Source organism: Lytechinus variegatus, chromosome 5 (assembly GCF_018143015.1).
Source record: "Lytechinus variegatus isolate NC3 chromosome 5, Lvar_3.0, whole genome shotgun sequence".
Taxonomy (NCBI): Eukaryota; Metazoa; Echinodermata; class Echinoidea; order Temnopleuroida; family Toxopneustidae; genus Lytechinus; species Lytechinus variegatus.
Window position 1 is genome coordinate 11,642,522 of NC_054744.1, and position 144,179 is coordinate 11,786,700.

Sequence of the window (144,179 nt, forward strand, 5' to 3'; positions counted from 1 at the left end):
ATATAGGGTATTTATATTGCGCACATATCCACCTTGTTAGGTGCTCAAGGCGCTCCTATATTACCCGGCTAAGCTAGGCGTTCATAGCGCACACAGCTTTTTAAGGAATTACTTCCTACCGGTACCTATTTACCTCACCAGGGTTGAGTGCAGCACATTGTGGATCAGTTTCTTGCTGAAGGAAATTACGCCATGGCTGGGATTCGAACCCACGACCCTCTGTTTCAAAGTCCGAAGACTAATCAACTGGGCCACAACGCTCCACATTTTTTTGTTTGTCAAGCATACATGTACATGATTTCTATGGAATTTATATCTGTTTATTTAGGTAAAAGCTGCTCACATTGGATATCACAAAATCTTTTAAAGCCCCTGAATTAAATGTCAGCTGTTACCTCGTCTTCACTACGTTGTTATTATGCTGCTCCCTATTTCAACCGATTCCTATATCCCGCTCCGCCCATCTACCTGTTGTTTCTTTCACTTTCTACTTCAACAAAACCAATTTGATATCATGGTTAAAATCTATATTTTATATTTTATTTGGTGGTTTTAATATAATGTAATGATCAGCAATTCAGCATAAAAATATGGGCAATATGCAATTGGGTGAACTGATAAATGCATTTTAAAACATGAAAAATAATTTGTGTATTCTTACCATGAAATCTCAAATAATTCCAAGTTTCTTCTAATGTGAAAAACAAAAGTTCTTTCTCATTATAAACCACAAGTTGACATTATTAATCATGTTCAAAGAGGGGTCAAACTGTAATTAGTAAAATATGTAAATGTTTGAAACTCCATTTAAATGACTGAAATGAAAGAAGGGCCCAACATCAGCTCATTCATGCTCCATGATAAATCTTGAAGTATGTTTTTTCCTACCATACATGTACATGTAACCTTTTTCATCTTTAATTTTCTTATATTTGATTTAGAAAAATCATACAAGTTTCAATTCTTGTTTGATTTTACTCTATATATTAACTTGATATTAAGATAGATTTGGCTGTTACATGTGACATACAGTTGTGCTCTAAAGTTTGTGAACCCCACCACAAAATGCACTTTTCCATGTCGAGTGTTGAATGTAGACGATACGAAAATGATCGGCAAGCCCAGAGATATTGTATATTTCATCTACTGACTTCTCAATTAAATATCTAAAACATGGCAGAAATTCAACACTTTAAATGTGATTATTTTCTGATGGGGTTCACTAAGGTTTGAGCACCGCTGTATCCTCATTGATACAATACAGGGATAAGAGAGGCATTTGAATTTAATTCTTTTACTATTTTATTCAAAAGGTTATCAAACGGGGCATAATCAATTTCTTCCAAATTTCTACAATGGTTGTCACTTCACTTAATGTGTATTGATATGTAAATCCAACTACAAGCACAACAATCTCCACTCTTATGTGGTCAACATTTTTTCTTTTAAATAATTATTTTTGAGTAAAAAAGAATTCCCTTCATGTAAGACATCTAGCATTCAAAGCATGAGATCTCAATAGATTTATGTATAGGTGTATTTTGGTATGCATGAACTGCTCCACGCATCTTACTGACGAGTCTATGGTGCAATATTTTGCAACAATGTAATTGGCATTTTGATTTATAATTCTGTAGCAGAATACATGTACTTTTGTAAAATCACAATAAAAAAAAACTATGAACAGTGTATCAAAAGAATATAAATGGTAAAAAATAACCTTGTGGATGTGTATACAGCTCAGTAAAGTTAACCCTGTTTTCTTACATGTATATTTACTACAAAATATCCTTTTTACAATACAGTGATGCAATTTAAGATAGTGAACCCTAGAAGTAGGTCGAACTTGTAATGTTACAATGTATATTAGCAAAACCCATCATATGGGTACTTGCAAATTTATAAAGAATGGTGTCTATTACCGCGAGACCAAGAAAACCCACTGCTTCTCATATATAAATTGGTCTTTTCTCATACATGTAGCTCTTTGATAATGTAAAAGAGAAAAAGTGGTGAAAATGAATTACAGGTTTAAGACTAATTATGTGAAATCTCTACAGCCCACAGAAATTTGTTCAACTCGGAGGGGGAAATGGTTAAAAACACCTATTTTGTATATATGGTCTGGAGAAAAATTATTCAACTTGAATGATTATTAAACTTAGGGGTAAGGTTGATCTTGGCAGAATTAGCTGTTAATACATTGTCTAAACTCAGTTTACGGGAACATTTGCAAAGCTGCAAAATTTAGTCTCAGAAATACCGTATTTAACTGGGAATTACATGTAGGCATGCAAAAATCCCATTTTATGCAATAATCCGACAATGGTGGCATAATACATAGCTCAATACGAGTACATTCAAATAGTATAAAACTTAGGCAAACTGAAAGATGTACAAAATGCATTTTCATGTACAACATTGTGGTAATGTTGAACATATTACAACATAATGTCATGATGAAATGTAAAATGCATTTCCAATTCTCCACAATGATATTGCACATCTGCTTAATGTCTACATACAGTACATAATGCACAACAAACTGATAATTTAGAACAAATAATTTGCATTATCCCAAATTAATATTGTGACAATTACTAGCTTGCTGCAAAGAAGTATTTTAGGAATATATATTGGCAATAGAAATCCCAAATGAGGATGGTAAATATTATGGGGTACTTGAAATCCCAAATAAGGTTGTTTAATTTTTTAAAGTAACCTTCATGTATGCAATGAGGCAATTTCGTAACTTTATCAATATTATCATATGTCGGTCTTGTCAGACCTCTATGATCATTTTGAGAACACCACAAATATTCATAAGACCTATAATACAGATAATTCAGGTCCATGTACATGTAGGTCAGTCACATATTATCAGGGGTAAGACATACAAATTGAAATGGCTGATATAAGTATCACCGAGACATCTTGTAGGTATGCCAGTTGGAATTGATCAGAGGGCCTGAAAATCACCTAGAATATTATACTTAGTAAACAAAAATACTAAAACTATGGCCTGAAAATAAATTGCCAGGCCCTGAATTCAGGCATATGCCTGAACTTGCCTTTGTCTGCAATAATGTAAATCCATATTTTCCTCTACAACTGAGACACATAAAAATGTGATAGCTATAGTATAATGGACTCATGGGATAAGATTGTAGACAGGGATACATGTAGTTACTTATGAGGGAAATAAGGGATACTTTTAATATGGTCATCATGCTACAGCTCTGTGTCAAGATATTACAACGAGTACTGCAACAACAATCTTATGATGGCAGTAATGGGTTCTTCATGAAATGTTGCACATCATAGTCCTCTTGGGCTAATATTTCAAGTGTGAGGCAGTGCATGAAAACCAGAGGTAAATGTATTATCAACAGGCTCAATTTCTCTTGAGATTTAGGGATACATAACTTTAAAGGTTTTTGTATTATCATTTTTATCATAGAAAGACAAAGCTTCCTTTCTTAAAAAGTTCATTTAAGTGATCCAAGAAATCATACCATTAAAGTGAAGGTTCAAGAGAGTCCATGGTATAAAACATTTACACAAGTTATATATTTCAGTCCATTCCGTTTGATTCTCATTTAAAGATTTCAATTGAAACTAAGTTATATAATTGTGCATTCAAAACTTTAGCATGACAAATATATTCATCAAAAGCAGGCACCTATTGAACCATAGGGGAGACAAGGGTTAGTTGGAACACGGGGTAAGTTGAAACATAATAATTTTCTTTAACGCCTGTAAAATAAATTCATGCAATACTGCCCTCAATTTATTGCAATAATAATTCAACATTTGTATTATTAATAGCAATAAATTGAGGGCAGTATTGCATAAATTCATTTTACAACCTTTAAAGAAAATTACAATGTTTCAACTTACCCCGTGTTCCAACTGACCCCGGTCTCCCCTACTCACAGCCTCAGAATAATAAGAAATAATTTTATGACTTCGCTAAAATATTTGCTCTCCGCCAAACATAGAAGGATTTTGACAAATGACAGTGGAAATGACTGCCAAATTGCTATAAGACAAGTACACCCCAACAAAAAGTTGATTCAAATAAAAAGAGAAAAATCCAACAAGCATAACAGTGAAAATTTCATCAAAATCTGTTGTAAAATAATAGTTATGACACCTTAAAATTTTGCTCAATTTCAAATATCCTGGTCAGTATGCAAATAAGGAGTCTGATGATGTCATCCACTCAATATTTCTTGTATTTTATAACATGAAATTCATATGAAAAATTCTAATTTTTCCTCTTTGTCAAGTGAAACAATGATTAATTCCTCCCTGAACTTGTGGAATTAGCATAGTTTAATACTATATGGTTCAATCAACGTGGTCCTTATTGCTAGAATATGTAAAATATTAAAATATTGTATATTTTACATCCGATTTTGATAAAATTTCCAGCATTACATGTATGCTAGTTTTGATTTTTCTTTATTCAAATCAACATTTTTGGGGGTGGACTTGACCTTTAAGCAATTTACGTTTCAACTTGGCTCACACTGGCTGATCAAAATGAATATCATTAATCCATATCAAAGTCAAATGGATGTAGAGAAAAAAGTTCAAAAATTCTTCATTCCATCATATACTAGAAGGTGTTGATGCACACAATATAACTACAGTTGTCTTCCAATGCACCGTTAGTATAAGAGTAGGGGAAATCCGATGTAGTGGTCCACCTGCGCTTCCCCCAATCAGTTATATCGGGAGGAGAGACCTGCGGGTCACAGTGATTCAGTTCGCTTTTCACCTCCCTGGCACAGGTGACGCCAAACAAATAATAATAACAATAATAATAATACATCACAGACAAAGTCCATTCTATGAGTTGATCAAATGCAACTCCAAAAAACAAAAGCAGCTCTATTTTCAACAAGTCAGAAGCACTTCATTTTCTTCCAGCTGCATTTAAGTGCAATTCTTTCAGGAACAGTTCCCCTAAACTTTGGTCTTTGTCTAGTTATGGAGAGCAAGCGGAGAACAGAATTCTATGAGTTGATCAAATGCAACTCTAAAAAAACAAAAGCAGCTCTATTTTCAACAAGTCAGAAGCACTTTATTTTCTTCCAGCTGCATTTAAGTGCAACTCTTTCAGGAACAGGCCCCCTAAACTTTGGTCTCTGTCCAGTCACGGAGAGCAAGATATGATGAAAAGTTTTTCAGCTAGTCCAATGTTGAAACCTCACTATCTTGGTGTGAGTTACTTGATGCCATCAAAGGCTCTCATGATGGCGTCAACATCAAACCTGAAGTTAAGGAATGCTTTGGAGCAAAGGTTATGACTGGATTGGCGGGCATCCTGCGCTTGCTTGCGGTTGCTTTGCTTGTTGGGAATGGGCGACGATCCTGATGAAGAGATGGAAAATAAATGAAGAGTCTGATTTTAGTCTTTCATAGGAGAACCAGCAGGATTGCTAGTAAGAATGGAAAGCAGTAATAAATCATGACCTCCTCCCATCCAGTGCTTTCTAGATGGCCTAAAAATAAAGTGATACGGTCTGTATTCAGGTTTGGTTTAAAACTTTGCATGCCTGTCCAAGATTCTGAACTTTACTCTGAATCTGGAATTTCAGAAATAAAAAGTTCCTATTCAAATTTAACCAAAAAAAATCTTTTAAAAAAAAATCGTCGAATGGACCCCCTGTATATTCTGGTCTATATTAGCTCAGTTAAATTAGGGTTAAAGTTTGATTCTGAACTGTTCCCCTCTATTAAATTTATGGAATGCTGTCAAACTTATTAGCATTCCTGTTATCTTCTGAGTATCCAGTTGAAAAGACAACCTATTGATTTTAGAGGAAATCTCCTTGCAAAGGAAAATAAGCATGCTTGTGTATTCAACTTTATTACAGAGGAAAATAACACAGCTTCCATGATGCAATCTACAGAATTGCCTTGATTTCTTAAGTAGTCGTTCAATGCAATAACATAATAAGTTGGAGCTAGCAAATTCATAACATTTATCAATTTCATAATATTATTCACAATAAGTTTTCAAAATAGTCCTATAGAGATGCCAAATGATAAAATGATCCTCCATTTGTTCAATATCACACATCAAAGATTTGTACATACCTTGACGGGTCTCTGGATTTTCATGGTTTCGGCCCTGTTTAATGGGGGAAAAAAGAAGAAAAAATGTTATCAGTGGCAATAAAAATTATATCTGCCAAAAAAGTACATCTTGATACCATTCAAACAGTACCTTGCTGATCATAACAGAACTACGCATCACTAATATAAAAAATATGCAAATTTTCACTGATAGGGGTACATTACAAATCGTAAAAATCAATATCACCATTAGTCATCACCAACACCACCACCACAACAATAATTAACATCATCATCATTATATTCATCATCATCACCACCAACACCATTATCATCATCCTCATCACCATTACCACCATTATCATCATCATCATCACTACCACCATCACCATCATCATCCTCCTCATCACCACCACCATCATCATCATTGACATCATCATCATCCTCATTATCATCACCACCACCACCAACACCATTATCATCATCATCCTCATCACCACCACCACCACCACCATTACCATTATCATCAACATCATTTTCCTTATCACCACCACCATCATTATCACCACCACCACCACCATCATCATCACATCCACTACAATTCTCACACAAGGGACAAGCACACGCTTTCCGATTCCTTTACCTTGCCATGTCTGCCTTGTTTTGGCGTTTCCTGTGACGACTGAGGCGAGTACCCTCCCCCTTGGCCTTTCTGTCTCTTCAATCCTGGTCCACCCTGATTGTTCCACATAGCATCCAATGCTGGATCTTTAAACCTAGAATACTGGGTTATTGCAGTCATGTTCTGTGATTTGAAGTATTGCTGCTGTTGCTTTCTTCTGGTCTCTGCTTTGTTACTATCAACAGCTTGGCCGGTGGTCGGTCCTCCGCTAGAATTTAACACATGGTTGCTATTCCCTCCTCGTCCCCTGCCTCCATTTTGCCTGTAATTACCCTACAAAAAATAATAAGGAATAAAATACATTGATATGAAAGAACTTTTATATTGTCAGATTGCAAAAGAGAGCACTTGGGTTGGTCTGAATGTAACTGGTTCCCATGTTACACTATGTTCAGATTACAGTATCACACTTAGATGTCTGTACATGTTTCATTGATCAACATATTACTTTTTAATTAATTTTTCTTAATTTTTCCTGGTACATTTTTATGGTTGACACACAATTTGATTTGATATTTACATTCTGTTTATAATTATGATTATTGTACTCTGCTTTTGTATTTATGTAGACATGAATTTTCAGTCTTGACACTGTTTATCTGGTTTTTTTTCTTGATTAAAATAATACCATACAAGTACTACTACTTCACATTCCCATCTGAGAAACTGATGCCTTGCTAGAAGTACTGTTCTGCTTTATAAATAATAAAAAAAATAATAATATATGTGATTTGTAATGCGCCAAATCCACTCGGCAGAATGCCCAAGGCGCAGTGAAAGAAGAAAGAAAGAACGAAAGAGAAAAGGTACAAATATAATAGTAATAGATCCAGGAACAATTAAGAGTAAGAGGCATTGAATAGACGAGTCTTAAGGTAACATTTAAAAGTATCAATGGACGTGCATTCACGGATTGTCAGGGGAAGACCATTCCATAGAACAGGGCCAGCATGCGCAAAAGCCCGAGCCCCCCATGTCTTAACGGATTTAGGAATAACACGGGAACCAGAGTTTGATGAACGTAGGGACCTGACTGGAGTGTATTTGCTGAAGCAACAAGGGGGCCATGGGCTAAACTCCTCTCCAAGGGACTTGGTAAATGAGGAATAATATATTTCTGAACAACACCAATATATTAATCAAGTCATGTTATTTCTTTAATATCAATCACTATGTGAATGCATTCAGAATTTGAAAAGTTCATCATAATGACAAATACAATACAAAATACAATGTAAGCTGTTGGAGAGGGCATGAACCATACCTGTGTAGGGCTTTGTGTCCTCTGGGTATTGGTGGTCGACAAGGGAATCGTTGCTGGGCTGTAGCCTCTATTAGAAGCACCGGATTGCATCTTATTCAGTCGTTTCTTTAAAGGTCTAAAAATAATCATACACACATAAATCACACTAAAGCAGCTTCCTAATAAGTAGAGTCAGAAAAAAAATCCAGAATTAAAAAAAAAATCTAAACTCAATCACACAGGAGGACCACATCTTTGGAAAACAGAGTTTGTAAACTTTATAATAGTATCTCTCCATTTTACAATTTGGAAATCTGTCCATTTGACTCTTATCTTTTGTCATTCTGGTAAACCCGCAGTTTTTAACCGCTCAATGTCTTGACATTCTCTTCCCAGTCTTGGTACAGTTCCCTCTATTCATCAATCAAACATATCTCGGCCCCGTCTTACAAAGAGTTATGATTGATCCGATCAATCGCATCTATGGACGGCCAGCAACGTCAACATCTATTATGCATGTTTTTTCAAAATATTTTCAGGCAATGATGTATATTCATGCATTCATTGTTTTCTTGAAAATTCACTCCGCTTCTCTTTGCATACAAAGGACATTGCGCAAATTTTTTGAAAAAAAAAATTATGACACTGATGGATTTCCATAGACTTGCTATTGATCGAATCAATCGTAACTCTTTGTAAGACGGGGCCCAGTTATCACACTTTTGTGCTGTTTAACATTGCCAAAGTATCTGACTTTTCTTCCACATAGCTATCCTACCAGTGTAGTTTGTTTGCCTATGACCAGATGCAATAGCTTTTCATTCAGTGTCGAGGCTTTATGAATTATGATACACGTATGTGGAGCTGGGTTTGGTCATGAAATGTCACCCAAACTCTACATTTTCACAACTATGTTCTTCATATATGCTGTATACCAAATGGTTGTAATCCTTTCCAAGATATTCCAAGATATCCTCATTATTCATTCTCAAAAGATGCTATTTTGCATTCTATTAGCCATATGTCAATGATTAGGTGCAATGTAAAATGAACTTTCATTCCGATAAATCATGTGGAAAAAAAAGTGTCAGCTCATAATCAGTCTTTATAAAAATAATCAAGAACCTGTTAGAATGTACAATTAAGAGGTATTTCTAAACAATATTTACAAACAAATAAGACTTACTTGATAAATGGAATGACCATGAAAAAATGATTTGGATTGAGACCTAAATTAGCCTTGGGTGCTGGATCTTTCTTACTTGCAGGAAGATCATTTATCATGAACCAGCGCACTTCCTACATGTATGAAAGAGAATACGGAACCATAATCAACAGCGATTTAACAAATATCTAAAACACTTAAAAGGAGAGATAAAGATGTGCAAATCAAAATACGAAGTTAGTTTTGAAAGAGTGCACAAAGTGAGTGTTTTTTTACACAAACTCTTCTGTGTATTCCTCTGGATTATTATCTTTTATTTTCATACTCTGCCTCCATCAGCCTCTTGCAGAAGTGTCTGTAAGGTAACATAGTCCAGACCTGTGACCATGTGAAAGGTGTCTATTTATATGGTGCAAGAAAAACATAGTAGCCTTTCATTATTAATGGAAGTTTTCCACTGATGGAACAAGGACAAGCTCAAGGTGGGGGGGGGGGGATTTCACTGATATCGGTATCGCAGTCTGATTAACTGGTCTGATATCAGCTGTGATATGGAGGATTAGTGGCACATTATGACATAGTGATTGATGCAATAACTATAATGTTAAATCACTGAGCTCGTTTAAAAGGGCCAAGGTTAAAAATCGCTGTGGTTTACGGTACACCATGTGGAGTATTATAGAAACAGTGGATAGAAGAAAAAAAAATGAATTGGTGAGAAAATGGAAATTTGAGAGTAATCTTTCATGAATGTAGTTCTGAATGTAGCCAGCATCTCTTCATCCATCCTACTACTCAAGCTGTTTTCAACTCATAAATCTCTTCTGGCTTAGTCCTTTTCAGGACTACATTCAAGAAAGATTACTCTCCTCTCAAATTTCCACTTTCTCACCTATCCATTTTTTTTTCTTCTTCTATCCACTGTTTGTATAATACTCCACATGGTGTACCGTAAACCACATCAGCGATTGTACATGCCACCATGCAAACCTTCAAACATCAAGGTTAAAAATGTTTATCATATCTAATTCTATTCAGATGAGCTAAAACTCACTCTAATTTCTCCACGTGTGGTCGGCTTGAAGTCGACATCCATCGGAATATTCGGGACTACATACAGTCTGGAGAGTTGGTCATTCAAATAAGTCTCAATGTAGTTATTTTCATCAATGTACTTGGTGATGTCAAAACCTGTCTCCTCACGAACCTTCAGAAGATTAACATAATATAATGAGTAATGGTATAGACTGGTAAAAACAATTCAATTGTTATGAAGGAAATGTGTTTTTTTATGACGAACCTTTATATCAATCTGCAAGGGATTTTGAAATTATGATAAGAAAGTAGTAATCATCAAGATTTGAAGTATGAAATCATATTTTGATGAATCCCTAAACCTAGAAAAGGTAAGTTTTCTACTTTATTCGCCAAATCACCTATCTTTGTTTAGATAACACTGATATATTAAGTCATCACTTTGCCACATTCGTTTTTTTGGGGGGTGGGGGAGGATAAGAGGGTAGGGTTTTTGTTATTATTGTGGTTGTTATTTTGTCTTTTTGGTGTAACTAACTTGTGTTTATGTGATTTGCAATCACCTAATAATCATTTGTAAATTTTGTGATTTATTTTAATTTGTTATAATAAAAACAGAAAAAAAGTTTTCACCGCATATAGGGTATAGTGGGGTAAAAAGGGCTATGGGGTATATAAGGCCACCTATTTATAGTTTTTAGCTCGCTGCTCAAGAATGGTAGGGTTAAAAATGGATTACTGTTTGTGTAGTACAGTATTTGAGACAGTAATCCTTTGCACAGATTTTAAGCAGAGAGAACGTCTCACAGCCCAGTGCACTTGGCCAGAAGGAGCACAAACCCAGCAGCACCTCAGAATCAAATCTTCAAATACAGCAAAATAAAATACATGTAGGTTTTAATCAGGTGGCCTCATTTGCCCCATTTTGGTGGAGTAAATAAGGCCACCCAACAAAAATATTAATGGCTCATTAATATGCACAGTAGGTTGATAAGTTCTAACATTTGTAATGTCTACTCTAGATCTAGTAATAGACATCTCATCATGTTTCTACTGCAAGTATTGAAAAGATATACATTGTAATCGCAATTACAATAAGGTGGCCTTATTTACCCCACTCTCCCCTATATCTTAATTCACACAAATTTATGCGTAAGGAAACTCCTGAATATCGACAAAACAACACACAAATGGACATACAGGTGAGTTTACAAAGATTGTTTTTCTTAGTGTGACTTTTATTCCTAGTAGCATACAATAAATAGACCATCATGTACTCATGGGATTGGCTCAACCATGCATTAATAAATCGATGAGATTTGTGTTTAATATCATGTGTGTATTGGCCCTTAAGCATAACTTTCTAACTCTTTGTGGAAGACAACAAGGTCTATGAAAACTCTTTTCACAACATGATACAGTAGCTCTCTTTGAAGTAGGTTACACACTTTTATGACATCAGTTGCATAGTATTGTTTGGTTTCACATGTAAACACAGACATGAGGAAGTAAGTTATTGCTCATCGTATTACCTCTCTTATTGCACATTGCACTGGCTGCTCTTCTTTGTTAACTTTGCCTTTGGGGAATCCCCAGCTTGTCCTACTGAAAACCCCTGCACATTACAAGCTGGATTGGGAGAAAAAAAAATCATTTGTGCATAGTGAAAACATAATGTTAATTTGAGGGGAATTACAAGAACATAGTGGTTCATAATCATAAAACCATGGTGCCACTTGTCAACTCCTTGATCAGACCACAATCAAAACCCACCAACACCGTTCATATTAATTTCCCCACTCAGTATGTAAGTTGTGGGTTGGTATACATGCATGTGCACATCTTTATTTTGCCCTTTTTGTTTTGTTTTGATGATCCTGAGAATTTCCTTATCTATTGATTACACTCTTATTTTCAGATTGCAGTAACAAAGTTAAAGAGGACATTATGTGCTACAAACATCCATATTAAACACCCTACAAAAGTTATAATTATCAATATTACTATTCATATGAATATTAGCTAAACTAAGCTTAAATAGCTTAAAAAACGGAAACACTGAAGCTTTTCAACATGCACTCATCAGAGTAAAATCACATGAATGTTTTGCTCTAACATTTTAGTCATAATATGATTTTACTCCAAGAGTGCACTATGTTGAAAAGGTTCAGTATGTCGTTTTTTGAAGGCCATTTTACGATTTAAACTTTAAGTTTAAATACAGAAGATTCACTTAATTGGTTCAGTATTGAGTTGATGTTGTCATAGTACAACATAAAGTTAAGACTGATCGTGTGTTGTGGTACTTTGAAAGGCATTTGAGCCCAGAAACAACCACACCAGTACCACAGACAAATGCTACTTACATGTGTAAGGGAAGAATCTAGTAATATTCCACCATACGTTGGAACACTCATTTTGTATTCCCTCCATTCTGCATAGAGTTTATCTACCTTGTCGGCATGGTCAATCAAAAATGGACAATGGTTGAAAAGTGGACAAAAAATTAGGTCAAGGATAATTCACAAGAAAATAGTTATAACACAATGCTTCAGAAAACTTAAAATCAGAGAAATGCCATTATTGAAAGGAATATGAAGAGTGGGAAGAGGAAAATCAGTGAAATGCCATTATTGAAAGGAATATGAAGAGTGGGAAGAGGAAAATCAGTGAAATGCCATTATTGAAATGAATATGAAGAGATGGAAGAGGAAAAAGAAGAGAGAAGATGAGGGAGGGGAATGGGAGGATAAAAGATGAGCAAAATTAGGAGGAAGAAGGGGGGGGGGGGGAGGGGGATAAGAAGAAAAGGGGAGGGTATGAAGAGAAGAACAATAACCCCATCCCTAACAAATGCAATCTTGATATAACCTGAAAGATAGTTATTCAAAAACTTTGTAAGGTATTTATCCTGAATAAAATATTTATCTTCTAACTTAGATTTTCATATTTCATTACTGTTCTGAATTAAAAAAAAATCAAAGGAAAGGAAATAACGGATGAAAGGATATTAGCTTTGGAGAATTCCTTCATGCCACAAGTTGGTAGTCCTTGCTGTTCAACTCTGAAGAAGTCGATATAAAACCAATGGGCCAACTCAATCTGGAAGAAAGCTCTTATCAAGTCATTTCTCTCTTCGTCAGGAATGTTGATTAAAAAACGTCTGCAGTAGAGAAAAAGATAAACGTGCAAGCTTCTGGACAAGACTTGAAAGACTTCGGGTCAAAACCCGGGGGGGGGGGGGGGTGGCCACTCTCAAATCTGCTACTAGTATTTTTGAACTTGTGTTTGACTCAATTCTACTACTAATCTTGCAATGTACAGGCTGGATGCTGGTGGCCAAATTCATTTTTGGTTATAAGACAGTGCACCCAGTCATCGTTAATGGGGTGCTTCAGGCTAAAAATATATCTGAATAATAGAGTAAAATTCACAGAGCAAAATACTGAAAATTTAAAAATAGAGCAAAGTTTAGCAATAAATTGTGAAAATAATATGCACACTGAAAATTCATTAGGTGGGCTGATGACGTTACATCCCCACTTTCCTTTTTCTTAATTTATTACATGAAATCATAATTTTTTCAAGTCCCCCTTGTAATGAAATAAGTTGCAACAATGAATATCTGTACATGTATAATGCACTAAATCAGTTGTCATTCCAACTTTTTTTTGTTCTTGAAAGAAAAAAATTGAATACCAGTAAACCGAATTTCATATAATAACATACTAAAGAACATATGGAAATAGGACATGATATCAGTGCTCATTGAAAATTCATGAAGACATACCTAGAACCAGGGAACCGAAATCACCGGAATAATGCAAATCTTTAAAATGCCATAACTTTGTTATTCCTTGTCTGATTTTGATCAAATCGTCAGTGTTCTTTCGTCTGATTTTTATCTGTTCAAATCACATTATTTTTAGCCTGGAGTGCACCTTTAAGAGACCTACACATATAAGCCTAGGATTTCTTTCGAAAAATATATAGATCTAGACTCTAGATACAATGTAATACAAATAAGAGTGAAGCGGAATTATCGCTAATATCAATAGACCAATCTTTCAGTTGCAAATTGATACCCCATTTGAATTATAACTGACAAATGGGAATTTCAGCAAAAGCAAGAAAATTGACTAGGTTTATATTCACTTGGTCTGGTGGACTTAATGCTGGCGGCCAGTTGGGCAACGAGTTTGGCCATGGACTTAGCTGGGCTTTTTTTGTCTTCTTCCATTGAGTACAGTCTTCTTTATAGAGTACAGTCCTACTCGACTGAGGCTGTTACAAAATGCCGTTTTGAAGAACAATTTATAGATAAAAATTACAATTTAACAAATAATGAAATTTAAAACCTGATTAAAGATAATCATTATTGCAATAATTATTTATAATATTTATAATCAAGTTTCAAATCTTATTATCTGTTAAATAATAATTTTTTATCTATAAATTGTTCTTCAAAATGGCATTTTGTAACATTGCTTATCGAAGCTACGTCATAACGAAGCGGTTCAAGGGTCAAGCCTATTATAAGTGCGGTGTTTACAAATGGATCGAGGGATCTACACAAGATCGGTCTGGTAAGAAACCTCTCATTTTTTTACATTTTTACCAAGTGTTTTTTTGCACCTTCATTGGCTTCATAGTACTAAGCATATGAAGGGGTATCTATAAAATCAAACAAATTTAAGTGATTTGTATAAATCCATCTTTGTTGACAAGTCTTGCTTATAATATGCCTATGGCAAGGGTTTCAAGGCTTTGTGATGAATCAGTATGTCAAAATATTTAAATATATCATTACAAATTCCTGCTCAAGGCTAGAACTTAGAAGGAACCATGGTGTCCAGCACCTAATTGTGGAGCTCAAAAGATATCTGTTCCCACATATCGTCAAAATCAGTGTTCGTGACATGACTTTGGACAAACGACAAGATTTCTGACTTGATACAGTCAAAATCAGCTTTAATCCATAAATTTTTTTTTGGTAGGAACTTTTGGCCTTTTTTTCGTTGAAAACTGAAATAAAAATTGATGAATAAAGTTAGATCTATGTTTTCAAGATTATGGAGTAGGGAATTTATGCAGGTGCAAACTTTATCCTAATCCTCATAATTAGATCGTAGTAAAAATTAGCATTTTTCACATCACAAAGACAAGACACAATTGCAAACAAGGTAGGTTTTTATATTTGTGACATGATATACGGTAGGCATAGCCTGGGGCGTTTTGGGGAGTGAAAGTTATATACTGTACGTATGGTCACTCCCACTAACACCTGGGAGCCCTACCTATATTTCCACACATACGGGTACAAGACCGAGAATTCTACTTTCCCTCTAAAAGATCTAGCCCTAAAGCATGTACATGGGGTCCAACTTCATTTCCAACATTTCTGCGATATTGATTTCATTTTTAAAGAAGAATTCATTAAAAAACGAGATTTGTTTTGAAAAGATGGAAAGAGCTTACTTCCGTGTTTACGTCGCCATCTTGATTTCTTTGTCTTCCGCTTGGCGGAAGACAAAGAAATCGCGGGATTTGCGTGCTGTCGCCAAGCGGAAGACAAAGAAAAGACGCAGAAATGTTGGAAATGAAGTTGGACCCCATGTACATGTTTTAGGGCTAGATCTTTTAGAGGGAAAGTAGAATTCTCGGGGGCGAAAGTTTCTGGTCTTGTACCCGTATGTGTGGAAACGCATACATTCGTAATTCCGAAGGTTCGGTTATTCCGAAGGTTCGTATTTCCGAAGGTTCGTAATTCCGAAGGTTCGTCAATCCGAAAACGAAATAAGGTTTGTAATTCCGAAGGTTCGTTAATCCGAAAACGAAATAAGGTTCGTTGTTCCGAAGGTTCGTTAATCCGAAAACGAAATAAGGTTCGTTGTTCCGAAGGTTCGTTAATCCGAAAACGAAAGAAGGTTTGTAATTCCGAAGGTTCGTCAATCCGAAAACGAAATAAAGTTCGTTAATCCGAAAACGAAATAAGGTTCGATAATCCGAAAACGAAATAAGGTTCGTAATTCCGAAGGTTCGTTAATCCGAAAACGAAATAAGGTTCGTTAATCCGAAAATTAAATAAGGTTCATATTTCCGAAAATGAAAATTATTCATTTTGGTAACAAAAACGGTGTTGTCATTACAAGATTAAACGATATTATGCAATGATAGTAATAACGATCGATGATACATGTGTGTGTTGTGGCCAAAAGCATGTGTTTCATTAACAATAGGCACCCTGATCAAGCATGTATAGGCTAATTTCGATTTAATCTGAGCAATTGCTGCCTATTCAAATGGTTTAAAGATGCAGGGGATCAAGTGTGTTGGTCGCGTGCGAGTAACCTCTACATAATAGGATTTGTATTGGATGGGATGTCATTTTTAATAACAGCTTCTGCTGGTAATAAAAATAAAATTAATACTAATAATGATCCTTGTGAGATGTTGAAAGCGCGAATCGCAAGCTCAAACTAGTAGACATTTCATGTAACAAGACGTGAATTTAAACTTTTTGAGCATTTTTTGTAATCGTGAGAAAGATGTGTATCTTTTTAAAGAATTAAATCGAGGGCGAGCTGTAATATGTTTATATACTAACCTGGAGCCCGTTGCATAAAACTTTTTACCTGAAAAACTCAGGTTGTTTTTACCGGAGTTTTTGGCCTGTGCTAAAGTCAATGGCGGAAATCAGACTAACCTTATAGTTTTCAGTTTTTACCAGAGTTTTCTCAGATAAAAAGTTATATTCAACAGGCTTCTAAGTAATCTTTTAAGGACTGCATTTAGTGACTCATGAATAGAATATATAAATTTATCTCACGAACTAAATAATGAGAGCGCGAACCGCAAGCTTAAAATTTGTGATATTCCACCTGAAAACTGGACATTTTACACTTTTTTGTAACCAGGAATAGAATGAGTTCCTCAATAAACAATACTTGATGCGAGCGAGAAACGTGAGCCAAAATTTTCTGATTTTCCAACTTGAAAACTGGACATTCTAAGCATTCTTGTAAAAAAAATAATAATAGCTGGGAGAACAGTTTTCAGAACTGAAGTGGCTTCCCTTGGTAAATAATATCTATATCATTATTATCATTCTAGGTCTACATGACATTTCCAAAAGTTTGAGCACGTGATTCGCTCGCAACATCTCACAAGGATGCCCTTTTAACAGTAATTGACCAAAAAAGGCGAATTTTACATCTTTAGATTTGATATTCCCCCCAAACCGCTTGCTCGCTACGCTCGCAGAAATGAAACGTAAATATATAATTTATCAATCAGTGATCACTTAATTTTTTTTGCTCAATTCAATTACTACAAAACACACAACCTCTTTACTAATCTCATGGTGAAAATATACGTTTGCACCAAATTGCCCCTATTGGCCCCTTTTTTGGCTTTGCCTCCCCCCCCGTAACACGCATCGTCTTCATGGCTAACTGCAAAAAGTTCTTAAAATGTCCCCTTTAGATCAGGTCAGAGCTTATATACTTAAAATTTCTGTTTGCGCTCCTTGCTCGCAGTTATCTAAATTTAGTTACATAGGCATCTCGTTTTGAAGATCGCAAACATATTTCCCATCATATAAAAAAAATATAGCTCATGCATGCTCGCATTATTTAAAAAGGGTTTATCATGTTATTACATATCTACTTTATTTTATAAGTATAAAGCTAATTATTGACTGTTAGGACTACCCTTTCAAAGAAACAAACAAAAATCAACTTTAAGCTGCCGATCGAGGAAAATATGGCTGAAAAAAAATTGCCCCCCCCTATTTGACGAAAGTTGGATCCGCCGGGAGGGAGGCAGGAGGCACTTGCATCCCAAAAATGAAATAAAAAACAGGGAAATGAATATTTTCCAAAATGGGAAAGTTCCTTTTTTTAAAATAAATATGCTGTTTTTCGTGTTTTTTCGAAATAAAATACTCTTTTTAAAGTATACAAGTTAAGTTAAGTTTTCAGGCTGGAATATTGCAAATTTTCAGCTTACGCTTCGCACTCTCATTCGATTGGTGAAATATGCATCCTAAAGAGGTTACTAAATGCTTTCTTTAACAGGTTCCTTTTCTGGTCAGTATGTTTAAGCTCGCGTTTTGCGCTCGTGTTAATTCTTTAGTTAGATGCACATCTTTTTAATGACAGCAGAAATTTTGCTCGGATTTAAAAAAACTTATTTTCATTTTTTATTGAAATACCCTAAAGTTTTAGCTTGTGATTCACGCTCGCAACACCTCGCAATAATGCCATTTTAAGAATAATTGACCCCATAAAACGTTTTACAACTTCACCTTTGAATTTGTTTTACCAAGCCGCTCGCTCATATACTCTCCCGAAAAATAAAGCCTAAATATACGTTTTGCCATAATAAGAAATCACTTCAAAAGAAGGTTTTTCTCTACTTAATCACTAACAAACACACAATGACTTCAAGCAGATGATAATCTTAAGGCGAAAATATCACCAAAGTGTCCATTTTGACGTATGAGTTTCATTTTTTGGCTTTACCCCCCTAACGAAAATTCGTTCGGCCGCCCTTGCCTTCCCATCCTCATAACAATTGAACGGCAACATTGTCCCCCGCCCCCCTTGCCTCTGCTTTCCCGGTTTTCATTTTTCGGATTAACGAACCTTATTTTTTTTTCGGATTAACGAACCTTCGGAAAAACGAACCTTATTTCGTTTTCGGATTAACGAACCTTCGGAACAATGAACCTTATTTCGTTTTCGGATTAACGAACCTTCGGAACAACGAACCTTATTTCGTTTTCAGATTAACGAACCTTCGGAACAACGAACCTCATTTCGTTTTCGGATTAACGAACCTTCGGAACAACGAACCTTATTTCGTTTTCGGATTAACGAACCTTCGGAACAACGAACCTTATTTCGTTTTCGGATTAACGAACCTTCGGAATAACGAACCGTCGGAATAACGCCACAAATGTTCGGATTAACGAACCCTTTTTCGTTTTCGGATTAGCGAACATTGAGGTATAGGGAATTTACGTGTTTCGGAATTACGAACCTTCGGAATTACGAAGTGTAACCGTGTGGAAATATAGGAAGGGCTCCCAGGCGTTAGTGGGGAGTGACCATACGTACAGTATAAGTTTCACTCCCCAAAAACGCCCCAGGCTAGGTAGGCCTAGATCATGTAGATCTACAAAACTGAAGTTTCACATGACACATGTCCCAAAATCTTTGTTTGAATTGAAGTTTAATACTTCAAATTACATAAGGTACCATTGGTTAGGGAAATAGAATTCAGCATAATAACAATAAGTACAATTAGAACTTACAATAGACCTCGCCTGCAACATCATTCGCTGTCGCTAGTGCACTTCCGCACCCAGCCCGCACAGTGTATTGATTACAACACACTCCCCAAGCCACAGCCGCTGGGTGAGTTGCAACAGGTTGCGACTGCTTGGGTGCGAAAGTGCATGAGCGCTTTAAAGTGTTATAGAACTTACGTGCATAACGAACTTAAAACTTCCTCAGGAATATTCACGATTGGCTGATCCATGTTTTTCGTTTTTATTCGGTTGAGCTTGGTCTCAGCATTCAACGGTCAACTTCCAAACTAAATCTTCTTCGAATACTCCAGCTCAAAATATCGCGAGCTTGGGGCTCGGTACGGTACGGTCAACTTCACTGCATACAAACTGCAAGCAGCGCATGCAGCTAATATACTGTGCACGTACATCTTGTGCGCGCATGGGGAAACTCCATAGGGAATCTCCCTCGGTCGAGCAAGGGGGGGGGGGTCTCAATTATTCTCAGGCAAGTTAACTTTTCCAAGAGGCAAATATTCATATTACATTGGATTAATATATGCTCTCTGCGCCTTGGTAATGGTATGGTGCATGGCCAAATCTGCTGAAAGTGGGGGGGGGGGGGATTATGTCGGTTAACTAGTGCAGGGACTGCCCCTTTTTATTTCAACTTATAGAAAATCTGTTAAAGGGGAATGAAACCTTTGGAATAAATAGGCTTGTGTAGAAACAGAAAAATCAAAGAATAAGAATAAAGAAAGTTTGAGAAAAATCGGACAAATAATGAGAAAGTTATGAGCATTTGAATATTGCAATCACTAATGCTATGGAGATCCTCCTATTGGCAATGCGACAAGGATGTGTGATGTCACTGATGAACAACTTTCCCTTTGGTGGACTATAAATTACCCTCAAAATGTCTCTTTTTGCTTTTTCTTATGATGATACAAACTCTTTATCCATGATGTATTCTTAAAAAATATGTATTACATGCCCTCATGTAGAATTAAAGAACACATGATCTATGGATAGATGTGATAAAAGAGGCAATTCAAGTGAAATATATACTAAAGTAATGGGGAGAGTTGTTCACAAGTGACATCACACATCTCTGTCGCATTGCCAATTTGCTATCTCCATAGCGTTAGTGATTAAAATATTCAGATGCTCATAACTTTCTCATTATTTGTCCGATTTTTCTCAAACTTTCTTTGATCTGTTTCTTTGATTTTTCTGTTTTCACACAAGCTATCTTGTTCCAATGGTTTCATTCTCCTTTAAGGCCTATCGAGAGATAGCCCAAGCTAGTGGTAATCTGTCAATCAGCTACTAACCTGTCGAACCTTAAGCCCAATCCTGGTTCTTCTTTCTCTTGTCATCTTCTTTCACCCTTTTCTACCCATCAATCTACATCTATGTATCTGTCTATCAATCCATCCACCGGCCCACCCACCAATTCATCCATCTGTCAATCTAAACCTCCATCCATTAACCAATCCATATACATATCAATCCATCTATCCCTCCATCTACCCACTCACCATCCTATCTACCAATCCATTCATCTCCCCATCCACCTATCTATCCATCCAAATTTGATGATCCAATCCATCCAACCATAGGCGGCGGAAGCGGGGGGGACGTGTCCCCCCCTAAATTTTAGGTGGGGGGGGATGGTCCCCCCTAAATTTTATTTTGATAACTTTTTTTTTTTTTTTTGCTTGTCAGTCAATTTTTTTTCCTGCGGCCCCCCCCTCAAACGTGTGTTGTCCCCCCCTAAAATTTAGGTTGATGACTTTTTTTTTTTTTTTTTTTTTGCTTGTCAAAAATATTTGGGGCGCTTGTTCTATTTTTTACATGTGTCCATCCCAAAATTTCAGGTGGACACCCCCTAAATTTATTGACTTCCGCCGCCAGTGTCACCCATCCATCCATCCACCCATCCATCCAACCATCCATCCATCCATCCACCCATCCATCCATCAATCCATCCAACCACCCATCCACCTATCCATCCATGCGTTAATGTTTGTAATTATCACCACCTTCCCACTAAAAATTTTATTTAAAAAATCCATTGAGATTATTCATTAATACATAACAAATATAATTTTGCCATTTGAAGACAATAATCACACTGTACAAGAGTTGTCAATGTAGTTTAAAACTGAAATTGTAGCACGAAATATCTTACCTGCTCAAAAAAGCAAATATTTGAAAACAATATCTAACCTAAATATTTGATTCATGTTACTGGCAATTTAATTTTCTAAATGATTTTTGATAAATATCACTGTTGCATGAAAATAGTTATCTGCATGCAAGTTAAGAATCTAAACATTTTACTAAATATCTTAAATTATTATTTTTTACTAGTATTTTGTAATAAGAAAAAATCTAAGCCAAAGATTTAAAATGATTACTAAGAATAAATAAATTGTTAATGATTTGTAATAGCCAAATTTTTTCCTTGGTCAGAATATGCATGAAATCTATGACTAATGTGAAAGGGTTCATTAATTCCTTTGCTCAGTTTCTGAGGCTCATATAAATTCTGAAGTATATTTTAACTTTGACCATGATCTATTTACACTGTGCAAAGATTATGGAAAGACAAAGACATAAGAATTTTGTTTACATTGTATGGTTTTTTATGTTTACCAAGTCTTTTATCGTGAAGACAAATATCTTACTTATCTTTCCTGAACAGTCAAATATTAAATAGAAAACTGAGCTGATACATTGAAACTCTCCTGTTAGAGATCTATGCTACTATTGGCTACCCATAGTTAAACCAGTCTACAAAATAATATAGACCCACATCTGCAGTGTGTGTACCACAGCTGATTCAAGGAGTCTGCATAGCAGACTAGGTCTACTGTGGCTGCAGATCAGGTGTAACAGATCCCACCTTAGAGCCATTCAGAGTCTGCATAGCAGACTATAGTTAAACCACAACTTTAGATCAGAGCCAAAATTAAACCCAACTTCTGAATAAGGGCCTGAGAAGATATCAACTTTCTACATGCATTAAATTATACCTACAGTATGTTCTTTCTCATTCACAATTCATATGATCTTTCATAAACTTGCAAACATACAAATTTCATAAATCAAGTTAGCATCACTTTTTAATCCTCTCTTGCAATGTACTCACAACTTCATAAATCAGCCAAGGAGACTTTACAAGTCCTGTACTATGTATAAATAAATTTTATTTGTCAGGGTACAGAAAGGAGCATCACAACCTCTCCTCGATCACTGAATTGTATTATTAAACTATGGGAGAATTAATCACTTTACTAGTAGCTCTCATACTGAGCATGTGCTCAACTTCTTGATTAAAGTTTATTCATTTTCCCTCCCCAAGTCATTTATTCTGAGACTTGGCCGCAAGGGAACAATATAAAGACAGTGATGTGACTCCAGCTTCTTGAATATCTCACTAGAATGAACGACACCCACTTCTAACAGATATTCATATAATCCATAACCCTTTGAACCCTGAATTAATTGGGACGGTCGGGACTTGTGACCCTCACACTGAATTATTTGCAGATATCAAGATTATCGGCAAAATGAATACACGACATTTGAAATAAATGATCTCCTATTCTCATGATATGAGACCAGCCATGTCAGCGGTACCTTACTCCGCTGGTACCTGGCCTGGCGCAGCTGATGTTGATTTAATAGCTTCCGGCACTAACGATAATCTAAAATTTTGTCTCAAAATCACTGTTTTGACCAAAGTCAAATTCAACAATAGCTTACACATAGTCCATATGTCACTCGCTGTCTATTATCGCAAAAGCATCCTTTGTAGGGAAGTATATTTTGGTAATTTTTTATGCTAAAACCTTATAAATGGAAGCCAATCGTCAACAAAATAATAAACTGAAGTTATTGACCGAATATCTCTAAAATTATGTCAATTTTAAAGGTCACCTGATATCTAAAACCCTTGCTTTTCGAATCACAGGACTTGAAGCTGATATTCAGGCTTTTTGGATTCAAAGGGTAAAGGAAAATGTTTTTCTGTGGTAAAGTCAAATGATACACATAGATAAGTGAGCGTATTTGTAAGAATTACCCCAAAATGGTTCCTTTGGATCAGTTCTAATATGCCCAAAGAAATCGCCAAGGGTGTGTCAAGACTGCTTCCAAGGTATTTTAAATAAACGCTCGGAATATGTTTCATTATGGTAACTTTGTCAATCAATGGTAATTACCACAGTACATAACAATGCTGAATAGCCAATCAAAATCAGGATTCACCGGAAGTTACCAATGAATGGCAAAGTTACCATAATAATGATTGTTTTTTTGCAACAGGGCCCAGGCGGGTGTTTCACAAAGATTTAAGTATGACTTAGAGTCGCACTTAAATGCCTAGTTGCGTGTGGTATAAAAGACATGACCGCATTGGTCAGATCATGCCAAGAGGACGCGCACTACTGCGTATTGATCAATAAGATTGCAAGTTGCATATCATGTACGCGTCAGGATTTAAAAGTAATTTAAATCATACTTAAATCTTTGTGAAACACCCCCCAGGTCATGTATATGTTCTCAACTAATCATTTTATTGAAATACACTTCATCATAGCTGTCTTATAGATCAGTAAAAAAAAAACACACCCAAGCATGATACTGAAGACAGGACATCTAGAGACTGGGTTTAGAGCAGGGTCCACATTAAAGATTTCCACATACATTTTCCACAGCTGACGACTTTAATATTCACCTTGGGGGAAAATTCACTGAGACAGGAGGGAGATCTTTCTTGATTACACACAATCAAATGAAAGAAATAAAAGTACCGGGACTACTGGTATGAATCAGGGAGATGTTGAAAATCTGCAGTTTTTAGCTTGAAAATCAGTCAGTTTTCAGGGAGTCTCCTATTATGAAGACTTGGTAACCCTGATTTTCAAAAAGGCAAACTTGTCTAAAATATGTATGTCAGAGGATAAAGCTTTGAGGGGAATCGGGCATAGATTTGGGGGTAATTTCTCTCTCTGGTGTTAGTTGGTAAACATAATGTACATGTATGTCATCCTCTAGAACACCAGCCTGGATCATTTATGCTTGTATTTTGAGGCCTTTTATATCACCTTCCAGGTTTCACGTTTTTTCCAGATCTTTGCTTTCTTCATCCACATCAGCTCAAAGGTTACTTCCTATCAAACATGTTCTTCATTCACAAATGCTGACACAAATCATGATGCAAAGTGCAGTTTCCCTCTTCAAGGAGCCTCAACAAAGTAATGGATGCAGGGCTGGGATTTCATCCCATGATGAACTTTGCAAGTCAGGAGATAAAGCAGATCTCATAAGTTTTTTATCAGTCAATTGTTTTTTTTTTAGTCTATTGTTCTTTGGTTGGATGTCCATTCAGACTAATAAAACAGCATTGATACAGCCATCGTTTTCAGGATTATTTGTGACTTGTGCATATTTACCTGTATAGAAGATATCAAAGTAAAAAAAAATGTATGAAAATAAACTGAAATTAAATTAACCATTTCATAAGTGTTTTAGCAATAGATGATGCGCTCATGAACAAAAGTACAACAAAAAAGGCATCACAAAATCTGAATTACTGTAACAAAGACACCAGAAATACTGGCATCAGTTTCTGTAGGTACAATGAATGAAACTCACCCCAAACAACTTTTCCTCCTTGTGTTACCATACCAAGTTCACTGACATTGACCTGTAAGAATGAGATAAGAGGGGAAAAAGACTGAACTGAAAGACTTCCTTTTACATGGATTGATTAAAAAGGGGTGAAATTGCGAAAGCAAAGGAAACTGCTGAATGCACATTAGGACTTTCTATATTTATCAAAATTTTGGGGAGGGGGAAATAAAAATATGTGCACTGACTTTGGTGATGGCATAACACACAGAAAAATTGATGAATAACAACATGTTTGATGCACCTGCAATTAAATAAAGTAAATACATCCAAAACAAGTGAATGAAGAATGAGCAGGTGAACAAATAAATAAATAAATAGGGAGATTCCATGCTAAAACTCAGCCATTAAAAAAAAACACTTTTCAACCTGCTTCCAAACAAATGAGGAACTTCAATTTGTTTTATGGTAATATTAAAGTACTACTGGGTAGTCCTTTAAAAAAATGACAACCAACATAAGTATGTTTTCCATTGATGAATTAAGAGTGATAATGTTGAGTGTCATACGGGACATTTCTGTGTCCTGTACAACACACATTTTTGCCTTTAATTCACCCGTACTAAAACATTTTCTGTTGGTTATCAGTTTTTCACATCACTACCCACTTTAACTTTATCATTGACACAAAAGAAAGTTTTGTTACTCAAGAATTCATCTATAAATTGTTGTCAAATTGTTCTGTACGACACATATGGAATCACCTAATAGATAGAAAAATATCTGATTGAATAATTAAAATTTAGGAACAAAAATAGAAAATGAAATAAAGATACAAAAGAAAAAGGTACAGAATTCAATAGGCATTTGTTAAATGATAAGTTTAAAAATATTAAGATAAAATTTCTAGACTTACTTCAATAATAGTTCCTTTAGTGATAACTCCTAATGATGTGTACATAGGTGAGCTTGGGTTCTTCTTGACTCCAATCAGAGGTAGACAGAATGTAGCCTTGAGCTCTGGGTGTGTCACATGAGCCTTCTTGAACCGAAGAGCCTAAAATTGATTGAAAGTAAAACAAGTTGATATAATGGTAAACTTAAAAGAGTTTTAATTTAAATCAATACAAATAAAGATAAGAGTATGTTGATTATAAAATGATATTTCAATTTCATATAGCACTTAATACAGAAGACCCCATGCACTTTACAAATAATCACTCCAAACATTTGTTTTGTGTAAATTAATTACTTTACAATTTGTTTGTTTTTATAGAGATGAAAAATGATATCTGTGCTGCATAAGAATGAGAGTGAAAGAATTACATAAAATCCAAATCTGTTAAACGTAAAACATATTGCCTCCATTAGACAATGTCAGTTAGATTGCCCTAGGAAACTACAACATAATGCTGCCTGTATAGTCACCATGTCCCCTAGAATCACAGAACCCCTATACTCATATCTCTTCACTGATTTCATGTTGTACATCACATAACTTTTAAACTGCTCCTACTTTTTTCCATTCATTACACGGAACTGCACCACAATAATGAATATGAATTTAAAATATGAAAATATGAATTTACACTGGTCAAAATAAAACAAGAAATAAAAAGAGGAAAGTTGTGAATATCTCCTACTCCCATAAAATTTAAAACTTGCATGCACACTTGTTAATATACTACCTAATCCATTTTTAAGTGCAAATAAGAAAAAATACTGCATTTAGAGGGGCAATTCTTCCAGAACTTTATTTTTAGACACTCAAAATATTGAATGCTCAGGGGCCCGTCGCAGAAAGAGTTGCGTTTAAACGCAAGCCAAAAAATCAATCGCAAGTCCCAAATGCACGCTGTTGATTGGTTGAAAATCAAGTTGTGCATGATTTTTAGAGTTATGATTGATTGCAACTCTTTCTGCAACAGGCCCCAGAAGCCTTTTTTGGGTAACCCTTTTGCTTTTACTATAAATTTTGAATAGGATACTCACCATGGGTCTGATGAATCTCTCATATTTGGGTGGTTTTCTTGTGAAACCTTCTCCTACATACGTTACTTTAGTGACCATTCTCTTCCAGGCTTTGGCTGAAACAGAAACCGAGTAGTATGATAAAAACGTGAATTGCAAGAGGCAAAAGATGTGAAATTACGGACTTAAAAAGGGGAAGAGTGAAAACGATCATTGTGACTTTCATTTTTTTTCATGTTATTTAGCTATAATTATACAATTATAACATCCCTGCAAAAGATTGCACTTCAGATGCCAAAACACTCAAAATTTGACAAAAACAGCTGGATAATTCAAATCACACTTTTGAGCTTAGTCCCATATATACATTGCTTTCTTGATGGCATGTAACTCAGAGCAAAACAAAGTTCATTGCATATCATTGTGGAGAATCGTAAGTGTAAAAGCAATACCAAATTCTTAAGCATAGCAATAAAAAATCCATTATCCATGACAGTGCGCTGTTTATATACAATCATGCACAGGAGCTTGATAACATTCTAACTACTGCAAATGCAATAGAGACTATAAGAAAGTAAATTGAACCACTTACTTTTCCTCTTGCCTGTACGGATGACCTTGAAGACCTCATTTTCTCCTTGACCTCTGACCTTGGGCAAGGGCACATCCCACTTGCCTGCCTTCTCTTTCCTTTTCTGCTTGATCATGTTGGAGAGAACCTTGGCTCTCGTCTGACCCTCTCGGTCCAGGAGGTAGGCTGGAACAGCACCCTCTGGAACTTCATCCTTATTGCGTTTCTTAGTCTTCTTCTCTTCATGCATCTTGATGCTGGGTGAAAAAAAACAAGCAAGGGTTACCAGTGCAATGATCCTTTACTAATAATTCTATAAAATCATGAAAAGTGAATACACATCCAAACAAACAAACAAATATAACATATTCACTGGATCGAAATTTACCAAACTTCTCATATAAAAAGATATAGGGATTTGATTTACTTACGTCTTCTTCATTTGTATTTTCTCAGCATGTCGTTTCTTGTTGTACAGCTTAGCTCTTTTAAAGGTAAAAAAAAAGAATAATGAAACATTAAAGTATGTCACATAACAGGCTACCCTCTAACATCCAACTACTGCTTCTAAAAAAATAGTCTTTCTGTTTATCCAAGAATGCTATTCTTCAGCAAGATGGTGGGGCATAAAATGTGTCTTCCAATTCTAGGCAATCACTGTATCAATTGTGCATTGGTGTCTAGTTTTCAAGGAATGTATAAATTTCCATATGACATTTAAGTTACTTGTATTTAAAGAGTTTGGAATTAATTACAATAAATGGTGAATTATTTTATTTGTTTCCACATCCCAATAACATAAGCATATACAAGGGTAATCATTATTTTCTTAACATAACATAATAGGCAAATGATATAATTAATAATATATGCATATATACGATCTAATAATATAATTGAAATATATTTATACCTGTTAATTTTTTTTTATTGCTAAAAATAATAGCAGAAACAAAAAATTATATATATACATATATCAACAAAATACATTTTGAAATGTGGAAGACCTTCATCTTAAGCTTAGAGCTTGAAATTGATAAAGGCCTCAATAGGAAAGGGGAAGGAAAATCAGACAAACAGCGCAATAAAAGAGACTTTATTTCATTGCAAAATATAATACGAACATTACCAAAAAAGTAGATAGGGATTGAAAAATAAAGATGAGGAAGTTATAATATTATATAATAAAGGATGTAGAAGTTATATAATCATGTTGATAAAAGTTAAAGTGCAAGTGTGCGAGAGTGCAAGATTATATGGGGGTGACTCTCATAGTCTATAGTTGTTGCAAAGACTTTATTTAAATGACAAATTTTAAAAATGTGGGCAAGATGTTCTTTTTATGAAAAAAAATCCTTGAGTTATTATTATTTTTTTTTACCGTCAACAACAGAATTGACGTGGTGGAGTATGAAATTTTAAAATACAACTTAAAAACAATAACAAGACCCATTAGTATAATAGATTTCTTTTGTCTTTAAAAATTATTTTCTTCTAAATCCAAAACTTACTTTATTCCTGTCAGCATGCGAGCTTTGTGAGCTCTCTCATGAGGCTCACGAGCCTCCTTCTTCCTCCTGTACAGCACAAAGAAAAAAAAAACAGTGTAAAGAGGCATTACAACAGAGTATATTTTGAAGAGACATATAACATCCAAACAATACTATGTATCTGTTAAGATTGTAAAACATAACTCTCAGACTGTCAACATTATTTTCATTATAATCTGAGATTTCTCAGATTTTATACCGGAAGAAAAGAATATCAATATTTGTGACTTGGTCTTTTAGGGAATATTCCTTAAAAGACTAACTTACTGGCTTTAACTTATGTAGCTATCATTCTGGGAAAAACAGGACTTACGTGGATGCGTTCTGGCCAGCACAAAATACAATACATTATTAATATTAGTCATAAAAATGTAGCAAGGTATGATTGCTTGACTTCATTAAAATTACAGTGCCAGTAAATAATTCTTGAGCTTAATGTCTCCCCTCTCTTGATTTCAGTCAAGTATAATCATAAATTCACTGAATTTGTAATTTGCTTACTTTCTTTCCTCATGATCAAGACGTTGTCCATGCCGCTTCCTGTGCAACTCAATATGCTCGTTTTGAGGCTGTAATTGAAGAAAAGTGAGGTTAATAAAAATGATCAACTAAGCTACATTTGGCAGTACTTTGCTAGTTCTGATTTATTTGCTCAAGTTGGTCATAAATCATTCTTAATAAACGATTTTCCAACTTTTGCTGCTAAATATCATTTTAATAATGACTTTCCAACATAAAAATGAATATGGAGGTATTTGCCCAGGCACCCAGAGTTCTAGCATACTAATGGATTTTCTTGACACAAAGGTACCTCACAACACCCCCTAAATTATTTCTGTAATAAAAATCATGCATACACCTCAATTCTGTCGATGTTTGTCCTTACAGTCTGTATTATAAAATTGTAAATTGAAGAGCTTGACCCTGTAAACACCTTTAAATACATTGCCTTTTGTTCTCACGGGAAAAAAATCTTTATTACAGTTCATTTCTCTATTTCTTTTTCGAGTTTCAAGACTATAGAGTATCCCAAAGGGAGCCCGCTGTCTACACCGGAGAGATAGGACGATGTCTGGACGGTGTCTCTAGAAGGGACGGGATCATGCGGTAACCTGTAAGATACGATAGTCTTTATAATAATAATAAAATAATAGAAAAAAAAGGAGAGGAACGATTCTATAGGACACCTCGAAGAAAAGAAAGAATATAATAACGAGTTGGCGGTAAAAGTCAAATGTGACTGGTCGCAGCAATTAATATCCAACAAACAACAACATCTCTACAATTCACATGATTCAAAATAGTGAACTGGTACCGCACACACATGTGTGAAGTCTAACAGAAGTTAGCGATTAAAAGATCTACCCACTACAGCTCAACCGCTTGTGCACATGATTTTGGTTGCTAATGTCAGTCTATATTGAAATTATGGCAAAAACATTGAGGACAAACATTGACGAAATTGAGGTAGACTAAGTAAATGACTTTTATTTTTTAAATAATTTAGGGGGTTTTGAGGTACATTTGTGGTACATGTACATGTAGTTGTGCCAAGACAATCCATTAGCAGTATGATGGAACTATGAACACATGGGCTTTTTTTGCCTTATTTTCTTCTAGAAGCCTTTTTTGTCTTTGGATTACACTAAAAATATGAATTCAATAGTTGTAATCATCTATTTTGTTCTCTATAATATTTCCTAACATTTTGTACTAACATTGAAAATTGATGAAACTTTGCTTGTAAATTTTTCCAAATGACATTCTAAAATTGAGTGTCTGGACACGCAATAACTAGGTAAACATGTACAACGGATAGACCGTCTCCGCACAGCGATTCGGAGACCGCTGATTGTTCAATCTCCCAGGTCTCATCATCGCCAGTCGCCAAAATTCCTTGACGGGATGGTTACGTCGCCATCTGGTTTTCTTTGTTTTTCGCCAAGGCTTCAAGACGCATATGCATGCTGTTGTCTTGTCAAAAAACAAAGAAAACAAGATGGCGACGTAAACACGGTGGCAAGTTTTCCCTACCTTTTCACAATATCTTTCTTGTTTTTTAATGAATTCTTGATTAAAAATTGAAATCAATATTGACGAAATATTGGAAATGAAGTTGTATCTCATCCAAGTGATTTAGGATTAGAGGTCTAGATCTTTTTTAGAAGTAGAAATCTCGGGGGTGAAAGTTTTTTTTTTTTGCGGTACATGCACATGAATGGGATGCAAACCCTGGCTCCGTGGAGAGTAAGCATACGTTAGTAAATGTTTTTTACTCTCTAGGAGCCTCCTGGCTATGCACACAGTCCGAAGGAATTTTGGCGACCATGTACTGACGTAGTCATGACGTGACCTGCTGCGTGATAGCGACTGACCAATCAGCGGTCCCTGGATCGCTGTGCAGAGACGGTCTATCCGTTGTATTCCCAATTCCCAGTTGTTGTGTGTCTGGACGATCAATTTTAGAAAGTCATTTGGAAAAATTTACAAGTGAAGTTTCATCAATTAAAATGTTAGGAGATATTCATTATACATGTGTAAAGTTAGATCTACAGTACAGGGAGTACTGGGGCCGATTGCATGAAAGGATCTTTGCAAAGACCATCTTTCATGTCGCCCATCTTTTATGATGCGCCATGTGAAACGCATTTTAAATAAATCATCTGCAAACATATTTCATTCGTCTGTTAAAATAAACAAAATATTTGTTTATAAAATGTGATAACTGATATATCATTAAATTGTATAAAATTTGATTTAAAAGCAAGCTAACAAATCTTATTCTTTATCATAAATTTCAGAAACACCCGCTTATAGCGTATCATAAAAGATGGGTGACACGAAAGACGGTCCTTGGAAAGACCCTTTCGTGCAATCGGCCCCAGAACAATTATGACAAGAAAAAAAATATAACTAGGGCCTACCGCCGGTATCGAATTCATATTTTACTATTAGTCATGTTAGTGAAATCCAAACACAAAAAAGGCTTCAAAAATATAGTGTCAGGACACCCGACCCCCCCCCCATCCTACAGTCTATAGTATGGACAATTGTGCTTTCCTTTGCAAAAAAAATTGCGCAGTGCGGTGCAACATGTATGGTAGGGGGTCCTAAAGCTGCGCGGGTCCTAAAGCTACGCACCACTCGTCGCGCATGCAGTTTTTAATGGCAAATGCGCACTTTGTGTGGAATTGTGACTGCAGAGTGACGAATGATTCCTATTCTACAGAGGCTGCAGTAAATCTCTAAATGCAGAGAACACCCACAACTGTTTTGAATTTTTGAGCTATATTCTCTTTAATTTCATATTATCCTATAATAGTATGAACATATTTTAGAAATTGAGGCACAGGAAATTCTATTTTTCTGCATGATAAATCGAGTGCGTAGGCGTAGCTTTAGGACCCCTTCTAACATCGGGCGGCGAATTCAAGAGGTGTTCGGAAAACACGGCGGCGGGATTTTCGTATTAGCATGATTAGTGAGTTTTGTGATATTTTGTTCTTGCTTAATGATCTAATATTTGCCACAAGTTAGCGACAGATAATTTGTTCAAATATTAAAATTGGCATAGTTTCTATCGTTTGTAAACAAAGAGCGTAGCTTTTAGTTTAGCATGTTTAGGTCCCCCCATCATACATGCATGCCATGTAGATCTACATGACATAGTTTCCAATACGTGGGACAACACATAATTTCCACTTCGAAAGTTCACTTTTAAAAGTGGCTGATTTTCATATCGTTCGCATCACATCATCAAAATTTTATCATATTGAATGAATATTATCGTTCTTACCATTTTGTGCAACCTTACTGATAAATCAACTCAACAGTTAAAAATTAGAAAGGAATCGCGGAAGCTCGCAACAACGTGAAGAAGTGGTGGACACAGCATTCAGCAGAAACACGCGTGGCAGAAAGGTCATCGAACTATCGCTCGCTGGCGCCTCGCGATCTGACCAACGACCCCGTAGAGGGGGGGGGGGGGGTTTACTTCGGACGGTGTGTGCAGCTGAAACCCATATCTTTCAAGGGTATACATTTTGGCAGAAAAAAGGGTACTTATTATCAAGGAATTTCGGTTTCTCCTCAAGAGATTAATGTTTAAAGGGGAATCCTTCCCAAATACAAATTGTTTAAGAGGAAAAAGAAAATTAATCACACAACTTGATTTTCTCGATCCTGTCCCATATGTTTCACGACCAAGGATGGATTCCCCTTTAAGGATTTTCTCTCATTTGACAATACCAGTAATAATAATAACTAGAATTTAATTCGTCATGCGGACGAATTAGGTGGTCTGTCATGATTTGTCATTCAGTGTCGGCTGATGTATGAAATAAATCATTTAGATATCATTGATAATGTTGATCGTAGACATCCTAAGAATAAGTTTTGACCATTACTAAATGTGATTATTGATGTGGTGATGACAATCGTCAGACATACATCTTCAAACAGATACATACAAGATAGATGATTATACCTCACGGATCAACACGGCAATGCCGGCATGATCCGGGGAGGTCCGGGATAGTTTTGCCCCAGATGACTGTGAACACGGCATCAACACGGCAGCTTCACACGGATCTACACGGATCATGCCGGCAGAGCACGTCGTCAACACGGACCAATACGTCAGCAACACGGACCTACACGTCAGCTACACGGACCACCACGTCAGCAACACGGACCTACACGTCAGCAATACGGACGAACACGTCAAATGCGTTATCCATTGAGCTAGCATATTCCCCATAGAGATTACACGTAAGCAAATTTGAGAATTACAATTCCAATTTTGCAAGCGAAATACGGGCATGATCCCGGCATCTGATCAAAAAATGAAGGGCACATTTGCGAAAGCTCAGAATCTCAGCTACAACATACTAAAAGCTCAGGGAAAACCGACACGAAACAATGGAGATATGGCTCACGAAATAGAGGAATGTCGAATCTAGTTTTGAGAAAAAGTCATGTCCCATAGAGATTACACGCAAAACACATGTGATATGAAAAAAAAGCAATTATAATCTGTTTTATCTTGCTAAATTTAAACATTTATACCTTTTAATTATCATAAAGGATCATGTAAGAAGTGGTAAAAAGAAAAAAAAAACTGAAAAAAAATCATCTTGTTCACCCCAGGACTCGAACCCGCGCCCTTTAGAAAGCAGTCAAAGCCACGATATTCCCCATAGAGAATACACGTAAGCAATTTTGAGAATTACAAGTCCAATTATGCAAGTGAAATACGGGCATGATCCCGGCATCTGATCAAAAAATGAAGGGCACATTTATGAAAGCTTAGAATCTCAGCTACAACATACTAAAAGCTTAAAGAAAACTGACAAGAAACAATGGAGATATGGCTCACGAAATAGAGGAATGTCGAATCTAGTTTTGAGAAAAAGTCATGTCCCATAGAGATTACACGCAAAATGAGGAAAAATGACATGCCTCTTTTCATCGCTGTTTTACGCAATGATGCGTTTCTCAAAACGAAAATTAATGATAACTAAGGAGAAAGAGTACATTCTAAACTACAACATATCGAAATCTGGGCGAAAAATTATCTATATTCGAGAAGTTACAACCAAATTTGCATAAATTTGATGACGTCATTTTTGAAAAAATGAAATTTTTAGTTTAGGCGCCATTTTGATGACGTCACGATATAATTTAGGGACAATGGTGACATGAAATCGAATCTATAACTCATACTCTATCGATATATGAAACAAAATTGGGGTCAACGGACTATTTAAAGAGCTACAGTGAATTTTCAATAGGCATGTTTTTGCCCATATATGGCCTATAGTGAGAGCTCGCGCGCACACGTGCTGCAAAGTTTAACGGGTGTTAATTTCGTTATTAATGGTCGTAGAAGGTTGATCAAGGTATCAAATTGTTCAAAATTTTATTATCAATGAAATGATGTAAAAAAACGGTGTTTCTGCGTTGTGTTAAGGCGTTACGCGCGGAAACGCGCGCGCATGCGTGCGCGCGTGCAAAATTTTTGAAATGCTTAAAATGACCTAAAACGTACTCTCGTTCGGTCAAAAAGTGATTTTGAGCATTTTGAAATTTTGACGCGCGCGTCGTGACCTTCAGGTGACCTTTGATGACATGACCTGATGACCCTTGACCTTAAATTAATGTGATGTTAATTTGATTGATTTTTGATAATTAATAATGGAGATATGATTGATGTGATTTTACAAAATGGCGCCTAGATGACGTCATCATGACCTGATGACCTTGAAAAGCTTATTTTGACGTGTCCATGACAGATCCTATGTATGACGAAAAAATCAGCAAAATTGATTCAGCCGATTCGGAGAAAAGTTGGCGACAAGAAAATCCGTAAAAATAAAGAAAGAAAGAAATAAGAAAATTCTGACGAAATTAAGAGGTGATCTGTCAAAGACAGACCACCTAATAAAATCATATCACTCAATATCCCAAAGGGGGTGCTATATTACCCGGGGTATACGTTTAAGGAGTTTTCAGCCAACTTTAAGGACTTTTCACAAAAAAGTGGCCTCAAAGAGTGGCACCTCCTTGTACGTCAGTAGGTACCCCCCCCCCTGGTGGGGGTATTTCATAAAGATGTTTGTAATTAAAAGCAACTTTTAGAATGACTAGTGAACCTTTCTTATACTCAATCACCAATCAACATTTGAGTATATCATTTACAAGAAAAGATCACCAGTCGTTCTTGAATTCACTCTTCACTTACTAACAGCCTTATGAAATGCCCCCCCCCCCCAACTCAGCATCTTAATGTTTCTCAATTAAGACCCTGCCTTCCATGTTCTCAATCGAATAGAGAAGAGTCAATACATTGATTTGGATGGAAAATAGCCTAGCTCGTGAAAAATTGTCTCATATATTCCCTTCCATCTCACTGTCTCCACGGGGCCGTTTCATAAAGCTGTTCGTAAGATAAGAGCGACTTTAAGAACGACTGGTAAACCTTTCTTACGCGCTTAACCATCGCCAATGAATATACCATTTACCACAAGAAAGGATCACCAGTCGTTCTTAAAGTCGCTCTCAACTTATGAACAGCTTTATGAAACACCCACCTGGTTTGTCATATGCAGCACAGCAAAAGAATATTAGTAATCTAATTCAATGTTACAGACTAATTAGCTGAACATCAAGGATTTTCTGCATGGCTAGTATCATCAAATAACATATACTAAAGACAAACCCGTTAGCAATATTTTTTTTAGTACAAACGAAAAATTAAGGAAAATAGAATGTCCGAAATTTGGAGAAAAAAAAATAGAGACAAAATAAGTTAAAGATAATAGCAAAAACAAGATCCCCAAGACTAGATAGTCTCAAATTGACAATTTGGTCAGTCCATCAATGTAGAGACTACTTTTCCTTTCATTGCATCACTTTGTACTTTGTCATGAAAAAAATTGTTTTTTCTCTTCTAGCCATCCACTGGAGCGATAATCAAATATAACGTAGAGATCGTATTAAGCTAATACTCAAAAAGGAAAAAATTTAGTGAAAGCTTTGACAAAATTGACATTTGTGTCATTGTATATTGAAGCAATTCTGCAAATGAAGAATAATAATCATAATGCTCAATTTTTGTATAGCGCATCACACATAGCATAGCATGTCCCTATGCGCTTAAAGAAGAAATAGTGTAAGGTAAGAATAAAGTAATCAAGATATTTATATTGGACCATTAGTTCAAAGTTGGTATTTTATGCATTGAATAGATGTTTTAAGGGATCTCCTGAATGTACATAAATCACTTTGATATCTCATTGAATTAGGTAAAGCATTCCAGAAGACAGCAGAGGCATGAGTAAAAGCACGCTCACCATATGACTTTGGAAAGACAGAGGGAACAATGAATAATGCTTCTGAGCTTGATCTAAGATTTCGGGATGGCTGGTAATATGATACTAAATCAAGTAAATAGGACGCGGCAATTTTATAAAAACACAGTTGTGTGCAAAAACTAGAACTGGAGTAATTGCTTCATACTTGCGTGTTCGTCACATTAATGACACATCTTTGCAGCCACTATTAAACCCCAAAGGTAAAGTGATAACCATTTTCACAACTTCTAAAAACTCATAACTTTCTTATCGTTTGTCCAATTTTGGGAAAAACTTTCACCTATCTGCTTCTCTGATGTTTACCTAAAAAAATCTTTCTATATTTGGTTGGATTTTACCCTTTTTTCCACAGCTGTCCCCTTTCTTTCACACATAAAAACACAAGAATGTCCTGGCTTGATGACCAGATTTTCCTCCATTTTGGTTGGGATTTTTCGTCATTTTAATAATGCAGTTACACCACCAAAAAATGTGAACCTTTATAATTATCAATTTCATACATATATATTTTTATCAATTTCATATACTCAATTTACTTGATTATTCATTTACCAATTCAAATGATTACATTCATCATTTCAACAAAAACAGAAATGCCACACAGGACAGATGGTTCCATCATTCAGAACTCTCAGGTTTATATTTGCTTTTGCAAGATCAGAAATACAAAACCGTTCCTCTATTTACAAGTATGTACAAAAGACCAACAAAATATAACAATTAACAAACTTTTTGTTTACAACATTACCACTCGTTACAAATAAAATTGCACCAAAAAGCAGATATAATTAACAAAATTTACAGCATGAATGATAGGAGTTGTACGATATGTCATCAACAAAATAAATACCAAGATTATATTACCATATGTCTATATCTTGGGACAAGGGGGGCACTAAAATTAGATTTACCATAATAAATAAACAAATCGCAATCATGCAATGAAAATGTTAATATAGAGGGAAAAAAGCAGGCATAAGGATTGAGTGAATTCTGGAGGAAAGAATTCCTTCCATGTAATAACTGTGAATTCATAATGTGCAATTTATATATGGATAAACTACATCTGGTTAGCAAAAACGATGTTTATTTCGAGAATATAATTCTTCAAAAGATAATCTATATATATTTAATTGTATACATGGCAGGAATTACAAACTAAATTAACTGCACAACACCATGATCTTTGCATCATCATCATCAAATATCTATTCTTATCATATCACAATACTAGCTAAAAAACATATGAATCAAGTGCCTTCATGTTATTAGAAAAAGAATATGTAAGATGAATAATAAAAATACAACAAATTATGAAATAAGCATGCACACAAGGTCAAACACCTAAAGCATGGGAATAAATTAAGTTTCACTCCAAAATAGCTGTAATCACTCACTCTAATTCAATACTATTTTGGCAAGTTTGGGTAATTTCTTTAGAGCAAAAAACAAACAAACATACAAAACTCAGAAAATAGAAATAAATTTCTCACATATCTATACAAATCACACATATTTCAGCAATGTATATAGTAAAGTAAGCCCATCTTCTATTTTCCTTTAATACAAAACGAGTTCAAAAAATACTTTTCACAGCAGAGGCATTGTTTCTCAAAAAAACTTGCCATAGGTCTGTACACAACTCAGAGAAATATGTTTAAGTCTAGAGCACAGGTTCAATTAGGACATTTAGGAAATAAGACCTAGTACGCAGTGTGTATTGTGACACTTGTAGAGAAAACAGCTCTGTAAATGAACCAAATGACACAATTACATGAGGACCTACTGTAGAGTGTCGCCAAATAATTATCGGCTAAGAAGCAAAGGAAAGGGATGATGTCATTCATACAATTTCTAAATGTGTCAGTCTAAGAAATACAGATGTCAAAATAAAATATGGCATCATGATAAAGCATGATTCAGTTAAATTTCTTTCTTGACAAACCAGACTTTTTCCCTTTTTCTCATTTAAATATTGAATGCAATTTTGATAACAATTCAAGAACAAAACATAGGCTTTGTATTTAAGAACAGTGCCATATGACAGGGGGTATTTTGAACAATGACTAGAACAATGAGTTGTTAATATGGGATACTATTTAAAACACATATTTAAAAAAAAGCCCACAGAAAACAGAAATTGTAGATTTGAAAAAAAGGAGTAAAGAAAACAAATGCACATTACAGAAGGAATTGTGTTTTTTGTCACAATTAGAAGAATCAAGTACAGGTCTCAAATAAGCTCTTCTGAAAATCAAGTGGTATTTCTGAAGTTGCAAAATTAATATTTCTGTAGAGCAGTATTTTTCCTTTTCTGTTCATGGTAAATAAATGTGTATTAGTCTCAATAGCAATTTTCTGAGACTGTTTGCAATGTATAAAGAATACTTTTGTTGTGTTGTTGTTTATCAAGCAAGGGGGCCAATTGCCTTGTATCACATATTCTTCCTTGCCCCCAAAATTGCCATGCCCCTCACTGGATTTTCATTTTACTAGACTTCAATTTCATCATCTGCATTCTCCTCTTCCTCTTCACCACTTTCTTCTTCCTCCTCCTCTTCTTCTTCCTCATCTTCTTCATCGTTGCTTGGCTCATCATTATCCTTACTTTCTTTCAGGTGGAATAACTTCATGAGAGTGGCAAATCTCTCTTTAACCTTCAAAATAAAAATAAAAAAATATCAAACCATCCTTCATTAGTTATACATCATCATCATCATAATCATCGTCATCATCACCATATTCATCATCATCACCATATTTGTCATCATCATCATCATCATCATCATCATCACCATCATCATCATCATCACCATCAGCAGCATAAGACATCATCATAATCATGATCACCATCATCAACATCACAATCATCATTACCTCCACCACCAACACCGTAATCATCATCATCACATTTTCTATGAATATCATCCCATATGATATCATAATTGATATTTACAAGTAATACTTTTAAAAATACAACTGAAAATTATCATTATCAACAATGCAGATGAACTTTCACTAACGACACTCTACAATGGCTTACATATTAATGTCTACACAAATTGAAAAAAACTCAAGAGAAAAGATTTGGAAATGACATGCTACCCTTGCTTGTACATACCTGTTGTGGTGTTTTATCATTCAAATGAGAAGCTACTTTGATGAAAGTTTCTTCACTAGCTCCTTCCTCCTGACAGGCCTGTAGTAACACTCTGTCTGCATCTCTGTGAATAAAAAGGTTTGTTGAAGAATAACAATGTTTTCAACTCTAATCAAGGTCACAGAAGTTAATATTGGTATACGAATGCAGCTTTGAGTTCCAATCAAGAAAAAATGAATAATAAAATGAATATAGGGATGGATGAATAAAACCTTCTGCAGACCTTCAAACTTTTCTCATAAGGAAATAGATATCACTTTACTCAGAAAAGGAAAGGAATAACATTTCCCTTATTAGGAAAAGTAGTAAATTAATCATTAAGCAAAATTGGAAAATCAAGAGCTATATCAAATACGAAAAGTGTATCAGAAATTGACCCAAAATGGTAAAAATATCAGATTCTTTCTTTAAATTAAGAATGGAATGGAGGTCTACAAAAATCAATAGAAAATGGATATTTCCCTAAATACCAAACTTCAAATCAAATTACAAACAAATTAAATATATTAAAATATAAATATTTAATATAATGGACAAATGAATAAATACCTATTCCAGTTTAATCCTGATGAAGCTCCATCAGCCTCCACAGACGATGATTGCTGAGGATCACCTCCTCCTTCTTCTACCTGATCTCCATCACTAAGCTCCTTCAGTTCTCCTTTCCCCTCCTGGTCTCCAGCAGGAGCTGGCGTCTCCTCATCTCTACTCGCAGTCTCTTGTAGGCCGTTGCCGATGGATCCATCCCCATCGTTTTCCTGTTTCTCTTCATTCTTTCCCTTGGTTGATTCAGAGTCTGGATCAGTCTGTGTTTTGACCTCATGCTCTGCTGACACCATATCAGGAACAGGAACACCTTTTGTTCCTGACTCAACAGAAACATCATCAGGCTTTTCCTTTGCCAAAAAAAAAGAGATACATTTGATGAAAGGTTTCCATGTTATTTCAAGACTGCTTTATCTTGAATGAGGTGCCCCTATTAACCCTAACCGTTCATATTGAACAATATCAGCATTGGTACCTTTTGCATCCATGCATCTTTGCAACTGACCAAACTATTAAAGTGTTCATAATGAAAATTTCATTGCCCACAGGCATATTCAGCCTCTCATACCAGGCAGGTGTTTCATAAAGCTGTTTTTAAGTTAAGAGCGACTTTAAGAATGACAAGTGAACCTTTCTTACACGCTTGACCATCGTCAATGAATATACCATTTTCCACAAGGATCACCAGTCGTTCTTAAAGTCGCACTTAACAAACAGCTTTATGAAGCACCAACCAGGCATCAATCTTTGTGTATATATACACCAAACATTATCCAAAGTTTGATACTGTATTTGTAAAACTCAGATCATTCATTGCATCATTGCTTCAAAAGAAGCAAGATCTATAGGTGGTACAAACCCCACAATAAGTAATGTAATGTGACAATTTTTTTTTTTAAATAAAGCTTGACAAATTAATTCATATTAATACATTCACTCTTCAGAGTTTCCCGGGTAACAGAAGTGTGGACCGAAGAATAAAAGGAAGCTTAACACTAACTTTTGGATTAAAAGAAATTACATACCTGGACAGATTTCTGAAATTCTGTTGGTGAGCATGTGAGACTGCGACTATCGGTATCCATGGTAACGCCTGACCCAAGGAGGGTAGTATGGGATGAGGCAGGACTTGTACTCAGCTGGGACCCAGAGTTACTAGGAAAATAAATAAATATTCAATAATTTTTAAAAAGTATGAATACATTCTTTCGAACAAGCTGGCAATCTGTCACATTAACAAACCTAATTATTACCAGTGTTATTTCTTAGATATATGTCTCAGATTTCTTATTTTTCTTGCCAAATTTGTTTTGGCTGTGACAACTGGATTGTATAAGTCAGTTTGACTACATGTCTATGTATTATGAATTATGTATATACCATGTTTATTAACTGTATGTCTGAAAAATTGTAAATGTTTATACAATGTAACTATGCTTTTTGAAAATAAAGAACCATGTGGAAGGGGGACAAAATGAAAAAGAAAAAAATACGTTCTTTCCATTAACCCTAATACTCCCAGGGGGGGGGGCCATAATGGCCCCCCCTCAACAATTTTCGCGATATATATTTTGCGCGAAATTTTTTTACCTCGCGGCTCACTGACTTTTTACATTCAAGTCTCGCGCAAATTTTGAGACCAAATTTGTGACGCCCGGGTATGCGGTTACGACATTACGCAACATTATGCAAGTGCATGTCAGACCCAAAATTGCTCATAAACGTGATTTCATGTACAAATCCAATGCAAATTGCGTATTTAGCCAAAATTCATAAATGTTTCATTATTTCTACTTTTACTGATTAAACTTAATTAATTTTGCCTTGTTTATGATCAGAATTATGTCTGGAACAATTTCCATTGAAAAAACAATAAAAAACAAAAAGTAAAAAAACAAAGAAATACATAAGAAATTCATAAAACAATAAAATACATAAGAAATTTATTTCCAAACCAAAGTTTTTTTGAATTACGATTGTTAAGAATGCTACAAAGAAAATTTTTACCAAAAATTAGCATTCTAGGAGCTTTATTTAGTGAATTAGAGCAAAAAGTATGATTTATGCATAAATTAGCATAATTAATTCATATAAAATAAAATCTCATTATTTTGGAAAATTTTACCATACAGCCTTGTAGATTACATCGCACACTACCAGCGTGCAAATTTTTGCATCGCTCGCGCGATCGGCGGCCGAGATCTTAAGGGGGGGCCATAATGGCCCCCCCCCCGGGAATGACAAGAATCAAAATACCCCGGGAGATTTAGGGTTAAACTATTTGATGATTGTACTTAACTTTTAGTGGGTTTTATAGTTGTTTTTTTCTTTTAAGCCTTCAAATTTTATGCTTATATATTTATGCTTATTATATTTCATGCTTATACTCAATCATAGTTCAATAGTACTAATACGACAAATGGATCAAATATGTTTGAAAAATATTCTTGATTTAAAATGTGATTGTTATTTCAAGTTTATTTTTCAAAATGTATGCCAAACAATGGTGAATGAACAAAACATTCTCTTGGTATTTTGGAGACTTACACTTCCATAATTACATTCATCAATTTCCAACTATTTTTTTTCTAATGGCTTTGGAACTGACATCTAATTTGTAAGGAAAAAGGAACTTCTGAGACTTAGCCTTGATTACCTGTTTCCTGAGCCCATTGTTTCTCTGCTGCCACGACTGGTACAAGGCGAGTGGTCTGCTGTGAGATCGTCTGTGCTTTCTCCAGATGTCATATGATTCATGTCTCCTCCATCCTCTTCCTCATCATCTGCATCGTCTTCTGACATCACACCACCTTCATCATCGTCGTCTTCGTCTCTATCATCTGCAGCATCTTCCTCTTCTTCATCCTCCTCCTCATCATCCTCATGGCCATCGATATCATCTTGGCCATCTATATCGTCCTCGTGATCGACATCATCATCCTCATCGCCAGTAGCAACACCGAGTTCGTCTTCATCCTCTTCTTCATCGCCGACATCGTCATCATCGTCATGTTCATCTTCATCATCATCCTCCTCTTCATCGTCATGATCCTCATCATCTTCTACATCATCTTCATCTTCCGTTGCCGAGGCGTTGTCCTGGAGGTAGTCTGCCAGATTATCACACATCTGTGATAGGTGATTGACGGCCTCATTGGTCGGATACGAGCCTCCGGCGCCGTCCTCTCCTTTCGCTCCATTAGTCAATTTGGAACCTCTGCCCTGTCTTTTGCCCACACCGGTACCTCTCCTTCGGCCTACCGATCCATCTCGCATGGCCCGTCTACGTCCAGGGCCTACACCACGCAAGGAGCTGATCAGCTCTGCTCTGGTCACCTATACGAGCGATGGAATGATGGAAAGGATTCACAGTATTTTTTAAATTATAGAAATACTGTATTGAGAAGGTGAAAAGTGTAGTACATGAATAACTTAACTGACTCAAGCAAAGTTAAGTTGAATTAAATGAAGTAATTCCCAATAGATGGTGGATTGGTAGCAAGAGGAGATGATGGAGGTGAAGGGGAAGAGATGGGGGGGTGGGGGCTGAAAAACTAGTGTTGGAGGAAAACTTACCATAGCTGAACAATAAGCACAATGCCTTGTTTTACGTTGAACACGGGAGTCTTGAGATGTCTCATGGCAGTTACATTTACAGCTCCTGGTTCCATACTGAAGCTCATCATTCAATCCTTTCCAGGGGTCCAGGATATTCTACAAAAAGAAACATTTTTTTTAATGAAAGAAACATAACTTAATCACATAAAAATAAAATGTATGCAATCATTTTTTTTCACTTACATATCATTGCATCTTTAATCTAACTTTTGTTGATTCTTTGCTACTTCTAGTAAAATATCTATTACTGTGATCACTTTTCACTGGGAGTAATATATTACAAACTGTTACCATCAAAAAGGGGTTATAATGGATGTAATGTAACGTGTCTTGCTGATACAATTGTCAAAATGACACATTAAAAAAAATTACCAGGTGGGGGGGGGGGGACTAGAAATAATCTTTGGTCGATTATACGCAAATTCTTTTGGGTTGGTATACACACCTATGAGTAATCTTTTGTCATTGCAAGGTTCTCTTGATTTGTTTTCATATCATCAGTGTTTATTATGAAAGGACTCAAGTATTTACCCTATCAGTGACGCCTCTCCCATGTTGCTTGGCAACAGTCCCTTCTTCTTCCTCTTCACTCTCTGATAGCTCAATCTCCTCAAAGTCATCACACTGTTCAATCAAACAGAAAGATGACACAAATTCATTCCCAATGAAACAAGCACAAGACAAGACACATCAGAGTAATGAACACTTCTTAGTATTTGTATCCATCAGTTTGTAACACTCACTGCACTTTTATCTCTGATGTATTGATGTGGAGCATTGTAACCCAGTGGATTAGTCTCTGGACTAATCCAGAGGGCTGCAATCAGAGGACCGTGGGTCCGAATCCCAGCTATGGGGCATTCTCCTTCAGCAAGAAATTTAACCATATTTTGCTGCACTCGACCCAGGCGAGGTAAATTGGTACCACGTAAGGCGTAAGTGCCTATATAGCAGCTCAGCTACAGGTGGGGTAACAATATAACACCAAGCATCAAGCACAGTAGAGTACATGCATATAGTAACTGCTACATTAACATATATAATAATAATATAATTATCATTATTATTGATATTATCAATATCATTATCATCATCATTTTTATTATCATTATTATCATTAACATCATCATCCTCATCATTTCTATTATTATTATCATTAACATCATCATCCTCATCATTTCTATTATCATTATTAGCATTATTATCATTACCATCATCATCTTCATCATCATCATCATCATCTTCATCATCATCATCATCATCATTATCATCATCATCACCACCACCACCACCACCACCACCATCATCATCATTATCATCATCATTATAGATGAAAAGAAATTTCTTACAGCCATTTTCTTGTCATCAGTGAGATTAATTTCTTCAAAGTCCATCATGTAGTTCTCTGGTGGCCTACTATCAGGAAACAGCATTGACAGCTCCTGTTCAAGGTGAGGTTGACCTTTCAGTAGAGGGATCAAGGCTTCTTTCAACTGAAAAGATCATATATACATGAAAGTAAAATTTAATCAAAATATTTGACTTTATTTGCAATTCTGCAATGCCATAAAATAATCTTATTGCATGACTGACCCCCATATATGCTCTATCTTGACTTCTCTTTGTGAATTGTTTCAGGCATCACAAATCAAGAGCATCATAACCTTTCATTAACCTTGAAAACGGAACGAAACATTTCAGGCTGGTCATATTTAGATGTATATACTATATGATACTTCATGGAATACATATGAAAAAATTAATTCAAAGAATTCAAATAAAAAAATTGAACTTAACTAACTTATGAAATGATAAAGAACCCCTCTTGCAAGGGTTATTCCTTAATAGCAATTAACATATATAATATCGAGAGCAAACAAACAAAAAGAACTTTGCATTTATTCACGTTATAATATACTATAACTTACATCTTGATAGTTCCGCTGTGTCTCTCCCCATTGTACCATTGTCTTGATGACCCTCTGTATGTGGGCAGGCTGCTTGTGGAAGTGAACCTCGACTTGACGTAAAAACAGTCTCGCTTTGGAGAATTCCAGGCACTCTAAGAACTGTGATTCAAGAAAAAAAAGAAATGTGGTGATGAATAACACACATAAATTTGCATATTTCAAAATGTTTGCACGCAAGTTGTGCCCCTATTGTGATATTACTCTGTCATGTTAATCACGGGAGATTGGTTGATGACAGTGTACTCAACACCTTGCATTAGACACCAAATATTCTCTTCTATTCTTGTGTTTATGAACCATTTACCATTCCATCAATTTCACTAGTTCTACTGATCAATCCTTATTCTTAGCTGCGGTTGGGCTTTATCATTCAGTAACATATTTCTTTGATTTTTCAATTCTCAGTTGCAGCTTTAAGTTGTCTACCCCAAGGAAAAGTTGGCCACTAATGAGAATAAACACTGAAGAATCACCTGGGTCCCGTAACACAAAGGTTAGCGATTGATCATGCACTTCATTTTCACAATTGTACATTGTAGTCAATGGAATCAATCGTAGAAAAATGTTCTACGATCATTGCTAAGTTTTGTGTTACGGGCCCCTGAATTGTGAGAAAACTCTACTTCTACCCACTCTTGATTAGTAAGCTGGTTTGTATAACATTTAATTGCATTCAGTAACAATGAAGATATGGCTAAAATCTAGAATGAAACAAGCTACATGTAGAAGACTTAAGACTTGTTCAAATATTGCTCCTCGATTCTTGTAAGGCCTAGGATATCTCTGGTTGGTAGAGTGAAACCACTTACCACACCACACTGAAGTGCAACATCAGGAGGCATGAAGGCAGTGAATTCTTCTATCAGATCGGGCCTATCTGTTAACACATCCTTTACTGAGTAGTACAACTGCAAAAAGAGTTATAGGTAATATCACTTAAATGGAAATAATGAAACTATGTATTCATGTACACAATGATAAAACAATGATAGAACAAATGACCACAGAAAGAGAATAGACTGGGAATACAGTTCACAATGGAGAGCTTTCTACAAACCTTTCTCCTTTATCTTATACATGGAGAGATTAAAAATTGACATTAAGTTAACTTTCTTAAACATGCATGCTTATCTGAAATGGCTTCTTTCAATTAGAGAGATTTATGATAACATCATATCTAAACAGGCATAATGCCACCAAAATGACTTACATCTGCAATGGACGAGTTTGGATCTTCAGAATGCTCATTGAAGACTCTCAGGAATTGCTGATACTGATCAAAGTTATCATGTAAAGCTTCCTGTTAATGAGAGAATCAGGAATTATTATATATATTTATTCATTTTACTCATACAATTAGGAATCATTGGAGTTAGACATTTCAGCACAACATTCGTGTTGAACTACTACATATATTGAGTTAGAAACTGGAATAATGATTACTACCTCTCATTCACATGGCCATCACTAATGAAATCATGAAATGTGGTCTATAGCTTGCACACAAGAGATCTATGAATGATAATATGACCTTTCACCCTAAATAAGATGGAAAGATTGGGGCAGCACCGATTAGAGATTATATCAAGATAAACATCCACACCAAATTTTGAGGAAAAATCTGTTGAGCAATAATGCTGGTGGTGGCACAAAGCTATTCAATCCACGGTATGAATTCAATAAAAGATATTGCATCCTTGAAGTTGAATCATAAACACTGAAGTCAAAGTTACTGTCAGGTTTTATGTAAAGGGCCCAAAGTAAATCAAACAAGACAAAAATTTGAATCAAAGTCATAGAGGGAAAAAATGTGTTCTTATTACCTTAACCCTGTCCAGAAAATCCTTGGCAAATGCAAGCTCACGCTCTTCTTTCTGTGCGTAAAAAGTGAATATGTTATCGCATTAACATTTTGTAAATTACAATCATTTTAACATTAAAAATACAAGTACAGTCATCTGCATAATGAAATATAACATTAAGTTCAAGGAAATCAAGGTATAAAAACTCTAATTGTACCTCTTATGTCTCTGGGATGTGATGGGAAACAGTCGAGTCATAAATTTGGTGATAAGAATGTAAGAAAACTTATTTTTGTTCATATAATTATAGTAAGGAAGAACAATAAACACACACAAGACACACAAAAACAACACACAGAATTGTGTCCCTTCCTGATCAATATTGAGAGGTATTTGTATTCATCTAATACTTTGTTAAAAATCACTGTCCCTCTTGATATTCAACATAATCTAAGAAATGAACTTACATGCGGGTCTTGGTTGACTATATCCGGATCCAAGAGAACAACTGTTGACTCCAGATCCTTCCTCAGTTTGCTCTTGATCCTCTTGGCAGCAACCTTGACATTGCTCCCCCTACACATCTCCATCTCCTCCTCTCCATCCTCACCAGGACCACCCTGCTCTCCACCTGACAAGAACTCTCTGGCTCCAGGTTGTTCATCTAAGGTCGGAGACTTGCCTCCCGTTGCAGTGGATGCCATCATCTCTAACTGGTCGGTAGGGAGGTCGAAGGGCAATTTGGGGTTACTGTTTGCACTGGCAGCACCCTCGGACATCTGGCTTGTGGTGTCCTCCTGCTGGACCATTGGCAAACTTGGTATGGCTGGTGGTGTGCCTCCCTCTGACAGTTCTCCTGTTGGACTTTGAGTTCGGTTCACTGCCATCATCTGACTAGCGATACCTACAGAGCTGCCAATTGTAATTCCTTGCATGGGCTCGGAACTGGCACTGAGACCAGCGGATGCAGGAACGGGTGCATTTGTGGTCACGTTACCATCAATCCTCACCGTAACCTGCAATGGAGAATGTTTGGTATCTGGGCGTGTCTCTGATGCTACACTACCGGTGACAGGAGTGGATACAAGAGTAGGTTCATCCACTGCCATAGGAACACAAGTATCAGATGGGCTTTCGTCGCAACTACGGGCAAGTAAATTCTCTACCACTACTCCTCTTGGACTGGCAGTTTTCTCAGTCTCTTCTTCCTCATCTAACTGCCTCAAGGCAGTCTCTAGAGGAATACAATCCTCATCTGATTCACTGGTCCTCCTTTCCCTAGAAGAATTATCAGTCCTTGTGCTTTTAAATGCTTCTTCCAATCGCTGACTTGCCTTCGCAGAATCAGGAGAACTATTTTCATCATCACCCAGTGTCACTCTGATCTTACCAGGCGATAGTTTTGACTTGGGAATTCGGAAATGACGCCTCTCAGGACTTTTGCCATGCAAAAACCTGTTAAACGAAGATATTCCCTTTGAAGCGAGAGATGACATAGCTACAAAGCGACCATGTCTTGGGGATAGTTTCTTTTTCAATTTTTTTTTCTTGATCAGTTCCCAAACAGGATCCTTCACACCAACTCCTTGGGGGACTGAAGATGTGCTTGTCCTACCTCTCTTCTGGTTATGAGGATCGTAATGTCTATGCAAGATAGGATAGTATGGACGTTCACCTACTTGATCCTTTTCCTGAGGCACACTATCCACATGGACTTCACCTTGACTTTGGGGTAATGTCACAGCAACTCCTTCACAGGTGTTGGTCCGATTAGACTCCTGGGCAGTGTTCACTGATGGTGTCTGCGATATAGATGCAGGATCATCAGAAAACTGAAGAGTTCTAACCACAGAATGTGATGTAGTCTTTGCAGTAGCCACAGTGTTGTGCAACTCCATTTGGGAGGCAGTGATAGATGTTACATTTGTAGTAGTCCCTGCCACATAGGCTGCATCTGCACCGGTAGACTGATGAGGCACAACTTGCGATGCTTGTGTGGTTGATGCAGTCACATCTGCATCTATCAGCCCTTTGACATGACGTGAAGCAAGTGACACAGTGTTGCTTGATGGAAGATTTACAACAGGATTTGCACTGGGATATACATCAGCTTGAGTTGTAGGTGGTACAGACACAGATTCTACACCACTTGGCGGTTGTGGGATACCAGGTGTACTTCCTGCAGCCATGGGTGACATCTGGGGGCTGTCTATCATATATTTGACCTCACAAACAGTTCTAGGTAGGAGACCCTGAGGAAGGATCTGCTGCCCAGGCTGCAGTAGCAACCCTCCTGCAGTTAGCCCAACATTGGGTGCAAGGATATAGCGTGATGCTTCTGGGGGTAGCTGAGTGAGGACTGGAACTGAGTTGCCTGTTGCACGACCTACGGCTGGGACTGGTACCTGGACTTGAGTTTGGCCCATCAACTGGTCTCTGGTAGTTATTTGAATGGGAGCTTGGATCTTTGGCTTGAGTGGAGAAAGCTTCGGCATATGTTGCTTAGCCTTTTCTTTCTTAACTTCCAAGAGGCATTCTTTTATATGGACATGAACACCCTATGGAGATACAAGAGAAGAAAACAAATTACAACGGTGTGATAATTTGTCATTACTAAATGGTTGAAAATTTCAACAGATAATATACAATAAAAAATATAGAAAATATACATGTAGAATGAAATAAAGAATTTTATGATTATTTTTCATTCAAAAGCAATCCATTTTGGCAAAATTATGTGAAAACTGGGAAGATGGACCCAATTTGTATGTATGACACATGAAAAAAAATAAGATTACCAAGCTACCACAATGCAGCTGATGTGCACACTAGAAATTTATACGTTAAAGTATAATATTCTTAGCACACACATTTGCTCAAGTCACAAGACATGATAGGGTTGATAGCAGTTGAAATTTGGACATCTCAGAGTGGCAGAACAACCCCTGACATGTTGAAATATCGTGGTTACTGCTAGGCAAAAAAAAAATAATAATTCGTAATGATTTTCTGCTAACAGAAATGGTTTTTTTAATAAACTTGGTCATGCAAATAATACAGAAGCTTGGCATATTTTCCCATGTCAACCAATTTGACTATGTGTTGAATTATTTGGGTTCAGACATTACATCAATCCTGATAAAAAGACTACATGTAATGTTAAATATAATGTTATCTGAACACAAACCTTACAGAAGCAATAAAACTTGGGTAATAAGACAATATAGATTTGCCTAAAGTGCATTATACTATTTTTGAACACTCACAGAAATTTCACAGCTATCAACAAAATTCTAATTATAATACAATATTTCACTTTTATATCATACATGTACATCAGAGCAATGCTTTTAATTGCTTTACTAGATGTGCGGAAGAAGAGGAAAGTCTTATAACAGATAAAAAATCTAGTACTGGTAACAACAGAAAATAAATTGCTTACACTACAGACATGAAAAAAACTTGTACATAATGACGAAAATTTAAATGAATGATATATGCCATTCAATTTTTCAAAATGTATAAGTAGGGGAAGGCGGGGTAAGTTGTGACACTTTTTGCATTTTGCATGTTAGAATTGATATGACTAGTACTATTGTGAAAATAAGTACCTTGCCTTTAAATTTGATTCTTGGGAAATGTTTTTCACCTACATATAACATTTACCCCCACACTGAAAGTCATCGTGACCTTTGAAAAAACCGATGTCAAATGGCTCAACTTGCCCCATATATGGGGTAAGTTGTGCCACCATCTGGGGTAAGTTGAGCCACAAAAACTACGTAGGCCTATATAGTAACGAGCAAATGAAGTTCAGAAAATTTACTTAACAAGTGGAACACCTCTGGCTGTCGTGCCTGCATTGAGTGATTTGATATATTAGCAGTGCTGACTTTGAAAACAGCTATTGAATAATTATTCACATAAGAAAACACTCATATAATAATAAAATACTATGTCCATCAACCCAACATTACCGAACTAAAGACATGTGCAAGACATATTTGATTACCCTTATGTCTATGTTTCATGAACTACCTGATTGTGTAGATCTATAAACTTCTTAAATTATGATACTAATTCAACAAATACCCCCAACATGGCTAAAGCTCATTGACCTAAGATGTTGGTCATGTGACCTGAAACATGCACAGGATATTCAGGGGTACATGGTGACTCTTATGTCCACGTAATTGCTCTTATGTATAAGTTTCATGAACTAGATCCATAAAATTTCAGTTATGATGACAATTCCACAAATACCCCCCACATAATCACAGTTTGTTGACTCTAAATGCCCTTTGACCTTGGTCATGTGACCTGAAACTCGCACGGGATGTTCAGGGATACGTAATTGCCCTTGTGCGAACCTGCCCAGCATTTACACCATCCTGATGCAGTCTCAGCTCCGGTGAGCAGGACATGTAGCTCACATGCCTGACGAACGTCTTCCAAAGAAACTTCTGTTTGGCGAGCTCCAGGAAGGAAGCCGCTCTCATGGAGGCCCAAAGAAGCGATTTTAAAGACACACTAAAAGAATCACTTAAGTCTTTTAACATCAACCATGATACATGGGAACAGAAAGCCCAAGACAGAGGAGCATGGCGAACAGCTGTACATAAGGGTACTGAAGCATGTGAGGCCAATAGGACCGTAGTGGCCGTAGCCCGCAGGCAGGCCAGGAAGACAAGGATTGCCAACCCTGTAGCAGCAGCCAATATTCCCTGTCCACACTGCCAGAGACTATTTAGGGCACAGATTGGCCTGACTAGCCATCTGCAGACCCATCAAGCTAATGATTAAACCCCAGGATGATTAGATGGTCCTCGTCGCATCGACAGACAAACAAGAATTGCTCTTATGTATAAGTTTCATGAACTAGATCCATAAAATTTCAGTTATGATGACAATTTCACAAATATCCCCAACATGGTCAAAGTTTGTTGAGCTTAAGTGACCTTTGACCTCAATCATGTGACCTGAATCTCAGGCAGGAGCTTCAGTGATAAACTATTACCCTTATATCTATAAAGTTTCACGAACTAGGTCCATATACTTACTAAGTTATGACGACATTTCAGAAACTTAACCTCGGTTGAGATTTTGATATTGATTCCCCCTACATGGTCTAAGTTCATTGACCCTAAAATGACCTTGGTCATGTAACATGAAACTCAGGCAGGATGTTCAGTAATACTTAATTACTTGATCAATTATGATGACATTTAAAAAACTTAACCTTGGTTGAGATTTCAATGTTGATAACAATGCCTTCACCATCGAAAAAGCGGTGCCTATAGTTTCGCTCTGCTATGCAGGCGAGACAAAAATGCTTAGCCATTTACTGTGTGGTCCCACATGTTATTTCCAGTGTTAGCTACAAAAGGAAAAGCATGTGGTAAGAAAATAAATGAATTCAAGCAAACCTGGATTATTTTGATTCAACTTTGTTGTTCTAAATAAGAATTCTGGCTTATGACATTGAAGGATTACTTCCAACTATTTCTTTATCAAAATCAATATTTTTTTCACCAGAACTTGGACTAAGCTTTAAACTCACCTGTATTGGAAGAACCCATTTTGGTAGTTTATTGCTCTTAACGTTGATTGGAGCAGTGGCTTCACTGGGTTTCACAACAGAACACATAGATGGGGAATGGACTATGTGATTAGTGGTCTTGTAGATCTATGTATGTACAAGATAGAGATTTAATAACAGAAATTAGATTAACTTGATGAGTTGAACAAATGGATTGCCAAAATACAGTTGTCTTCCAGGGGGGCGTTTCATAAAGCTGCTTGTAAGTTAAGAGACTTTAAGAACGACTGGTAATCCTTTCTTACGCGCTAAACCATCGCCTATTGTGTATACCATTTACCAAAAGAAAGGATCACCAGTCGTTCTTATCTTACGAACAGCTTTATGAAACACCCACCAGGATCCATAACATGATAAAGAGCTTGATCCCATCAGGAGCTAAATTCATATTCTATAAATCAAGGTTGTCTTAAATAAATAATTTTTTTTACAAAGCTTATTTATTTTGAATTTTGAAAGATAAATAAACAGCATTTTACAGTTTCATTAAAAATATGTATAGTTCAATTAAGAAGTTCACTGAAAATTCAAAAAGACAAGGTAGATTTTTTTTTAATGATGTATAATTGGCCCAGACTCTTTACCATATACAACAACAATGCAAGTAGATTTAGCTGCTTTTCGAATGACACTCTTTAACTACCCTATGAAAATTATAATTTGAGTTAACAGATGTACTCCATGGCAGCATGCAAATTGATTCAGGTTATCATTGGGGCATATTCTTAAAAGAGGCCTGCTGGAACTACAATTAAAACTTAGCCCCCCCCTCCTGAAAAGCACTTACCACGATGGGATTCTTGACATTGACCTTGCATTTGCGATAGCAGAAGAGATTTTTGATGCGGTTCCTAATCTGAGCTGCCGTTTTACAGGGCATCATGAGATTCTGGATGAGCTGATATGAATCTTCAAATATACTAAACTGATCAAGACCCCTCACAATCAATCTGAATAGATCAGGTAAAAATCATAATAAAAAAAAACATTAGATCAAACCTTCATTAGTTGCTCTAGAACATTTATTTTGAGAGAAATAAAAAAAAATCTTCAAGGTGAATTGTAGGCATATGATATTCATAGTAATTTTGACATAGCAAACTAAACATGGAATGATGAAACTAGCATAAAACCTTTATACCACAAAACCTACACACATCATTATAAGTGGACACAATCACTAAGTAACCCTTTTGATAGATTCTGTAACTGCTTTTACAATTTTCTCTCTGAAAGGGAATTAGGCAAATTTGACAATATTGTATTATAAAATAAACAGACAGCCAGAAACAATGCAAATGGTAACCAACCCAGACAAATAATGTAATGTCTCCTGAGTTGCAGTAGCATAAAAACAGAAACAGTATTATTTTTCTTTTAATTACATCACAGTCAAAGTTGCTCAAGCATTACCTCAATATTTGAAGAAAAAAAGTGTCATTTTTTTAAAATCCATCATGTGAACTACAATAACTGCATATTCATGAAATTTTCATGAAGAGTGATCTGGGCCTACTGACATAAAAGATGAAATCAATTGTAAATTAAGTGCAACTGTATGTCTATGGAAAAAAATGTATGGAGGTTTACTCACTTGTCTTCGCCTTCCACAAAAACAATTTTAGCACTTCTGGAGATGTCATGGTACATGGACTTAGGCAAGAGTTCAATGTGGATGAAGACGTCACTCTTCGCGATCAGGTTACGGAGAGTCGTCAGAAGGGGTGGGGCCTTGGGTCGTGGCCCAGTCTTTTTGTCTGCAAGATTATAATCCAGAAATCCTTGTAAGGAAGTCATCCCAGATTTATTTGTTGGGTTTTTAGACAGGTTGAAAATTCTAATCAAGAGGGCAATATCACAAATGGACTTTACATATAAATTGAATATTAAGTACACAAATTTCAACAAAGTATTATAGAAATATATGATTTGCATTCAAAAGGGCGAGAAACAATAGGATAATACACCTCATGACATGAACATAATGTTTATATTTTAAAGCAAATGAAAAAGAGAAAAATAAATTTTCACATAAACACAAGATCATACAATGTAGACCATAATGAACACAATTTCAGTGCACATCATTTGGATTAACTCTTAGAAGTTAAGGTAGGTGAAATATTTGTGAAATTATGGCGGACATCAAATGGGTCTGCAATATAATAAAGGCTCACTGCAAGAACTATTTTTTGAAGATGATTTTCTTCCTCATTATCAGAATCTTAAGGCCACCACACACCTCATGACTGGTCTATGACCTGATTTTAAAACATATCACATTTTTATTTTTTTCTGAAAATATGAATGAAAATAATATTTTAATTTGATGTTAAAATTGAGCATCAGTACACTGATATAATTTTTTTCTTGATAATTGAAAACTTTTATTTTGGAGTAAACGCTTAATTTGTTTCATATCGTAGTTGGTTGTATGATTGGTGTGACATTGTTGAGCCCTTTTATTTTAATAAGTAGGGTACTATTGTCACTAATAGGAACATTAAATATTCATAAGATTTAGAACTTTGCAAAGTAAAACCATCCAAGTCTCAATATTTGGATATTACAAAATTTTATTCTAAAATCAGAATGCAAACCAATCATAAGATGTGCAGACCTTAGGACAGGCTATCAGTAACACTACAGGATCTTTATAATACTTCTAAAGTGGGCTACATATACCAAATCACAAAAGAAAACTTCATACCTGAAGACTCCTCGTCAATTTGTTTGAATGGGGATCTGGGAGTTTTCAACAGTTCCAAAGCCCCATCCAGGTTACAAGCGCGGAAGAAGGAATGAAATTGGGCCTTTCCGAAGTTCCCCTGGCTCTTCATCCCATCCTCATTTACACCAGCAAGTAAATCCAGCTCAGTCTAGCAAGGAAATGAAATCAAATGAAAAAAAATTGAGGGGGGGGGGAGAAATTTAGGTGAATCGTTCATGCTTGTTTGACCAACTTAAAGGGAAAGTTAAGCTGAAAATTAAAAAGAATTTCGAGTTCCACTGGGAATGATTTCTATTTGGATGCCCTGGAATTGAATTATAAAAACTCTCCAAAATGTAGTTCAATACATTTAGTCACATAACGTGAATCTCAACACAACTGAGCTGATTTTAAAAAATCACTTTTGGTAATCCAGAAATCTTATAAAATACACCAATTTCATGTTAATCCAATGAAAGCATCAGTAAATTTAATTTAAACAAGGGTAAACATACCCCCCTGTAGTATAAGAGAATATTGCACTATTCTCAAAAGTAAAATGGCAGTATTCTTTAGAAGAAAGAGTACACAAATATGGCAACTTGTAACTGATTAATTTGAAAAAAAATGTTGAATTTTTTTTTTAAAGAGAGCTGTATTAACCCTAAAAATTTTGCGCTGTATAATTTGCCACGCAAAATTTTTTGACCGTGTCGCTCGCTGACTTTTTACTTTTGAGACCAAAATTGCTACCCCCTGGTATGCGGCTCCAAAATTATGCAACGTTTCGTAAGTGCATGCAGTCCTAGAATGGCTAAAAAACTTAAATTTGTGTACAAATCCAATGCAAATAGTGTATTGAGCCAAATATAAAAAATGTATCATTATTTTTCCTTTCACTGATTGAAATGAATTAATTTCCTCTTGTTATGGTCAAAATAATGTCCCCAACAACTTCCAATGAAAAAACAATAAAATAACAAAAAGTAAAAAAATGGGGGGGGGGGAGGTTGAATCAGCCCCCTCAGTCTTTATTTATAAGCATCTATTTTAATGCAAGTATTGAACCGTGATTCAATTGCGTGTATCTTTTTGGCAAAGAGATTTCATAATTTGACCTAAAGAGGGCGGCATTTATGCAAGCAAACTTGATCTCCAAATTTATATGCATCGCGAGAATTTGTTTCAAAGCAATGCGATAATTTTTTAACAGTCGCAGATTGGTTTTTTAAATTGTGATTTTGGTCGAAATATAAATTGTTTTTGCTGTTTGATTGGTGAGTGTTTAGATCTGTTTAGTTTTTAGAAGACGTTGGGTCGATCGCCCATGTTTGTTGATTGATCCAATGCACTTTGAATAGCCGTAATCCCCTCGGTCCTTACCCGGTGCTCGGCTGTCACTACCAGGCCAGCAGCTAGCAGCGCCTCCGTTTTGCCTTCCCCAATGTCCGCCCCGCAAAGAAAAGTTGCGCTAAATGTCACAAAAGCTCATGATTAGATCAAAACAATGCTGAATTATGCCACCCTAGAGCTAGCATTATGATCAGAAAATACAATTTCATTGCTGAAATTTTAATTAAAACCATTAACAGATGGGCAAGAAGGAAGTGACTTTGTGATTATGGAGTGTGCAGCACGAATTTAAGAACCCGCGAATATGTTTTGAAGCCGCCAAGCGTGAAAAATTAATCCCGCGAAAATAACAGCGTTTACAGTAATGTCCATTAATGTTGATTAATGACTACAGGTTATGGGTAAATAAATTACACACATCTGTTAAATTTCCTGCAAAAACAACCAGATCTGTATGTCTTTGAACAGCATAGAAAGTTAAAGGGCCCAGCAACTGACAAATCATGGGAAAATTGAAACAATACGAAATTTGCAAAAGGCCAATTGACTTGCATAATATAATCCGTCCGTCATGAGCGCCCGTCGGACTAATGCGATAAAAGTTCGGACAGCACGAATTTGACCGAACTCGTGATGGTTATTTACTTCGGATCATCGCAGTTCCAGTTTCCAACAATCCCAATTCCTAGACTCATAGCAGGTCTCTTGATTGCTAACCCAAAATAAATAACCACTGTGAAGGTACATGTTTCAAAGTGAAAACATGCAGTTTACTTCTGGTTGGTTAGTCTACCAACTATTGCTCTCCTACAGACCTCCCAGACATGCCGGCGTCTATTACATAACACCCCCAGGCATGCAGCCGAGTGAAAGACTTGAATCCCTTCTCTGTTCCGAGATAAGCCTTGATTTCCCCATGATTTGTCAATAAAAGGTCACTTAATATACTTACCAAGAACTGTTTAGCCTGGTTTGCACAATCTTTAAGTGTGTCATTCTCCCTTGCCATTAGGTACATTTGACAAAGCAACTGGATATGCTGTCAAGGAAAACAGATGGAACAAAGAAAATAGTTTGAAGTTTGATAAAACCGAACAGTGATTCTATGTTGTTTCTCAAAAAATACCCCAAACAAACAATACAAAAATCAACAACAAAAAACAAGTAGTAGTACACATCTACATGTAGTAACAAAGAATGCATAAAGCATTTCCATTTGTTTGAATGTCTGATAAAAGAGCACGGTCGACTAAATGCCTGGCTCACAGGCATAGGTGCCATGGACAGGGAATGAGTCTCAGACTTTAAAATGTCTAGTCAAGCCTCAGACCACTTGATGGCCACTGCATATCCAATTTAAATACTTTTAAGCTGATTAATTTTAAGGTCGATTGTCAATATAATAGATGTGTGATTCCAAATCCTAACTGCATTGTCATATCCAGATCGCCTCATGTGTCAGTTGAAAAAAAATCAGAATATACAAAGTCAAGTTGATCTGCACCAAAGAAAACTTGATACATCTTTTAGTAAATGAAATAGTGAAAATTGAATTTTGCACTTGAATTATACAGCACAAAGTATTCAACAACGTATCTGTGATACTTTCAAATCTTACTATATTTGCAACTTTAAAACCTGATTTCCTCAAAAAAATTTATTGTCACAAGTATTTTTTGTGTTGGTCAAGAAGGTCACATGTCTGGAACAATGAAGTTAGATAAACCCTTGCCAAGTACAGTTAGAGCATACCGCAACCAATATTTGTCTCTCATCTAACATACTATATCTCATACACAATTTAATTATAAATTAATTATGTCAGGAAATAAGGGTAACAAGTAGAGCGCCTCTTGCAGTCTCACCTGCATTACGCGATTCAATATAGCAGCAGTGCTGACTTTGAAAACTATTATAAAATATTAATTCACAAAAACACCATTCATATAATGATACAATAAGCTGTTCATTGACCCTAAATGACATTTGACCTTGATCATGTGACCTAAGACTTGTCAGTGATACTTGATCACCCCTCTGTCCACAATTCATAAACTATATCCATAAACTTTGAAAGTTATGATGGCAATTTCATAATTACTTCCAACATGACCAAAGTCATTAACCTCAATGACCTTTGACCTTGGTCATGTGACCTGAAAATCAAACAGGATTTTCAGTGATACTTGATTACTCTTTATGTCCAAGCTTTATAAATAAGATCCATAAACTTTCAGTTATGAGGGTAATTAAACAAATACCAACAACTTGGCCAAAGTTCATTGACCCTAAATGACCTATGACCTTGGTCATGTGATGTTCAGTAATACTTAATTAAACTTATGTCCAAGTTTCATGAACTAGGTTTATATACTTTTTAAGTTATGCTGTCATTTCAAAAACTTAACCTTTGGTTAAGATTCGATGTTGACGCCGCCACTGCCGTCGGAAAAGTGGCACCTACATATAGCCTCACTAAGCTATGCTGGTGAGATAAAAATTGTGAGAAATACAAACCTGTTGCATCTGTTGTTGAAACTGTTCAAGCTCTTCTGCGTTCAGGGTCAAAGAAGGCAGTGTCTTGGCCTCAATGGTCCATGCAACAGGGGGAGCCTGCGGGACGATGACCCCACCATCCTGCTGTTGAACCACTGCAGGAACTGTTGGCACAGATTCACCAGATGGTTGCACCTGCTGGTGTATCTGTTGTGGTGGAGGATAGGTTTCTTGTGATAGAGGTTGACCAGTTGCCTGACTTGTGATTGCTTCTGATGCTGCCTGGATACTTGATTCTCTTTCCTCAGGTATTGATGCAGACATCACCGTTGCCTGTATGGTGGATGCTGTTGTCTCTGCTGCGGTAGCTGCAGTAGCTTCAACGACTGTTGTAGCTGGAGTTTCCATGGGTGCTGCATCTGCTGAAGATGTTGCGGCCATCATGGATGATAGAACTTCTCCGAGCCGAAACTTGGATGATGTGGAAGCCTTAGAAGTAGGTGACGGGGCGGACAGCATCCCAGAGTAGGAAGAAGGCATGGTGTAGAATTTGGATGGGGAGAACTTCTGCTTCTGATTCATCAAATTGTTTAGGGCTGACTGAGGTTCTTGGTCAAATTGGTTCATGTCAAAATCATCTAGCCAGTCCACTTCATCTCCATACTGTGAGTGAAAAAAATATATATATATTTAGGATACAACATTCCTCTCTAGAACATCACACATTCAATGACACATGCATTTTAATTGATTATGTCAAACTATCAGTATGTCTGAGGAACTATAAAATACTTCCAACATAAAGTTAGATCTTTTGATTAATTTTTTTTGGATACACACATAAATAATAAAAGATAAAGTGCACAAAAGCAAGATTTATCTCAAATGTTGTGTCATGAATGACTGGATATTTCTTTGACAAAAAACAAACAAAATACTTACAGCTTCGACAACCTCATCCAGTAGCTCATTCAGCTCTTTCTCTGTAGATTAAAAACAAATGCAAATCGTGAAAAACATGGAAAATATGCCCCCCAAATATTGCAGATTGTTTAATTCCCCCCCCCAAAAAAAAAAAAAAATATGCCAAAACATCATAATGTTATATTTAAGACAGAAGCCCGTATTCTGAAGTCAGGTTTGATTTAGTTTTAACTATGGATAGCCAGTGGTGGCATAAATAAGAGTAATTTCAATATATCAGTTCTATTTTCTCTAAAATCATTCTTAACTGTTTCTTCACCATTCACAAGTTAGGAAAGAGCACAGTTTACACAAGACACAAACAATGTAAAGACAATTTCGACGTATTTGGCTTTCCATAATTTAAGCACAGAGTTAGATGATGGTCTATGTTAAACCTGACTTCAGAATACGGGCCAGAGGGGCTAAGGTATTTGGTCCTACTATCATCGCGACTGTGCAATGGATTTGGCCTGGTGGGAGAATCACCTCCCAGCAACAAGTAGATGAAAGGTTCAAATCCTACTGGTTCCAAGATTTTTTTTCCGACTTATTTTTCAAATCGAATGTGCGACATTATTCATTGGGTGATAGCTATAAATGTCTTGACATTATTTGACATAAAACTGATTCAGATCTACTTCGGTCTGGATTGATAAAAAGAAAGACTTACTGCTGACACGCACAGCCCTATCTGTCCTGAAATCCTCTCTGTCAAGAGTTTCTTCTTCTGCAAGAAAGTTGTATTCTGGGTCATTCTGTTCATCATCAGTTGGCTCTGTGTTAGCAGTATCTGTAAATAAGACAGAAAAAATATGATTATTATTGTACAACGCCTACTTAGCTTGTTGTACACAAGCAAATGGGAGGCTGAATGTCAAACATTCGTACCGTTGCACACAAGACGTACCATCCAAAATGTTCCGTTGCACGACTTTAGGTGACGTCACAATATGATTTAATTACAGAAAGAGGAAGGGGAGAAGGAAGGAGAACAAAAAGTAGAAGGGGAGGAGGAGGGGGAGGAGGATGAAGGAAAAGATAAAGTAGAGGAAAAAGTGGGAGAAGAAAAACTAGAGGAAGAGGAGGAAAGGGGAGGAAGGGGGAGGAGGAGAAGAGAAAGAAAGAGGATAAAAGGCAGAGGAAAAGGAAGAATGGGAAGGAGTACATAAAGTATCCGAATACCTTCAGTCTTGTAGAGTGATGCAAGCCACTTCTTCCATTCACTGTCTTCATGATCCGACTCATACACATCACTCACATCATTGGTGTCATGTTCAGCATCAGGAGCTACAAAAGAAGCTTCTATGACCTCAAGGGGTTTGTCGATAGTTAGCTTTGATCGGGTGCGATGGGCAATTATGTTGGCCTCCTGGCAAATGGATAATGAATGAAAAATGGGATTGTCATTCAATATGTACGTGAACCATACTATAAAAATCACTACAGCTTTCACAACATAAAATATATAAACAAGTCACTGATATGAGCCTTGAAGGAAAGAGATCTTGATAGGTTCCTATTAAATTTAACATATGCAGTTTTTATTTTATTACATTATTTTCAAGATAGGAGGTAGACCTATCTCTTCAGAAATTATCAGTGAATCTTTAACTTAAAGGGGAATGAAACCTTTGGAACAAGATAGCTTGTGTGAAAACAGAAAAATCAAAGAAACAGATCAATGAAAGTTTGAGAAAAATCAGACAGATGAGATAGTTATGAGCATTTGAATATTGCCATCACTAATGCCATGGAGATCCTCAAATTGGCAATGCAACAAAGATGTGTGATTTCACTTGTGAACAACTCTCCCCATCACTTTAATTGCCTCTTTTATCACATCTATCAGTAGATCATGTGTTATTTCTATAGGAGGACATGTAATACAGATTTTTAAATACATCATGGATAAAGAGTTTGTATCACCATCAGAAAAAGCAAAAAGAGACATGTTGAGGGTATTTCATAGTCCATCAAAGGAAAAGTTATTCACATGTGACATCACAAATCCTTGTCGCGTTGCCAATGGGAGGATCTCCATGGCATTAGTGATTACAATATTCAAATGCTCATAACTTTCTCATTATTTGTCCGATATTTCCTCAAACTTTTTTTTGTACTTATTATATGATTTTTCTGTATCGACACAAGCCTACTTGTTCCAAAAGTTTCATTCCCCTTCAATCATAAACTATGTTTTTCTACAACATAGATCCACTAATAACCTCATTTTAGACATTGTTAAATTTTTGAAAACATCAATTTGCATCCTCACCTGCTTTGTGACAGCTGCCAACTCCCTTAGAAACGCATCATCATCCCCCAGCCTGTCAGGGTTGATGGGAGGGGGAGGCGGTCCCATGGGTACAGGGGCAACCTGCATGTGCTTGGCTATGGGTCTGGGTATGGTCTTGGGTGTGTTTATGGTGGGGGTGGGGGCATGGTCAGGGGCTGGGGTAGGGGTGGGGCTGTCCTCCATCTCACTCTCATTGATGCTCTGTTGTACGGATCGGGGAGGGGTACTTGCACACGGAGAACCAAAATCGCTCATCTGAGATGTGACACTCTCATAATCACTCTCCTCTCTCTTAGTGAAAATCAAATACGGCAACTTTCAGGTAATGTGAGAAATACAACTAGAAATATAATAGTCAGCGTTGAAAAAAAAAACAGGTAAAAAAATGTAGTTTTTTTTTCTCCACTCACAGATTGCATGATAAAAGAAATTAACGTGCATTGAATTACAATTGAAGGTGATCGAAGTGTCTCGCATCCATTCTTCTTAAAGTATAAAGAACTATTATGTTATACATGTAGTTGGTTGATATCCTTCACAAAAATGTAACTTGAATTTGATAACAAATACCCCAGAAATCTTATACAGTGACATCAAAGATTACTCAATAAATATATATTTACTACAATAAAAAAAAAATTTACAGTGAAAAGACAATCTTGTTGAGTAATGTGTCTCAGGTAATGGCCAATGTTTGATAATTTCATTTTTTTAAAGTCCTAATTGCTGCCTTGTTTCTTAGGGTTTTAGACCCAGATATTTGAGAGTGAAGACCATACCATCATGAGTTCATCCAGGTTGGGATCATAATCCTCATCATCTGAAGAAGTATCATCGGAGAAGTTGATCTCGATGAATCCAGGAGTTGCTTTCTTGTTTTTCACAGGTGACAGCGGCCACACATAGGGCATCTAAGAGAAGAGATAATTGATTATCATAGAGTAGTTAGCATCACTGAAGCATTGTAAGACGATAGGGAAGAGCAGGGTGCTACATAAGCACTTGCCCGATTGCCCGGGGCAAGTATAAGTTAGAGTCGGGCAAGTGTTTTGAAGTAAAGACCAAAACTACTTGCCCATATTGGGCAAGCAAAATTCTCACAGTAGAATGACCAAAATAGGGTCGATATGACATATTGACCCTAATTTTGGTCATGGCAGGCAAGATAAAATCACTTTTGAAAAATAAATGCAATAACAAGGTAGATCAGTTCATGTCAAAAGAGAGAAAAAATGTCAATTGTTTATAAAACCGCAAAATGTTTCTTTTCAAGAGGTAAAACTTTTTTTCAAGGATTTTTTCGGGCAAGTGAAATAGATTTTTGGCAAGTATATTCCAATTTTTTAAAAATTTACTTGCCCGAATGGGCAAGTGCTTCTAAAAGCACCCTGGGGAAGAGGTGGATGACTTCAAGGTTATCTCCAACTCTACAATCATCACTAAATTTAAGATCCAGTGATGCATTAATATGGTTACAGAAATCCAATATTTTTTTTAAGCAGGTGTTTCTGCATTTATTAATAATAATAAATCATAGTTACAAATTCGTAACAATAATAATAATATTGTACTTAAATAGCGCATAATATTTGTGATCTCTATGCACTCAACACATGAATTATTTATTACATAAAAAAAATTAAGTGATTTATTGATATAGTTTTCATTGAATTAAAATATTATTCTACATTAAACTAAGTATTGTGCTACATTGTAATATACATTAAATTCACATTACACTGCATTCTATTTGCTAACACATGATAATATATTACATGACATATCATTACATGGTATTAATTTGGTAATGAACATATTGAATAAAATTATATTAAACTATATTACGCTACAACAATGAAAAAAGATAGGTCTTGATTGATGTCTTGAAATTAGCTGTTGAAGTGGTTTCACGTAGATATAACATCAAACATACATAATGATCAAATTGCAAAGGTGATAATTGTATAGATATAGAAATAATTCATGTAAATAAAAAAAAAAAAAATAAAGATACAGAATGTGGGGTTCAATTTATATACCCGGGCAGATGGCTTCAAAATATATATTTTTTTAGGGATGGGGTGGTTCCTAATGACCGCAATGGAAGGGGTATATTTTCTGCACACATATTTTGAAGCTATCTGCCCGGGTACATAAATTGAACCCCGCATTCTTTATTTTTATTTTTTTACAAGTAGATCATTTCAATTTTTTTTTTCTCTCTTCTCTCTCTCTCTTAGTTTAATGATTTCTAATTTGTATATTTTGTATGTTCTACATTGTAAAGCGCTTTGATATGATGTCATATAGAGTGCTATATAAGTTTAAGTTATTATTATTATTGACCATATACCTAGAATACTCATTTAAGATTATTATAAATGGTAGCCTGGCAACTGCATATTTAGTATTACAAACGAGTTCTAGAAACATAACATGTCAACTACCATCTATAAACTACACACAGAAAACAATCAGATGTCATCCCAAATACTTACATTGCCAACCTTTTCTGTTGCTTCTTTTAGCTTTGCTCTTGTCAACTTTGGTGTCTAAAATAAAAGTGAACAAAAGTGATTAAAGATTTTTTTCAAATATCAAAGTTGGAAGTAGATATGGTACAAACTGAATCATTTTCCCCAAATATGATAATAATCTAAGAACAATGACCATAAAAAAATTGTGTAGACTATAGTCATACTTCTTGTGTATGAGAGAGGTCCTACATTTTTGTGAGTTGGTGAATATGTGAATCCTAGGACACACTCGACACTCTCCTCAGTGAAAGTAAATTACACTACATTAGGAAAGTAAAATGAAAAGTCACAGTAAGTTGAAAAGCATATACTCTTTTAGAGACTCATCTTGTATTATAAAACCCAAAATTGCCTCTCCCAACAAAATTAGAACTCATAAACCGTATATACCAAGATGTAACTTTAGATCATCCTCACAAAATCTTCTCTCTCTTCCCTCCATCAATACAAATACCAAAGGCCATACAGCCCTTTCGTTATCAGCCCGTGTAGTAGTAGAATATATTTATTAGAATTTATTTTGTGGTCATTTATCTTACAAATTAAGACATTAATGTAAATTCTTCATTACAGTCAACAGAGAGGGGTATTTCTGAGCACCATAACAAAAATTGTGCTTCTTTTATAATTTAAGATCTCATCTTGATAATGACCTTACATGGGCTGCACTTGATTTCAATTTTCAGTTAAAATGGGACCCCAGTTTGCATGAATGAGATAAAGAATGACCAAACAGCTTTGAATTCTAAATGAATGATGCTGTAATTGTGCATTTGGAAATACATGTACATCAGAATTTGACTACAGAGCTCTTTTTATTCAGGGTTCCCACAGAAATTTGACAGAATTCCATGACTTTTCCATGACTAAATTGTTGCTTTCCATGACTTCCTGTGATGTCCCAGGAGTTATGTAGAATTTAGGATGTCACAAAACTGGGAAAAATGGAAATCATGAACACTGTTTATAATAGCAGAACATGAGAGTTGCGAGACACGACAAACTGGAAAGCTGACATAGTCAAGAGGTAAATGCAATTCTATGACTTTTCACCTATTTTCCAAATTCCCTGACTTTTATCTGACTTTCCATGAATACAAATTTTTCCAGGATTTTCCATGACTGTGGGAACACTGTTATTGTGTAATCAGGATAACTACCACTTGTTGTAAAGTACATGTAAGCTCTAATCCAGTGTTTTGAAAATTTGATATACTTAAGCATGCACCCACACACACATAAAACCACATAGATGCATAGCAAAACAAATTTAAAAGGAAGCACTCACATAAGGGGCAGGCTCTTGTTCAATCTCTACCAGCCCAGCATCTTTCATTGTATTTCTCACCATTGACAACACATGTTCGTTGGTTATCACATGCTAATGAAGAAATAATATACGTAAGAGAAATAGAACAAGGTGAATGAGTGAGAGAGACATTTTAAAATTTTGTTGTTTAAAATATATACAATTTTAAATCAATAGACATACATGGCATGACAAATCATTGAAACTTGAATTCTGTAGCTTCATTTTTTTTCAATGAATACTAATATAGGAAATCCATGAAATATGAATAAACTGAAAATACTGGTTAGATTTGTTTAATAATCTGAATGTCAGATATTATTACAAATTATGTATTTAAAAACACTTTCTTTTGGTCCCTAACATGCACACAGACTGAAACCCGATGCAGTACTGAAGTTCAACTCCCCCCCCAAAAAAAAAGAAATACTAGATACTTCTACAAATAACCTTTGTCTGAGCCAGTCAATTCAGACTCTTCTATTAATGGTAATAAAATACTTTACTTACGTGTAAAATGCTTTTGACATTGATCGCAGTTAGGTTGTTCTTTGCTGCATTTTCCTCCAGTTTCCTTTCTAAATCATTGTCAAGATCAAGTGCTTGGTTGACGACTGGCATCATGGTACGTTGCTTCTTCCGAGCAAAGGTAAGCTTTTTCTTCTTCCGCTTTTTAGATCTGATTGTCTTGGGACCAGTACTAGGAGTCTGGTTCAGGGACAAGTCTGTCTCTGTGGTCTCATTGTAACTGGTAGAAGGGGTGCAGTGACTGGCCGATGGGGTGCACTGGCTGGCTGAAGGGGTGGAGTGACTACCCGGAAGAGGGCATTCACTAGTAGAGGGAGTAGAGTCTACTGGCAAGAAGTCCCCCACGATATCTACCTCACTACCCAAGTCTGCAGGATGCCTGGTCCTGTCCACATCATCAAAGGCCTTTATAGGAATGGCTTCAACACCTGGAGATCCCCCAGACCTTGGAGTACCAATGACAAGCTTACCATCTTCGCTATAAGCAGGAGATTCAGTCAACATGGGCTCATCCAACATCTCAGAATCCTTTCTTGGTGTTGATGGCTGGCTATCGAGTCCTTGATCAATGAGAATTTTCACACCCTCCTTCCCCATGCTAGGACAACTCTCTTTAGCAGAAGACATGGATATCATTGGTTCTTCATGCTGGCTTGTTTGAACATTAATACAAGGGTTATCACTAGATGGATGAATACTGTGTATTTTGCTTTGCTCTCCTCCAAGGCCTGCAAGTTGCACATCTTTGTGAACTTCCTGAGGACAAGCTGCTACAGGTGATGTTGCTACATCTCCCACAGTATCAGTATTCTTCTTTGTTTCAGGCTGGTGAGCTGAACCATCAGAGAATTCCAAAGCTTTGAAAATTCCTACTCTTTCTACATCATCACCACTGCCAATGGTACTTCTCTCTTCTGCATCCTGTGATGATTTCCCTGTATGGGATTCTGCCTTCGCCTCTTCAGAAACACCTTGGGATTCATCTGGACATTCCTTGCCTTTACCAACAAGACCCAGGGAGTTGCTGTCTTCAGATTGTTCAGTCTGGTCCTTTCCGTTGTCATCATCCATGGTAATCCATTAACTGGTTTCAAGTGGTCAGAACTAGCATGATCATTGAAGGTAAATATGTCATCTTGGCACTTCAGAATGTTCTCTTCACCAGTGACCTGAAACTTGACATAGAAAACAATACAAAAATGTTTCTTCTGCTTTATTGTCCTGGGATAGTATTCTGAGGTCCATTTTATCTTGGATAAAATAATTCCTTAAAATAATTCCTTCTTTTTTTTATCTCTGTTTCAATCAGTGAGATGAAATACCTTTGAATGTCTCTCCAAATTGGTATTCAGAAATCATTTCCTTAATTTTATTTCTGTAAGATACACCAACTTACATAAAGCAATGTCCACTGAGAAACACTATTTATTGGCACTCTAATTCTAATAACAAATTGAGAAGAGCAAAGGAGAGTGCGTTTTTTCCCAGACTCCAAATGCACTGCGACTGTACAGGTTTTTTTTTTTAAATTGACAAATTTGCTGATATGAAATCAAGTAGAATACAAATTACAAATATAAATACAAGTCTCAATAATTAAATAGTAAATACAAAGTAAATAACGTATGATAAATTATTCAAATTCGCAATTGTACCAGGTCCATTGCTTAATGGGCAAATAGCAGGATATGCACAGTACATACATGAGTAATTAATAGACAGATACAATAGGTCGCATTTCAGAAGTTGGTTATGCAAAATGGTGGCAGATGAACAAATTTCCATGCAGTGCCATGGATAAATATATAAATCACCCATTTTGAGATGTTTACAAGAAAAGGCAAAGAGTGAGTCTGTGTCCGATGGTAAGTTTAATCCCTGTAGAGTACGCTTAATGTCTTTTTTTACATGACGTGGTGCCTTTTTACCAAAAGTGACACAGTTTGTCACTGGTTTTTGAGAGCGACTGATGGGTCAGGTAGGTGTAGAGGGTAGCAGTAGTAAAGTATAGTGGAGCCTACATGAACCAACTCACTCATAGTGCGAAGTTAGCTATACTACTAATTTTACACTACAAATGTGATTTCACAATGGATTTTGGAAGGTTGTTAAACACCGCTTTAAAACAAAAATATTTGCTGAAACTCTTTTTTGCTACTTATCGGGGCATCTTATAGGGACAGTGATTTTCTGTTTAAAAAAAAATGCCTTTTCCATTTCAGAAAATCTCAAATTCCGTTTCAGCATGTCGGAAAACGGTAATTCCGTTTCCCCCATTGACTTTGTACACATGGAAAAGTGACAATTCCGTTTACACATTGAATAGCAAAATCACAGCACGTACACTAGCACTGGTCAAAATTTGTATCTGCTACTGTACCAACAACATAATAGAATCCGTTCTAATCAGATCTATGCGGGTGCATGAGATTTTTTTCAAACATATTCAGCATGCATACATCCTCACCTTTCATATTATTAGCATTATTTTATGGTGCAATTAAATTTCATCAATAATTTTTGGGGGTTTGGACGTCCTTATCACCAGTCAACGACTTTTGCCAATCCGCCATCTTGGATTTTAAGACCACGATATCGTGCTGTTACATCTTCAAACGTAGAGGGCAGCAACACACGACCGTGTAATTGGAGCGATATGTGTGCATAGCGCATGTGAAGCCCAACCCGGCCGGCCGGTACAGGTACGGGCGTGGGCTGTGGGGTACAATCGAGTGTGCTGGTGTCGAGTGCAGTCACGATGTGTGAATTGTCATGATTGCAGCGAAGTGAGATCGTGTTTTCACGGGTTTTGTTGCCATTTAATATTCTAATTTTGTCGTGATTTTGGAGTAATTTCTATTGCTATTCTGTGTATTTTGAGGGAAAATACGTTGTCAGTGATTTTCCGTTTGAAATGCCACTTTCCGTTTCAAAAGGCCCTTTCCGTGAATTCCGTCCGTTTTCAACGATCGCAGAAAATCACTGTCCTTAGATTTAGCATTGTTAACCCCCTAATGGCAGATGCACGATTGCTAACCCAGGGAGCCCAGGGGACTATTGAATGAAATGGTCTTTCGTAGAACCGTTCTACACAAGAACAAGATATCGCTAAACTGTTTCACAAAGCCGATTTGGGCAATACAAAGAATGGTCCTTGGAAAGACACCTCCAGACATGTCCTACTAGGCATAATCTTCTTTGCACACCGCCGCCACCGTCGGCATTTAATGAGAGAAAATGACGCCAAGCCACACTGACATCATGGACATAGGCCTATCAACTTTAAACATTTTTTTGGGTTGCACTCTGATGCATTTTATCTGGGATGGCGTCAAGTTATTTTTACATGGGGGCTAGTTGTCATCAATTTCAGGTCGTCTTTTTGCATGGCAAACAACGTCAACGGATGTCATTTTTAATTAACTTCTGCGTGGGTAATTGTAGGACCATACATTATTACATAGGCCTAATTGTAGGCCCAAATATTTTTTTAATGTCATGTTTATGTTTCCTTTTATTCTCCCTCCGTCTTATCCCCACCCCTTTTCCATTAAAAAAGTAAGATTGAGACCCCAACCCTAGTCCCGTGTCTCCCTCGTTTTTGCACGGTCGACTCCTGGGCTCCGGCCCCCCCTTCGGCTTCGCTTCGCGGGCCGGAGCTCCCTGGGTTTTTTTTAGTTCAGCTCAGATCGAAATGATAAAGGGTAGGCCTACGTCTAATTACAAATTAAAGGTCATATAGTACTTAAACTTTGGGTAATTTTATACTTACGAATAGCGGAACATTATGGAGTCAGCTGGGCAGGTTTTTTTTAGCCAAGACAGCTACAGTTTTCCAATTAAATGTCGTGAAATTTCGACCCTTTTTACCGTTTACCTTTCATTTAGCGCGCCGGTAACGAGACATTTACCTTTCTTTAATTTTGGAGCAAATATAATTCGACCCCGTCACTCGCATCAGCTCGGCCAACACGCAGGAGGTTCTAGACTGTAAGTTTTTTTTTTTTTTGAGACAGAGGGGGGGGGCTTCTTCTTCTTCTTCCATTAGTTACATCCCTCTTGTAGAGTATTGTCGTACTTGCGCAGAACAGGCTTCTGGGGCTTTTGACAACTCTGACAAAACCGTCAGGTTTAGAGTTGAACCTTAAATTTTGTGGCATTATTGTTATTCGCCCGGTATTCGTGCTGGGTGAAGTATACTGTGAGGTAAATAAAAATAAATCAACTGAGCAGTCTGCTATATAGTTGCAGGAGATCAATGACTAATTCCTATACTCACTCAGTTAGGACAAGACCACCCCATCAAAATATTGATTTGAAAAAGAAAAAAAATCCCAAAAGCACTATACATTAGTTTACATTGAAAATTTCATCTAATCGCCTGTAAAATGAGAAAGTTATGACATTTCAAAGTTTTGCTCAATTTCACAAAACAGTTATCCTGGTGGGTATGCAAATGAGGAGACTGATGACATCATCCACTCACTATTTCCTTTGTATTTTATTATATGAAATAGGGAATATTTATTTTTCTCCTCATTTTCAAGTGAAACAACGATTAATTCCTCCCTATAACGAGTGTGGAATGAGCATTGTTTACCAGATTGTTTAATAGTTTACTTCAGTCAAGTTGATACTTATTGAATCTATACAAAATTGAATATTGTATAATTCAAACAATAAAAACATAAAATGTGAGTGATCGAGGGACATCATTGACTTTCTCATTTGAGTTGTGCATATCACTGTTTTGTGAAAAATAAGCAAAACTTTAAAGTGTTATAACTTATTTTACTTCCAATTTTGATGAAATTTTCAGCATTTTGCTAGTTTGATTGTTCTCTACTTTATTCGAATCAACATTTTTCTGGGGTGGACTTAACCTTTAAGAGAGTTTTGATATCAGGGATTTAGATATTATTTTGCGATCGAGGGAGAGTTTAGCGACCGATCGAGCGAGGAAATTCTCGAATTTGAATAGTAAAAATTTTGAGTTAGAGCAGATGACGATACACGACGACGATATGGAATATTTCCCATAATTGGCCCATATCTATTTTTTTCTTTGTGGTCATTTTTTTTTTTGGGGGGGGCTTGAGAGATTTTGCGATTTTTTTTTGAGTGGGGGGGGGAGCTTCAGTCCCCAAAGCCCCCTCCCCCTAAAACCGCTCCTGGCAGGTGCGGGGTTTTTTTTTTTGGGGGGGGGGCTCCTGGGGGCTTGTAATTTTTCGAGGTTGGTTTACTCAATATAATGAAAATTGCCTATTGTAGGAAGCATTATACTGATCAAGCCGTTAGTATAAAAAACATTCCTAGTATCATGCGTTGGAGCGTACAGCGACCGAGCGAAAAAAATATAAATTTTCAAAATCCTTGAGAATTTTCATCAATACCATGCATCGGGGCCTGATGGGTGTTATAAATGTTGATGATGACATTAACGATATGGGGGGGGGGGGGTAGGACCATCGAGGTGCATGGATTAACGTATTGGGTAGGATCATGAAATGGGTTTGTGTTATTATTCTCTCTATACAGGCGTTTTTTTTAAGAGCGAGGTGAAGTATACTTGAAGGGGGGGGGTTGCAATATATTGCAAAAGAGTTTAGAAAATCATATACTCACTCTTTGAGAGAGCATTAATGCTTTCAGCATTTGTAGATATTATTTTGTGAGCGAACCTTTAGCGACCGAGCGAAAAAAAAATCGAATTTGATTTTAGAGCACTTGACGACATGAATGAAATACTGCTTTAAGCAATATACAGTGCGTATCAAAAAAAGTTTACACTTTGAAAAAGCCCTGGGAATTAAAAAAAAATACAACATGTGGGTAATTTTTTCACATATAATCTTGGGTTTGGGTCGCATCTATCAAATGAAAGTAAAAGTTTTGTCAGAATGTTACACTTGAGTGAGCACTGTCCATTTGTGTAAAGCTCGCACAAATCTGATTGCGCAGAAATGCTTGTTTTCATGCTGTGTCAAAGGGCGAAATCAAACTTACCCTGCGAAACATTTCTCATACATTTCCCTTGCACTTTTAGCCAATTGAAATAAAACGGACATTAATACATTTTGTAACAATTTTGCCACCCAAATTGAAATTTCAACAATTAGTAAGCACAACCTTTACCCTTTTTGTGCCAGCTGTATCTGAGGACATATTAACTGAATCTGAACAAAAGTTTATATCAGACATCTCCAGCATTTTTTCACTAGGTTTTTATCATTGAAAGTGGGTTTACATTTCATATTTCATTTAATACTTATTTCTCCACACTTTCCCAAGCTTGGCAATGATCAACAAAATGAAAATCAAGCTTAAGCCATTCCATGTAAATCACAGCTCAGTGTAAAGCAAATATCGTCACGATGGCCTCGGTGTGTGGGGGAGTGGGGTGGGGCAAAATACACTCTTCGAAGTGTTTTGGGCAAGGAAACAAGTAAACAAAGGTAGACGATTTCTTCAAATCAATTTTATTAATAGCTCAGTCCCACGTGTTCTTCTTGATTAAGGTTTACTTTTATTCGCATAAATATTTAAAACTTCTACGCAAATCATTTTCACTAACTTTTCAAAAGTAAGTGGTGCTCACTCAAGCGGAGATATTTTTCGACAGTTATATCGTCATTTGCTTATATGGATCTGTACCAATGTTAAAATGTGGAAAAATCTTCAGGATATTACAAATGTATATGATTTTACAGGATTTTTTCAAAGTGTAAACTTGTTTTGATACGCACTGTATCCTTAGGGCCTATATACATAATCTTTTTTTTTCTTTGTGGTCGAAAAATTTTGGGGCTTGAGCGATTTTAAGGGGGCTTCAATTCCCAAGCCCCCCCCCCCTTACTCAGGCTAGTCCACTGGGAAAAACCCTTCATTCGAGTTAAGGGTCTGAATGTGTAGCCTACTCATGCCTTGTGCATGTATGAAGGCCCTCTCGCTCAGCAACAGCAAATTTTGTATGTGTTATAGTTTTTGCGTGGAGGCACATGCACTTGCTGATCAAAGTTTCATTCAGGATGTGCCTGCAGACTACCCCACTCCCTGAGACCACACCTTCAAGGAAGAGGAGGAAAAAAAAGAGAGAGAGGCCGGGGGCGGGGGAGGAAGAGAATAAAAAGAGAGAGGAAACTGAGGGTGAAAGGAATAGAAGAGAGAGAGAAAGAGGGGAAAGGAGACAAAAAGAGAGAGAGGAACAGGAGAAAGGAAGAGAAGGAAAAAAGAGAGCAAGAGGGGAAAGGAAGAGAAGGAAAGAGAGGGCAAGATTGGGTAAAAATAAAAGAAAAAAAGTACAGTTAGACCCTAAAATCTGGACACTCTATTCATGTTCTTATTAAATCATGAAAAGGATTGGGAATTGGGTATCCTGCTACAATAATAATGCAAGCGCGAAGCGCGAGCAGAATTTTTTTATTCAGATCTGAAACTGGAAAATTTAAGCAAAATTATGTTTTAAATAAATAACAAGCTGCGAATCTCAGTAAAAATGCGTGCGCATGTTTTAATGAGCGCGAAGTGCGAGCCATAATCTGAACTTGAAGGGTCTACAAGCACTGTGTGAGAAAATTCTGAAGTGGATCCTGGATATGGATCGCACTTGATATGATGTGAGTGCAAAGCGCGAGCTGATCTATTATTTTTACCTATATAGATCCGGGACTGTCATCATATGAAAAATGATGATGACTATCTTCCCATTCCTCTTCCTATAAGCGCGACATACTTCCGGGCCGATTTATTTGATACTAGAGTGTGTGCAGGTCGACATATTATTATGGTCCTAGACAATTTCGAGAAGAGGTCGACTGCCCTCTTTTGTCGAAAATAAAATATGAGCTGGATCACAAAAATTTGCTGTAAACGTGTCCCTTCCCACCGTACCTGTGTATAAACCGGTAATAATTTCCAGACTTGTTCTTAATTTAACATCAACTGGATCTTGCTTTAAAATTAGGGAAGGGATATTTCCTCTTGGATAGAACTAATTGAACTGTCAACCTAGTTGTCACTAGCTATCATAAATCAACGACTTTTGGAGCGTTCTTTGGTTGACATCTCCGCCGCAGTCCGCATCTCCGACCGAGTCCGAGTCGACCGACTCCGCCTCCGGTGCACTGCAGTCACACAGTCACTACGGTAGTCGGTATACGTTAGCGTAGTGTTACTGTGTTAGTGTTAGAAATAGAAACTGTAAGTTCACATTACTTTGCTGCTAGCTAGGCCTACTAGCTGCTTCGCCTCTGCACTGCTGCTGGCCTACATGTAGCCAGGCGGCTTCTTGAGAGTAAAAATAATTTACGGAGCAACGACAAGCGAAGCGTAGGCTTACTCTCAATGAAGCCAGGTTTATGTCTCTCATTCACCTACGGCTACACGTCACACGAAGGACACAAAAACCTGAAACTTTCACCCCCAAGATTTCTACTTTCCTTCTAAAAGATCTAGCCCTAAAAATCATGTAATACATGGGATAAAACTTCATTACCGACATTTCTACACTCTCATAAAAAAAATGTGAAAAAAAAGGGAGAGACTTGCCCGATGTTTATGCCACCATCTTGTTTCCTATTGTTCTTCGCCAATGTAACGCTTGGTGACAGCACGCAATTTGCGCGCAGAAATGTTGGAAATGAAGTTGAACCCCATGTACATGTTTGAGGGCTAGATCTTTAGAGGGAAAGAAATCTGGCTGGGGGGCGAAAGTTTCAGCCTTTATTCAGGTTTTGTGGCCCTACGTGGGTGAATATGGCTTGGCGTCCCAGGCGTCAGTGGGGAGTAAGCCTACGTAGAGTAGATGACTTTAACTCCCCAGATGCCTCCAGGCTACCTTCAGGCGCCTAATGCATATTATAAAGGGATAAAAATTATTTCACTATAAATGTTAAAAATGAAGACGTTTCTTACCAGACTGATCTCCCATGCATACATGTAGATCCCTCGATCTGTTTGCCAACAAAGCGAAGACTCTTTAACCGCTTTGTTGACGTACATCTGGTTAATGATGCTGTTTTGAAGAACAATTTATAGATATTATTTCACAAATACTTTAATATGTGATTATAAATAATTAGTATAATACTCCTAATTTATTTATAATCAAGTATCAAATTTTAGTATTTGTGAAATAATTTAATCTATAAATTATTCTTCAAAATGGCATCGCTGATTGGATGTACGTCATAACGAAGCGGTTCTTTGCTTTGTTGACAAACGGATCAAGGGATCTACACGAGATCGGTCTGGTAAGAAACCTTAAATTTGTCACCTTTTAACCAATTTTTGGAACCTTCATACGCATTAGGCGTTTGAAGGTTCAAATATCAAAGTGCAATCATCACACACCGTCATATAAAATCTATGAGCTGGCTGAATTTTTTTTCAAGAAATAAGTTGGTGAAAGGAATAGATCTTTAGAACAAATATAACTCGATTTGAAATAAATGGTCTCTGTGAATTGTATTTAGGTTTTCTTTTTTTCTATTTCATTACAGATTTCCTCAATATTCTGTTGGTCTAATGATAAGTAGATCTAGTTACTGCTGACTTTATCTCCTAATCCAAGGCTAACATCTTCACTGAATCAAGAATCGGCGGTAGAAGTTTCTGCCGTTGCTGGTCGGTTGACATCCAGCAGATGTGATGAGTTCTGTTCATGGGTTTCGGAGTAAACCCAAACATGATCGAAGCAAGTACATGCCCGTGTCTGGTCAGGTCCAGAATGTGCAGAATTCGACGGTGTACGTCTTCGGAGAGTCGGCAATCACAGAAGACGAGATCAATGCAGACAATGATGTCGAGATGTCTGAGCTTCGGACACGAGGCGGTGGTGGTGGTAAGAGGAAGAAAAAGACTAAACACACAGAGGATGAGATGGTGTATGTGGAAAAGGATATCAATGAAGGAGATACTTTACAGACATTTTCTCTTCGTTATGCATGCAGGGTAAGAATATTTACAAGATAGAAAGAAGAAAAATTCTACTCCCCTTGCAACTGAAATGAATAAAGATTAACTATGGCCACGCATCTTGAACTTGCCCAATTAGTGATACGTCACCCAAATCTAATTATAGCGCACCTATCGGTATAGAAATGGTCATAACTTTGAAATGTTCACCCTATCCATACAAAAACATACTTTTTCTGAAAGGAAATTTTATAAGGATTCAAAAAGTGGCATTAAAAATTAGTTTTATGAATAAAAATATTAAATTTTTGAGGACCCCCATATACTTTATATTGTTTTCTCTTTGCCCATACCATTAAATTGGTGATCATATTTGTATTGCTCAGAAAATTCCCTTTTGAAATTTGTAATGAATTATAATTAATTGATAATTTTATGATGTGTGTAGAGGTGCATTATTATACCTGATATATTTACATGTAGCTGTACAATGAGACCAAAATCAAAGGCCAGCCCCTTGGAAACCAAAGTTATGCATGTTTAGTGAACTGGCAATGCAACAATCCCATACTAGAGTTTCATGTTCCACCACTCCTCGACAACCCTTGTTTTATTCATTTTATTGAACAAAATGACTCAAATTGAAATGCATATTATAAATATTAAGCTTATACTCTCACTCCTTAAAGGGGAATGAAACCTTTGGAACAAGTTAGCTTGTGTCGAAACAGAAAAATCAAAGAATAAGAACAAAGAAAGTTTGAGAAAAATCGGACAAATAATGAGAAAGTTATGAGCATTTGAATATTGCAATCTCTAATGCTATGGAGATCCTCCCATTGGCAACGCGACAAGGATGTGTGATGTCACTGATGAACAACTTTCCCTTTGATGGACTTTGAAATACCCTGAAAATGTGTCTTTTTGTTTTTTTGTATGGTGATACAAACTCTTTATCCATGATGTATTCTTTAAAAATCTGTATTACATGCCCTCCTATAGAAAGAATACATGTTCTATTGATAGATGTAATAAAAGAGGCAATTTAAGTGAAATATATACTAAAGTAATGGGGAGAGTTGTTCAAGAGTGACATCACACATGTTTGTCGCATTGCCAATGTGAGGATCTCCATAGCATTAGTGATTGCAATATTCAAAAGCTCATAACTTTCTCATTACTTGTCCGATTTTTCTCAAACTTTCGTTGATCTGTTTCTTTGATTTTTCTGTTTTCACACAAGCTATCTTGGTCCAAAGGTTTCATTCTCCTTTAAAATGACACCAATTTCATAATATGCATCTCCATTCAGCCAAAACATCATGTCATGAATACAAGAATTATTTTTTTTATGTAGAATTTGAAGTTTTTTTAAAGAATTATCGCCTTTGATCAAATACTTTTTGTGTCTTAGAAGAGAAATAAACTCAACAGATAATTCTGTTGAAATAATGAAAAAGAAAAAGTAATCAAATAAATGGACAAGTGGTGATGAAGGACTATTTTTTAAAGCTGTACATACCAGACGAGTGTTTGGGTTGTAAGTTGTAGGCAATGCACTAATGGAAAAGAGAGGATTTGGGTTTTTTTATTATTATTTTATTCAGCATAATCAAACATATAAACAACATATACAAACAATAGGATAAGGAGAGTCACATGGATGCCGGGAAAGGAAAAAGATTAACTTAATAACTATAACCCGAAGGTCTTCCTTTCCAATCCTTGTGACTTTACAAAGATAACATGCATGTAACACAAAATAGTAAAATACAACTATACAGTTGTTGAAGATGACAACAAATTGAATAAGAATCAAATAAAGAATCAAGAAGAAGAAGTGTCAACCTGGGTAGAAATAGAGCTCATAAGAACAAAAAAAAATTAAATGTGAGCTCGTGCCCAGATTGACACAGTATGAATGAAGAGGGCACTGTGCAATAAAATGATTTAGTATGTATACAAAATGATTGACATAGTTTTATTAGACCCTATACATGTAGGCTGAGAAGCCAACACTATGATTGAGACAAGAGATTACTCCCCCCCCATCCCCAATATTTTCAATTAGTTTTCAAGGAACAATCTTTGAAATGGAAATTTAGGTAGTGTTACATACTTCCATGTACATGTAAAAGCTGAAAACAGCAGCTGATAAAAATTTCACTGACATTGGTTAGATTTAATTTTGTTTACCCCCATATGACATACATGAATGTTCTTCTGGATTTAAGAATAGAAAATAATTTTTGCACTGAACATAAAATGAAATTGAAAATTTAAAATTGTTTTACAAGTTTTACAACATAAAAGATGAAAGAGAGAAAGATAGAGAAAAAAGGTGATTGCTGACCGGTCAAAGGAATTCATGCATTATGATTTCTCTTGTTAGTGACATCTTAAAATATTTAATGTTGAGGTGTTTTACTAGGTACACATGTTGTATTGCAGTTTGTATCAAGTTTTGATTTGTGGAAGTGTATGAAACTTTCCCCCCCTTTAATTCTCCCTTTGAACTTGCTGTTCATTCAGGTTTCAGAGTTGAAGCGTATCAATAACTTGATAGCTGATCAGGATTTCCATGCCAGAAGAACTCTCAAAGTGCCAATGCGTCGGGATGGAATTCTCTTGGAGATTGAAGATGATCTAAAATCCCAAGCAGCCAAGTCATTGCGTCAAGTTAATCATTCTAAACCGCATCTATTAAACGGTCACAGACATTCAGATGAAAGCGATCATTTAGGTAGCGACTCCGATGACAGCCAGACAGAGTTCATCCGGACTATCAGTATACCGGGCTCCTTGGATGGTGAGAACAGGGCAGCGCAACAGTTCTTTGACAAAATGGATAAAGATTTACACAATATCTTGGAGAAAACAAGAACTAACAAAGATACTCTTCAAGAAGTCACATCGGTTCTGAAAGAAACTCGGTTTCGTCCACTCCGCTTCCCCAAGGCAAAGTCTGACTGCCCTGATGATGGAGCTACATTAGGTTGCACCACAAGAAACATAGTCATTGCCCTTGTTGTCGTTATGGTTATTGGACCATTATTAGGATTAGCAATTGCAAAAGGTTGGAATTGATTTTATCCAATACCGTGGTCATATTTGTTCTACGGTGGCTGTATGGCTAGTCGAAAACAGCTGTTTTATTAATTTTGATTCAAACCACCTATATGCAGTTGGACAAAAACTGTTAAAACAGCTGTTTTCGCCTTGCCTTACGGCAGACGTAGAACTCTGTTGTGTGATCATGTTTAGCCTGTTTTACAAATGCATGTATACCCTACATCTCTCTTAACTTTGATTCTTACTGCATCCTTCTTTTTTTTACCTGTGACATAATGCTTGCAATCAATTTTAGGGACAGTTTTTTATGATCGATCATACACAATAATCAGTCGTAGAAATCAGCCTGACAATCGCTAAGAGCTGTATTTATTTACAGGGCCTAGTTCACAATTTACATAGTGTGCAAAGGAAGAAATGATATGATTACACTCTGTATGTACTGCAAATTGATTCTAAATTACTGCAGTGCATTTCAGTATAATGTAATTATTGCAATTTTTCCTTCCCAACTTTAACTGCCTTTGGGTTCATGCTAAACATGTAGGCTACATGAAAATTTACATGTAGTGTAGGGCCAGTACAGTTCAGGTATGAAAGATAATGTACAATGTATGGGGGGGGCAACTTTTCTGTGTGAGATGATCATGATATTAGTATCATAAGATCCTTGGCCAAACTTCATGTTGGGATCTGTATAAAATCTTTAAATTGTGCAATATTTAATTAAACAGAATGAATTTAAAAATAGAAAAAATCTGTAGATCACATTTAGAATGAAAATGCACTTTAAATTATTTTAAAATGATTTCATCTTGTTTTCATCAATATTCATTTTTCTTTTTTACTAGTTGATTGAATAATTGCATGTAATTGTTCAGTTATTTATTCTTTTTTGGGGGGTGGACTGTGGGATGGTTGGAGTTGATAAACTGAAAAAAAAGGTGTTTTGATAAAAAATGTCTTTTGTGAAGTGATGTTTCACTCACTGTTTTAACTAATAATTTATGTTTGTTTGGAAATACAAAGAAGTCATTTGAAATTTTAGCACAATCTAAAAAGAAAAATCTGTTCATGACCAAGTAGACCAACCAAAGGACCCTGTAGCAGGATAGAACTTACATGTACTGTAGTCTGTAAGCACAGACTCAAATTTGACATTTAAACTGATTAAAACTATGGGTGATTTCAAGTCCAGTGTTGGCCTTGGTGTTGGTGCTAGTGTTGGAATTTGAATTACTTCCTCTAGCTCCTAAACCTATTCTGAGTATGTGAAACTGAACCAGATCACATTATTGACATCTCAACAACCAGTGAGTGACTTTTCAGGACCATCTTCATTCTATGTTTGGTGTATGAATCATGTAAAAATTGACCGAACACCAACACCAAAAGGTCAACACTGAACTTGAAATCACCCTAGTGTCTAGAGTGAAGACTGGACACCAAACTATCTGTCCGTGTCAGACTTGTCTGTGTTAGTTGCAGCCACAGTACATAGTAAATCTAGTCTCACTACTTCAGACTCTGCATTATGCACTATTCGAATTGCGAAAACAAAAGGTCTGTGCCTGCAGACTACATGTACCTGGGGTCACATGTTGGAAGGGGCATGATTTTTTTTTGGTTTCCCCCAGGATTGTTTTGTCATAGAAGAATTTTTTTACTGTAGTACTGCACTAATGTCATTGTATCTAAGGCATGTTTGTTGCAAGTTTTATGTGTGCTTTAAAAAAACCCCACTTCTTTCTAGTAATTAGTACAATGCAGATCAAGGATTTTACATTGTACTTTGCTTGATGAGGAAACACCATCATTGATGTTGATTGTTCAAGAAATATTTTGTAAAACTTATGGGCCCGAATTCACATAGGTGGTTTTGAAAACCCACGGTTGAGTCCAGGGTTTATGCAGATTTCCTGTATAAATTACGCTTAATTTAGCGCGTATCAGGCGCGTTAATAAAACATTCCAATGCTGATGCGCGATTTTTTCACTTTCCGCCAAATTGACGCCTGTTACCATGGTTAGATACGCTATTTTATCAATGAGTCCACTGTTTTTATTCATGAGTCCACTCTTCAAACAGTGGACTCATGAATAAAATAGTATATCTAACCATGGTAACAGGCGTCAATCTGGCGCACTGTGACAAATGTGCGCATCAGCATTGGACATGTTTTATACACGCGCCCTATACGCGCTAAATTAAGCGTAATTTAAATCTGCATTAACCATGGACTCAACCATGGGTTTTCAAAACCACCTTTATGAATTCGGGCCATGATGTACATTAAGTGTGCAGTCATGAGAAGTGAAAGTATTTTAATTCACAGCCTTATTCACTGTCTTCCTGTTTCTTTAATTGAGATCTTCATATCTTAACAACATTCAGATTTCAGTCCAAATTCCTTTTCTAACTTGTTCTATATTGTGAAGTCTTTGGACAAGGTTTGTCCATCCATGAATGTTGCATTATATGACCTTCTGCAATTTTTGCTCTTCAAAATGAACAAGCGAATATTTCATGAAGCATTTTGTCCGTGATTTTAATTGTCAATTTGTTCTCAGCCATATAATTGGATACCAAATTCCAGTAGCTTATAACAATTGGTCCTGATGATTACTAATAAATTGTGATGTTTCCTGTGCCCTGTAAGGCAAATATTTGCAAAATAAGCAATGAAGATCATTGTTGGAAACTTCAACATACCCATTACAATAACCAATAAAAAGTATTGTTTGAAATTTGAATGTAAATAATCACACATATTTGTATTGGTTGGCCTGGTACATTGGTATTGGCCATGAAAGCAGTATATGATGATTTAACTTTCTGTGAAAATAACCCTGAGGCCCCAGCTTTTCTAAATATGTTATGATGAAAGAAGGAAGAAGTAGACATTGTTCAATAACGTCAATTATCTTCTGAATTTCTAGGTTAAAAATAGTTGTTGTATTCAGAATTAATTCTCTGCTTCTGAGCACGAGATGGAGAAATATCCACTATTCAGTGTTATGTGCAAAGTACCATGTACAGGTATGTGTTCACATGTATAGATCCATCAGCACAACATATTGTAAGGCTTCTCCAGTCATTGTGAATCCTGTCTGACTGTCATGTAAATTCTCTCTAAAAATACCAGCAAATGATTAAGCTTCGCTGTTTTTTTTTCTTACTGAACACATGTTTTATGAAACTTAAACCTTTTGAAAATAATCATTAACCCATATTAGCCCTATTTGCTGCATGCTTATATATTAATATGATTCTTCAGGTATTTGCTTGATAATGTTTTGAACTTTGACCCTGATAGTGAGCCAGCGGAATGCAGAAACAATTGTTTTGTAAAGTGGGCGATTCAACAAAAGATGCCCCTTTGAAGAGTACGAGTTAGTGCACTTATTGTTCTTGTACTTTGACACTCTCTCACCCCTTCAAAAGTCATTTGTAGTCCCACTCTTCACTTTTTGTGTTGTGCACAAGACGTTTCTTCACAATAATCAGAATACCTGTATCTGACTGACTGCCTCACTTGTAGACAAACCAATTACACACACCCGCACTTGAAATATCTTTATTGAGGTAATAATAATAGGCATTTATATAGCACCATCTATCTAGAAATATTCTATTCTGAGGCCCGTTGTTATTATTATTATTACCCCGGCTTTAGGTAAGAAGTAAATAACAATTTTCCTTTTCATTCTTCGATTAATGAATTAATGAAAACCCCCATCACCTCTCAAAGTATAACATACCATGTAATAAAAAATTTAAAAACAAGAATTGAGGTTAGGGATAAAAGAAGGGTACAATGAGCTTAATGATCCAGAATCCAAAGACAAACTGTCTAAAATGTTTTTTTTATGGAGATACTCTGTCTGTATTGCAGTGCACGGTGGTTGTGTGATAATTGCTTGAAATCCGATATCTTTATGTACTACCGAACAGGTTAACAAAGAGCTGGTGCCAGCAATATCCGTAGGAGGTATGTGAACTTATCTTTTGGCAGAAATCATCCATTCCTTGACAGGTCACATAACATTTCTGGTGTTGTCTCAACCAACTTTGTCCATTTAAAGCAAATCAGTGAAAATACAAAAACAGATAATCACTTAAAATGGTAGGTTAGTTGGCTGCATTACTGACAAGCAAAGCAGATCATTTTTTTAAAGGGGAATTTTACCCTCCAAAATTGTGTTTTTTAAATATAATCAGAATTTTTTTGAGAAAACTATTGGTGAATGTTGTATGAAAAGCCATCATAGAACAGTGCAGGGTTATGAATTTTTTATGTTTTGATTTCGTCATGTCACAGACAAGCAGCCCCTCCATATACGATGTATTTATTTAATGTTATTTTCTATTAAAAATTATTATTTTTTTGTTAGACAGATGTATCATCAGACATGCCATTTCCTTTCATTAGAAAAAAAAATGTTTATCATGTTCCACTAAGCAAATGTAATTAATGAAATTCATATTACATGATGTATGAGATCACAAATTAAGGACTAAAAACAAAATCATAACTCAAGCATTGGCAGCATTTGGTATGGACACAGGTAAAAATTTGGAAAAAATAAAAGGTTATCATCCTAAAATTTAAATTTTAGGTGGGGATCACCAAAAATTTTTGACAAGCAAAAAAAAAAATTTTTAGGGGGGTCCACGTGAATTTAGGGGGGGGGGGTGGAAGCAGGAAACAAAATTGATAACCACACCAAAAAAAATCTGCTGCCTATGAACTCTAGTATTCTTTAATGGATTTTCTTCAAACATTCACTAATGTGACTTTGTATTTTTTTCAATTCGTTTTATTTTATTTTCTCATCAGGGTGAACATTTGATTGCAGTGAAACTTCCAAAGTAAAATTTGCACATGCTGCATAATGTCTGATGAATTTGTTATTAAATTTAACACAAAGAAAATTAAATAAAAAGAAAATCATGATCATGCAAATAGTTTTGACTTGGTCAAAGTTAGTTTTGAATCAACGCTACATGCAGGCCTTTAAGACTTACATTTACATTTCACAGTCCTCTCCAAATGATTTGTAACTCTGTAGTCTTTACCAAAGGACACTGATTCATTGATTTAATTTTACCTTGCTTTAACTGAGAAAGTGTGTCTCCTATTAATATCAACCTTTTCATGTTTAAATACTTCAAGTAAAACTGAGCAAAAGTCAAAGCAAAAATATTATTTTTGTACCTGGAGATGTGTAGGTTGATCTGTTGGCCTTTGTTGATAGGGGGCAAGTAATACAGGTAGCGAGATGCTCTTGTTGATATGTAAATGGATAAATTGAATATATGTGGTTAGATATATAATGAGAAACAGAAACACCAGGCTGTATTGAATGTAACAGATGGTGTTTTCATGCAAATGCATACAGTGTATATTCTGTCACGATCAGTGGCTAAAATATCATGACAGGAAAGTCATTTTTTAATATGCATGCAGGGAATTTTGTCTTTTTACAGACATAATAATTGAAATAATGATCAGATTTATAAAGTGCTTACAAGTTTCACCTTTACAGCATGCAATTCATCGGAACATGATGTAGCTTTCCAGTTTTAAATGTTTTCTTTTTGTTCTTTTTTTAGAATTTCAGTTAAATGAATGTGTCATGCTGAATGCTTTTAGTTGCGGTAAAATAGGAAGTAAATCATATTATATTAAATGTAAAATAGCAAAAAGAAGCTGCTGAAAACTGCTTATCTAAAAAAAGAGCCAATGGAGTAAATAAGAGAGTCAAAAGGGGCCTAAGCTTCTGCTAGAAGATTCTGCTAGGATCGAAAGCTTAGGCCCCTTTTGACTCTGTTAAATGTAAAATAGACATAGTGCATTATTTTTATATCTTTTATTTACTTTGAAGCTTGCATAGTATCTTAAGACCCTTGATTTGATTGCAGTACTTACTAATGAAAATAATCATGTGAAAAACTATGATCCAAATGTCACCTGCACCCAATTTATGTCTTTTAAATGATAAGAATTGGTTAAAAAGGAATTAAGACTGATTTTTGTCCAGATTATGAGGATTTTACATAAATACCTACATTGTAAATGCCATGAAATTTGAATAGGTAAACCATTTGACGCACATTTGTCTAAATATGTCATCATTATTACTGTTCTTAATTTTTAAGTGAAGTAATAATAGTGTTGAACATGAACTATAATATTATGTATGGATGATGGAATGCAGGGTACGTCACATCTTATTTCTCACTTCATGCTGAAGAAACAAACGAATACACATACTTCGTAACATGTACACAAAGTACATGTATGATGTTTTGGGGTATTTACAATATTTTTGAATCTCAGATTCCACATAATTATATGCGAGAAACGTTGTACAATGTATAACAATGTATCCATTTAGTTTAAGCCATGTCGATCATTAATGTTGCCTTGTTTTAGTAGGAATTATGTTACTGTACACAAAGGTTAGGGATTGATCATAAATATGCTTGATTGTCATGAATGTATTACATTGTGGTCAATGCAATCAATTATGATACTCTATGATGTTTGCTAAGCTTTGTTACAGGCTCCTGCATTGATGAAAGTAATGAATTTAAATTACATTATGCAATACATATATGTAGGAATAGGGATTTTCCATTTTACCAGGAAAATACAACGGAAATTCTGTTTGGTTCTTAAAATACTTGTAAGAATTCATGGAATTCACCTTTGCAAAACGGAATTCAGGTTTTTGCTGTGTAAATTATCAGTGACAAAATGGAATTTCATTTTTAGAACAAGTTGAAACTGATTTTCTGACGCGAAAAAGACCATATTTTGAAACAGAAAATCACTGTCTCTATATATGTCAATCTACTTTTTACAAACATATTGCCCTGTTCATTGGACTGTGGTGTGTTCACCATTGCTGCTCCTTGGGGAGCACTCCTATATCTACCATTCACATGTATGTCAGGGACTTCCTAATTTTTTTATGGCAATCCCTACAGGTTGCTCCTGGGTAAAGAGTGGCAAAATTTAAATATCCTGCCAAAGAACAGTAGTACAGAGGTAGCATTTGACTCTTGGATAATGGGCTTAAAGCAGACGTGTCCAATTCCTCTGCATATACATCCAGCTTTTGTATATTTTAGTTTCAAATTTCAGGTTTCTTATTGTATTTTTTATTTCTTTGGATTCCTTCCCTTGCCTGCTGTTTGGCTGGCAAAAATAGAGAATAAATAAAATTAAATTGGGGAACACACTAACAAAGACAGCCCAAAATAGAGAAAACAGACTCAAGTTTTTACCCCTTTTTCAATCGTGTGTTAAGATCATCCTCTGTTTTTTACATTGGGATGGGTATAATATACCCATATATATTGATACATATTATAAAAACAACTTGGATATAAACTCATGACCTCGACTGCTTTGTGCTGTAGACATGTGCCCATATTAGCTAGCCCGCATTTATTTGGCTCACAAAAAACACTTTTCCTGCCTTTTGCCACTATACTCCCTTGGGTGCAACACATTTAAGTTCAAAGATTCAAATTCATTTTGCAGGTCTACATAAGGTGATATTAAACAGTTATAAGATGAGAATTACATATTTTTACAAATTAGATATCATCACTTTGATATGATAAAAAAACGGCCTATTTTCAGGATGTTCATGATTTTCATTATTTTTGCTGTTGTACAGTTAATGAAGCTTGTTTCCATGAATGTGGGCCTAAACTGTTAAAGACAAGGTCTTTTAACTTAGCAATCGAATATATGAAATAATGGTTTTGCCTTTGATATGTATGTACGTATTGTGTCATCCCTATTATGTGGACATTGTTGTACAGCAAATTCTGTGCCTGTCTCATTGTAATTGATTTCACAATAAGCAAATTTTGTCTTTTCATTTTCATTCTCTATTTTTGGAATCCCTTCACTTCCTCCCCCTCTAATACCCCTCTCACTCTGATTCACTCCCAGAGGGGCCACTTCCATTGACGAGTGGATACCATCTGCGACCATGGGGTCTCGAAAAGCACCCTAAGCACGTATTTTCCGTATTCTGTAAATAGACCCTTAACAAGTATTGGCATGTGAAACCCTACCCTTAACAAGTATTGGAAACAAAACGATACTATTGGCAAGTATTCCATGAATTGAACCCCTTAAACAAGTACAGCGATATTTAAAATGTTATGTCATGGACGTCGGTTGTACCGTTACCTACATCATTGGGCTCAGTACAGCCCCTGGCCATCTCGCACAAATCATACTCTTTAACATGAAGTGTTGACTCTTGGGGCAAAAAGTAGTGTTGATTTTTTGTACCCTTGTAAATTAGACCCTAAACCCATAGCCTTCCAAGCGAAAATAGATACCCTTTTTTCATTATTTTAGTGTTTTTGACGCCCTTATTACGTTATGTATGTAACGCGCCTTGAAAAAGACATCCTTTTTACATGTTTTTTTGGTCGCGCATGGTATCCACTCGTCAATGTAAGTGGACCCCCCCCCAGATTCACTGTCTCTCATTTCTCTTCTCTTTTCACTGTTATTTAAAATCACAGGAATGAAGAGGACAGTGTGAAAGAAATGCAAGTTTGCCATATGTATATTTTATTCTCTATAGCCTGTAATATTTCTTATCTCTTTTCAATCTTAGTTAACATATGCCAATCAGTAGATCAAGTTGTAATATAGCATGTCATTCTTTGTCAACTATCCTCTTGTAATATAAAAGTGAATCCTTGTATTCCAAAGAGATTATATATTATTAAAATCAATTACGTGACAAGTATATTGTGATTCATTGTGGCTTTCTTGTGCATTTTTTTTTAACAAAGCATTGAATTTTTGAAAAGACAAAGAAAATGATCAACTACAGTACTAATCTTCGAAAATGACATTGTAATGTAATTGAAAATAGAGACAAACTTATCATTGAAATAAGAAAAAAAAGTCAACAAATCATCATAGTACCTAACCATAATGTCTTGCAATACATTATTTCTCGTTTGTATTCTCAAAAGCATTTAGCTTTGTGTTACGACTGAAATCCTGCATCTACAGTGCGTATCAAAAAAAGTTTACACTTAGAAAAAATCCTGTAAAATTATATATTTGTTATATCGTGAAGATTTTTCCACATTTTAATATTGGTACCCATCCATTTAAGCAAATGACAATATAACTGTCGAAAAATATTTCCGCTTGAGTGAGCACCACTTGTAAAAATTTAGTGAAAAAATGATTTGTGCAGAACTTTAAAATAATTATGTGAATAAAAGTAGACCTTAATCACAAGAAACACTTGGAATTGATTTCAAGATATCTTCTACCTTTTTAACCTGTTTCTTTGCCCAAAACACTTCGAAGAGTGTATTGCGCCCCACCCCACTCCCGACACACCGAGGCCATCGTGACAATATTTGCTTTTCACTGAGCTGTGATTTTTATTTTGTTATTCATTGTCAAGCTTGGGAAAAGTGTGGAGAAACAAGTATTAGATGAAAAATGAAATATAAACCCACTTTAAATGATAACAAGTGGAATGCCTCTGGCCGTCTCGCCTGCATCACGCGGTTAAAAATAGCAGCAGTGCTGACTTTGATAACTACTCTAACTCGCACAAGATGTTCAGTGATACATGGTTACTTTTATGTCCACTTTTTATGAACTAGACCAATAAACTTACAGAGATATGATGGTTATTCAACAAAAAAACCCAACATGGCCAAAGTTCATTGACCTTACATGACCTTTGACCTTGATCATGTGACCTGAAACTCGCACAGGATGTTCAATGATACTGATGTCCAAGTTTCATGAATCAGGTCCATAAACTTTCAAAGTTATGATAATTCAACAGATACACCCAATTCGGCCAAAGTTCATTGACCTTTGACCTTGGTCATGTGACCTGAAATGTGCACAGGATGTTCAGTGATACTTGATTACTCTAATGTCCAAGTTTAACGAACTAGACCAATAAACTTTTAAAGTTATGATGGTAATTCAACAGATACCCCATTCGGCCAAAGTTCATTGACCCTAAATGACCTTTGACCTCAATCATGAGACCTGAAACTTGCACAAAATGTTCAGTGATGCTTGATTACTATTATGTCCAAGTTTCATGAATCAGATCCATAAACTTTCAAAGTTATGGGAATTCAACAGATACCCCCATTCGGCCAAAGTTCATTGACCCTAAATGACCTTTGACCTTAGTCATGCAGGATGTTCAGTGATACTTGATTAACCTTATGTCCAAGTTTCATAAACTAGGTCCATATATTTTCTAAGTTATGATGACATTTCAAAAACTTAACCTCAGGTTAAGATTTTGATGTTGATTCCTCCAACATGGTCTAAGTTCATTGACCCTAAATGACCTTTGACCTTGGTCATGAATGGCCAAGTTTCATGAACTAGGTCCACATACTTTCTAAGTTATGATGTCATTTCAAAAACTTAACCTCAGGTTAAGATTTGATGTTGACGCCGCCGCCGCCGTCGGAAAAGCGGCGCCTATAGTCTAACTCTGCTATGCAGGTGAGACAAAAACTTACAAATGTAGTGAAAAAATGCTGGAGATGTCTGATATAAATTTTTGTTCAGATTCAATTATGTCCTCAGATCCAGCTGGCACAAAAGGGTAAATGTTGTGCTTACTTAGTGTTGAAATTTCAATTTGGGTGGCAAAATTGTTACAAAATACTTGAATGTATCCATTTTATTTCAATTGACTTAAAGTGCAAGGGAAATGTATGAGAAATGTTTCGCAGGGTAAGTTAGATTTCGCCCTTTCACCTTGACACAGCGTGAAAACAAGCATTTCTGCAAGCTTTACAAAAATGGACAGTGCTCTCTCAAGTGTGACATTCTGTCAAAAAATTTTACTTTTATTGGATAGATGAGACCCAAACCCAAGATTATATGTGAAAAAATTACCCACATGTTGTATATTTTTTAATTCCCAGGGTTTTTTCAAAGTGTAAACATTTTTTTGATATGCACTGTAGAAACTGTGCTGTACAGTATAAAGATAACTCTTACTATGGAAATATTGGGACCAAAGAAATCTATTAGAATTGGCAATATCATTGACAGTAGGCATTAGGAAGTATAGGTGGAATTTTGATTTTTAAAAATATATAAACTGTTCTTTGTTAGCAAAAAAAAAGAAGAAAATTTGAACCAAAGTTGTATGAGATATCCAAAATCACAAAATGATTACTAAGATAAAAACCCACTTTGGTAAAGCAAACGAACAAGAATAGAAATCAAGGTAAAATAAGATCAAAGAAAGTTTGAGAAAAATCTGACAAATAATGAGAAAGTTATGAGCTAAAGTTATTTGAATATTGCAAACACTAATGCTATGAAGATCCTACCATTTGCAATGTGACAAAAATGTGTGATGTCACATGTGAAACTGTTTCTTTCCCTTTGAAAGACTAAAATACCCCCAAAATGTCTCTTTTTGCTCTCTCTTTAGGTGATACAAACTATCGATAATGTATTTGTTGATAGTCTGTATTACATGCCCTCCTATAAAAAGAATAAATGTTCTACTGATAGATGTGATACAAGAGGCAGTTTTAGTGACATATACATGTATACAAAAGTAATGGGAAAGATGTTCACAGGTGACATCACACAGCTTTGCCACATTACCAAATGGGAGGATCTACATTGCAATAATCTGAACGCTCATAACTTTCTTATTATTTATTCAATTTCTCTAAAACTTTCATTGATCTGTTTCTTTGATTTGTCTGTTTTTGCACAAGCTATCTTGTTCTCAAGGCTTAATTTTCCTTTAAATCTGAAGATTTGCTCCTAATATACACAATGAATTTCATGAATTAGTGATTTTCTTCTAATAGTTTATGAGTCAGAGTTAGTCATAGTATCAACAAATCCCCCTCTTCAGTCTTTTTTTTCTTCACTAATAAAAGATAGTGACCATCAAAGCAAATACATAAATCTCATTTATCACTGAGATGTGCTGATAACTTTGTGAATTTTAGTTGGCCCAGGACCTTGGCATCTTTGGTATAGCAAGCCACACCTGATAGTCTGCTCATCATGCGAGAATCACCACCTGCGATTTGTGTTTTCCTCAGCTAAGAAGAGCATCAAATGCAAATACATGTACTTGGATGAATACTTTCTACCTATTATCTCTCATCAGTTCTGACACTGGAATATTTCTGCATCATTTTCAACCCAAGTCACCAATCATAGAATTGGGGTGACTCCATCCTTCAAAAGCGAAATCTTTGAATTCTATTATCACTCCATGACTAAAAATTTAGTACATTTCACACAATCCAACAGAAGAGTTTGCACAGAATCCCTCCTGTTGTCATTAGGCGGCAATCGTTTGATGGTAAGATATGCAGAGTGAACTCTGGACCACATAGTTGTGGTCAATTCCTCTGTTCCTACCACAATGGTAATTATTGCACTCTACCCTACCACCAAGATGATTCTTGTCATCCATCTTCTCCGAGGAGCAACAGGCATCTATTGATTCCAATCGATGTGACATCACCATGGTAACACATCAGTATGTCGGTCCATCATCCAGTCCATCATCTTCATCAATGTAATCCTCTCCAGGATCAAAGTAATTGGAAATGTAGTCTGTACCCTACACACCAACAGGCAGGAAGGGAAATAAGAAATAATTTACAAATGAGTAAACACCAAGATGAATTAATAAATAATTACATGTTATAAACATTTGAGAATACTAATCTATACAACTAAACAGATGAAAAAAAGGGTAAAACACAACATGAATAAATCAGAGATGAATTTCAATGACCTACTATGCAGATATTTCGGGTTATTCATGCTATTGATCAAATATGTATACTTAATATTGGAATTGTGGAAACTGATGTTACAACTGTATCAACATTTCTTTACCAAATTCTGATCCTTAATATGATCTAACACTACAATTTACTTCAAGTGACAATTATTCAGTAAGTATACACAGATACCCAAGTATAACCACAGTCCCTTTTATCTAAACATGACAGACAACACCCTTTCAAAAGCAATGTCACATTTTTTTTAATCATGCAATATACAGTCATGTGCTTCTTAAGAAATGCCATAGAGCAATCTTTGAAATCTTCACCCAAATGTAATGAAATATCTAGTATTTTTTTAATGGTAATATTTAAAGGAGAAGGAAACCTTTGGAACAAGATAGCTTGTGTGAAAACATAAAAATGAAAGAAACAGATGACCGAAAGTTTGAGAAACATTGGACAAATAATGAGAAAGTTATGATAATTTGAATATTGCAATCACTAATGCTATGGAGATCCTCCTATTGGCAATGCGACAAAGATGTGTGATGTCACTTGTGAACAACTCTCCCCATTACTCTAGTATATATTTCACTTAAAATGCCTCTTTTATCACATCTTTCTGTAAATCATGTGTTCTTTCTATTGGAGGGCATGCTATACAAATTTTTCAAGAATACATGGATAAAGAGTTTGTATTGCCATAAGAAAAAGCAAAAAGAGACATTTTGGGGGTATTTTATAGTCGATCAAAGGGAAAGTTGTTCACATGTGACATCACACATCCTTGTTGCATTGCCAATGGGAGGATCAAAATGGCATTAGTGATTGCAATATTCAAATGCTCAAAACTTTCTCATTACTTTTCTGATTTTTCTAAAACTTTCTTTGTCTTATTCTTTGATTTTTCTGTTTCCACACAATCCTACTTTTTCAAAAGGTTTCATTCCCTTTTAATGATATCTTGATATAAAAACAACCAAGATTTTAGTGTGATATTAAAGACATGACAAAGCCTACCTCTTCTTGTTCTTCTTCATCATAATATTCCTCTTCATCCTCTTCTCCTTGTCCTTCCTCTTCTTCTTCATCCTCCTCTCCTGATTTTGTACCATCTTCTTTCTTTTCCAACTCCTTAGACACATAAAATTTGGGGAGGAATAGAAAGTTTCATATTTTCACCAAAATTTTTCAAACTAGTAGGTACATGCACAGCATACCAGTATTGTAATGGAAGAAATAGATAAAGGGAACTATAGCTAGAGATCATATGACAATGATCATAAATGCTTAACGAAATGCTTTTCAAACCCAATAGATATGAATCTAAGAATAAATTAACAAGTCTTATCTGAAGAATTAAATATGCAGGAATTATGATGCTAATGTCAATTCATGAAATTGGCTTCAAAACATTTAGATTAAATATAATTTTTATATTGATAGTTAAATATGTGAGTAATCTAAATAATTAATATCTACATAGATTGTATGTATTTTTTACACAGATTAAAAAATATTTTTAATTCTCATGCATTAATCTGGTATTGGAATATAGCATTGGTGCTTGTTTACAAGTAATAAAACAATCAAGCAAAACCTGACAAAACTTACATCTAATTTCTTAATGACTTCTTCATTAGCAATCTTTGAAACTCTGGCGGTAGACAAGGATGGTTTCACCGAGCCTGGAAAGACAATGAACCAAATACACAAGAACACACATATGGGACTGATACTTTGCAATAATATCTTAGGTGCCTATCTTATTTTCCTTAAAAAATTCAATTTCATATTATTGATGATTGAATCATTAATTTCCTATCTGTTGATGTATGACTATGCTTCATCGTTCAACGCTATTGACCATTCATTGATATATAGTGAACCAGTTTATAAACATGTTACTTTGATAAGGGTCTGATGCATTCATACTACAAAATAAAACACTTGTTTCCTGATATTTATTGGATTTCTCTGTAAAAAGGATATGAATTCAATAGTCGTTTGCTTCATGTACATTGAGGTACATTTTAAGGACAAGAGCAATGTACTTTTTTGAAGAGCAATCGTTAATGAAGAAGTCTCTTTAGTAATCAAAGAAATTTGGACTGTTTCCTGATTAATGATTTTTTATACAAAGTGAAGAACTAAAAACTAGTCTTCAGACTCCTCCATTAAACTGCATGTCATACACACACAAAAATTAAAGTTAACAGGGTTTACGGCAAACATACTTTTTGATTTTGGTGGTCTTGCTTTCCGAGATACCATCTTTAACTCCTTTGGAAATCTCTTCCAGTCTGGCTGCCACTCTATCCCATTATCTCCAGACCCTACCTGGTACTTGTCAGAATAACGTTCAATATCTATACAGGAAAAATAAAAGAGCATAGGTTTCTTGAGTTGAGATTTGGAACTACTACTCGATCCATGTGAAATCATTTCAGAATGACATAATCTTACATGTATGGGGGGGGGGGTCAGATGAGTCAGATAGATATTCTAATTATGCTGTATGAACTTGTATCCCAATATCAAATTACTGCATATTATAGATCACAAGTGAGTTGTAATTTAACGTAATGTGTACCAGCATGCACTTGCACAAACATATCAGAATATCTATTGGTATATGAAAAAGTACATGCCAGAGAAAAAAACACAACACATTATTTTTATTTTTTATACAAAATATTGTAAATGGGGAGAGAAGCAAATGGAACATTATCCAATCTTTTTGAGTTTGCCTTCTATCGTTTCTTCTCTCGCTCAGTGCTACATAGGCCTACGGTATGGATTAATTTGATATTTGATCCTGCTAAAAGAACGGTGTTAGATGACCTGGATTCATAGATTACCTTTTTTCTTGTTGAGAGGTTTGATGTAATATGGCGACTCCCTCATATAGCCTCTAAACTCTTGTTTAAGGAGGTACATGTAATTATCCCCTTCGTTTGTGGGCAGAGGTGCTGGGGAGAATTCAAGAGGCTGAATTGAAAAACACAGAAAAAAAATTAATGAAATCAAAATGATAATATAACCGGTAACAATAAACATTAATGGTGTTACTATGAAAAACAAAGTATTAACAATTGCTACAAAGTGTGGGCAAACAATAGTGATAACAATCTTTGACATAAACAGACATAAAGATTAAGGTATATGATAATGACTGGGTGATAGTGATGATAACTAAGACCGAGTAAGACATTTTTTATGACTGAATTAAATAGAATTAAAAAAAACTGTTGCAATTTGTAAAAAGTTTGGTTTGGTGAAAAAGTCAAGAATAAATCTTTAAAATGTTCATGATCACCAAATTCATATCGTAGAGCTTTGAAATGGAATTTGATCATACCATGAAGTGAACACTTCCATGTTCACATAGACATATATAGTGTGGCTGTGGCAGGGCAGGGGGGCGCTTTGTAGCCCGTTAATAGCCCAATTTGAATGCATATATCAATTAGACTCACAGGGGAATCCAACAATGGTCATAAAATGTTGTTTGAGAATACAGAACACTAAAAAAAGAATGGTGAAAGTTTGAAAGAAATTGAACAAGCCCTGAGAAAAAATAGGGCTGTTTTTAAAACTGAGATTTCTAAGACAATGTAACTTTCAAATTGGCAACTGGGTAAGGAAATTACGACAAATGGTAACAGGTAATAAAGGACAAATTTCCCATTTAGTCAGGGATTTGTGGTTTTTCTCATTAGAAGTAGGCCTACCTATTTCCCTGGGGCAGTAATCAAACTATAGCACAATTGTCAAAAGTAGCGTATGGTTTTTTTATGTCCTCATGTAAGAAAACTACATTTTTAAGTAAAACTTTTTGATTTTTTATAGTAATTTAATGTTATTCGAGTACATGGTCAAGTAGTCCCTGCCTTACATCTTCATGAAATCACCAATGCAGTCATTTGATATCTCCGTATCGTTTAGTGATTTCTACTTCCTACAACATTTTTAAAACACTAATAAGTTTCTTATTGCTTGTCTTACAGGTTTCAAACTTTCACCTATCTAATTATCTGATTTTCCTTTTCTGCTAAAAAACAACTTTTTACTTCTGCTGGATTCCCCTTTGAATGGAAAATAAATATCATAAATATGAACAATCAAGTAAAATTCTTTCATCTACCACCATGACTACAACCAACATAAACACTACAATTGCATGGATGCAGGCCCGGCAGCCGTAGTCATACTTTTGACTGCGATTTTGATGTTTTTGAATAGGCAGTGAATTTGTAATGTGTGAAAAATGGGCTTTGACTTTTGAATCATCGATTTTGAGATAGATCCCCCTGAACTCACGGAATATGAGTGAACTACCATTATATCGGCTTCCTTAATAAATCATTGTAGTCAGTTATATTCCTGTCTGCATGGTATCATTACTTGGCAAGTTCATTTTCCCTCATGAATAATACTATTTTGAGTTTTACAACAAACCAAACAAGTTGTAAATCAATGGTCCAATTTTTATGGACTCTACCACCATACATGAACCATCACGCCCCCCTTCATATACGGTACTGGTACACCTAGCCAGGCGGCTCCTAGAGAGTAAAAATCATTCACTGTGCTTACTCACCAGGAATTGCGTCCCATTCATGTGCATTTACCGGGGGGAAAAAAAAATTCGCCTCCAGAATTCTACTTTCCTTCTAAAAGATCTAGCCAAATCATGTAAATGGGGTACAACTTAATTTCAGACATTTATTTCATTAAAAATTCACTAAAAAAAAAAAAAGACATTTTGAGAAGGAAACCTTGCCGATGTTTATGTCACCATCTTGTTCTCTTTGTTCTTCGCCAAGCTAAGAGACTCATATCAGTGGATATGTAGCTTGGCGAAGGACAAAGAGAACAAGATGGCTTTGTTCTTCACCAAGCTACAAGACGCATATCAGAGGATGTGCGTCTCGTAGCTTGGCGAAGGACAAAGAGAACAAGATGGCGACGTAAAAATCAGCAAGTTATTTTCCCCGTCTTCTCAAAATAGTTTTTTCTTGTTTTTTTTAATGAATTTTTGTTTAAAAATGAAATCAATATCATATCAATGTCGTAAATTAAGTTATACTCCATTTATGGTTGGAACTACCCCTCATAAACCACCTAATTTTATGAGAATCGTATCTGCAAAAGTATTTTATCAGTTTTTGTTTTTACGATACGGACGCTTGCGTCGGGTAACAGTTTGGGAAGAACAATAGGAAACAAGATGGCGGCGTAAACATCGGGCAAGTCTCTTCCATCTTTTCATGATATTTTTCTCATTTTTTTGATGAATTCTTGTTTAAAAATAAAATCCAGGCATAACGTAAAAATGTCGGAAATGAAGACGTTGTATCCCATCATGCCCATGTACGTACACGATCATGATGATTTAGGGCTAGATCTTTTAGAAAGAAAATAGAAATCTCGGGAGTCGGGGGCGAAAGTTTCAAATCCAGGATTTTTGGTGGTACACACAAATATATAGAAAGGAAGACCTGGCTTCGTATGAGAGTAACCTTACGTTAGTAAATGATTTTTACTCTCTGGATTCTGGAAGCCGCCTGGCATGCATGCCTGGCCTGGCTAACTAACCACCGTGCGCATTTTACCAACATGATTTGCAATAATGTGGGACTCACAGGAAAAAGCGGTGGCGGCTGAGCAGTGGGAGGTGGCAATGATTCTCCTCCTCTTCCTAATCCAAGGGCATCAGCAGCAAACGACGACCCTCGACCACGCCCGCGACCTCGACCTCTTCCAGCCATAATGAAGTACCACTGGTTTGTTGTTTCAAAAGGAACTCAAACAGAACTTGAAACAATATCAAATAAGTTACTTCTACCAACACACGGTATTAAAAGTAGGCAGCCTTTAAAGTATGGTGTCTTTAAGATTGGTATTTACTTGAATCATTAAAATTGAAATTTGACGGTAATAGCTAGCTCCGGGAGCTTGCTATAGGCAGAGGTAAGAATATATAGTTTGGCAATTTTATGAAAATAATAAATAAAATCAGAATGATACGTTGAGATATGGCTTGATATATTACACGTATGTGTGAAAATGAGCTATATGGACATGTTTTGTATGGATCTAGAAGGGATCTAGAACTACTCCTCCTCCCTGGCCTCCTCCGCCCCATCCGTGATCCTAAATGACGATGAAAAAAGTGATGATGATGATAATGATGATGAATAATTAAATGAATAAATAAATAATGATGATGATATTAATTTAGTGATGATGAGAATATTAAGCAAACAATTGGAATCGATGAATAAATTAATATTTAAATAGATAAAAATCCAATTGCTATATACCCTTATAAAAAAAATTGAATGGTATACCATTGACTACCATTTATCATACACCACTGATATACCATTGGAATACCATTCGCACAGCACCCACCATACACCAATGGTATACCATTCAAGCCTCAATGGTATACCATTCAAACTAATTTAAATAATTGGGACATTACTATTACCATATTCATGAGCACCATTTACCATTCATATACCATTGATCAAACACCATTCACCATTGATCTACCATATGGCCACTATAGACAGGTTTACCATTGACCACCATTCACCATTCAGCCACCATTCACTGGCCTACCATTTACCATTCAGCCACCATTCACTGGACACCATTGGCCTACCAATTGCCTTTCACCATACACCATTCGCCTACCATTGACCATACACCATACACCATTCATGTACCATTTACCATCCGCGTACCATTCATCGTACACCATTCGCGTACACCATTCACTGTACACCATTCACCGTACACCATTCGCATACCGTTCAACGTACACCATTCGTGTACCATTCAACTACCATTCGCCGTACACCATACACCGTTCACCATTGATTGACCATTCACTTTACACCATTTTACCATACACCATTGACCTACCATTTACAGTACACCATTGGCCTACCATACACCATTGAACTACTATTCACCGTACACCGTAGGCTTACCATACACCATACACCATTGGCTTACCATACACTGTACACCATTGACCTACCATTTACCATACAATACTGTCATACCATACACTCTATACTATTAGTCAACCATTCAAATAACACCATTGGTCATACACTATAGACCACAAGTGTACATTCAATGGTAGACCAATGGTAGACAGAAGAACAAAGATGTGCAATGTATAGTAAGCCAATAAAGTACAGTGAATGGTAGACCAATGGTGTACAACATATCTCTGGGGTTAATGGTAGGCTTAATAATGGAATAAGTATACACAAGAAAAATAAATGAAAGCAGTTATTTCAAGAACGTCATTAAATTGTTTTTACTATAAGAAGTTTAAGTACAGCATAAATGGCACAGAGTATTCACAAGTATAGACTTTATACTTAAAGCACATAAGTTATTAATATATATGACTTAGTCTTAGCTACTCGTTGATATCTCTGTCAATCTTGTTATGAAAAAAATAAACATGTATCAAGACAGATCGAGTTTGATTGAAAAACACAACAAATGAAGACTAACATTTCCAAGAATAAACCTGCTCTCTCTTATTGCTTTTTACATGGATTGAGTACTTGGCAAAACCACTGTTCTGCGTACAAACCTGATACTTGATGTTAAATCTGTTGTGTGTAATTGCTTTCAACAATATTAATAAACATTTTTTTTTACTAATAAGTTCAAGTACAAAAGAGTATTGACAGGAATGGTATAAAAGCACCATATTATGAATACATGTGACTGCGCGACACTACAAGAGATCAATGATTACACTCCACATAGGTATTATGTTAATCTTCCTATAAACAAATTTACATGCAAGACAGAATTTGGACAACAAACTAATGAACACCAAATTTTGAAGATTAAACTCAAAATGTGCGATAGCCTTCACATGGCCAAATGAATAAAGGGTACCACACCTAGAAGAAATGAAATATCCCCAAAAGGGGGAAAATAGTACCCCGTCCCCCAAATTGTTCCCTTTTTTTCTTTTCACCTAAAAAGATATATCAATGGCGTGTTTCTACAAAGAATTGTTAAAAAGTATTACCCGCCTAAGTATCCAGAATCCTGGATAAGTTTCCTGTAGAAACAAACGCGATGCAGTTAATTGATAAATTGCATCGCGCAAAATACGGTTTCTCATAACCATCTTTGAGAGGTGGTTATTGCCATGTTAATCCGTTTAACTTTTCTGTAAACATGGGGCAAAATAGCATTCATGTCTGGCTTAAGTGCTTGAACCCAGAAGTGCGATCTCACAGTATACATATATTCTGGCCTGTTTAATCTCGCCAGCTGATCGCGAAACATGTATACCTGCTACAATGAGTGAGATCTACCATGAATTTTGAAAATTTTCCTGACGAGATGCAATTTTTGACATTCCAAAATGCAATGTTGATGTTATAGGTTGAATTTTCCGATTTCTGCCGTATTTGCGAAGCGAAATGCAAGTTAATCAGATTCTTTGGTCTGTAGAAACAGCTTGGTTTAAGAGCGATAAGGTTATTCGAGTCTGGAAAAGATAAACTGTTTTTAATGATTTACTGTAGAAACATGCCAAAAGTTTATCATAAATACAATAAAGATACATTAAGAAATAAATAATATATCACACATAGAAAGAAAATATAATGAAAATAGGGAAAGAAAATTATTCAATTTGGAACACTAAAAAACATAAAAAAATAGAGACCTCTTTTTGCAAAATATATAGAAAATAATATATACAAGAGCAAGATACCCACTTATTTCTTTTCTGTCTATTTTTGCTGTGCTGAATCAGATGAATAACTCAACTATGTGTGAGAAATAATATGATTGTCTTACACAGAATCAGTAGTCAATTGTAATTTTTTACAACCTAGCTTGGACAAAATTTGAATTCATATAATACAAAAAATATATAAATTGTGATTTTGTATATTCATGAGGACTTGAAGAGAACAGTTTTACCAAAAAATAACAACTTTAATTCGTCATAACTTCGTTAATCCTCAACAAATTTTGATGAAATTTTAAGTGCTTTTTATTTGTCTGATGTACACTTTGAATTGTATCACATAACTTTCAGTCTCGAGTACCTCTAGCCCTTCAATCGAATGGGTTGGACGACTGGTTACATTTTACACATAAAATAGTTATAAGGAGAATGAAGGGGACCATAGAAAGAAAGCATGAGAAAAGGGGAGATTTTGGTAGGGAGAGAATGAATCAGAAAAGCATCATGCTGAAAATTTCATTAACATCTAATAATAACAAAGTTATTGAATTTGAAATTTTAACAATATTTTGGTAAAAAAATTAACCTAATGTACACATGATCGTCAGGAATATTTGCTATGCTTATTGTACATAAAATGAAATCATAATTATTTAATATTATCATACATGTGTGTATGATATGTCCCAAGTATCATATCATTATTTCCAGCAATGAATATCTTCACATTAAAGGTCAAGTCCACCACAGAAAAGGTTGTTTTGAATCAACAGAGAAAAATCAGGCAAGCATCATGCAAAATATTTCATCAAAATCGGATGCAAAATAAGAAAGTTATGACATTTTGAAATTTCGCTTATATTTCACAAAATAGTTATATGCACAATTTACCCACATGCATATGAGAGAATCGATGATGTCCCTAACTTTTTGGTTTGTTTTTCATTGTTTGAATTCTACAATATTTCAAATTTTACAGATTTGACAATAAGGACCAACTGGACTGAACCAAATAATGTTAAGCAATGGTAACTCCACATGTTCAGTGAGAAATAAAACTTTATTTCATAGGTCAATGGGGAGAAAATTATATTTCATATTAAAAAAAACAAAAGAAAAGTGAATGAGTGATGTCATCAGTTCCCTCATTTGCATACCGACCAGGATATGCATATAACTATTAAGTGAAATTGAGTGAAACTTAAAAATGTCATACCTTTCTTATTTTTCATCCGATTTTTATGTTTGATTTTTCTCTTTTTAATCAAATCAACATTTTGTTAGGGTGGACATGTCTTTGAAATAAATTTTCACTCCATTTTTTATAGTTCTCGGAGGACAAAGTGTAAATAAGCACGACTTCTTGTAATAAAATACAAAAGAACAAGTGGGGATATGACATCAGCTTGGGTACGTCATGGTCTAGTGGTTCTGACTCTCACCTTACAAACAGAGGGTCATGAATTTGAGTCCTAGCCATGGTGTGTTTTCCTTCAGCCCGAAATTTATCCACACTGTGCTGCACTAGACCCAGGTTAAGTGAATGGGTACCCGGCAGGATTAATTCCTTGAAGCTGTAATAAGAAATATTGGATGAAAACAATGCAAAGGACAGTATATTAGCTACGGGTTCAAAACATCAATGCTTGTCGTGTGTGTAAGCTTTCTTTAGAAGTTCATATATTTTTTTAAATATCGAGAAATTTGCAGTATACACTACCATTCAATTGAATGGTACCAATTAACAAATACTAACAAAACATTTTGTAAAATATGATAAATAAATTTATGTTTAACCATAGATGGGAAGAAAATAACCTATTATCTAATGGGAGGCCCCAATGATGACAAATACCACAACAAATGAATACCTGAGGACAAAGCGTCCACCCCTCCCCCTCAGCCAACATACTGATTTTTTTTTTCAGCTATGCCACTGCAGGAATACAATCTGTTTTATCTCATGAAGCTTTGCAATTTTTCCTACTGAAGAAAATTCTTACACACATCCTTTCATAACTCCATTTTTTTTTCTTGTACACGGCACGTTTTCTGTGTTCAACACCCGTCGTGTCATTCCCAGATAAGGCTGGACCATTAACCTTATCATCCAGTGTATCCGTCGTCCAAACTTTGAAAATGAAATAAAATCAATTTGAGTGTTGTAAAATCTGCATGTATGTGCAGATACAAACAAAAATAGAATACTAATATAGTAATAGAAAAAGAATGATCTTAGAACATTAATTTTAGAGATATTTTTCATGGATCTCTGATTACCAGCCCAGAATTCAGGAAAACAATAAGGAAATGTGATATTGTTCAGCTTAGTTCAGACAAGGCTGTATTATAACTGTGCATGATTTATACTAGTAATAGCTATGTCATCTGAAATCAAATTTCCAGAGCAGCAATTTTCAAAAGGAGGGTAATCGATGACATAAATTCCATTTCCCTGGTATTGACAATCACAGAAGCGGATCCAAGTGGGCACATTTGACCTGGGGTCCGTTGTATATTTAGAGTTGCAATAAATCGCAACTCTAAATATCATGCGCAACTTGATTTTCAACCAATCAACAGCGCGCATTTGGGACTTGCGATTGATTTTTTTACCTGCGTTTAAACGCAACTCTTTCTGCAATGGACCCCTGTGCCCCCACCTTGAGAGCAAGATAAGAATGTGGCTTTCTTACACAAGTGTTCCCCCCCCCTTCGAAAGTTACAGCAAATATTTATATTGAAAATATTGTCTCATACAAGAGGATCTCTTTTTTGGTTTGCTTGTTATTTAAAGTTTCCTTGGGAAAATCTGCCCCACTACCCCCTTTGAGAAATCATGGATCCGTTCATGGACAATCATATGTCAGTGGATGAATTCCAGACATTGTTTTAGGCAAGTTTTGATCAGTAAATAAATAAAAACAGATAAAATGTGATCACAGGACAAACTTAAAAAAAGGATAAAATTTACTTTAAAAATTGATATGCCTAGCCCCATGAAAAGATCTAATAATACCCTCCCGCATTAATGCTTCACAAGTTTCACACCAGCCAACTTCGAGCAAAACTCCCCACCAGAAATTGTCTACACACATTTGAGGTCAATACACAATATGCCCACCACTTTTCAAAATATTGCGGATTGCTTGGATTTGCCGTCATGTTGATATGGACCGAAGTTATGCGACCAGAAGATTCGCATGTGGCATGTTGGCTGTTTGTTCGCCACATGTAAGCATGATTTGTTCGCTAACTTCAGTCCCAATAAACATTACAGCGAATCCAAGCAATCCGCGAAGTGATGTCTACGGATTAGATCAACGCATCGAGATCGAAGACTAAATACAGCCGTTCCAGATATTTTGAAAAGCGGTGGTATTAACATCGAAATGTGACTGAGAGACCTGTCATGACATTTGGGAACAAATTTTGGTGATGAGGTATGCTGGTAATCGGCCAGTGCAAAACTGCATTAGCACCACTTTTCTCTGCATAATTATTGCAGCCTCTGTAGAAAAATTGAATAGGAATCGTTTGTCACTCTGTCCAGTCACAGTTCCACACACAAAGTGCACATTTCACCTTACGTGCCATGAGTGGTAGAGTGTCACTTTATAGGGGCTGCGTAGCCTTTATCATTTTTTAAACTTTAGGACCCCTTCCATGTTTCACCTCCATTTTATCTCATTTACCAACATCCATCAACAACAACAAATTTATAGGCCTAATTCCAAAACATTATTTGTCGGCAAGTTTTCAATTTCAGTGAATTAACGTTGTGCAGTAGGCCCTACGTGTTTCACAATTAACGTTTTGACAGTCTTGACATTAGTTTAACAAATCATTCATTCATGAATTCAACGTATTCAGAGACGGTTTTTGTAAAACAGTGACAATAAACATCAGGCAATATGAGCGAATTACTAATCTATTCAATGCTCCCCGAGCTAAACTCAGCCAACACAAAGCATAAGCACTCCCTATCGTCATAGCCACGTCCCGGCCGCGTAGAGCAGCGGCCAGCGCCAACGGGGCAATGGCGGTGGCAGTGCAGTGGTCGTGGCAGTACACCGACATCTAATATTTTGAGACAATTTGAGAAATAAATCAAAGAAAATTGTTATAGAACTTACTGTTTAGACTTCTACAAATGACTTTGAAGTCGCTGTCCGAATCTGACCCATGTTCCTTTAGTTTTTGATGAATTATCGAGGGACTTATCAACAGCACAACGGCGGTCCTGGTAGATGGAGTTTTCTTTTTCAAATATTGTAATTGGCGGTTAGACGCACGTGCGCGCGCGTGCAATAATAGAGCTAGCTAGCTAGCAAGCAGCCAAGCGGCCCAGCCCTGCTTGCCAACGCATATGGGGGGGGGGGGGGAGGGGGTGGATTAAAACCAAATCAGGGGTGTCTTCTTTTTCCTCTCGATTGCTTTTGGGTTGGAAACCATGATGGCGTGAGTGCCACTGTTTTCCTTGGATCTTGGAATCTATGAAAAAAGTTTTCGATCCCTTCACTTTTTTTTCCTGTTCTCTCTCTTTTCTTTTTTATTTTCGTTGTCTTTTTTTTCTGTTAATCTTTCTTTTCTTCTTTGCCTTTTTTCTTTTCTTGTTTTTTCCCCTTTATATATATATTTTTTTACTCACTCCTCTTCCCTTTTAATTTGCTTTTGTAATGATTGAAATTGAGATTTCATTCAGTAGATTTCTTTTCTGTTACATTGTACTATACCCTGTATGGCGGCAGGGAATTTTGATAGGGGTGAGGGAGCAAGACCATGTGGATAAATCATTTCAATCAAGTAATGCCGGTCTATAGAATAGCTCTCCTCTTTATAAACGCCGTCCACAAGTGGGAAAGAATATTTAGGGTCTAAAAATAGAATTAGAATTTTGAAAATATCATTTGTAAAAAAAGGGTGAAATAATTCATGATTGGAAGCAGCTATAATAGCGTACAAATGGGTTCAGATGGGGCTTTTGACGTTGCAGACAGACCAAATCAGGGTTTGCGGATGGGAATTTGATAGAGGTTGGGGGACCAAGACAACCAACAGTGAATTCATTTTGAGCAAAATATGGGGCATTGCAAGAAACTTGCAATCGAAGCAATCGAACGCAAATCAATTTCAGACTCCAAAATCATGAGAGTCATACTTTTCATTGCAAACTTGCAACTGATCCATAAAAAAAATCCAAATTGATATGTTCTAGATAAACTTAATGTATCATCACCTGTAAATTTGCATCTGATCGAATTTTGGGATTGATTGCAAATATCTTCTTGGAACACTCAGTATATAGTTCTTTTTACAAAAAGCGGCCATAAACAAGCAAAATGATTATAAAAATAGAATAAAACTTATTAATTAAAAATTAAAACCCTTTTTATCAAAAAAGGTTTCATTGACCGATTGATTTTATTTTTGCACCCATTGCATCAGATTTAAATTTAGAAGGTAATATGTACAATTGTAAAATATAACAAATTTATAATATTGTATCATAACCACTGGATCAATAATATTTAAACACATATAGACCTTTTACTTAATAAGGACAAAGACAATTTAAAAGAATGCAAGAGACCATGTTTACAATCATGAGCGATTACACTTGATTTGGGGAAGCTGCTCGCATAAAAGTCACAGGTCAGATATTTAATTAACTCTAAATACCTTTTAATCTTTGATATATTTTCTTTAAATCTTCGGAATTATGTTAATGGGTAATGCACTTGGGCATATCATTCACCATTAACACAAATGGCATTCAATAGGCAAACACCACTAAGCCACTATAGCTTTACAATTATCCAACATGATTATATATACCACTAGGCACATACTACTAAGACACCATATTGATACCAATCATACCATTATAGAGGCACATACTACTGAGACACCATTGAATACCACTGAGACACCATTGTATACCACTGAGACACCACTGGGTATATAATGATATACCATGCAGTCATACCATTAGAGGCACATACTACTCAGACACCATTTGACACCACTGAGACACCATTGGGTATAAGGTATACAATTCATCATACCAGTCATACCATCATAGAGACACATACTACTGAGACACCATTGAATACCACTGAGACACCATTGTATACCACTAAGACACCATTGGTGCATGGTATACAATTCATTATACCAGTCATACCATTAGAGGCATACTGAGACACTATTGAATACCACTGAGATACCATTGTATACCACTGAGACACCATTGGATGTATGGTATACTATTCATCATACCAATCATACCATTACAAGCACATACCACTGAGACACCATTGAATACCACTGAGACACCATTGTATACCACAGAGACACCATTGGGTATGGTATACCATGCAGTCATACCATTAGAGACACATACTACTGAGACACCATTGAATACCACTGAGACACCATTGTATACCACTGAGACACCATTGGTGCATGGTATACCATTCATTATACCAGTCATACCATTAGAGGCATATACTACTGAGACACTATTGAATACCAGTGAGACACCATTGTATACCACTGAGACACCATTGGTGTATGGTATACCATTGATCATACCAATCATACTATTACAGGCACATACTACTGAGACACCATTGAATACCACTGAGACACCATTGTATACCACTGAGACACCATTGGATGTATGGTATACTATTCATCATACCAATCATACCATTACAAGCACATACCACTGAGACACCATTGAATACCACTGAGACACCATTGGGTTAATGGTATACCAATCATCATACCAATCATATCATTAGTCACATACCACTGAAACACCATTCGGTATATGGTATACCATTTACCATTAAATAAACTACCAATTACCATTAAGAACTTACCATTGAAACACCACTTAAATACCATTCGCGTACCATTTACCATTCAGATCACCATTCAACTACCATTCGGCACCATTCAAATACCATTGGCGATTTTTATAAGGGTATGCCTATACGTAGACAAGCTTGGTTTGACTTTTATTTTATAGACAGCTAAATTGCCCCTTATTCCAAACCATCTCCTTTCTGTATCCTTACAAAATTATTTTGATTCTTTTCTCTGCTGTGTGTATCGATTGTGAGGGTCGTGACTATATAGTTCCAGTGTGTATATCGTCAGGCCCGCTGGTCCATGACGTAGGTGGCACCGGCGGCCCCGCTCCGGGTAAAAAAAAATGGAGCCAAAATCATACACCCATATACTAATCTCTATGCATCTACCGGGGGGGGGGCACTTAATTCCATTGACGAGTGGATACCATGCGCGACCAAGGGGTTTCGAAAAGCACCCTAAACACGCATTTTCCATATTCTGAAAATGCACCCTTAACAAGCATTGGCGTGTGAAACCCTACAAGTATTGGAAACAAATTGCATTAAGTACAGCAATATTTCAATTGTTTAATATCACGGACGTCGGTATTAATAATAATAATAATAATTGGCATTTATATAGCGCTTTATCAATCTACGACTGTTCAAAGTGCTTTACAATTATTATTACCCGGTCACTGGATTCATAGCATTCCAAGCAGCCCGTTAGGCGCAAACTTGCTAAACCAACCACAATGACGGTTGTTTCCTACCGGTACCCAATTAGCACCTGGGTGAGAGTGGCATGCAAATAAAGTGTGGATTGACGCCTTGCCAAAGGGCGCTAGGCCATGGTGGGATTCGAACACACGACCCTCTGATTACAAGGCGAGAGTCACTACCGCTACACCACGGCGCTTCCGCTTCTACCTATGATCTTTGGGTTTAGTCATGGACCTACATGTATTTATTATTGTGATAGGTCCATGGTTTATATATAGAGTTAAATACGTACTGTTTATATATTATAAACAGTACGTATTTAACTCTATGTATAGTATACAGCTCCACCTCCCACATCTCGCGCAAATCGTACTCTAAACACGTGTGGCTTGGGGCAAAAGTACATCCTTTATAAACATTTTGTCTTATATAATTTTTTATACCCTCGCATGATTCGACCCTAAGTACGTAGATTTCCTACCGAAAATAAATACCCCTTTTCCATTATTTTAGTGTTTTTAATACCCTTATTACGTTACGTACGTACGACTACCCTATCTTGAAATCCTTTTTACGTGTTTTTTGGTCGCGCATGGTATCCACTCGTCAAGTGCCCCGGCCCGCCGCCCCCCCCCCCCCCCGAGGTTGGGCTTTTATTATTTGTGCTTTTGTTTTTACTGGGGTTTTTACCTCTTGCGCTAGCTAGTGTACCTCATCCATACCAGCCAGCCCCTCTATATATCATGATCCCCTCTATACCCCCTTCCTTTTAATATAGCTTTCGCCACGGTTGGATTTGTAATATAATTCTTTTCTCTTTTCATTGTTATAAGTTCATCATACGTACTGGATGAAGGCCTCTAGAATATTTTTATTTGGCTGCACCTGTTTTCTTTATTCTACATTATGAAGCAGAAACAATCACTTTATTGAAGATCGAGTTACCAAATTTGTTGCAGGCCTACCTATAGGCCCTATCACTCGTCGACCATTGACTTTTTTTCTGATGTTTCTTCTATAATGATAGTGTTTATATGAGCAGAACAATATAACAGATCAATGAAAGCTCATCAGTTAATTAATGTACGTAGTTTTTTTTTTTGGGGGGGGTGGCGTGGGCAATTTTATTGGTGTACACATTCGTGACAAAAAAAAACGTGTTTAAAGGGGTGGGTTTTTTTCAGTTTTGGACGCGGGCGGCCGCACGTGCATACGTTAAGGCCTTATGCCGATTTAAAAAAAAAAACAGGGTGGTTTTTATGGTCACTGATCAATCACGGGGTCAAACATAATTTTTGGCTAGCCATGTGTGTTACATTTTTCCCCCAAGCTTTTTGGCGACAACTTAATCATATCTAACTTTGCCCGCGAAAAAACTTGTTATGGGGACTATTTTGCACATAGAAAAAAAAACTCATTTAGGGGGTGTTTGGAAATACTTTGGTTATGCATGTGTACAACCCGGGGTACAACCGTACGTTTTGACTGCCACCGGAGTTTTGCCAATGATAAGGCGTTGTACAACTGGGTGAATACGGGGGTATATGAGATATGATAAAAAAGGGGGGGGGGGTTATGTCAGGAATTCAGGTACATGAATAATAGTAAATCACCTTCACCTACAAACATTGAAGGTGTCACAGGAGATAATGAAATACGTGAACTATGGAGAAAGCACTATAAGGATCTGCTAAACTGTGTTAGAAGTGAAATGTTTTTAGTTAGCAATGTTTCTTTTCATGATGATATGATTGTTTCCCCGGAAGAAATTGTAAAATTTAACCGCAGAGCATTTAAAGTATGCTAACCCCAAATTAGGTACTTTACTTGCTGCATGTTTTTCTGTTTTTTTAATTCATAGAATACTGCCGATAGTATGCTATCTGTTATTTTGGCCCCTGTGTTGAAGGACAAAGCGGGCCGAATTGCTAGCAAAGATAACTATAGACCAATTGCGTTAGCAAGTGTCTTGGAGAATTCTGTGTAGGTTAGAGAAATATATTTCAATATGTGATAACCTGTGTATTTTTGTTCTATAAGAGATCATTGCGAGCTATCAAAAGAGAAATTCCTCAGTGTTTTTATGTTTTCTTGATGCCTCCAAAGCATTTGATAGAGTCAATCATGGAAAACTCTTCCAAAAATGTATGATAGGGGGATACCAAGTTATTTGATTAGGATTGTAACCAAACTATGATGGGTTAGCTGCCTATCCGATTCGTTTACTGTTGTTAATGGTGTTCGACAAGGAGGTATCTTGTCTCCGTACCTTTTTAACTTGTCCATGGATGACTTATCTGTGAAACTGAATGATTGTAGTATTGGCTGTTTAGTTGGTTGTACCAAGATTAATCAATGACGATCTTGTAATTTTTAGTCCGTCAACTGCCGGACTGCAGAGTTTGTTAAAGTTTGCACTCAGTTTGGTATGGATAATGATGTCAAATTTAATGCGAAAGAAAGTCATGCTATGTTTGTTACTTGTAAAGATCATGATAGATTAGTGTTTCCAGATTTCTATCTGTGTGGCACGAAATTGAAGTTTGTAAGGAGACTCGATATCTTGGTCATTTTTTCACAGAGGATCTATGTGATGATACAGATATTGATAGACAGTGTCGCAAACTTCATGCACAAGGAAACGCACTGTGCAGGAAGTTCCATATGTGCTCCCATAAACTTCCCATGGAGTAATAAAGCTTGCATTATTTCGAGCATATTGTACACCGTTGTATACTGCCCATTTAAGTGGTGCAGATATAAAAGGAGCAGTTTAAGGAAACTTCGGTAGCCTATTAATGATGAGAATGCTTCTTCACTCTAGTGCTAGTAGAATGTTCGCTGACGCTCATGTACCTTCATGTCAAGCCGTTCTTGGAAACCTTTTTTTTCAGAATACTGACTTTTAAGTTTATTGAGAGAATGGACATTTCTGAAAATGCTATTGTAAATATATTAATTAACCCTTACAGAGCTGGGTACACCTCGGAACTGTGGAAGCGTTGGTATGGCAAAGTCATAAGTAACTAGTGGTCTACTAATATTAGTATGTATCTTTGTCTTTTTCGAGACAAGTTACTCATTTTGCCAACTTAATGTAATTATTTCCATTGTATTATTCACTTACACTACATATCAATTTGTTGTGTACAAAAAACGCTCCTCTTATAAGGCATAGAAATGGGACGTTTAACGCACAGTCACTAATACGCGCCGCTGTCTTCGCATCGTGCAGGCAGTCTACGTGTATAGTGGCGGGCTGCTACATTGCGGTGCAGGGGTGTTCAACTTACATATCGTGAGCGCACTCAGCTGCGTGTTTTCACTTCTTCTCCTTTCTCTCCTTTTCTTGTCATTTTTCCTCGCATTACTTGTTTTCATAAATTTCCCTCTCACTTTCCTTGTTTTCTCACTCCCTTCAGTTTTGTAACTTTTCTTGATCACTTGCATTCATTGGCACAACCCCCGGTCAAAAATGGTACGGTCCTATCCAACATACACTCAAGTCGTCGCTGTACGAATAATGAAAACGTGCAAAATTCTTCACGCGCTGCGTTGCCTAGCTATGCGTGTGTACTGTGTACACACAATGCCATCGGCTGAACTCGCCAAACTATAGTGACCAATTATTGCAAAAGCTTTTGCAAATGTGAAAAGTGACAGAGGTTTTTTTTATCCAATCAAAATCATTCTTAGGTATTCGCAATCTACAGCATTTTCTGCAAAATGTCTTTTTTTGATAGGGTCTATTGTGACGTATATATTTTTTTACAACAGTGTGAAGTCGCACCAAACGTTTCGTTTCCCGCACTTGCCCATTTGCCCGTGTACAAATGGATTTCCAAAATCATCAAGAAAGGTTCCAAAAACCTCAAAAGTGACAGAACTTAATTTGATTAAAATTAAATGAAAATCATATCATGTTCAAGGTGAGAATCTGCTCTATTCTATTCTGTTTTGATAGATCACCTTGTTGACGCGTTTGGGAGATATCTTAGCAAATCCCTCAAAAACGGCGTATTTTCTATTATTCTCCATAGGGAAATAATTTAACACGCTACGCACTGCAAAAAAGGAGCGCAAACAAATTGATATGCTCCTTAACCACTTGTTTTAGGTATTCATTGTTTGTTCCTAGTTATTAGTGTGGTTTATTTTTCTCCTTTTCGACTCTTTATACTTTATTTGTTCTTTGTTTATTCAGTATTATCTTTTATGTTTATCTTGATGTATATTACTTGTATGTTATTTGTTGATATGGACCTCTGCATATGCAGCTGTGTCTGGATTAATCTTGAATTGAAAAAAAAAATATGTCTCAGATCAGACACCATAATCAACTTAGGCGATATTCAGTGGCAACTGGCATACGTAAAGCTCTGTAAAATTTACTTTTTGCGTGAGTTATTGACGAGTCCTGATCACTGTACATCCATTTTGTGCGGTAAGATAACTAGATATGAATTAATTTGAGTAATTCTTTTTAAAGAAGAAACCATATGAGAGTTTACTATAGGAAAGTATTCACTCTTTCCATTCTATCCACAGTAACTGCGAAGTTAACATCGCATCGCTCATACAGCCGGTGATTTCGATCGTATGCTATCCGAACACATCCATGAAGGGATCGTGAAATTCTCCATTCTTTTGTGTGCGTAATATATTACACATGTTGCCGATAGTAGTGGTGTCACCTGTGCACTCATTCAAATGAGATCTTGTGGGCGCTAATGCAGTTTCGCACCGGCTGATTACCAGCACACCTAATCACCAATACTTGTTCCCAAATGTCATGACAAGTCTCTCAGTCACATTTCGATGTCAATATATCCACCACTTTTAAAAATATTGTGATCGGGAATGGCTGTATTTCGGCTTCGATCTTAAGTTAACGTCGTTGATCGACATCGCTTCTCGGATCGCTTGGATTCACCGTGCACCGTAATGTTGATATGAACTGAAGTTAGCAACCTTATCATGCGAACATAGATTCGCATGCGGCATGCTGGCAGTTTGTTCGCCACATTTTCGCATGAACAATTATTGGTGATGAGGTATGCTGGTAACCACTCACACAACATGCGAGGTTAGTAATACTAACCTCGCACAACGCATGTGGTTTCATAGTGGACTTTGACGTTTTCATTCATCACACGAATGTGAGGGAATGAAAAACGCCAAACATTTGAGTATTTCTCCACTAATGGAAATTTGTTTTTATGATTTAACTTTTTTTTTTAATGAATTGGAAATTATTTATAAAAGTGTTTTTATCGCTTACCTCCAAGTCTCAACCAGGATACTCCGTTCGATCCGTCCTTAATACTGCGGTGGAAAGTACGCAAACAGCAATCGAAAAGCAATTTTTCGTATCGAACATTCTCAATTCAAGTCGTCAGCGCATAATAGGAAATTGTACCAAAAATCAACAGGTTGCATCTCATGTATATACTTATTGGTATTCATTAGATCGTGGTCGTGCGTGTTCAATACACACTGAGTGCATGCATGCAGAGAGTTTTTATTGAACAGGCACGACCACGATCTAATGATTATTCATCGCGAGAGTGACGTAATTTTACGAGTGTCCTTTCAAACTTGGTTCTTAAGTGCCTACCGTACCTTTGTTTATGGTGTTGCAAGCTAGCTGCATTCTAGGCGATCAGCATTATTTTCTTGCTCGTTCAATCCACTTTCATCATCATCTTGTCAAAAGATGGCGTACTTTACCAGTAAGTATATACATGAGATGCAACCTGTTGATTTTTGGTACAATTTCCTATTATGCGCTGACGACTTGAATTGGGTAGGCACTTAAGAACCAAGTTTGAAAGGACACTCGTAAAATTACGTCACTCTCGCGATGAATAATCATTAGATCGTGGTCGTGCCTGTTCAATAAAAACTCTCTGCATGCATGCACTCAGTGTGTATTGAACACGCACGACCACGATCTAATGAATATTCATCGGCGAGAGTGACATAATTTTACGAGTATCCTTTCAAACTTGGTTCTTAAGTGCCTACCGACTTTGAAATAATATCGCGCGCCCTCTTTAGGCAAAAGTTGATATCAACGCTGATCAAGAGGCATCTACGTGAAGATCACGAAAAATGCTCTTATTTTATTAAAAACAACACAAAACAGAATTCAACAAACGATCCATATGGTTCGGTAAGTGTCATAGAATAAATATAATGCTTAGCTACGATGTAAAATCATAGTTATTTTAGTAAAAAGGGTGTGAAAGATTCGCGTGCACCAGGTGCATATGAATCCTTCACACACGAGACGATTTGAAACCATGAGTGGCTGGTAACCAGCCGGTGCGAAACTGCATTAGCGCCATCTTGTGTTTCGAAGACGAAGGATGTCGCCTGCGCCTGTTTGACATCTAATGTTAGACAGACACCTACTTAGCCAGGTGGCTTCTAGAGAGTAGAAATCATTTACTGACGTAAGGTTACTCTCCAGGAAGCCAGGTATTTAATTTGTATATATTCACGTGCGTTGTGCGTGGAGGCCGCCAAAACCTGATACTTTTGTCCCCGAGATTTCTACTTTCCTTCTAAAAGATCTAGCCCTAAATCATGTACATGGGATAAAACTTCATTCCCAACATTTCTACGCTCTCGTTATTTTTAAACAAGAATTCATTAAAAAAAATTGAAAAATATTGTGAAAAGACGGAAGAGACTTGCCCGATGTTTACGCCGCCATCTTGTTTCCTATTGACTTGTTCTTCGCCAACGTTACAGACGCGTGCGTCCTGTAAGGCCAAGTAAAATAAGAAAGTAGTTGATCGTCCTCGTGTGCATCAATTTTGGCTGCCGCATGAAATTTTTTGATATTTACTATTTTCTAAAAAAAAAATAATAATTTTTGTTTCTCGTCCGCACCCTTTCCTTTTTGATTGCAGCATCAATTTTCTTGTTATTAACTATTTTTATGGCTGCTGAATAGCAAAAAATTTCTCAAGATTACTCTGGGATCTCTCTCGCAACTTCAAAAACAATTGCAAAGAGTCTGATATCGCCGTTATTGCAAGAAAGAAAAAAATTCTGATTTGGTTTTTTATTGGAATTTTGAAGATACCATCAAATTAGCGAGGAAATAAAGTTTAAAAACTCGGACAAGATCATATAGTGCATTTTCGGGGACCCCGCTTACTGAATCTGAACTAATCTCTCGTGTGCTTTGGAAATATGGCGCAGATAAATCAATTTTAATGAAGTAATTTGTATTTCAACAGGGTTTTTTGATGAGTGATAGTGCCTGTACTTAGATATATGTTACGGTGATTGTCTGTGTTCTTGTGATTCTGTTGGGTGAACTGCATGTGTAGTAGATAGTAAGGACCTCCCTCATTACTGATGTCAAAATTCTTGTCGAGAAAATGCCTCCTTGTTTTTTAAAAAATAGTAAGATAGCAAATAGCAAGGACCTCCCTCATCACTGCTCTCAAAAAACCCGGACGATCAACTTCTATCTTTTTTAACTTGGCCTAAAGTTGAGGACTCCAACTTAACTTCAAAGTCATCAATCATGGAGCCTTGAAAACTCTTTCCATATACTGCCATTTTAGGGAGTTTGGTTACTTTTTGAAATCTGGAAGGAATCCCAACAAATTTAATATTTAAAAGCTTGTGAAATTTTAAAGAAAAATAATGGTGCTTCAATCAACTCATTACATTATCTGATATATTGATGGTGATATTCCAATTTACAGGGGGAAATATGCAGATGAACTGTAAAAAATATTATTAAAGGCTTGTTTGAGGGGGGGGAGACAGTGGCTTTTTGAAATCTTGAAGGAATCCCAACAAATTTGGTACCATTGGAAAGCTTGTGAAATAAGAAAAAGAATTGTACATAAATCAACTCATGATGTCAATATTGACAGAGATATTTCTGTTTAAAGGGGAGAATATGCAGACTTTTGTTACAGGAAAAGTAGATTTTCATAACTTACACAAAATGCAATGAATGGGACTGTGTAATACTTTTTTTTCAAAGTGCAATTCGCTGTTATGCAATCATTTTATCTAGAAAACTTCAAAGTTCCTCATGGTATAGCTTTCTATAGGGGTTTTCCTCCTCCTTTGATGGCTTCATACTTGTTTTATACATGGGTGCACAGACAGATACAAGGCATTTCACCGAACTCCCTAATGCCATACTGTGCATAAGCGAGACCACCCGGATGGATTTCCCTAGAAAATTCATATTTACTTACAGGGTGAAATCGGTTTATATTAAGTGAATTTTATTGATCTTTGAACCTTCAAATGCCTAATACGTTTGAAGGGATAAAAATTATTTCACTATGAATGGCAAAAATGAGAGGTTTCTTGCCAGACCGATCTCGTGTAGATCCCTCGATCCGTTTGTCAATAATAATGATAATTATTTATAATCACGTTTTAGATTTTAGTATTTGTTAAATAATAATTTCATCTATAAATTGTTCTTCAAAACATCATTTTGTAACATAGCTAGAAGGTACATCATAACGAAGCTGTTCAAGGGTATTTGCTTTGTTCATGAACTTTATTAGAATTCTTGTGTGGAGAAATCTATGAAAACTGAGACAGTCCCTGTAAAATGGGATGATCCCAATTTTCTGACCAGCGACTCTACTGCCTAGTCTGTTTAAAAACTATAGATCTAAGTGACATGATTAGACAAAACTAACATTGAAATTCAAACTTCATTCATCATCATCTGATTATCATCATATAATTATTCCATCCATTAACCATCCTCAGACATAGTTAATGGATGGAATTTTTACTTTTGTTTCAAATTGAAAATCTTTTAAAACCAAGGTTAACATTTGAATTTTCAAGATAGTTTTGAAATTATAATTTGTGATTCTTCTTAACTAGGTTAAGGTTGTAGTTAATTTATGATCTATGAACATAAATTATTATTATTAAATAAATGGGGGGGGGGTAGTTAAAAAGTCAAAGAAAATTTCTTTGTCTCATTTGTTTTTCATGCCCTTTTAATTGTGTAAAGAGTGTTAGGTTCCAATCATGTGAGTAAAATCTTATTTCCTTCGATCAATGGCAGGTATGAAATTTTGATGAAATTTGTATTTTGTCCCACACTGTCAATTTTAGTGAAAAAGGAGCATTGACGTCAGTCAACAGAGCATCCATAACCTTGGCCCTTAGTGACCACTGATTATTCAAATGGTAAATGAGAGAAAAGATATGTCATTATGACACAGAGTTAACTAATCTAGGAGCTATATTAAATTGTATAATATAGGCGAGACTGCCACTCTTTTTTCGACATGTGTATACAGGTTTTCATATGTAAATTTGATCACATTAAAATAAAGAAGACATTTCATTGTCTGAAAGTCACCGCTACTGCTATATTGAATTGCTATAAATGCAAGTGATACTACTAGGCATGTTTTGCTTATTTAACATGGTGTTCACTGTTAATACATGTAAGTTGCTTTGTTCAAATTTTATTAGTCAATTGTAGGTCAGTGAAGAAATGGCTGATGTTTTAGAGAAAGCCAACGCTGGTGCATCAGGCGACCCCAGCAGAGTTACAGAAGTCAGCCCAGGCAGTGACAAAGGCAGTGAGGAAGCGAAGCAGACAGCTGTTGATGGGAGTCAGATGTCTACACCAAAAAAACCACAAGAGGCCGGAATGGACAATGACCAGGAAGAGCAGGAGATCTCTGGGAGTGGGGATGGAGAGGAGTGGTTGGATGTCCTGGGAAGTGGTCAACTGAGGAAAAAGGTCCTGAAGGCTGTTCAAGGAGAGGGCAGTCGACCTGATAGGGGTATGGCTATCACTGTGAGTTACAAGGGCAGGCTCCAGGATGGTACAGAGGTGGAGGCTGAGGACAAAGTGACATTCACTCAAGGAGAAGGAGAAATTGTTCAAGGTTTGTTATAAAGTATAATTGGGGGCCATATGCAGTTTGCTTTCAAACAATGGAAACTATGGAATTTGAATATATAGGGAGATTCGAAAATGTTTATTTGTGCTGAATGATATTTTTAAGGCCATTGAAGAGAAAAAAGAAGACTCACTAAAACGAAAGGAGAGTATCTTTACCGTACACCTATTTTAGAAGGAGTCCTGAAGCTGTGCATTCATTTTCCCATTCAAGATACATCATATAATGTGCCCATATAGTTATAGTCATATTGTTGTAGGAAAATAAGAATTTCACAAGAATTAAACTCCAAAACTGCAACAATTAAGATTTTTCTCTGCGCTTTGTGATTTATTGCCTCAGTCATGGAATAACATGAAATCTTCTGCAACTACTGGTACTTCTGCTGCTATAATGAAATCAGTGACAGTAACTACTACCTTGATGACCATTACTTTTATTGCTACTAATAATGATAAATATGATTAATTAATGGTTGTTTGCATGTTTTTTTTTCTTAGCTATTGATTTGTGTGTATGCCTAATGGAGTTGGGTGAGGTAGCAGAAATCCATACCAATGCCAGATTTGCTTATGGAGAATACGGAAAGTGAGTAATTATTTCTGAGCTTATGTAAAAGATAAATTCAATGAAGCTTGCATTAGATCAAGCACATGGTTAACAAAATGCAGAGTTGAAAAGTTTTTTTTTAAATGTAATTAAACCTCTATATGCCTTTGACTACAGTGAAAAAAAAAAGAAGATATCTTAGTACTTGACAGAAATAATTTATTAGAGATCATGTGATGATAGTCTGTAAACTACTGATATTCATCTAATACTTCATTGGTAATTTGAATATACTTTGAATGAAAATGATCCAATTTTATTTGTTGTAGAGTACACCTTCTTCATCTTAGTGCTATAACATTTGATATTATGATTATTTTTCTTGTCTAGGGAGCCCACAGTCTTGCCAAACACTGATATGATTTATGAAGTAGAATTATTAGAAGTAAACCCTCCACCCACACCACTCACAATGACGTTGGAAGAAATATGTCAGCTAGCGTAAGTACGGTCTCTTCTTGATTTCTATTCTCTTCTCTTCAATTACTTTGATAAATCACCATCAGGTCCCATCAAAGTAACTAGCTTAAGCATTTTGGGCCCAACTGCAAATCAAATGGTAGCCTTTTCTCAAGACACCAGTAATATTGTATAGGATCTGACTTAGAAAGACTAAAATCACAAGTTGCAAAACAGTGAGGAGTCATGGGCAGCAAATTATGCAGTCTTCATCAGCATTTTTTTGGTTTATAACCTAGTAATCGTGTTGAGCATCGTCAAAAGGCTAATCGAATGGTTACTGGTGATAGTGTGTAATATTCATGGAAACCATTATTTTGATTACTATGGGCTTTAGGTGGGGTAGGATATATTTTCTATGTACAGATAGACACCGTTCTCACTACGTTTCTAAAACTAGTTTAGTGGAAACTAGTTTAACACGTAGTGAGAACGGACGAAGCTATCTTCCAAACCAGTTCGGAAATCCACCTCGCGATGTATTTTTCAAGATAGCTTTGCCTCGTTAACTGATTTTAGTGTGAGGACACAACCGTTCTTTGGGAAGTGATCTTCACAATTTTGAGCTCGCTACTCCACAATACAGGTGTAGAATGCCTAAGCTGCGGTTTCGAATGTCACCCCACTGAGAGCGTTTCCATAGCAACAAGATCGCTTTACGTGTAGTGATTTTGAAAACCACTTTTGTGTGATCGAGTGGGAACACTAGCAAAGCAATCTTCCAAACTGGTTTCCTGAATCGGTTTCCAGTAAACTAGTTTTAGAAAGCATAATGAAAATGGCCTCATAGTCAGTCTTCTGTTCAGATGTTTCAAGGTGTAAAGTTAGTGACTGTATGTTATTTGCATTTATTTATTTATACATTTACCCATATATGTTTTTTTTCTTGTTTTCAGTAACAAGAAAAGGGAGTATGGAAATGAACTGTTTGGAAGGAAGGATTATTCTGGTGCAATCAACTCGTATACAAGGTATGGTAAAGTTGTATATTGTCTCGCCTGCATAGCAGAGTGAGACTATTAGGCGCTGCTTTTCCGATAGCGATGGCATCAACATTGAAATCTTAACTGAAGGTTAAGTTCTTGAAATGACATCATAACTTAAAAGTATATGGACATAAGGGTAATCAAGTATAACTAAATATTCTGCCCAAGATTCAGGTCACATGACCAAGGTCAAAGGTCAATTAGGGTCAATGAACTTTTTTTCCATGTTAGGGGTAATTATTGAATTGTCATAACTTTGAATGTTTATGGGTCTAGTTAATAAAACTTAGACATAAAGGCGACTCCACACCTTATGATTGGTCTGCGAGCCGATTTTAGAATATGACATAGCAGTCGTATGATTGGCTACGATTTGAAACTAATTTGGCCTTTACTCCAGAATAAAGGCTTGCAATCATTCATAATGGTTATATTAGTATTCTTTCAATTAATTTTAACCTCAAATAAAATGATATTTTCCATTCACATTTTCAGAAAATGAGCAAAATGCGATCTGTTCCAAAATCGGATCGCGAACAGTCGTAAGGTGTGCGGTGGCCTTAAGAGTAATCAATTATCACTGAACATCGCATGCAAGTTTCAGTTCACATGACTAAGGTCAAATGCCATTTAAGGTTTATGAACTTTGGCCAATTTGGGGGGTAATTGTTGAATCGCCATTATAACTTTGAAAGTTTATGGATATAGTTCATGAAATGTGGTCATTGGGGTAATCAAGTAACGCTGATCATCTTGCACAAGTCTTAGGTCACATGATCAAGGTCAGATGTCATTTAGGTTCAATGAAAATGGTATTTTTATTACCAGTATTATATGATTGGTGTTTTTTTTTTGTAAGTAATTATTTTGTAGTCATTTTCAAAGTCAGCACTGTTGCTATATTTAATCGCGTAATGCAGGCAAGACTGCCAGAGCCGCTCCACTTGTTTATTGATGGATGCAAGTTGTAACAATTTCAAAATGAGTTTGTACAGAATCCATTAATATTAATTTTATTCTAGAATTTAGGTGTGCAATGTATATTTCAGATTTGGCAATTGTAGAGGCATGACTTTTACTTAGGTGTAGTCAAGAAATCCATTTAGTTTCAAAATGGGAGGTGAGAGTTATTGCTGGATCAGATTTAAAAGAAAGGATAACTCCTAGAATAATGATCTAATGCTTCAATTAGTTTCAAGTTTCATAACTTTATCTTTGTTGTACTCATTTTCTTCTGCTGATAATTGTTCATTTCATTTTATTCTTTCTTTTGCAGAGCCATCTCACTGCTTGAAGATTGTCCAGTAAGTGAAAACTGTTTTGGAAAATGAATTAAACCTTTTTAGAGAATGACAATTCAGGACCTTATGAAATCTTGTATTTACTCATTTCATGCTTTTGTAAAGTATAATATAGTTTATCAGTTTTCCCAGCGAAAGCTAAAATTAACTTATTAGTATTTTTTTCTGAAAAACAAAGCTAAAAGAGCATTTGTAACTAGATAGCTTCCTTTGGTAAATCAAGCATCGTTATTATTATATGAAGTTGAAAATAAACCGGATAGAAAAAGCTGTCATTACACTTGGGTATCAAAGAGTCATCTCTCTGTGTTTATTCTTTTATAGAGCGGAAAGGATGATAGCTATGAAAAAGAAGTAAGTCAGATGGCAATCAAATGTTTCAACAACCTAGCAGCTGCCCAGCTAAAGGTAAGTAGGACTTAATCAAAAGCCGACCTTTGCAAAAAAAAACACAATCATTGCAGCAACTCTTTTCGATGCTAAATGCCATCAGAATCATTTGGATTCGCTGCTGAGCATGCCCATAGTAGTTATTCTTAATTGCAGAGAATAATATTGATAGTGTCAAGAAGTAATCTATAGGCCTATATTTGTAAATTTATTTGGATAATTACAAGATTTCACTATTTTTAATTGTAAGATGTTTATGTCTTGTCACCTATCTTATTGGCACATGATTTAGCAAACAGAAGGCAAAGGAACATTTTATTTCAAGCTTTGATTATGCTTGTTTGGCACCAGTTGCCTTTCTGAAAGAATTTGAATAATTTGTATTAAAGTTTATAATCATATTGTTCTATCCTGTTTTGATAATGCTGAATCTTACTGTTTATCTTGTAGTGCTGAGAATCAATTTTTTCCCCAAATTCAAAAAATTTTGCAATAATTAGATTCAAAGCTAATTTTTTTCTTTATATATACGTATTTATGATATCCTTATCTTTTATTTTTGTCTGTGCAGGTGGATGCATTTTCAGCAGCTCTTCAGTCTTGTAATTCTGTGTTATCAAAGGATCCAAGCAATGTAAAGGCATTATTTAGGAAGGGAAAGGTAAGAAAGAGAGACACACACAGGGAGATATATACAGAGACAAGAAGGAAAGAGAGAGTGAAAGAGATAGGGACAGATAGGAACAAAGAGAGTGGGGGAGAGAGAGAGAGAGAGAGGCAGGGAGACACAGAGAGGATGAGAGACAGATAGAGAATAGGGAGAGAGATATAGAGTGACTGACAGAGACAGAAGGAAGGGGACAGCAGTGGGGAAGTAATTGTTTTGTAAAAAACAACAAGGAAATAACATGCTAGAAGAGAAGAAATAGGCGAGAGAGGGGTCAGAGTAAAAAAAGGGGAAGGCACTTTAAAGACAGACTAGGTAATTAGTGAAAGATATTAAAGAACAAGGTAATTTATGAAAGATGAGAGCAAGTAATTGAGATAGAAGTAGAGGGATAAGGGGTTAGTCAGAGGTAGAGAGGGTGTGAGAGATGATGACAAACATCAGTATGGTGTGAATCTTTTTTTGTGTGAAATTTCAAAACAGGAAGATGGTAAAAAAAAAGAAACATGGAATATATAAAGTCTTCCGGCTGGAAAACATGCTCTAATATGTGACAAATTTTAATTTATTTTTTCTTCATTCAAAAACAATTTTGTTCCTTGGAAGTCAATGTCAAGTATTTATACCAGTATACCATTCTTTGAAATAGAATGACAGGTTTTACCAATAAGGTTTTTTTCCCATTCATGTAATGAAATCTCTACCCACTTTCCATTCTATAGGTTCTAGCTGGCCAACAGGAGTTCAGTGAAGCCAATATATATCTCAAAAAGGCATTAGCAATAGAACCATCAAATAAGGTAGGGCATTATTACATGATTTAAAGTCTGTTTACAGCCTTAGTCATATGCGACTAGCATTGGAGCATCATATTACATTCCACTCTTACAAAAGCGTAGTGACAATTCTATCTTTTATTAATGTTTTTATTTTTCTTCAGTAAAGACATTGAGAATATAAGAACTTCAGTGCTTGCATATCATGATGCTTTATGTTTTTTATTTCCAGAAATTTTAGCATGTTCGAAGCTTGGAGAAGTTGTTTAATACCTAAACAGAAAAATATGCAGTCATTATGTTTGTCATGACCCCAGCCTGTTCAATTTGTGCTTTGTTATTTATTTTTTTTTAGCCAAGATCTTCCTAAGATTTTGTAGATTAAGAATTTAAACTTTTTTAATACCAAATTTTGTTCCTGTAGTCCGTTGACCAATATCTTCATGATTATGCTTGTAAAGATAAAGAATTTATAGTTACTGTATACCTCATTTTGTCTTTGTTTGTGTAGACCATTCATCAAGAGCTTGCTAAGCTTTCGGCCAAACAGCAGCAGGAGGTGAAGTCAGAAAAGGCCATGTATCAGAGGATGGTAGGAGATATGGCAACGGTCTCGGAGAAAGCTGAATCAAAGAGCTCAAGAGTAAGTTAAAAGGTGCATTATCGTCATTATTGTGAAGTAATTCAACCCTCCATAAGTCAAATAATCACCTTTAGCTGAATTACACTGAATATGCAAAATGTGTTCTTTTATAACAATATTCGTTGGTCTCAAGAGATTTGACTTTGGCAAATTCATGTGATCCTCTTCTTGTCTGCATTTCTTAAAGGTCAAGTCCAGCCTAGAAAATGTTGATTTGAATAAATAGAGAAAAATCAAACTAGCATAACGCTGAAAATTTCATCAAAATCGGATGTAAAATAAGAGAGTTATGACATTTTGAAGTTTCACTTATTTTTCACAAAACAGTGATATGCACAACTCGGTGGCATGCAAATGAGACGGTCAATGATGTCCATCACTCACTATTTCTTTTGTTTTTTATTGTTTGACTTATACAATATTTCATTTTTTACTGATTTGACAGTAGTGACCAACTCGACTGAATCATATAGTTTTAAGCAATGCTAGTTCCAACTGTTCATGGAGGAATCAAGCGTTGTTTCACTTGACAATGAGGAGAAAATTAGAATATTTCATATTTCATGTAGTAGAATACAAAAGAAATAGTGAGTGGATGACGTCATCAGTCTCCTCATTTGCATACCGACCAGGATGTGCATATAACTGTTTTGTGAAATAAAGCAAAACTTAAAAATGTCATATTTTTCTTATTTTACATCCGATTTTGATGAAATTTTCAGTGTTTTGCTTGTTGGATTTTTCTCTTTTTATTCAAATCAACTTTTTGTTGGGGTGGACTTGTACTTTAAATATATACCTTTTCCCTCTGTAGAAGTATCTATGCAATTGATTGGTACAATGTGGATCACATAACCCCCCCTCCCCCATGCTAAATTGAGTAAGTTTGGCTCAGAGGGTAACATCAGGGCCCCGTCTTACAAAGAATTGTGGTTGATGCGTTCTTCCACAAATATGGAAAGCCAGCAATGTTAACTTAAAAGTGCATGTTTGTTTGTTATGATATTTATTCATACATTGATTGTTATCTTGACAATACAGTATTTTTTCTCTTTATTTTTAACATGGCAAAAGAAGCTGCTGAAAACTGCTTATCTAAAAAAAGAGCCAAGGGAGTAAATTAGAGAGTCAAAAGGTGCCTAAGCTTTCGATCCTAGCAGAATCTTCTTCGGAGGCAAAATGACAAACATATAAAGTGGAACAACCAAAAGACACTTCCCTTTGTGTCTGCATACTCCTTTTCTTTCATCCCCTTCATTAACCTGATTGGTCATCTCTTCTCACTAATGCCCCTTTTGTCTCCTTGTTTCTAGCGTTGCTGTTGAATGTCCGTGTCTATATGTCTATATTTTGGTTGTTCCACTTTATATGTTTGTCATTCTGCCTCCGAAGAAGATTCTGCTAGGATTGAAAGCTTAGGCCCCTTTTGACTCTCTATTTTTAACATGGACATTGTGCAAACAGGAAAAAGATATGACATTGAAAGATTTCCATATAATTAAGGTTGATCAGATCAAGGGCAAATCTTTGTAAGACAGGACCCTGACGTTAATGTCTGTGAACATTATACATGGTGGGTGTTTCATAAAGCTGTTCGTAAGTTAAGGGCAACTTTTAGAACGACTGGTGATCCTTTCTTGTGGTAAATGGTATATTAATTGGCGAAGGTTTAGCGCATAAGAAAGGATCACCAGTCGTTCTTAAAGTCGCTCTTATCTTACGAACAGCTTTATGAAACACCCACCAGGTGTAATGTTCAGACAGAAACGTCAGGTTCCTGTCTTACAAAGATTTGCCATTGATCTGATCAACCTCAATTTCATGGAAATCTATCAATGTCATATTTTTTTTTCTGTTTGCACAATGTCCATGTTGAAAACAAAGAGGAGAATACTGTATTGTCAAGATAACAATCAATGTATGAATAAATATTATAACAAACAAATGTGCATTTTTAGGTTAACATTGCTGGCTTTCCATAGTTGGCAAATCTTTGTAAGACAGGATACTGACATTACTGTCTGTGAACATTACACCAGGTGGGTGTTTCATAAAGCTGTTTGTAAGTTAAGAGCGACTTTAAGAACAACTGGTGATCCTTTCTTGTGTTAAATGGTATATTCATTTGCGAAGGTTTAGCGCATAATAAAGGATAACCAGTCATTGTCAAAGTCGCTCTTATCTTACTAACATCTTTATGAAACACCTACCTGGCCTACTATTCATGAATTACATTCATTCCATTGTCTCTTCTACTGACCAACAATCACTCCATATTGTTTGCGATATCTCTTTTTTTCTGCCAAACAATATAATAAGCATTCAATTTACCCATGCCTCTTCACTTTATTTGGAGTTTTACTTATTCTAGCCATAAAGGGTAGTGTTAATACTTCTTAGACATGAGTCTGTATTCAAATTAGTTTAAATTAGTAAATAATCTGCATTTTGTAAATAATCTAAACTTTTGTGGAGAAAAAAAATGAAGAAAAATGAAAGTCCTATTTTTTGGCTCAAGTTATTATACACTGTTACTTTGAATAAACTTCCGAAAATCTCTCTGTCTCTCTCCTTTCACTCAGGCCAAATATCTCCTAATTGGATTATCAATGGTCATCGCTGCTGTAGCCATAGTGCTTGCTCTATATTTATCATAGACCTACATCATGGTAACCATCTGTGACCAAATGGACTTCAAACCAACTCTTGAGTAAGATTGACTACTCCTTCAAAAATGCAATAACTGCAATTGAATCGCCTACATTTTTCTATTTGATGGCAGTAAGTGAAGTATGGGTGTGGAGTTCGATCTGTTTTTTGGAAAGGATTCGTCATTTGCGATTTCGTTGTCGAGTCTTCAGGAGAAGAATTACTCAAAGATGTCTTTAATCAAGATTGCAAGGATGTATAGTTGCTGACAATTGTAGTTTTGAATGAACCAAAGCTGTGACGTTTGATGAAATAATCTTGTATTCCCTCTTTCCATTTGATCTCCATGAGCATTATATTCACCATCTTTTCTAGGATACACTGACCCTTTGTACACAAATTATTCCTGCAGCCTGCTGCATAAAACTTTTTACCTGAGAAAAACTGAATACTAAGGTTAGTCTGATTTCTGCCATTGACTTTAACACATGGCAAAAACTCAGGTAAAAAATAATCATGTTCAAATTATGCAAGTGCATACAGTATTTTTCCATCTAAATGCTAATTTATTATGGGATAAACTTTGATGCAGTTTACAGTGTACATATTTTTATTGTATTTGAATGGTATAGACATTATTCTCTGATAACACAGAAAGTTTATGAACAGTTTAATACCAAGTATATGTTATAGCCAGCTGGTATAAAGGCTAGGTTACTGTTTACACAGTCAATCACACACTATATTTTCTTTGCATCATCAGTTTCTGCTTCCTACAATCAGGTCTGTCGGTCCGTTGCAATTCTTGCGCATCCAACTACTTCCTTAGTTTTCAACCAATTCTCAAGAAACTTGGCACATATATTGGTATTAAGGCAAAGACGTGCAAGACACCTTTTTTGCATGTGTCGGAAATTGTGTTGCCATGGTAATGACATATCATGTGGTGAAAATTGTGTGAAAATCTTGCAGTTTGAATTACTTCAATTTTCATCCAATTCTCATTAAATTTGGCTCACTCTTGGTTTTTGAGGTGAAGATGTCCGAGACCTATTTTTGTGTGTGTTGAAATTTGGGTTGCCATGGTGACAACACATTAAATTCCCCAAGTTAGGTAAAATCTTGCAGTTCATACTACATCAATTTTTAACCAGTTCTCATTAAATTTAGCTAACACAGTGGTCTCGAAGTAAAGATGTGCAGGATATATTTTTCCATGTGTTGGAATGTTGTTATGGTAACAACATATTATATGTCAAAAAATTAGGCAAAGATCTTGTAGTTTGAACTACTTCTTTTGCTTTAACCAATTCTCATGATATTAACTCACACATTGGCCTTTGGGTATACTAGGCAAGTCATATTTTTTCCATGTGTTGGAAACTTGCCATGGTGATGGCGTACGGAATGGTATTAATCACCTTCAGTGATACCGGTAGTTCTAGTCTCTTTTAAGAGTTTGATGAATTCAGGAGACTGGACACACTCAATCAAGCGAATCATTACCCTCACTAATTCCTGGCAGCCAGTTTTAGAAATGAAAGAAATCAAACAACTCTAAGTCCAGCATACATTTACTATCCCTGTTCTATTTCTCTGGATTCACTGTATGTGTTTGAAAAGTTAACAGGTTTCTGGAGTAGGTCAGTGTACCGTAATAGGGAAGAACTTGCATTAGGATTAAGTTAAGTGTGAGAGACATATATAATTTGACATAGAGACATATATAATTTGATAAATATGTCACATAATGTTAATTGTAAAAAAATGTTTACTATTGTTCTGATAAGAGACCATGAATGTGATACTTATCTTTCCATTTCAAAGTATTCATTCATGTTTGATGATATTAAGAAAATGCCTTCAAGGGAATACTGTTTTCAAGGAACAATCTTTTCATTGATACAAAATTTCTGTATTGCGGAGTTATCAAATTCACTAAGAAACACTGAGACCTCTTCAGCTGTACCCCTCCCAATACCCTCTTTATCCTCCTCTCCTTCTTTATCTCTCATTCTTCTACCCTCTTTCTCTTTTTCCACCTCCCTCTCCCCCCCTCCCCCCACCCCCTGTCGTGCCCATCAGTCTCTCTCTCTTCCCCATCTCTCTCCTCTCTTCTGATTTCTTGCTACATTTTCTTAATGATTTTTTTTTTTATTTCATTCAATTGATATCATTTGTTTCAATTTTATGATCCTCTCTCAGCCTCCCATTCCTGTGTATATTGATGGTACTTGGCTGTATTCAAAACTCCTCTTTTTGTATGTGCATGCCAATATGATCAATCAGTATTAATATAAATTATCATTTGAAATTTGGTTAATAATACATGTACATTCTCTTTTTTGGAATGAGCAAGAGGAACTTGTGTATTTTCTAATCTAGTCAGTGCTTTGCACTCTGACATATGTGTACATTATATAGTAGCTTCATTTATATAAGGTGCTTAAAAGTATTGTTATTGGCAATCAAAGGAGCTATAAAAAAAGATTCCTACTTCTCGGCATTCCCACAAAAAAAGTTCACACCTAAACTTTTGCTATTTTAATAGCTACTGAAAATAGTTTGTAATTATTTAAACCGGTGTCAATTTCTTTGCTCATCTTTTAAAAAAGTTGGGGAATTACATGTGATTGGCAAGTTTTGTTTTGTTGTTGATGTATGTTGGTTGGTATTTTGTTTGCTTTTTTATCGTTAAAGTTGCTCACTGAAATATATGTTCATTATCATTCAAACACCAGATGTACAAACAATGTTTTGTTTATAAGAAGTATAAATCTCTCCAATTTACTGTAAATATTGAACCAGAGACCAAGAAGATGGCATATCCCGTTCTGTCATTTATAGTGTATCAGTTTTGAAAAGTTTAGATAAATACACCCTGTGATATGGTATATTATTGTAATGTATACTTATTTCCAATCACACTTGAGTCACAATCAAATGATCTAGTCAGATATTGTTTTCGTTACCCGTACCTGTAATCATGATAAGTTGAATTGAGAGACGAGATTAATGATTTCTCCAATTGAGTAGGCTTCAAGTCAGGAGCTACCACCGAGTAGTCTGCATGCACAGACCTTTGCTTCTCTCATAGTGCATAACGCAGGGTCTGAAATTGGAGATTAGGTTCATTATTTTTCTGTGGCTGCTTATTTGTTTTTGTACCGTTTGACACAGAATGTCAATTCAAATGTAACATTATCTATATTTTCATGTTGGATTGTACTTCATTCTTTGCATGAATCCTCCGTACAATTTCACACTATACATAAGAAGTATTGAATGTGTTTCAATACTTCTGCCTTCATATTCTTCCACACACAGAGACACTTATGTAAGTCATTCATTAATTAACTCCTACATGCATCAACACATCCTTAGACTGCTGTTCATTTTCCTTCGTCGGACTTGTGTATTTAGACCGTTACCATGGTAATATCCAGGAGTGCAGTCAGGATGAGTGACAAACAACTTTCCAAAACATTCTAAACAAGCCTAATCCTAGGTTTTGAAAACGATATGTGGAACAGCGCCAAGTGTTGCCTGCTGATAATAACCACACTCGACCAGATGTACTTGATACTTTTATCTGTCACAGGCAATTGACATCAATTACTAGCCCTTTGGGGCATTTGTTGATACCCCTTCCCCTATTAATACTGTGTACTCGCCTCACACATGGACAGCATTAGTAAATGATTATATTAAATTTCCATGTCAGTGGTATATAGAAGATTCATTTCATATCCTCACCCTCTTGATATGGACACCAATCATCTTTATCCATCTGATCTATTGGGGCAAGCTGGCAGTAGTCCATACACTCTCCCCTTCCGTTTCCCTCTGTTCTTCACGTCAAATCTGTGGTGAATTGTTTGTATTTTATGGTGTAGTATTTGTGACTCATCGCATCTCTCTATTATTTAATTTGTTTCAGACTTCATTTGACACCAATTTGTCATTTGAGATGACATTGAGGGGAAGGGAGGGGGTGCAGGCTGGTCCCACCCCCCCCCCTTGTAACCTCCACAACTATTTGCACTGGTACGAGTGTTAGTGAAATTATTGATGACTGGTGCAAGTTTATAATTTTTATTTATATTTCTTCCCCTACTAATAATTTCCTGATGGAGCTTGCCTTTTTTTGGTTTTAATAGGGTCATCTGATCCCCAAAGTGCCTTACGATTTGTTGTAACAGAACTCGAACCTCTGCCTCTGAGTGCGCTGAGTGGAAGTCAACCTTAATTTTGGAAGCGCCTTGTAAGTTGATTTAACCTGATTATTACCAATTTTGAGCCGATACTATCTCTTCATATACATTTAAGAGTGATTGACAACGTTCAGGAGTAATTTTGAATCATGGCTAGCAATAAAACTAAGAAGAAAACTAAGTCTCGAAACCAAAGTGAGGCCTTAGAAGAAGTCATCGAAGTTGCAGCCGAGTCCTCGTCCGAAGATCCCCCGGACCGACTGCTGACGCATAGAGGCTTATTGCCAAATGAAATCGCTGGTCAACGAACCGTAAAAGAGCGCTCAAATTCAAATTCTCCCGCCAATATCAGAACAATGATTGCCGAGGAAGTAAGGAATGCTTTGATTTCTGAACCCGTTCTCAACACGATTGTTGATGCCGTCTACAATAGAATCTACAAAAAACTTGCCGACGAGCTTCATGCTTCCTTTCAACTGGAACTCGGAAGAACAGAGCAACGCATGGATGCCCTTGCAACGACCTCTGACCTCCTTGGTAAGAAGATCAAAGAACTTCAATCGTCCGTCGAAGAGCAGGAGCAATACTCACGTCGCCAGTGCCTTCGAATCTACGGGCTGCCAGAGAACCGCAACGAAGACACCGACGACCTCGTTATTGCACTAGCTGGAAAGATGAACATCACGATTGGAAAGCAGGACATCGATCGGAGTCATCGAATTCATCTGAGACGTGAGAGTCAACAACAAGCTTCATCATCTCAACCGATTCGCCCGAAACCGTTGATCGTAAAGTTCTCGCGCTACAATGCTCGGCGATTGATGTACGGAGCGAAGTCGCGACTTAAAGGCACCGGCATCGTCATCAGAGAAGACCTTACGACGACTCGACAGGCCTTGTTCTCTAGAGCATCCTCTCACCAGAATACGAAGTTCACATGGAGTATTGATGGCAGGATCTTTACTGTGACGAGGGATGGTCGTAAGGTCCCCGTGAGGAATAATTCCGACATTGAACGTTTGGACTAACTTTAAACACAGGTACGCTGTATATATTACTCTGTGTATTAGCTCTTATTTCTGTGCTCTATGCATGGTATTGTAAATAACGATATAGATTTTAACACTGATTTTAATTGTAAATATGTTGATCATGATGAATTTAATACGAATCATTACGTTAATTCTCAATTAAGTTTAATTCATTATAACGCAAGGAGTCTAAGGAAGAATTTTGATAATATTCAAAACGATTTAACAATATTAAAATACCCTTTTACCATTATTGGAATCACCGAAACATGGATGGTAGATAATAATTGTTTGTTTTCTTTAGATGGTTATTCTATGTATAGTTCTAATCGTCAGTCTGGTCGTGGTGGCGGTGTTGCATTTTTTGTTCAAGATCACCTGAACGTTTCTATTATAAATGATGCAACATTTGATATGCAGGGAGTTGAGTCATTATTCATTAGTATACATATTCAAAACAACAAAAATATTATAATTGGAGTCATTTATCGTAACCCATCTAGTAATGTTTCTGATTTTATTAGAGAACTTGATAGTATTGTTGACACACTATGTAAACAGTCTAAATATTGTTATATTATGGGAGATCTGAACGTTAATTTACTAAACTACGATACCCAGCCTTCTGTTCAAGGTCTTGTTGATTCTTTTAATTCATATGGCTTATTTCCAATAATTGATAGGCCTACTCGTGTTACAAGAGATAGTGCGACACTCATTGACAACATATTTACCAATGTTATCAATGAAAACAGTTCATCTGGGATACTTTTGTCAGATGTCAGTGACCATTTTCCCATTTTTCATATAGCAGAATTTAACATTCCAATAAAAAGAAATATCAGTTCCACAGTTTTGCATCGTGATGTGACTCCTTTTGCTTTAGCTTCTTTTTTAAATGACCTAAAAGATCACGACTGGAAAGAAGTGCTGAATTCGAATGATGTTGATAATGCATACAATATTTTCTTACATGATTTTAAATATTATTGTGATAAACACATCCCTTTGAAAGAGCGATCCCCTGTTAATATGCGAATTAAAAAACCGTGGATCACACGAGCTCTTTTTAATTCCATTAGGAGAAAAAATATTCTTTATAAACGATTTCATTCGAAGCCAACACTTGTAAATGAAGACATATATAAGAAATATCGTAATAAATTACATACACTTATACGTTCTGCAAAAAGAAAATATTTTTATAACAAATTTGAAAAAATAAAAGGTAATCTGAAGAAAACATGGAAGTTTTTGAATGAAATTCTAGGTAGAAACAAACCGTCTATAAGCAATGGAATTATGCATCATGATGTAAAGATAGAAAATCCGTTTGATGTGGCAAATGTATTCAATGACTTTTTTGTTACCATAGGGGAAAATCTTACTCGGTCTTTACCGAATTCTAACTCAATATTCTCTGATTTCATGCCTAAAATATTTGATAAATCTTTGTTTTTTAAACCAATTACTGAGCATGAAGTTGCTAATATCATAAAGAACATCAGTCCTGGAAAGAGCCCTGGATACGATACTTTGTCAATTGATATTGTTAAACCTGCTGTGTATTTCATTACTCAACCATTGACTCACATATGCAATTTATCTATTCAAACCGGTGTTTTTCCTGATAAAATGAAGTTAGCAAAGGTTGTGCCTGTATATAAAAAAGGAGATAAACTTGATTGTAATAATTATAGACCGATATCTGTTTTGCCATTGTTTTCGAAAGTTCTTGAAAGACTAGTATACAATAGGTTGTACAATTTTTTGATGTCCAATAATTTACTCAATCCCAATCAATATGGTTTTATGAAAGACTGTTCTACCGAGTTTGCATTAATTGAACTAACTGACTTAATTTTGAATTACATTAATAAAAATAAACATGCAATCGCTATTTTCATGGATTTATCAAAAGCATTTGATACTTTGTCACACTCTATCTTGCTGTCTAAGCTTTCTTTTTATGGAATTAGAGGCTTGCCTCATGCCTGGTTCTGTAATTATTTAAAAAATAGGAAACAATTTACCGTGTACAATGGCCAATCATCAAATTCCAAAATAATTTATTCAGGTGTTCCCCAAGGAAGTATTTTAGGCCCCCTTTTATTCTTAATTTACATAAATGATATTATCAACTGTTCAAACTTCTTTAAATTTGTACAATTTGCAGATGATACCTCATTGATTGCCTCTAATATAAACTTTCAATCTTTAATCCACATGATCAATATAGATCTTAATTTTGTTTATGACTGGCTTGTTTGTAATAGATTGTCATTGAATATTTTGAAAACAAAATTTGTGATTTTCAGAAATAAGCAAAATAAAAGATTAGACTACTCTAGTGTTAAACTGTTTCTGAACAGGTCTGAAATAGAACAATGTTCTACTTTCACATACCTGGGCGTACAATTAGACGAGTTTCTTACATGGGATTCTCACATTAATACAACAAGTACAAAAATATCTAAAATTACTGGTATTATGAATAATGTTAAGCATATATTGCCACTCAAACTTTTATTTACAATGTATAATTCCTTTATATTGCCCCATGTTTTGTATTGTAATGTTGTGTGGGCTTCTCTACATGCTTCTAAGTTATTAAGAATATATCGCTTACAAAAGAAAGCCCTTCGCATATGTGCAAATACCCATTACCTAGCTTCTTCCCTACCCTTGTTTCGCCGTTTTTCAACATTGAATGTGTATGACTCTAACAAATTATCGGTTGCTTCATTGATGCAAAAGTTTTTTACCAAACGTCTCCCTCCCTATCTAACTCAAATGTTTTGTTTAAATGTGAATGTTCATTCTTATTCTACCCGGCAGTCAACCAACTTTCACCTGTGGAAAACAGAAACCAATAATCTCTCAAAGTCAGTCCGTCATCTTGGCCCTATTATTTGGAATTCCTTGCCTCTTGAAATTCAACGCACACAATTCAATTCACTTTTTAAAAAACGATTGAAAAAATTCTTCCTCTCCAACCTAAATAACCGTTAAATAATTTTCCACTCGGCATTTTAGAGGGCCGGAGTGTGGCGTCGCAGCAGTATTTCATTCTTTATCCATCTCAGGCTGGTTGCTTGCATTTATCAAATGCAGCCCTATTTTCGATCCTGTTTGTGTTTTTTTTTTTCATGGTTCACTTAGCGACCGGCTGGCATGTCGTCAGTGTTTTGGTTTGTAAGAAAGTACTGACGACGTGCCCGCCGATCATCGCAATCAAGCTATACTGTTGGGGCGACACATTCCGGTGTTCTATTTGTTAGCTATTATCTATAGTCATTCTTATGTTTTATTCTTGGTTTCCCTTTTTTCAAGCCTTTGAGGCTTTTTGGGATACCTTTTTCTTTCATTATTTTTTTTTAATCTCAATGTTTCATGATTATATTTGTATATTTATGTTCAAAATAATGTATGATATTTGTATGTTTTTACTTGTATATAATATTGAAAGAAATAAATGAGAGTATTTCTGCTCTCCCACAATCACAATCACAAAAATTATGTAAGTGAAAGATGTCTTGTAGTTCTGCATAAATTTCATCATTCATGTTCTAAGCTTATTAAACTATATTTCAGTGAAGAACATTGAAGATGCATGCAGACTGATAAAAAGTAAACATAGATTTTTACTTAACTTTCATTCATTTTCATTATTTTTTTTGGGGGGAGGAGGGATTTTAACCTGGTATGATTTTGAAAATTCAAACATGTTTGATGGTGTGTTATTTCAAAAGAATCTAATACTAATGTACAAATTAATTACAATTTCCTAATATCACTCAATGATTTATTTATTATTGTAGTTGACATGAATCACATCAATTGAATGAAAACTTGTGCAAAAATGATTTTTGTGTAAAATAATGGTGCTAAGATGTTTAAAAAATGAAAAATAGTGTTTTAAATAATACAATTTCTTCTTCAAACTTTATTTTCTATTATTCTGGTCTGGGAGATTTTAACAAGTTTTCAACACTTATTCTGTATATACAGTTAACTCTATCTACCACAAGTCTGATAACTACCAAATTTGATGCAATTTTCAGACTAGCATTTCACCTTTATTAGTCAAGATTATTTTCTCTCCTGTGATATGATATCATCCAAACCCGTTTCTTATCTATAACTGTAAAAGGTTATAATATATCCATGCATTTTAATGAGATCCCACTAATCAAGATGTAGGATAGCATTAGTACCTTCTTTATGGAAGTGAATGCATGATTTATCACTATGCAAGGGTTTTGAATTATAAATTCTATTTGATACTCTTTGAATATAGTTTTGTTAAGCTGTCCACTGACAACAAACCAAGCCTTTGTTTCATTTTTGCTTGCAGTAAGAATTAAATGTATTGCACACCTTAAGAAGTATGCATATATTTTGTGAGTGTGATGTCTGCAAACTGCCCATTTCTAACAAAAGTATAATTTGTGTTGTTTTCATGTTGTGTTGTATAATTTGTGCAAAATTTCAAACTTTACTTTGTAAATATGCATTCATTCATTCATACACATGTCATGCATCTGAATATTTTGGTAGAAAAACAATTTGCTAGAACATTCCATGCTGAACTTTGAGGGAACAATCAAAATTGTATTCCTGCAGCCTGTTGCATAAAACTTTTTACCTGAGAAAACTCCGGTAAAAACTGAAAACTAGCATTAGTCTGATTTCTGCCATTGGCTTTAACACAGGGCCAAAAACTCAAGTAAAAAATACCTGAGTTTTCTCAGGTAAAAAGTTTTATACAACAGGCTCCTGATGTATTTATTCATCTTCAAAATTAATCAACTGATTTTTAACCAAACTTTTAGGCTAATGAGCATAAGAGGAACATTTCTTCATTTTGACATAAAGCGTACATGTATTTAATACTGTATTACAATTAAATGAATGTAATTTTTCTGATGATGTAGACAATAGATTCATAGTCAGCCTTATTAAATATTTATACTTTTTGATATGTGTCATAATTATATTCATGTAATGTTGTTTCACCTACTTGTCATTAAATGGCAAAAACATTGCAAATGAAAGTCCTGTCTTCCATATTCCTGTTATTTGTCTTATTACATGTATATTGTCGCTAAAGCAAGTCTCACACTGTCCCAAAAATGAGTAAAGATGTGTTACAAAACTTTCAGATTTGGCTTTGTTTACATCAGGGATGCCCCTGTTTACATGTAATCATCATGCCATCTTGAGACATTATGGCCCGAATTCACAAAGGTGGTTTTGAAAACCCACGGTTGATTCCATGGTTTATGCAGATTTCCTGTATAAATTACGCTTAATTTAGCGCGTATCGAGCGCGTGTATATAACACGTCCAATGCTGATGCGGCATTTGTCACAGTGTGCCAAACTGATGCCTGTTACCATGGTTAGATACGCTAGTTTATTCTCGAGTCCACTGTTTGAAGAGTGGACTCATGAATAAAATAGCGTATCTAACCATGGTAACAGGCGTCAAGTTGGCGCACTGTGACAAAAGCGCGCATCAGCATTGGACATTTTTTAGTATGCGGTAAAAGAAGCGTAATTTATACAATAAAATCTGCATAAACCATGGACTCAACCGTGGGTTTTCAAAGCCACCTTTGTGAATTCGGGCCTATATGATCAGTGGCCGAGTATCTCCTGCTCTGTCAGCAGCTTTGTGACCCATGGCAAAGTTGTGAAAATTCAATATCATATTCAGTTTGTGAAATTGTGATTGCAGATCATCTTAATTTCTTAACCTTAACCTAAATAAAAAAAGCACCTTTGCTATTATAATTATCATTATTTATGTGTACACATAAACATATTTTTTCTCATTTACTGTTGGTGACAAATGAATGACAAGAGAATGAACCTTATAAAGAAATAAGCTTCAAAAGAAAACAACAATAAAAGGATAAGTTCAGTGAAACTTTGAGAAATATTGAATAAGAAAGTTATATGCATTTGAATGCCAAGTACACTAATGCTCCTGAGATTCTCTCATATGTAATTTGATCAAGGTGTGTGATGTCATTGTCTTACATGTACATGTATATTGACAAAACAATTACAACAAATATCTTTTTATCCACAACAAGAAAACCTGATACTCCAATACATTTGATAAAAGAGAAAATTTGAAATAAGTACATAAATAATGTAAAAGTTGTTCATGCATGACATCACTCATCTTTGCCACACTCACATTGCCAACAAGGATCTCCATATAGCTAAAACATTCAATTTGAATGCTAATAACTTAGCCATTTATTCAAGTTTTTTCAAACTTTCATTGAGCCGTTTCTTTGATTGTGTGCAATTCTACTGGTTTCAAAGATTTTTATTGGTCCAGATCTGGACGTTTAATTACAAAGTTATTTCGTTTGGAAGATCTGTAAACTCATTCACTGCACATAATACACACTGATATTCCTAGTATTCTGACTTTTCAGAATAAAAAGCAAATGGGTGTATGTGTGTGAAGTGTTAGGATTTTCAGAAAGAAATTTTTACATTACATTCATATGAAGAATATAATGCATTTTGTATGCATATGCTGAGGAAATTCCACACAAGAAAAAATAACACCACTCATTTCAAAATGGTTTAATACTCTACTGAATATCTGATTTATTGAAGGCGTGTCCAATCCTTAAAATGAAAACATAAATTATCATACACACATTAAAGTCACCGTTTACACACTTTGTTTTTTTATTATTTTCTTACACACATATGTAACTTGTTGAAGGAAATGGACACAGTCTCATATTTCATAATGATGCAACCAAGGTCCCTGGTATAGTTCAACAGAAATATGTGATCATGAACACAACTCTACATGTATGTGACCTCTGCTTTTTATACATTCCAAAATAATTCCAAGTATTAACAATAGACACACTATATGCTACATTTTTTTCATGAATGACAGTAAAATGTTCAACCCTTTACATAATGTGGCTAAATACAAGTGTACTTCAACTCTGTACATATCTTTTTTTTTTTAACTTAGTGTCTAAAAACATCAAAAATACGAGACATTTTCACTTGACATCTAAACATAAATATTTTGAAATTGAATTGTCACTTCCTAGGAAGTTCAAGCAAACAGAAAAAAAATGCAGAAAATATTGGAAATTTAGATATTTTCCTTCCTAAGATATCATATATATAAATAAATAAAATACAACTGTAATGGCAAATGATGTGCAAATTCAGCAAACATATGCAAGAATGCTAAATGGAGCACTACAGGTACTTTCCAAAAAATGACTACCTGTCAATACAGATAGAAGATAAAATTACACATTTAAAAAAAATACTGCAAAGACAAAACATCTGAAGAGTTCTAAGGCATTTTCAAGCATAAGCCTACTATCTAAATCATTTGGAAATGGTCACAATATGAATTGACATTTGCCACACCAAAACAGCCTTCATTAACTAATTTTCGATACAATGGATCATACAAAACAAAACTCTTATAAAACAAAAATATCTTGACCTCCCTTTGTTTGCTGAAACTGACCCAAATGTAATCCACCAAATCACAATAGGATTTTTTTTGTTTTGCAAAGTGGAAAAAATTGAAAAAGCTTTAACCAACATGATCTGTATTTACAGAATATCCATTGAATACTCTGTCAACAAAGATTATCTCCAATCCTGTTGTGAATTGATCACATTAGCATTTATATATGTTGGGTTAATCCATGCAATGACCATCACAGGTCATCCTTCCTATTACAGTATAATACTCAAATTTATATTGTTACCACCTGTTAAAAACACAGCTCTCGCAAACCAGGGAATGGGCAAACAGAATAGTCAGTTTAATCATGGAGGTAACAGCTCTATGGTTTAATCAAGAAATTGGTTTAATACAGATGGAACACTAGATAACTCCATGTAGGCCTATACCCCTTGTCATGATTTCACCCTCAAATAATCCAGAATCTTTGCAGATCTATGAGAATAGTGTGGACCTGCCAACTTTAATATATTGCATTCATGAATTCAGAAATGAATTAAAAGATGAGATCAAGTACGGATCAAGTCCTCTTCATAGCGACACTCAAATAATCATGATTATTCTGGCCCTCCACCTTTAATGAATATATGTAAGCCGCAACTGATCAGTAATTCAGCATCCACAAATTCATGAAGGGGGTATGTATCAATTATACCAGATGGCTACAGGGGCTGCGGAACAGTTTTCAAAGTGGGGGGGGGGGGCTGAGCCAAAATTGGGGTGGCTGACCATGCTAAAAATCACAATTGTATGGTCACTTTTGCGTTTTTGTACACGGTTTTGGAAAAAAGTGGGGGGGCTGAAGCCCCCCCCCCCTCCCGGTTCCGCAGCCCCTGGGCTATGTACATGTACATTTATACAGTCCCTTTGAGCTCCATGCTCAACATTGTACTCTGTATTAATATTTCTGTCAATTCTTTAGAAATTCATTGGAGAGTGGAACTCACCATGGCATGTTGAGTACCCAAGGAAATTGCTGAACTATATAGAATACATATATGTAGACTAATTATTATATTACTGTAAATAGGCCCTATAATCTCTATAATGAACATGGTAGTATTTCCAACCAGCATTTGTACAATACACATCAATGTAGGTTGATGTGCATCTGCATAGATAATTCCAAGTCGAGTAGAATACACAATACATGTAATTAAAGCTTGTTTTGACACCTACATGTATTTTCTAATTAAAGCTGAATTAGCATATCATTAAGGATTGACCATACACTGTACATGTAGCATGAATACAGTGTAGGCCTATAATCAGTTCATCAACTCGTGACTGGAAGTATAGGGTGTCATTGTACAATGGATCGAACATGCACCCTCTTATATGAGGTTAGAATATATATAATCAGGATGTACATGTAGGCCTTCATGTATTGCAGTTAAATGCGGTATCAAACCACCATTCAAAACCTTTTCATCATATACATAGCCTAAAGAACATACATGTAGGTCTACATGTAGTTAAAATTTAACACTGTCTGCATGCATGTACATGTAGTAGCTCTCTTTACTTTCATAATGTATGAAGAAGGGAAATGGCATGAGAGACAAACAACTCATCAAAAGAATGATAAAGCAAACATCTTTTGTAAATGTTTTTCTTCAGACATGCTCTTTTTAACAATTATATTGTATTGTTTTGCATCTTAAGGCCACTGCACCCCTTACAACTGTTCGCGATCTGATTTTGGAACAGATCGCATTTCACTCATTTTCTGAAAATGTGAATGAAAAAAATATTTTATTTGAAGTTAAAATTAATTGAAAGAATACTAATATAACAATTATGAAAGATTGCGAGCCTTTATTTTGGAGTAAAGGCCAAATTAGTTTCAAATCATAGCCAATTGTACGACCACTATGAGTCATTACGACTAGATATTAAATACGCTTTTATTATAAGAAGGATGATAGCATTGTCACAGATTTGAACATAGGTATTCGTGCACGGATTTACAATATTATACAGTAAAATATTCCATGTTTCATTAATAGCATCGAATTCTACCACGCTTTATTCCAAAATCGGGTCGCAGACCAATCGCAAGATGTGCGGTCGCCTTTAAGCACACAAACTAACATTGGTGACAATCAATTTTGACTGTACTGTATACACATACATGTACATGAAAGAAATGGCATATTAATTGGCAGAATGCTTCATGCAGCTCACATGAAACCGAAAGGGAAAGGCGAGGGGAAATAAAGAGAAGTACCGTACAGTTCATGTGTGAAAGGCAGGGATGAGGAGATGAACGGTCTACTCGTATTCCTGGCTCGTATTCAACCCCATGAGATTCCAACACTGTAGACAGGATATTATGAATCTACATGTATAGGCCTATAAAACAACACAGATACATTGTAGTGAGTCGCCACCAACATACATGTATTTGGCTGAGCTCACGATTCTAACCAAATCAGCACCAAAAAAAAAACGGTGGTTAAAATGAAAATCCCAACCCCATCAAACATTATTTTCTCCAACGTGTCAACAGTGGCACACGTACATGTATAAAAGTATACAGTCATGTACATTGAATTTTAAAATGTCTTAATGCAGAGACTAGCAGAAATTCACCTCAGATGACATTTGAGTAGTCTACATTTTCAGACTATCACAACAGGTTTTCAAGAAATGGAAAATCCCTCCTCAAAACATCCATCCTAAATCCTTCAGCAAAATATATACCATACTACTGTATAGGCCTGTGTGTAGGGTATTTCAATGTCAATTTTTCATGATTGAAATAAATCATTTTTAAAGCTTGTATCCAGACATTATAGGATAGAAAGATTAGAGAAG

The 144,179-nt window shown here is 35.8% G+C and overlaps 6 protein-coding genes across 10 annotated transcripts; 2 read left to right on the forward strand and 4 right to left on the reverse strand.

Moving 5' to 3' along the window:
• Positions 1–4,462: 4,462 nt before the first annotated feature.
• LOC121415343 (m7GpppN-mRNA hydrolase-like) lies at positions 4,463–19,889 on the reverse strand. Its single transcript, XM_041608521.1, has 10 exons — positions 19,709–19,889; positions 13,227–13,378; positions 12,556–12,709; positions 11,748–11,820; positions 10,235–10,387; positions 9,202–9,314; positions 8,037–8,151; positions 6,734–7,045; positions 6,112–6,145; positions 4,463–5,382 (listed from the first exon to the last, which is right to left on the reverse strand). The coding sequence occupies exons 1-10, from the start codon at positions 19,759–19,761 to the stop codon at positions 5,237–5,239; spliced, it is 1,305 nt and encodes a 434-aa protein (XP_041464455.1). The 5' UTR covers positions 19,762–19,889; the 3' UTR covers positions 4,463–5,236.
• Positions 19,890–24,894: 5,005 nt separating this feature from the next.
• On the reverse strand, positions 24,895–33,165 carry LOC121415344 (ribosome biogenesis protein NSA2 homolog). Its single transcript, XM_041608522.1, has 9 exons — positions 33,042–33,165; positions 29,747–29,814; positions 29,207–29,272; positions 28,127–28,180; positions 27,717–27,952; positions 27,146–27,240; positions 26,070–26,210; positions 25,178–25,229; positions 24,895–24,975 (listed from the first exon to the last, which is right to left on the reverse strand). Exons 1-9 carry the CDS (start codon positions 33,042–33,044, stop codon positions 24,908–24,910), a joined length of 783 nt encoding a protein of 260 aa, XP_041464456.1. The 5' UTR covers positions 33,045–33,165; the 3' UTR covers positions 24,895–24,907.
• A 4,611-nt stretch (positions 33,166–37,776) lies between these two features.
• LOC121415345 (GON-4-like protein) lies at positions 37,777–71,933 on the reverse strand. Of its 3 annotated transcripts, none has more exons than XM_041608524.1 (28): positions 71,782–71,933; positions 67,992–69,178; positions 67,461–67,553; positions 66,134–66,187; positions 64,415–64,546; positions 63,615–63,926; positions 62,522–62,708; positions 62,010–62,129; positions 61,316–61,356; positions 60,395–61,036; positions 58,830–58,916; positions 56,525–56,693; positions 55,409–55,571; positions 54,602–54,764; positions 53,776–53,901; positions 48,683–50,773; positions 48,237–48,287; positions 47,624–47,713; positions 47,223–47,321; positions 46,372–46,512; positions 45,793–45,936; positions 44,975–45,067; positions 44,402–44,539; positions 43,482–44,161; positions 41,851–41,980; positions 40,829–41,181; positions 40,241–40,343; positions 37,777–39,776 (listed from the first exon to the last, which is right to left on the reverse strand). In XM_041608524.1, exons 2-28 carry the CDS (start codon positions 69,078–69,080, stop codon positions 39,612–39,614), a joined length of 7,656 nt encoding a protein of 2,551 aa, XP_041464458.1. In that variant the 5' UTR covers positions 69,081–69,178; positions 71,782–71,933; the 3' UTR covers positions 37,777–39,611. The 3 variants fall into 3 exon arrangements, with proteins under 3 accessions (XP_041464458.1, XP_041464459.1, XP_041464457.1); XM_041608525.1 differs by having other exon boundaries at positions 40,829–41,175; positions 67,992–69,184; XM_041608523.1 differs by having other exon boundaries at positions 67,992–69,184.
• A 3,894-nt stretch (positions 71,934–75,827) lies between these two features.
• On the forward strand, positions 75,828–81,544 carry LOC121415346 (lysM and putative peptidoglycan-binding domain-containing protein 3-like). Of its 2 annotated transcripts, none has more exons than XM_041608527.1 (3): positions 75,828–75,913; positions 77,510–77,960; positions 80,457–81,544. In XM_041608527.1, the coding sequence occupies exons 2-3, from the start codon at positions 77,658–77,660 to the stop codon at positions 81,009–81,011; spliced, it is 858 nt and encodes a 285-aa protein (XP_041464461.1). In that variant the 5' UTR covers positions 75,828–75,913; positions 77,510–77,657; the 3' UTR covers positions 81,012–81,544. The 2 variants fall into 2 exon arrangements, with proteins under 2 accessions (XP_041464461.1, XP_041464460.1); XM_041608526.1 differs by having other exon boundaries at positions 75,858–76,208.
• Positions 81,545–93,033: 11,489 nt separating this feature from the next.
• On the reverse strand, positions 93,034–99,689 carry LOC121414767 (DNA-directed RNA polymerase III subunit RPC7-like). The gene is made up of 6 exons (XM_041607826.1): positions 99,474–99,689; positions 96,687–96,816; positions 96,063–96,194; positions 95,440–95,513; positions 94,846–94,959; positions 93,034–93,653 (listed from the first exon to the last, which is right to left on the reverse strand). The coding sequence occupies exons 1-6, from the start codon at positions 99,597–99,599 to the stop codon at positions 93,567–93,569; spliced, it is 663 nt and encodes a 220-aa protein (XP_041463760.1). The 5' UTR covers positions 99,600–99,689; the 3' UTR covers positions 93,034–93,566.
• A 14,791-nt stretch (positions 99,690–114,480) lies between these two features.
• Positions 114,481–132,638, forward strand: LOC121415347 (peptidyl-prolyl cis-trans isomerase FKBP8-like). Of its 2 annotated transcripts, none has more exons than XM_041608528.1 (11): positions 114,481–114,610; positions 119,659–120,080; positions 120,596–120,683; positions 121,035–121,145; positions 122,060–122,134; positions 123,426–123,453; positions 123,775–123,858; positions 124,412–124,501; positions 125,230–125,307; positions 125,795–125,926; positions 128,509–132,638. In XM_041608528.1, exons 2-11 carry the CDS (start codon positions 119,681–119,683, stop codon positions 128,581–128,583), a joined length of 1,161 nt encoding a protein of 386 aa, XP_041464462.1. In that variant the 5' UTR covers positions 114,481–114,610; positions 119,659–119,680; the 3' UTR covers positions 128,584–132,638. The 2 variants fall into 2 exon arrangements, with proteins under 2 accessions (XP_041464462.1, XP_041464463.1); XM_041608529.1 differs by having other exon boundaries at positions 119,669–120,080.
• Positions 132,639–144,179: the final 11,541 nt, after the last annotated feature.

What these genes read in the sequence shown, in the direction of transcription:
- LOC121415343 (XM_041608521.1), bottom strand. Translation starts at nt 19,761, where the DNA reads ATGGATCAGCCAATCGTGAATATTCCTGAGGAAGTTTTAAGTTCGTTA. An exon ending in GTTTTAAGTTCGTTATGCAC is followed by an intron (nt 13,379 to 19,708) that starts GTAAGTTCTATA and finishes TCTCTACTGCAG; the next exon opens with ACGTTTTTTAATCAACATTC. An exon ending in CCACACGTGGAGAAATTAGA is followed by an intron (nt 9,315 to 10,234) that starts GTGAGTTTTAGC and finishes TCATACATGTAG; the next exon opens with GAAGTGCGCTGGTTCATGAT.
- LOC121415344 (XM_041608522.1), bottom strand. An exon ending in CTTGATCATGAGGAAAGAAA is followed by an intron (nt 29,273 to 29,746) that starts GTAAGCAAATTA and finishes TGTGCTGTACAG; the next exon opens with GAGGAAGAAGGAGGCTCGTG. An exon ending in AGGAGGAAAAGTTGTTTGGG is followed by an intron (nt 24,976 to 25,177) that starts GTGAGTTTCATT and finishes TCTTCTATACAG; the next exon opens with GTAAATATGCACAAGTCACA.
- LOC121415345 (XM_041608524.1), bottom strand. Translation starts at nt 69,080, where the DNA reads ATGGATGATGACAACGGAAAGGACCAGACTGAACAATCTGAAGACAGC. An exon ending in AATGGGTTCTTCCAATACAG is followed by an intron (nt 50,774 to 53,775) that starts GTGAGTTTAAAG and finishes GTATCTCCATAG; the next exon opens with GGTGTTCATGTCCATATAAA. An exon ending in GTGCTTATTGTTCAGCTATG is followed by an intron (nt 44,162 to 44,401) that starts GTAAGTTTTCCT and finishes TCGCTCGTATAG; the next exon opens with GTGACCAGAGCAGAGCTGAT.
- LOC121415346 (XM_041608527.1), top strand. Translation starts at nt 77,658, where the DNA reads ATGAGTTCTGTTCATGGGTTTCGGAGTAAACCCAAACATGATCGAAGC. An exon ending in CTCTTCGTTATGCATGCAGG is followed by an intron (nt 77,961 to 80,456) that starts GTAAGAATATTT and finishes CTGTTCATTCAG; the next exon opens with GTTTCAGAGTTGAAGCGTAT.
- LOC121414767 (XM_041607826.1), bottom strand. Translation starts at nt 99,599, where the DNA reads ATGGCTGGAAGAGGTCGAGGTCGCGGGCGTGGTCGAGGGTCGTCGTTT. An exon ending in AGCCGCCACCGCTTTTTCCT is followed by an intron (nt 96,817 to 99,473) that starts GTGAGTCCCACA and finishes TTTTCAATTCAG; the next exon opens with CCTCTTGAATTCTCCCCAGC. An exon ending in AAGTCATTAAGAAATTAGAT is followed by an intron (nt 94,960 to 95,439) that starts GTAAGTTTTGTC and finishes TATGTGTCTAAG; the next exon opens with GAGTTGGAAAAGAAAGAAGA.
- LOC121415347 (XM_041608528.1), top strand. Translation starts at nt 119,681, where the DNA reads ATGGCTGATGTTTTAGAGAAAGCCAACGCTGGTGCATCAGGCGACCCC. An exon ending in GAAGAAATATGTCAGCTAGC is followed by an intron (nt 121,146 to 122,059) that starts GTAAGTACGGTC and finishes TCTTGTTTTCAG; the next exon opens with TAACAAGAAAAGGGAGTATG. An exon ending in CACTGCTTGAAGATTGTCCA is followed by an intron (nt 123,454 to 123,774) that starts GTAAGTGAAAAC and finishes ATTCTTTTATAG; the next exon opens with AGCGGAAAGGATGATAGCTA.